At 35.3% G+C, this 107,434-nt stretch overlaps 1 protein-coding gene across 8 annotated transcripts; it reads right to left on the bottom strand.

Moving 5' to 3' along the window:
• Window positions 1-2,210: 2,210 nt before the first annotated feature.
• On the bottom strand, window positions 2,211-98,641 carry LOC128986080 (serpin B6-like). Of its 8 annotated transcripts, none has more exons than XM_054406198.1 (9): window positions 72,583-72,703; window positions 64,509-64,636; window positions 61,708-61,890; window positions 49,864-50,068; window positions 49,397-49,611; window positions 41,792-41,977; window positions 38,636-38,774; window positions 30,428-30,559; window positions 3,906-3,924 (listed from the first exon to the last, which is right to left on the bottom strand). In XM_054406198.1, the coding sequence occupies exons 1-8, from the start codon at window positions 72,689-72,691 to the stop codon at window positions 30,429-30,431; spliced, it is 1,296 nt and encodes a 431-aa protein (XP_054262173.1). In that variant the 5' UTR covers window positions 72,692-72,703; the 3' UTR covers window positions 3,906-3,924; window position 30,428. The 8 variants fall into 8 exon arrangements, with proteins under 8 accessions (XP_054262169.1, XP_054262173.1, XP_054262170.1 ...); XM_054406197.1 differs by lacking the exon at window positions 3,906-3,924 and adding an exon at window positions 11,334-11,469; XM_054406196.1 differs by lacking the exon at window positions 3,906-3,924 and adding an exon at window positions 14,004-14,139.
• Between the last annotated feature and the right edge of the window lie 8,793 nt (window positions 98,642-107,434).

Consider the following 107,434-nt stretch of genomic DNA (forward strand, 5'->3'; position numbering starts at 1 on the left):
ATGCATCAAAATTTAAAGAGTTTTATTTAATACCATACCTAATTATACTGTTGATACAATTTATATTGTCAAGACAATAAAGTATTTATTTATTTAATTCCTTATAGGAAATTAGGTTGCTAAAAGCAAACATAACCTAAATGACATTTACATATTTATATCTAAAAACAAAACGGTAATCTGAGTGTTGTTTTAAGTTAATTATGGTGGTAAGACAAAGCTTGTAATGTAAAGCACAAACAATCATTGTCGCTCTCAAATTTATGGCCACACAAAGCTACAAATAGCATACAAATAGCTAATAAAAAAATGTAAGGACTATTTTATCCTCTTGTGTCCTTATTCCCAAGATGATTTTATAAATTAATATAGTTTTAGGTTTTATGAATTTATTAAAAAAAAGGTAATATAGCATAAGGTATTATTTTGTTAGTAAGGTAGGATTCACATGGCATTATGTTGGCATTTGTCACTATCTTGTAAACATTGATATGACGAATAAACATTACATTTCATTACAACATTGTGATGTTTAGTTACACGCTTATATTAATTTTTTAAAGCTCTAAATTAATTTTGTGGTTTTTTATATAAAAATGAAAACACAATGAAAATAATAAATTTTTGAATTGATGCAATCAATTAATAAATTGGTATGGTAAATATTTTGTCAATTTTCATATCTAGAATTTTTTTATGAATTTACATTAGACAAAACATAATTATTCAACTTATTCAATCTAGCAATTTTTCCACTCACTTTATGTTTAGACAGCCCTGGGGAGAATAGTCTAGTCTACTCATCCCAGAACTGGTAAACATCTAGTAAAAAAATCTACATACAGTAGGAGTAGAGTCTACTCATAACTAACTGGGGATAACCCTGTTTGGATTAGCTGGAATTAGGGATAAGCAGATTTCTCTAATAATTTATCATCACAGTCGCTGGTTATGTTCTCAGTTTGGCCATGATTGAGGGAAACAATGATGATGTCTCTGCGATCATGGAAGATGTCCACGATTTCTCTATGGCTGCAAAATATGTTCTTTATTTCGAGGTGACTGTGGAAGAGATTCCCGATTTCAAGTTTTTTTAAAAATAATTTCACCCTGATCACACTGAGCTTTTGTTTTCGTAATCCCACAGAGCTCCTGCACTGATGCACGATCGATAATCTTGCCACGTTCATTGGAGATAATGATGTCCCTGTGACCAATGAATGATTTCTTGTTTATGCCAAGACTGCGGATGTTCTCCATTTCATGATAACTTCATACTAACGTCATAAAAATTAATATCTGAACTTTACTTTGGATTATGTTTATTTTTTTGAACAGTGAGGTTGGGAACAGTGGAACTCTATAACTGTTCCTTAATAAATTGATGAAACCAATAAGTATAAAATACTGTATTATTCGTTTATAAGTATACACATGAAATAAAATAAAAGTATATTTATCTACATTTTCGTGTTGTAAGACATAAATTAATTAGCTTTAACATAGTATTTTTTACTTTGGTAAAAACATATATATTATTTACCTCTACAGTACTCCATGTACAATCATCCAATTAAAAAAGGGGCTACCAGGATAACAATTTGTAACAGCCAAATGGAGGGTTAAATTATTGTCATAAGTAATAAATTTCCTGACATAATAAAACTGACCGTATCTAATACGATACCTTAATGATGAATTTCAATAAAATCATCAATTTTATGCAAAGAAATATAAGTTAAAAACTGTATCCCCTATGTACAGTTTTTTAAAACTAAAGTAGGTACTTCTATCCAGTCACTATACTATTACACAGACGTATTATTTTTCAATTGAAAATTTACAAATTTTATGTATTCATAATCAAACATTGTAATGTTTCATGTCACCCCATTCATTACTTAGTTACAATTTTATTTTCTGTGTTCAACAATGTATTTTGATAATACAGTAGGCTATTTAATACTTTATACTTTAATACTTTTCTTTGAAATGGCGACACTTACTTGTCTGTGTATTATTGTACTTTTCTTGTTATTTGAGTTTACATAAAGTGCTATTAATGCCCCATCACCCCTCAGAAAATCACCATACTTAAATAAAGTATTTATTATTGACCCATCGAAATCATAAATTGGGTAGTGGTTTATACAATTAAATAATTATGTAAAGCCTGATAGCAAAAAAAAAAAAAAAAAAAAAAAAAAAAAAACGAAAATCTTGAGCCTATTTCAGAAATAATAATAATAATGTCATCTGAGGTACAAAGATAGCTATTAACCTTCCTAGTTGTTACTCTCCAACTGTTAAAAAACTGTAAACACCTGTACTTATACAGAACAAGACATTTTGCTTCAAGGATATATTTCTTGCCGGAGCAAAATTGAATGCAAATAACTTAAATGACAATAACTTATTCCCTATTTTGGAAATTGGATAAAATTTAACATACAAAAATAGGTAACTTGCAAGGCACATGGTTGAATGTTGAACACATTGTCACGTTTTTAAATACGGTGTCAAAGAAGATTTTAATTGATACCTTATATCTACAAATCTGCATAAAATTATAAGCTTGCTCAATAAATTGGAATTATAGAGACCCATTGAGGTTAAGAATTATGTAATTAAAACCACTGATTTAGCCTAAAAATATTTTATGGGTACTACGTAAAATTCTCATACAAGCTTTTTAACCATACATCAGTTGATAGCTACCTACTTCGTGTTTCAACCACATTAGGTTAACAGTAATCGTGCATGAATTTGCTTGATGTAATTTGTAACAAGGACCAATTTAAATTAATTGACTGATCCAAGATTACAAAAGCTTCAACCATCTATAATCTAGTATTGAGAAAATCACCAATGAAATAGCTGTAGTTTTATGAATGTACTGTAGTTTTTATTGTTTGTATATTAAAATAAATCAACGTTTCTAGAGTAATTGATCGGCTAGCCGATTAATCAGACCATTTTGGCTAAGTCAAAGTAAATAGAACTGGCGGGTCACAGTCATGTTTTTAAATAGGCCAGCTGATATTATTAAAGCGCCAGTTCTATTTGAGTTGACTTAAGTCTTTTACTTGGTATAGACCTCAGTAGTAGAGTCTCTTTGCCATCTTTACCTGGTAAACTAGAGTGAGCAAGAAGAATCCTGCCAAGGGAATGTATTTGTTACGAGTTGGAGTTGCTGGCTGTGGTTTAATAAATAACATGTGCTATAGTTCTACAGCCACATTCAAATTCCTTACAGTATTTAAATCATTTCACAATATCGCAAAAATTGGCTAAACTTTACAATGCTTAAGTAGTTTTTTTATAAAATAATACCTACATACAATATATCATCCACAAGATGGGCAGGGTTTGTGGATAGGACATTTCAAGTGTGTCAAGATGAATCCTTGTTCGAATTGGTCTTAATATAATAACTGTTAGCAAAATCAACTCCTAATATAGAATATAGTACAAATCAATAATCTAAGAATCAATATCAAATCATATCTTAAGAATAACATAAACTATTTTAATAAAGAGGTAGTAATTCAGAAAAACTAAAGGTGTATTTAACTGGTCATTGACTATAAAAAATCATGAACTAAGTATCAACACAATATAGTAACTACAGTATACGAGTGTACCTGTTTTTCTATCATAGTTTTATGAGAATATTTTTCAAATTTGTTTTCTGACCCGTTTTCAAGCTAAATACAGATTACAGCCACAAAAGTAAATAATGTTGGCTGGTTGGATGCAGTAATTGAGCTTTTACAAAAACTTAAGTAGGAACAATGTGGCGGCCTAAGAAAAGAGGAGTGTTATACAATAGCTGAGTGATGTAAAATAGGAACGGGTGATCGGCAATAAACTCTTGATCTGGGGGTGGCTTTGTAGGCAGAGCTGTGAGCATCATAACCATCCCTGAAAAAATACATTAACATTTACAATGAGACAAACATGTTGTATACTCATCTGGTTTGAACAGGGTGTCCTGTGTGTGTCAAATCAAATGAAAGGGGGTGTTTTTTAAATCATGATTTGACAACTGATAGTATTTTACAGTACCGTAAGGTATGTGGCCTACTGTAGATATGGGATGAGAGTGACTAACCAAACCCATGTGAAATAAAGCGCAACATGATATTAAAACAATCACACAATGTTAAGACTAAATTTTGATTGAATAATAACAAGAAATTGTTATATGATTAATTGTACGTTCACTTTACATAAAAATACAACTTAAGTTTTTTACGAAGGATTAAGACCAATATTTGGGCTTAGAATTAACAATAAACCTCAGACAATACAAAAATATGTCCAAATATTAACATATCGTCCCATAATGAATGGGATCTTCTTTGCAGGGATACCATTACAATTTTGAAAATTTCAACATACAAAGACAGTTTTAGGTGGTAAGTGATATAACACAGTGTGTCTTGTTTTTTTTTCTCAGAACAAAAAATAACGTGCTAGCAATGCCTGGTATTTAATTCATTCATGCAATAGGTACCATGTATTGAAACACAACTACCATAAGGAAAATATAGGTGCAACCATGCAATGGTACTACAATGCACTACTCTAAGGACATGATAAGCTATTCAAGCAACAAAAGTACCCTACTAGTACTTCAACATGGTAATTTGGTAATATACTTTTTGTTATCTTTTCATTACATAATATCTGAACTGTATATCAACGGTAAAATGTTTTATAAAGGGTATAAGCTCATACTTCTGAAATCAAACACATCTTGAAGTCATAACAACTATTTTGTCCTTTTGTTTGTACATAGATGAAACACCTTCTATGTATGAAAGTGAAACTGTATTTTATTAATTTGTTTGATTTTATAATCAAGACAATAATAAAATAAAATATTGCTTTAATCAACCATATTTTATAAATGTTGCAACAAATAAATTTCAATGAGGGAAGATAAGACATGTTGCTACACACGCCAAACTTGTATTCCTAAATTGGTCTTATAAAATTGTCACTTGGGTTTGAGAAGACATTTCTCATTGTTATACAGAACAATGTTACAATTACATGTAACCATAATCATTGATAGAGTACAAAGTTATTATTATTACGATTTTATTTTACTTAGGAAATAATACAATGAATGAGAGCTCTGAGCTTGAGTACCGTGGGATGAAAACCACTAGTTAAACTATTGTACAGTGTCCCACCTCCTTCTGAAGTCATTGTGCAAGCAGCACCCATCAACACCCTTTAATGGAGATATGAAATCATCCTTGGATGACTCCACTAATTCAAACAACACTTTTTTGAACTGATGGGTAATATTGGGCCCTTGGCAACAAAATTAAAAACATCTCCTGCTTGTTCTCCAATTATGAAAAAAAACTGCTATCTTGGCATCTATAGTTAGTTTGCAACTTACCTACAGTATAGTGGCAGTTTTACTGATCATCTTTCTGACAGACTCTTCCAATCTCTTGGCCAAAATACTTGTTTTCTTATACATAACTTCATTTGCTGAAATGTGAGCAAGCAAGGCTTGGGCATGTCCCATTCTTTTAAGGTGAAAGTGGGTCTTGGTCTGTTTTAAAGTACTAAGTTATGTAATTTGGTAAAGTTTATTATACCGTTGTGTCAATTAAAGTTAACAATTAATGTAAACTATGAAAAGTCAACTTGAATGTGTATTGCAGAATTAAAGCAACGCACAACTGTTAGGAGCACATTCAATTATGTATGGCTAGAATTTAAGCTGGCTACTTTCTTAACTTTGTTTCATTGTATTACACATACAATTCAAGAAAGGTGTAAAGTAATATTGTTCATTCTGTATGTATGTGCATAACATCTCATTCCATTCTACACTTGTATTTGGAATGAAATACACCCAGTTGTGTCACCATCTCAATTGGTATGTATTATAATAATGTAATAATAATACTATATAACGATGCAAACAGAGTAGCCCTACCACTGTTAAAAAAAAACAATGTCTTATGAAGAAAAAAAAATACTGATAATTAATTACACTGGATTTTTACAAGAGTCATTTTTGATTCTATAAGAACCTTGAAATATTGGTAAAAAACAACTTATCATTTGCAGTCTAGCATGCACTAGTTTATTAGTCCTCTTATTTATACTACAAAAAAGTGGGCTTTCTACAAACAAAATGTTCATTAAATGAAAATCTCTACAGTGAGTTTGAATATCGACCGAAAAATAATACTAAATTATGTAATCTTGATGTGATGAAAAACAGGAATGGATGATCGGCAACGAAGAGTTGATCTTGTGATGGAGCCATTACTAGACAACATCCAAATGCCACCAAAGCTGTACAGTACATAACATTGTTGTTGCCGTTTTAACTACTGTTCAAAACAACATTGAACCATTTATAAGATCTATGTAAAAAAATTGACCTTTTAAAGGTAAAATACTACCAGACTGTCAATTAATATAAAATGTAGAAAATTCCTAGAAATATTATAAATTTGCATTTCCCGTACTTGATTTCATTGGAAAATGTGTTAGGTAAATAAATAAGGTCCTTTTACTCTTAGATCCATTTCTTAAATAGTAACTACAGTAGTTAACTTTACAATGCATAAGTTTGTTGCAATATGGAATATCCAAATTGTAATAAATTGTTTTCGTGATAGGTTTTAATGAAACGGTATTGCTAAAAGAGAATGTTGGTCTGTGATATTTGCCAAGTTTGATAAAAATATATCCATAAACAAGCAAACCACAACATTTTACAATATTCTCCATAGGGATAACATAGGAATTTTAAAATTACATTTTTTTACATTTTCTCCGTAACTAATAACCGTACAAAAACACTTTGATATACTGAACTATTAGTTTTTCAAGCTCTTTATTTAATGCTCCGTTTTTAGATCTAGAGAGAAATTGGGAAATGTTGTGTTTTTACAGTTAAAATGAAAAAAAAAAACATTTTTTACCCCATAACCCCCTGTAAAAACCCCCGTTCCCATGACCCGACCATGCTGGTTTGCAAACTCATCCAAGTTTATCCCGCATTACACCTTCAAACCAAATTTCATTACAATCGAACAAAAATTACTCAAGTTATCAAACACATTATATATAACTCAAATGATGTTATTGGCCTCTGGGGACATCAAAATGAAAAAGTAAATCGGTCCAGGGCCTAGGACTTATCATGCCAAGAACGATAATAGCTACTTCCCTAGAGGGAAATTTGCTAAAAAGAGCTGGTATTAGGTTCAAACTAGCTTACTCCACTATGACGGAAGCTATTTGGAAACTCTCATATCAGAGTATGAATCTGGTTATTTCAGTTATTACAACAACCAAATGGTTAATTTATTTTTGCTGGTTCATAACAGTTAGTGCTTGTTAGGATGAATTTTCATGACAAAACAGATTCAGCAAAAATGACACGGTATACATAAGTTACACTATCAATAGTTATAATTAGTGTGTGAAGTGAAGGCAATTTGCACTCGTTTTACACATTATATTTTCCAACAGTTATTATACAGCATGAAAATAATTATACTCCGCGCGCGATAACTTTTCACTTGGGGGGTCCGCGGAATTGGCTAACTCTGGAACTCGCTAACCCCATGTTAAACGCCCTATCTTCAAATTTGGTCGATGAGAGGAACTCGCTAACTTGTTCGGTTTCGGAATTGGCTAACTCCGGAACCCGCTAACCCGCTCTAAAGCCGGGTTAGCGAATTCCGTCCTCGTACGGAAGTCGCTAACTCGGTCCCTCGGCGGAACTCGCTAACTCCCAATCAGAAGCCTCGCGGGCCGTCCAATGGGAGCCAAGCACGAATATTTCTGGCCAGTGTTGCCGAAAGTGTAGTACCTATATCGTATCGGTACCATAATGTCGTATCCTACGATTAATTAGGAGTAAGAGCAACGCAGTCGACCAAATAAATATATTTAGAATGGATGTTTAACATTATTCTTATGATTATTAGGGTGGAAAATGCATTATAGTCTTACCATAGGCTACCAACACATGTAAACTTTACATTCCATTGTAAAATTTGAAGTTCGTTTTTCGTGTCTAGTTCATGTCCAGTGACACTGATCGCTAGTGTCGACAAAATTGTGTTTCTATTATTTTATAGTTAACTTCATGATTTGTTCTTTACTGTTTGGTTATACTGTATAACTAGGGGACGTGTTATTAGTTGTGATTAGAACGTTTTATTTGGTTAAACGAGGTTTTAAATTACTGAAAACAAGAAACAATTGTAAACAAAACACGACCTCTAAAGACAGTGCACCGGACAGAACTAACAATACAAATGTCTTCAGATGATCCATAAGGTTGAGAAATGTACTAATATAAGGGAATATGTTTTATATGTGGGTTTCTTACTTAAATAGTAGCTTATTGGTATGCAAAAAGATAAAAATGCACATTTAATTTGGATATATGTTATGAAATATCTATTTTCTTAGTCCGCCATTTGTTTCTTTTATTCGAATAAATACCATTTTGTGAACTTCTGCAAATAAAATTATTGAGTTCGTATTTTATATACTGGGCTTGTAACCTTAAATCATAAATCATAATAAAACGTTAAACGTCATTACAGAATTACATTGTAGTGGTAATGTATTTTTAAATAGAGCTATTGAATTTAAATATTTATCAATACATTATAAAGTGGTAGGCCTAATGTATTCATGGATTGCATTAAAAGTTAGTCTATGCATAAATACAACTTGTAAATTTCTTTTATCGTAGGCTATTAGTGTAGAACCCGGGTCATCCTCTTAATTTTGTTGAATTAATATTAATTTTACGTCTTTCAGTAGGCTTACTTTTTATAAGTCTGGAGTTTTTCTCCAGGCTGGTTCTAAATGGACCCAGGCGTTCTTGTTTGTTACAATTCTTATGAATGGTGGCCATAGCTAAAATTACTTGATCTTATCCAAAAACAAAGCTGTGTAATGTGTATTGTGTAGCTCAGTACTGGGGAACGGTGAACCGAGCAATGGCTTGGTATAGTTTATATCGATTGTGAAAGCAATATAAAGGAAACCCAACACTCAAATCAGAAAAATCCGTCAATTCGTTTATTAAGAATCGTGAATTAAAATAACCCTATCACGTTTTATTATATGAATATTATATCTTCTCCTATTTTTTACTAGTGCTTAAGTGTACAATCTAAAAACGGTTTTAAAACATGTAACATTATTGCAAAAAAATGCAACACATTTTAGAATTAGGCAACTATTTACTAGTAGTCCTACAATGCTTTGGTTCAAACTATTAGGCCTAGATAAAAACTTAGTCTATGTCATCATATTTGTACACGTAAGTTGGACGGTTCAACGACGAACATTCAATTTATAAAATCTATGAATTAGTTATGAAAGTTACGATGGTTGATGACTGTATTAATTAATGGTTTTGGTTTATTACGACATTACAATTAAATCTGTTTTCCGTGTTTAAGAACTTGCGTGTAATTTAGCTTATTTTCGTAGAGGTTTAATTATTTATTACCAATTAAACTAAATTTTGAATATTTTTCATATTCTATTATTTTCTTTTATACTGATGGCATTTATATTTAAGATCGAAATCATAAACATTTAACTGGCCATCGTACAGTTTAATAAAAAACACTTTTTCATGATTTTTTAATTGTCTTTTAATTACGAGTACTTTGGGCTAGTTATCTGTTAAAAGTGGAATTGATAACAAAAAAAATTACATTTACTGTATATAGACACTGACATTTTGAAATACGGCAGTGTACGATTATTTTGTCGTACAAGGTTGGCAACGCTCCGAGCAGTGGGCGCGGCCGGGTTAGCGACTTCCAGAGTTAGCGAATTCCGCCGCGAGACAAAATCGAGTTAGCGGGTTCCGGAGTTAGCCAATTCCTGACTGAGACGGTTAGCCAGTTCCAGAGTTAGCCAGTTCCGCCACACGACCGAGTTAGCGAGTCCCTGAGTTAGCCAATTCCTACGTCTCCACTTGGGACTTGCACAACTTGGCAACGCTGCAGGGCTCGCTACCCCATCCTATACCTGTCACATGTCGAGCCAAAGCGACAAGAAGCGGGCGCTCCCCTCGGTGGTGCGACGTTGCCGATACAAAATTCACACGGAACACCAAAAATCCCAAGTGAAAAGTTATCGCGTGCGGACTATAGTCTTTCAAACACTAAACAACACGTTTTAGAAATCCAAGCGTTGAACGAATTGAGAAACACTTCAACAGCTGATCGTAGTCGTAGTATCTTTAATTGTTGCCATTGCCAACCTATATCCAAGCGTACACGGATTACGTGCATAATAAAAGCACAATGTTTTGTGTTGTTTGGTTGGAATACTGGAGTGTTAAAAAAAAAGAGTGCAGCAAAAGTAAAAAGAGTGTGGCACAAGTAAGTACCGGTAAATGCAGCAATTAACAACTTTCTGTATATAACCAGTGCAAGGAAGCCCACTTTTTCAGGTGACTGAAGGAAAAGAAATTTGGCTAGTCTGCAGACAGAAGTTAGAAAGATAAAAAGGTAGTATAAAAATAACAATAATAATTTTTTACTCATTTATGTTATATAGAATCTTGCTTAACAAACTTTTTGTTTAGAGACAAATCATGCATTATATTATCAGTAATGACGAACTAGGCATATACAGGACCTATACTTTAGATGATAAAGTGTCTATGTGGATAACAAATTCATGTTACATAGTGTTGTACAGTATTGCATTAAAGAAAAATAAATTCAGTTACTGGGATGAATATATTTATTCAACTTGTAGAAAATGTATTAAATAAATATAACAATACATAAAACCATTTATTGTGGTTTATATACACTTAAAAAAAATTTAATTATTAAAAAAAAATGCTCAAGACTAAATATTTTTCATTGGCAGACTATTTAGAGGGCTGCTGGAACGAGGTGTGAAGAACCTACCCACTCCATCTAGCTCAATTTTTGTTCGGGGTAAATATTTTTTTTCTCTTTTATATTTTTGGAAAGTTGTAGTTGTTTGTACATGGTTTTCACAAAGTCCAAACATAATTTAAATTAGGAACCCTATTAAATAAAAGTAGCAAACATATACAGAATTTTATTGTAATCTATTATTTAACTGTAAACTCACATAAAAAACAAATAATTTAAATTACTATTAATTTTTAACAATGTTAAATCCACACAAAACCAAGCATAAACTTAAGCATATTAGTTGTTAAAATAAATAACATAATAATTTCATAACATGTGTTATTATATTTCGTGAGACCTTTCTTTGGTAAAGTATAGATTGTTTAACTGCTTACTAATTACTACAGAGGAACTGAATAGCGGCCGAAAAACAAAGCATTGTGAAATTGTGATGTGATACAAAACAGGAATGGATGATCAGCAATGAAGAGTTCATCTTGAGGTGGAGTAACCAGCATACAACATTCGACCATTACCACAGCTGTGTACAAAATACAATTATTATGATTTCTATACTTACAAAGCATTTAAGACAGATCTGATATTAGTTAATGGGGGTATTATTATTTAATGTTCAAATATTTGAAACTCATAAAATATATAATAGTTGTTACTTAGCAGTAAAAGAGTACTCTGGCTACAAGTTTGCTTCAGGTTCCACTGTGTAGATATCCTAACCTTGTCTGACCAAGGGGAACTACAAGAAATGTATTGAATTAGAATTGTATAACCTCTTGCTTTCTAATGCATATTGATTTAAGAGAAATACTCATTATCATACACAGTGTATGTATCTTACTAATATTATAAATCTGAAATTTTGTGAGTTTGTGTGTTGCTCAATCACGCCTGAACTACCTGGATTGGGCTGAAATTTAGCATGATGATAGCTCACATTCCCTATTAACATTTATGCATATTCTTATCTCAAAAATCCTTTCGGGCTCCGCCCCAGTAGGTCTGTAGTTCCCCATGTTAACCTTATGAGTATTCATATTTAAAGGGAATTAAAGAATTTAGTCAGCTGTTTCAACTTTACAAGTTGGTTCTATAATATGAAATAGCATTAAAAAGTTATACGGTTTCCCAACAGGGTGCAGCACTATTATTATTTTGTTTGTGCATATATGACAACTAAGCAACAACAAAAAGCTGTGATACACAATGAGAACTATCAAAGTAGGATTGTTCACAGTTAGGTTTGAGTTTTTAATTTAATGAATAATTTGTGATATTGTGCGAATGTTTGATAATTTTTTTTTTTTATTGTTTAGGTGCAATGGTAGAACATTATGGCAATGGTAGATGTGTTATACTATATCATACCGTAAATTTATGAACAAAATTTTTTCAAACTGTGTCTTCCCCCCATTGCAAACGCAAAGCTTGAGTATAACTGTATAACGTACGAAGGACGGGTGCTCTGCTAGTACATTATATTTAAAAAATCAGTTAATACATATTATATTTTTTATCTATGATATTATCCTGTATAAAATGCAATGCACTATAATTTACATAGTGCTTAAATTCCTAATTAAATCTGTACAAAATTATTATAAGGAAATTTATGACAACAATGTTAAACCAATATTCAAGCTTTTATTTTGATTAGCATTACATTGAAAACTTAAATAAAAAGCAAATATTGTACAAAACAACAAATCTCTTAACAATGTCATGTCCACACACAATCAAACCTACTTCACCTGACCTGATCTACCTGTGAATCAAACCTTGTCTCATATGACTTTTCTTTGGCTAAGTTAAGATTGGTTGAATCCCAAATATTTACTACAAAGGCACTGAAAATCTGCCAAAGAATAATTCAGAGTTGTTGGATTTTGATGTGATGCAAAACACAAATGGATGATCAGCAATGAAGAGTTCATCTTGAGATGGAATCCAACGCGCACGTTTTGTGAAAACGATAGCTGTACACAAAATTAAAATACTGTAGTTATGATTTAAATACTTACATAACATTTAAGATGAATTTGATAAAAATGGCTTATACATGTTATCATAAGTTATAAGTTAACTTTTACTCCTAATTTTTACATTGTTTTCATGAGATCCAACTCATATCAAATCAGAAAATTTATTCATTGAAAGATACAACTACAGTAGAACCATAGATGAAGTAAAATAAATAATAAACATACACAGTGTATTTATCTATAAGTATAAAAGAGGATGTTTGTATATATATTTGTTTGGCAGTGATAAACTCAGACACCGCTGAACCGATTGCCACGAAACTTGGTACATACGTGTAGAATTTCATGGAATAGATTTATACACCATCAATTTCGTGATCCGTCCAATCGGCTCCGCCCCAGTGGCTCTGGAGTATCCCATGTTAAACCTTATGAGAAATGGAATTAATGAATCTTAACAGCTGTTTCAATTAAACAAGTTGGTTCTGTTCTATGATGTTCAATAGCATTAAAGTTACAAGGATTACCAACAGGGTGCAGCACTATTATTTCTTTTACATTTATGACAACAGCTAATATGTAACCAAAAGGTGAGTGAGTATAGCGAACGAACTTCAACCTGAAGGCAAGTGAGCGTAGTGAACAAACTTGAACCAGGACGTGATTGAGCCATGCGAACGAGATCATCTTGAAAATTAAGAAGTTAAACGGGGCAAAGCCCGCGGGTTACAGCTAGTACATTATATTTCAAAAAATCAGTTAATACATATTATATGTTTTATATATGATATTATCCTGTATAAAATGCAATGCACTATAATAATTTACATAGTGTGTGAATGTCTTATTAAATCTGTACACAATTAATATCAGGAAATTTATGACAACAATGTTAAACCAATATTCAAGCTTTTATTTTGATTAGCATTACATTGAAAACTTATATAAAAAGCAAATATTGTACAAAACAACGAATCTCTTAACAATGTCATGTCCACACACAATCAAACCTTGTCTCATATGACTTTTCTTTGGCTAAGTTAAGATTGGTTGAATCCCAAATATTTACTACAAAGGCACTGAAAATCTGCCAAAGAATAATTCAGAGTTGTTGGATTTTGATGTGATGCAAAACACGAATGGATGATCAGCAATGAAGAGTTCATCATGAGATGGAATCCTCAGCGCACAACATTTTGTGAAAACGATAGCTGTACACAAAATTAAAATAATTATAATTTCAATACTTTCACAACATTTAAAATAAAATTATTAAAAACTGCTTACAGCAGTACATGTTATAATAAGTTATACGCTCTCCTTTGCTTATAATTTTACAATGTTTTCATGAAATTTAACAATGAATTAAATGAATGAATGAATGAAATAATGTTTTTTCCACATAATATACACAATGACAAAATACATACTTTTTAACGTTACACTTACAAAATATAAACTAAAACTAAAATAAAAAGAAACATTTCTGTATTACCTTATTAAGATTTATTTTTTTAAGAAAATCAGCAGACATAGGCAAGTGCTGCCTGTGCGTCTACTGGGTTGCTACTTAAAAAAATTAGTAAACCAAATCATAATGGAATCAATCAATCAAATGAAAACTAAAACAACATTTGCTAAAAAAATATTAGTTTAGGGAGATACTTATTATTTATTTATTTATTTTCCAATAATGACATAACATAATATTCAGACCAAATTAGGTCAAATCAGGAAATTTATTCATTGAAAGATACAACTATATTCAAACTTTTATTGTGCTTCAAACTACACTGAAAACTTACATAAAAACCAGATATTTTATTTTAAAAATCAACTTCTCAACAATGCTATATCTACGCACAATCAAACCTCTTCTTATGCAACCTTTTCTTTGGTGAAGTATAGATTGCTGAGATGTTACAAGCATATGGCGAATAAAGCACACAAGAGCCAATATGATGTTTTGGGTAAGGGTTACGTTACCAGGAAATGAATACTTGGAGATGGTTGGAGGTGAGTCATCATGCAATACAATAGCTCGGGAGATGTCATACTTTGTTTCAAGAGTGTAGCTGTGTAGCTGAAGAATAAAGCACCATGTACATGACGATAGAGCTTAGAGCTCGCTCGTTTACGCAAAGATTTAAAGAACACCTGCCTAAAAAATCTACTAAATCTGCCTTCGCAAATCATTTGATAGACACAAACCATAATTACACCGACATTAATACCAATCTGGACATATTGCATTATTGCAGAAAAGGCAAACATATGAATACCATCGAAGAGTTCGAAATATACCGATCATCTAAAAACAGTCCTACCCATTTGCTCAATGAAAAATTATCCTTAGAGTCAAATTTAATCTACAATACAGCAATAGATATGATAGATGGCAGTGTCAATGTGATGCGAGGATCTGACGACAACGGGAGTGGGAGGGGGCACATACGTCACGCTCCGACATTGACACGTACGCATGCCCAGTCATGACTCATCTTTTGCCAGCTACACCACGCACGCTACCGTACCAGTATTATTTTAATTGGCCAATTTTGTTAAATGTTTGTGTTTTCGTGTTCGTGTCTCCAACGACTCTTCACAGAAGAGGATGAAGAGGATTTATGTGTTTGGAAGGAGTTTAACCATGGTATCAGCTTGAAAATGAACCTTTAGGTTCGAAACCTGGGTCGCTGACCTAAAACACAGGATTACGGACAAGTACTACAGGTATTTAACCTTTTATTAGTAAAAAACTTTTTAGTATTTAATCATTAACCAGGCCAAAGCCTGTATAGAGTGTAATCGGAATCAAAAACTTATTAAATAAAGGAACCCTATTAAATAAAAGTAGCAACCATATACTAAATTTTATTGTGATTTATATTTATAACTCATTGTAAAAAACAAATATTTAAAAAACAATAAACTTTTAACAGTGTCTAATCCACACAAAACTAAGCCTAAACTTACAAAACCTTTCTTTGGTAAAGTATATTGTTTAACTGATTAATAATTTCTACAGAGGAACTGAATAGCGGGCGAAAAACAAAGCATTGTGAAATTGTGATGTGATACAAAACAGGAATGGATGATCAGCAATGAAGAGTTCATCTTGAGGTGGAGAACATTGGGCCATTAACATCACAGCTGTGCACAAAATTACGACAATATGACTTCTATACTTACACAACGTTTAACAAAAATAGAATAAACTTGGAGAGTATTTTATAGTGATTAACATTTACTATAAAGTAATTTTTTTAAGCCCTATAGATAAAAGGGAGCCTTATGAAAACTGTAAAAATATAAAAGTGATATTTATTACAATTAAAAAACTACTTAAAAGCTGTGCAAAATAACTGATTTTAGTGGCAGCTTTTTATAAAATTACCTGCTTTGCATACAGCTTCAACTGAGCTTTAAACAATTGGATAATGACTAGCACATTTTTGAGCCAGTAGTTTATGCTTGACCACACACACAATCCCACAAATCTGCTGGTGCATAATACAGGTGCAAGAATTGCACTTTTTGACCAGTTGTTGGCAAAGATCTACATATGGATCTAATTTTATCTTACATATTATACCTATTTAGAGTTTAGTAAATTTACAAAACTTATCTTTAGAATATAGTAAGGTTATAACTAAGGCTAGAGAAGTTGTAAGTAGAGGGTGAGTCGGTGAAACGGGCGGTTTTTGTAGAACGTAGGTGGGAGGGTAAGGAGGAGGGGGAGCGTGTTAGTGATCCTGCTCCCCACTTCTGGAGGTTTAGTTGCCATGCAGTGTTGGACCGGACCACAAAACAGTTTGACCATCAAGGTATTTTATCAAAACCGTGAAAGTTGTGTGTGTTCACTGCAGGCCAGCCATTCACATTCACATTCATTTTGATCAGCCTCCTTGTGCTCCTGTTCCATCTAAACATGCAACTCAGGGATGGATAAAGAACTTCTAAGAGGCAGGAGTACCAGAACTGTGCAGATACCAGAAAACATTGAAGCAGTTAGAGAAGCGATTGCCATAAGTTCCTGTCGATCTGCCTGATGGCATAGCATAGCACTTGGACTTTCCGTTCCGCACAAGGATGAGACAAATTTTGCATAAAGACTTTAACATGCATCCGTACAAAATTCAGGCTGTGCAAGCCTTGAATGTGCGAGACTTTTAATCTTGCATTTTCTTTTGCTTCAGTTGATGGAAGATGACCCAGAGCTAATTCTCAACCTGTGGATGAGCGATAAACCTTTTTTCCACTAATCGGGGTATGCCAAGAAGGAAAATTTTAGATATTGTTCGGCCAGGAACCCACAAGCACTTCACTCTAATAAAGAGACGGTATGGTATGCCCTTTCTTCCCGTGGCATAATAGGCCATGGGATACTACTGCTTTGAAAATGATACTGGAAAAATGCTGTCACAGTCAATGATAATCACTACCTACACATGTTAGAAACCTTTTTAAAGCCACAACTTCACAACTTTTTCCAGTGAATACTGACTCTTATTTCCAGACAAGATGGAGCAACAAGTCACACTGCAAGAGTGGCCATAAATTAGCTCTTAACGATCTTCCCGAATCACCTCATCTCAAGGAACGGGATACGTTTTTGAAACTCGTCCTGCCCCAATTGAAACACTAAACAACAATATTCAAAACTAAATTCAAGCAATCCCACAAGCAAAATTATGAGCAGTTTCTGAGGATTTCCGGTCTAGACTCCAGCAATGCATCCAAGCTGCCATCTTTCCGATATTATTTTTAAGACTTGAAGGGTTTTTGTTGTTTTTACACAGACTCATTTACTCTGTATTTTAATCCATAAATTGATGTTATAATGTTTGACTTTTTTATACCTTCCAAAAGATCACCCGTTTCACTGACTCACCTTGTATAAACTAAATGTTTCAATTGCACTGTCAGATTTGTACATATATAGGCCTAATTGTATAACAGATGAAAGGTGACATGGTAGAAAGCTAGGCTCCCTGTCTCAAATACTTAATTTAGAAGAAAGACAAAATTACAAAAATAAATTTGTTAGTGGGATTTGAACAACTTACCGAGTTGACTCAAGGAGTTCCATATGGAAAAATGTTTGAATGTAGGTAAATCTAATTGCTGATGGTAACTGTTATGTTCATAATGAGCTTAAAATTATTTATACAGGGTGTTTTTTTTTCAAACACAACACAAATTACAAGTGAGTAAAGAATTGGTTTTATGGCAAGAAAGGTTTGAAACTATATTTCCAGTTGTGATTCCAGTATAAAATAAATAAACTATTAATAGGCGCGTTAAAAATGTAAGGAAACTGAAGGATCTGTACCAAACAAAAAACTTAGACCTACAACGTGTACTCCGTGGGCTTGTTAAAACACCATATTGAGTCTTATTCACAATAAATTCCCTGAAACGCAAAACCGTGTACGAAACAATATAAAAATAAATATCAGCTGATTGGCAATAAAGTAAAGGATACAGAGATACCAACTTAAGAGCTTCTTTTGTCCTGTGTCTCTACCTACTTGTAATTTGGGTTGCGTTAAAAAAACCTTATGTAACATTGATAATTCAATTAAACATTCATATAACCTTCACTGCTGAATAACTTATTCATTATTCTGTTTCCATTACAGGAACTAGAAAACGCCCAAAAAGCAAAGCTGGTTCATGATGTCTTGACTTGACGAGAAACAGGAATGGATGATCGGCAATAAACAGTTCATGTCGAGGTGCAAAAATTGCAGCGGAACGACATTTTACCATCACAACAGCTGAACATAAAATTTGTCATGTCATTAATGTCCCTTTATTATGTCATATTTACTAATTTTCAAACAAAAATAAAATCAACAAACTTGTATTTAGATTAAATAATTTAGTAGACAATCATGAGTGTGAATTATTAACCTTCATTATTAATTGACACAACATTTCCTAATTAAATGTGTTTGAATACTGTATATTTTACATGTTTACATTACTTATATTATCCATGAGCAATACTGCAATGCAAAGTTAATATGTTCCAAAACAAGAATCTTGCTATTGTTTATCTAGACCAGAACTGTGCTGGTGTGCTTATAGGTTCAAGTAGTTCTATCTATCCCTGAAGTAAAATAACAGTCAGCTGGAGTAAAGATCAGTCGTACATTTTCATCAAGGCTACTATTAAGAATGTTATGAATGTGCAAGCATGACATCATTTGCCGTCTTGGATGGTGCTTCTTTTAATGCTAGCTTATAGCAGTCACCTGCCAAATATGTTGTTACTGTTGTTTGTTTTGGTCTAAGTTCTGTGTGATTAAGTTTAATTAATTTGTCTTGATTAATTTTAAATGTTAAGTCAACTAGAGTGATTGAAATGCCTGGTGGGCGATGTGCTGTAACTGTAGCAATATGTAATAGTATATGGATTAATACTCATGAATTACCTCTGGCCTTAAATACCTTATCATAGATTCCCGAAAACGAAGAACGATGCAAACAATGAACCCAGACAGATAACTCATTTAATCCACCTCTGTAAATTGTTCTCAGAATTTTACTGTCGATGATTATGAATGAGATTTAAAAGCTGAACTGTTAAATTTATTTGTACAAGGGTTCTTAAGCCTGGTGCTATTCATCAACCTAGTTTTGCGTACTACTTGATGTTTGGCAGGAAGATTCAAACTCACCAAGCTCTTTTACAACCTAGACATAAACAAGAAACTGAACATGTGAAACAAGCAACACAATATTTTAAGGAGGGAGACAGAATACAAACGAGCAATTATTCAAACTCTAAAAACAAGTGGAGTTTTGGAAGAATATTGGAAAGGGAAAGCAACCTGCTGTATAAAGTACAAATGGACGATGGGGCTGTCTGGAGGCGTCATGTTGACCAAATACTAAAATGTGAAGTATAATTTAGTATATTGAAGCGTTATTATGCGCATAATGGCTACGGAGAAAATTCAAAAAGATTTTGAACTTAAAATTCCCATGTTATTCTTATGAAGAATAAGTGAACTGTTGTAGTTTGCTTGTTTATGAACATATTTTGAGCAAATTTGGAAAATGCATTCATATGTTACTAAACTATTACATTTTAAAAACACACTTTTTACCCTCCCTGTTGCAGCAAACCTATGTACTCCCACCGCAGCAAACCTGCAGACTAAGCAAATTTACATTTGCATGACTGGATTTACACTAAAATGTCTCCTTAAAAATATCACATTTTTTCCTATTTACTATTTAAATAGGAAAAAAATGTGTTATTCGCAAATGTAAATTCGCTTAGTCTGCAGGTTTGCTGCGGCGGGGGTATTCTGTTTGCATAAAAGTAAGAGTTTGATTCAACTTATCTAATTTACCTACTTATTATTATTTGAAAATGGAAGTAATTCCAATTACACATTTTATTTACAGCGTGGGGTGAAAACAGAGAAGTCTGTGCATTATATATTTTTGGTCGAGTTTTCAACCACTGGACGACCTCTAGTCTTTATTCCTGAGCATTTATCTGACTGACTGACTCACTCACTCATCACTAATTCTCCCACTTCCCATTTACCTAGGAGGCTGAAATTTGGTACACTGATTCTTAAGGCATTAAATAGGAAAACTAAGTTGTTTTTATTCTAAACGGACTCTCGGGCTCCGCCCCAGTGGCTCTGGAGTTTCCCATGTTAACCTTATGAGTACTCATATTTAAATGGAATTAATGAATCTTAACAGCTGTTTCAATTAAACATGTTGGTTCTGTTCTATGATGTTCAATAGCATTAAAGTTACAAAAATTACCAACAGAGGCAGCACTATTATTATTTTTAATTTATGACAACAGCTAATTTGCAACCAAAAGGTGAGTGAGCGTAGCGAACGAACTTCAACCAGAACTTGATTGAGCCATGCGAACAAGCTCACTCATGAAGTTAAACGGGGCGAACCTTGCGGGTACAGCTAGTTTATAACTAAACTTAGAACCTGTTAATTATGGATCAAAATGATACATTGCTACCATTCCCGTTTTGTGGTAAATTACTAAAAAAGCATTGTCATACAAAAACATTTTTGATGGTAAGGTACTAAATTACATCTTCAATTTTAAAATACAACATAAGTAGTCATACAGTATTTTAAAATGTAATATTAACAGTCAAATCAATCATTGCAAATACATGAAAACGATATGTAAATTTAACCTATCTATTAGATACAGTGTGACCCATCTGGTAATTATTTAGGTGCGACTGACTAAGATTGGTTAAGATAGAGGAATCTGAAAAATCCAGGGAAGGCAAAAAATCTAGATGTTTTGATGCTGACTCTTGGTAATTCGCCACACTGCCTTGCTCGCTCCACATTCTATCTGCTTTTAATACCTTGTAACCTCAATAATGGGCACTTAGACATATTTTCAAAATAAGTTCAAGAACTTTGAGTGTAGCCTTGGCAGCTTCAAGGTACTTCAAATAATTTCCAGTCTTGTCTTAATAATATCATACCCATACCCGACGCCCACAGTTAAAGAGTTGAACTCCTGGGCAATGATATTTTTATTTTTAAATTTAAAAGCGTACAGTAATTGTTTTTTTAGGTACCTTAAAGTAAACACTAAACAATTTCTTCATTAAACCAAACAGAATGTTTATTTTAATTCAGTAATACAATTATCTGGGTCCTGGCAAGTATTCATGTTAAGTCTGTGTTATTTCACAGAAGTAGGAGCCTTTTTTTTTTTTTACATTTCGTTTTTAATTATCGGTGTTTTTTTCAGCTTTTATCTCGGCAGCATCAAATTCAATGTTTTTGTTGAAAACTTTCAATCTGTTCTCTGAGATTCATTGGTTAAAGTATGATGATTTTAACGCACATGAAAAGTCGCCAATACAAATTTTATTTTATATGTTTGAATCACTGGTTGAAAATTCAAAAATAGGTTGACAGATGGAATTGCACCCAGAGCTCTTTGGGTGAAATTTAGCTTTTAAATCTCATCGTTAATGCAGTATTAATGACAGTAAAATGCTGAGAAGGAATTACAGAAGTGGATTAGAATAGTTATCTGTCTATCTGCAGCAGCGGGTTCATTGTATGCATTGTTCTTTGTCTTAGGGAATCTATGATAAGGTATTTAAGGCCTAAGTAATTCATGAGTATTAATCCAGATATTATTACATAATGCTACAGCTACAGCGCATCACTCACCAGGCATTCCAATCTCTCTAGTTGACTTAAAATTTAAAATTAAACAGAACATACAACTCTAACAACATATTTGACAGGTGACATCTGTGTGCATTAAAACAAGGCCCCACTAGAAAATCAGGCCATGCTGCAGCGCGGGCAGCGCAACACTACGTCACAGTGGAGGATAGTTGTACTAAAATCTGACCGTTAAAATCTGACAAACAGCAAGCTTATCCACCTAAAACATGTAGGATATTGCAGTGAATCTATCAACAAATCTATCCACTAGTGTGACATCATGGATCCTGCAGCATGGCCTGTTTTTCTAGTGGGGCCTTGATTAAAAGTAGCACCGTCCAGGTCAGTGAGTGATGTTAAACACTCGTACATTTTTCTCACCTTTAAACTTTGTATGTTGATCTAGCCACTCTAAATACAGTACTCCTATATTCGTATCTATATTATCAAAATAATTTGTTGAATTTTTGTGTGCTGCAAATTGACCCCTGAATATTTATTTTTATAGGCATATTGGGTATCAATTTAAAGCTCTTATCCTCTAGATGTGACTTTTGCGGGATTGGATGATATCCCGTAAAACCCTTCGTCCTATAGGCTTTTAAATTTTCATAGTTTGTGCTGAATTCTGTTCTCAATCATCTGAACTTTTTCAAGTTTAGCCTAAGTTCCCCTCAATAAAGAAGGATTTTAATTTTATTTCTTTTCATTTCAAGTTTACATTTGTTTAAATCAAAACAGATGGCCACGATACAATTTTGTTTAAATCCATACGAAAATGGGGTTATCTGTAGTTGGTGAGGTTTCAGTGAATTTAAAATGTTATTTGTATAAAATGTAAAAGAAAATTACTTAGTTAGACGTACACTGTGTTGTGAGAGGATTTTGTGTCGCCATAGTATGTTTTATTGATGTTTTAGAGAATTCAAGTAAACTATTTTAATGTTAGTTGTGTAAAATGTAAAGAAGCAAGAAAACGACTTTTAGATTTTGTGTTTTTATAGTATTCTTCATTAATATTTGTGATTTTTCCACGATGCTTCGAAGTCATCGCGCACGCAATGACAATAAAAGGACTCGCTATGCAAATAATAGGGATATGATGAGACATAATAGTTTTCATCCTTATCAAATATATCACAGATTTTGAAGTCACGAAGTGACGCAGGTTGCTAGTTGTTAATTAAAATAATTGTAATCGAAACATATTAAAAATTTTTTATTTTATTTCTTACTTTATTGGCGGAGTAATACCTGTTGCTTTTAACTCTGTGCAAAGGATAATAACTGTTTTTTGTGGAAGCAAAACAAGGTTGAAGCCATTTTGAGAACTGATTAATAAAGATTGGCAACATACAACATTTTGGTTTTGCGAATTAAGTTAAACTAAACAATGGTGGAGTATGCCAAAATAATTATATATCATTGCAAGAACCAGAAGAGTGTTAAATAAAATTAAAACACTGTTGGCTGAAGGCAAGCATATTAAGATCTTTATAAATAAAGATAGCCCCCGCCGCAGCAAACCTGCAGACTAAGCCAATTTCCATTTGCCTGAATTGAGTTTTAATTAAATCTATTTAAATAACATTAGGTTTAACAAGTAACTCTACCTAGTGTTGGAAAATATAGTCCATTCACAAAATTAAAGCGGTTTGAGGGGATGTTCCTCCACTACTTTTTTTGCTTAATGTATAGTTATGTTTCAGCTGGTTGGCGTTTTGGCAAACCTCAGCTGTTGAGCTATTGTTTTAAAGGTTGGGTCAAGTGGAGGGAATGGATTTCTTTCCCTAAAACACATAAATTTGGTAAACAGAGTACACAGTATAGGAGACTTTTGTATCCCTACAACCGAGTTAACTTTAATACACTGAAAATATCAAACGAGCTACTAACTGTTAAGCCCATGTAGTTATCATAGCCAATGAAACAAACAGCCTTAAAGAAACTCAAATTCTTCCGCCACACATTTAGTGCCCACACTAAGGGAAAAGTCCAATGGTGGTAACAAGGTTAGGTTGACCACAGGCACTCCAAAAACAAACATTCACATGAAAACAAGAGTAAAAACCACACATTCTTTTTATTCTTAATCACAACTTGAGGGTGGTTTCAATCAACTGTTAACAACTATTCTACTTTAGGGAGATAAGAAAATCAACTAGGGTGGTCTGCCGTTACACTTTAGACGCATAAATGAGCGAAGCATTATTAAAAGATTGTCGATGACTAAAGCAGCTAACAATCTACATTATGTTCCCTTTCAACAGATTCACCGTTTGTTTGCCCGATATTATTTAAGTTCTAAAGAATGACAAATTTATCTGATAAATCATTTATTTAGTTAAGAATAAGAATAAGAATTGATAAAAGGTAGACATGTGTATTTGACATTTCGTTTAAACAGTCAAGAGCTTCTTTCTTCTTTGCCCAAGATCCGTGTCTGTTAATTGACATCAATCGGTCTAGTGAAAATGGTGGATCAAGTGTAAAATTTTAGTGCATCTAATTCATGTTGGAATTGTTTAGCTAACTGCCTATCATTATCAGCTTCTTCCGCCACTGCTTCAACTGGTTCTTCTAGTTCACGACGCCACTCTCTTACAATATTTGCATTATTGGTGCGACGACCAATATTACGAAGTGGCCTTTGAGACATGCTCAAAACAAATATAGCAAAACTGTTACTTCCATTGATAAACTGTTACATTCCAACTTTAACCTACGATGAAAGTAAACATTGAAATGTAAACAAAACAGTTACAAACAATTAACATATGTTTATCTTATTTAAATGAAACGAGATAAACCCATATGTCATAAACCCAATATAATTTTTCTTTCAACTTACATTAAAATAACAAGCGAAATTGCTTGACCCGTAAAATAAAATCCAGAAGGAAATTTGCAAATATTTTTTACCAAAACATTGTGCTCAGTATTCTTTAGCTGTTGGCAAAATTTCATATCAATTGGTCAAGCCATTACATTCTGATGCTCTTAGAAAGAAGTTACAAAGTGAGGGAAAGTGAGCTTCGCTCAATAATAAATAGTTACAATAAGACATAGACTGTGTCTTAGTAATGAAATCTTACTATTTGACAACACTATAAAATATTAAAATGTAATTGCATCGATAATTATCATTATCAATTGAGATAGGGACCCAACTTAGGTGTGTATTTTATCCCCAATATGAGTGAAGGATGAATGTGGAATGGAGTGAGATGCCTTGTGTAGATTTACTATACTAACTAACACCAGCTGTTTCATTAGCAAGGACTATTGTTAAAAACCCAATGATCAAGGACAAGTAGGTCCAGTTTAAAACAATCAAAAAGCTGCACACTTTTCTCAGGACCTTTTGATTACCAGACGAGCACTCAGCTACTCAGATATAAATGCGGAGTGAGATAATTGTGTGCAATTTTGTTTGTTACACTGAAAAATGTAAGTTAGCCATGCTCATCACTGTCCATAGGCTGAGAACTAAATTCCCTTAATTTATGTTGAGCAGTAGAAAGTAAAAACATTTTTCAATACCCCACTCATGATTTAAAAAAATATTAAACAAGTCCTCTCTATATAGGGTTAAAAATTTACAATAAAATTCCAATCTCCTTAAAGCAATTAAAATTAAACTTAGCAAAATTTACAGACAAAATCAAAACAGCTTTAGTAGAAAAAGCATATTACACTCTTGAGGAATTTTTCAACGACTCCTGGTAACAGACACCCAATCTCTCATCAACCTTTCCTAACATAAACAGTTCCAACATGCTGTAGCTTTTGTAGGGGTAACTTACTGGCTAAATCTTAGGCTTTTTATATCTATCTATCTATATATCTAATTCCGTAAGCCCAAAATTTTACAATGAAATTGTGAGCGAACGGGAGGCCCTAGAAAGCTGGGAAAGGTCTCATTTTAAAGGTCTGGGCATGAAATTTTGGGGAAAATTATTCATTTTTCAAGTGAAAATTAGATAAAATCTTTTGAACAAACAATTTGATACTTTTAAACTTTTTACTTTACAATGGATTGTTCTTTTGCACAGTAATAATGTATAATGTCGGAATACTACCACGTAGAGGTATTGTTCTTCAAAATGAGAACAACAGGCGCCACATTTGGCACGATATTAATGGAAGAAGAATAAATGAGCATCGGATGAACATGAATTTAAATTTTAAATGAGATTGCACTACACAGCATAGGACCAATGAACGATGGGTGCATTCATTGTCTTGTATTGCGCAATTTGATTTGGTGAAATTGTGGCACAAGGCCAGACCTTCACAAAAGTTTTTATTTGAAAAAAAAATACCAGTTATTGTAAAAACCAATGGTCATCTTTATGTTGCTTTTAGATGGGTAAAGAGGCCAGATAGTACTAGAACCACTAATAGTACTAATAGTACTAGAACCAAATAAAGACCAAGGAATCGACCAAAATGGATACTATACAGAGCAAATGTTGTTTCAGAGAGATTTTGTTATAGAATTGGCATTTTACAATTTGGATGATGACATTATCTCTATGTGTCTAAGTGAATTAGTCTATATTTAAAGAAATCTACATAGATTTAATTAATAGCCATGAAGATTATTATTGGAAAATGTTCCTTAGTTGTATCATGATTATTTGGTTGTATTGTGATTAGAAAGTTAATATTATAAACACACCACATCATGTGGTCTGCATGACCTTTTGGAATTTTTATTTTAGACAGAGCAGACATCAAAATGCATTATGCAGGTATGTAATAACTATTATAGTACATATCATAATATACAAAAATGTTTAATGATAATTCAAGCTAGGGCAACCCATGAGACTAATAATTTGTACAAAATAATTACTAGAATATAGGGGCTATTGCCCCTACAAGCCACTAGTATATTTAGAATTCCGTATTTATTAGAAACCTTGACAATGTACCAGTCTGTGTATTACGTTTGTAATAACTTTAACAGGTTATGTGAAAAAAAATTTTAATCTTTTTTAATACCGTTAAAATGTATAAACATTATTTAACATGATGTAAAATGTTTAATGTATGAGTAAATAAAAAAATATGCATAAGAATCCCCCATATTCAGCCACTTCAGAACTGACCTTCATCCAAGTAATGATTTGGCTGGATAAACCAACCAACAGCTTTGGTGAGTTAGTGGCCCAGTCGGTAGCACCACTCATATTGAGTTAAATCCTAGCCACCTCTAATTCAAGGCCGTTGGTGTGTCGTAACTTCGCACTGAGATGGGTATTGCCATGGTTATAACAGGAATAACAAACTTGTAAACATTAAAATTGCTCATATGCTTGATTATCAATTATTGCAACAGCTGTTTTCAGAATGGCGAACTAGGGCGTTGCCAATTTTGTCTCGCCACAGCCTTCTATTAGAGGTGGCTACGGTTAAATAGATGGGCCGGGAGAACTATGTTGACTTTTTAAATTCTGAGGAGTGGCTGGAAGAAATAAAGACCGGAAAACCTGAGGCCAAATATGATGAGTTCTACTATATCCATGTTCAACTTGGGTCCATCACACTTAAAAGCAAACAAAAATCAACAAAAATCAAACCAAAATCAAAGCAGTCTCACATATTTGAAGGCCCCGTTCTAGCTGGGCGACAAGAGTGACGCAACCAACAAGAGCGACAGATACAAACACATGGTAAGTAATGGGAGTGTCCTAGCTGAGCAGCAAGAGCGACATCACACCCGTGTGCGTCAAAGCGGCACCATATCTAAAATCTGCTGTATGAAATTGTTTCACAATATTTTTAATTTGTTAAGCAAAACATTAAATGTGGTTAACGTTTTTACCACACTTAGTGTGGTAAATTTCTTATCTTTGTAATCAGATTATGGGTTTAAATTTCCAATACAACCAAGTACATTGTACAGTACACTCTCGATTATCCAAGCCCCGGTTATCCGAGGTCGTTTTAGACCTAAATATATGTATTTTTTTTATTTCTGGCCAGAAAACAATAATTACTTTTTTAGGAATGTTTCTGTTGAGAGTAAAATAATAGCAAGTTATTTGTGATTTCTTAAAATCAATACTATAAAATAATGATTATAGGTATTATTTTAACTTACAAATGATCCACAATAACCTAGAAATTGAAAATCTCACACAGTACTAAGTTGGCCGCTAACCATTGGTAAGCTAGACGAGTTGTCTGCAGAACCTCAACAAAAGTAGTACTGAGCTTTTCTGATCGGGCATTGCCAGCTTGTATCGCTTTTGTCAGTGTTTGTCATTACAATGTTTTAATATTTACATGATTGTGTCATGTACCTAGCATAGTTCAAATCAAACTTAAACAAAAATTAATGTTATACTTAAGAAACTGTAGTGATCCACCTTATTGTATTATTATTTAATCCTGAAGAGTGTGGACTTAACATAATTTAATAATACTCTGTATTAAAAGTTTTACAAGACAAATTAAGAAGTGTTAAGCATGTTTAAGCTATTAATTTCCTTAATAACACTGCCTTATTTAGATACATTTTCCATTAAAATATCAATTATTGATCATTTTGTTTTCACTATGCATTGTTATTAAAACATACACTTCAAGTCTTTGACTTCCTAATGTGGTACCATCCCTAACCTAAAAATCTAAGAGACCTCCCAACAACCTCGGTTAATTGGGAATGTACTGTATAAGTTCTGCATGTTTGAAAATACTACTGTATGTAGCTCTAATCTAGCAACATACAGTGGTGTATCAATAAAACCAATTAGGCCTACTTGGTATTTATGTTTCATAAAAAATGTATTTTACACTAACAAGCTGTTAGCCCGTCCTACGTACGTGAATCGAGCAGTACATTAAACCTGTATATAGTTATATCAATATGTCTATTCCTAATTCAAGCTTAGTTTAAGTAGTTCAAAATTTATTGTAAAGAAAAAGCTGACAATTAAAACTTGTGATCGTTGTTACTTTCCCAACCTTTCCTCAAAAAGTAGAGTAGTAAAACAATTTTCATACGCTTTATTTTGAAGACTCGTGAGCTTCGATTCGTATACAGCAATGGCTATAGAATCTTACTTAATTCATATAATCAATGACAAAATCACAGAGTAAATAAACTAACCTCATAGTTCTATAGAATATTTTTATATTCAACCAGCTGTTAGTTATAACAAATTATATTGTACTAAAACAAACTAAAGATTTTAAAGACTGTTCAAAAAATAAATTAGAACATCTAGTATTTTACTATGTATATTTAAATTATCTCTCATCCTCTTACCGAATACATGAACTTATCAATGATTATAGCATTACACATAGTATAAATAAGTCAACCCTACGTATGTTATTTCATTTCCATCCAAATGCTGAATTTGTGTTGAAAACTGTGAATGTTTACAGCTGTTACGTTAAGCAAATGGTATTATACCAAAAGCTAGAGAAGAATGTTAGCGTCGGCTGCTAGACTTAAAAAAATTTAAAACTTAATTTCTAAAAAACTGATACCCTAAACTAAAATTATGGCTTCGACATTCCCTAGTTCTCAAAATTTTCTTTCTTTCAACACAAAAATCATGAAATTCCACCAAGTAGTTGATTCAGAATTGTGAAATAAAAAAACCCTGTCACGTTTTAATATGATGATTCTTCATTTCAGCCAAACCTCTTTACCTTGACCTAAATATTGCCCAACCGATGTAAAAGGGCAACTTTGTAATGCCAGTATCTAATTTAAAAGAGAGTTCTTGCAAAACTGCTTTAATTCCTTGCATACTTCTACATGACTAGGTCAAGTAGCCAGGTTAGCTAGTTCATCTACGTATTAGTGATGTGCTGGTGGAATTTTTTTAAGTACGGACAGGTAATAGTTCCTGTGCAAAATTGATTCTCAGTTCTCGGTACTATCAGTGGTACTTCTCATTAGGAATTTTAGTTTTGCCAACAAAATAACCTATGGTTAAGAGTTTTTTTCATTTACAGCAAATCCGTTAGCTTCCCTTTTCACCGTTGTCAAGTCATGTAAGAAAATCGCTATAACAGGAAATAATAAAGATATTGCCAGATGATGACACCACTAATACAAAGGTTAAGTTTTAACATTTATATCCTGTTTTGGAATGTGTAATGAAGGTGGGAAAGCAAAATACAATAACCAACACTGAGAACACAGCCAAGGGTAGCTTAATTTATCAGTGAGAGGGAAAATGAAGGAGTGCTATGTAACATTGAATGAACACATGAACTGCAGTAGCTGGCAAAGTTAGAATTGGCAAAATGAAATTTTCTTGCCTTATTGCGAAGGTTCTAACATCTTGCCGAAAAACAAAGGAATTTCTTGATCCATTATTAAGAAGACAAACGGATGGTCAGCTAAAAACGTTTCAGGAGGAGGAGGCAGGGAACGAAATGAGATTTCCACACCTAGAATGAAGACAACAAATAAAGTTCTGTCAAATACCTTATGTCTAGGCCGACACACCATGATGCATAGTTTAAGTTTTAAATTTTTCTACGACTATTAATGCTATTAAAGGGGAGAAATTATCTTTTGGTGTCTTAAATTTAAAAAAGCTGCAAAATAGTAAGGCTTGGCTCACAGAAACAGGATAATGTTGTTATTTAAATCTCTATAAAATAGTTTCACAATATTATTAATTTTAGAAACATTACAAAACTTTGAATGTGCTTTGAAAACTTTGAACTTTTTTACCACAATTAGTGAGGTTAAATTCTTATCTTAGTTTGTAATCAGATAATGGGTTTAAATTTCCTATGCAACCAAGTACATTGTATAAGCTATGCATGTTTGAAAATACCGTAGCTCTATGATTAAATTTGAAAGGATGAATTCATTTAAAAACCTACTTACTTTAAAACTTATATTTAAAGAAAACAGATCCAAAAGAATCTAATCTATTTGTATTTATGTTTCATAAAAGTATATTCTACATTAATTCTTCAATTTCATCCAAGCCTCTTTACCTGTAGCTTCTTATAGAGAACATAGAATATCATCCTACGTTGGCTTATCACTGATTAAAGACTTTTTAAATAGTAAAAATCTGCTATTAAACTCCAGTAAATCAAGTTTTGTAAAAGCGCGGCAGAGTAATCAGAGTGAAAAACAATCGAAGATCACAAAATATTTTGTAAAGTGATATTTAATGGTTACTGTTGTGATGCAAGTTGACTTGAACATTAATTTGTCATTTATTGTTGACTTGAGACTTAACTAATGAACAGTGAAATTGTTAAGCTTTTTAGTATTTCATAAATTTGGGTGATTTCTATATAAAACTTGTGTTTTTACTTTCCTGTATATCAAACTCCATTTCCTCCCTATAGTTTGACATTTCGATAGTTCGACACCCCTTAGGTCCACAAAGTGTCGAACTATAGAGGTTCTACTTTAGAACAAAATGGTCTACCAACTTTTTTTATGTATTGTTAGGTTTGATTAAAAAAAGGCTTATTGCCTGATGATGGTATTGTTTGTTTGCCACAACTCACAGAAGTGTATCACAAGGTTTGGATCAAAAGAGGGTTTAAACACTGTTACACCCACAAGTTAATATAATTAAATCATTACAGCACGTTCAGTGTTAACTTACAAATAATTACAATCTTTCTCTCTGTTACATAATTAAAATTAGTAGACACTTATGTTGACATTGATAAACCATATACATACAAAATACTATTTGAATCAATAGCAAACACAAACAATACTAAGCCATTGTAGCTACTAAATTTATGTAATTTTTTTTTAATGTTTAGTGGTCATATTAAAACTTTTCAAGATGAGTTCATTCCAATAAAATTGCATGAATAGTATTTCACAGAAAATAATTAACCATTTTGTAGTTTGTAGAGCAAAACTTAAATTGCTATCGAATGTTAAATAAATGTTTCCAAACATGGTATAACACTAATAATACTTATTAAGGAACTTGCGATTCAAATTAATTAAGATTTAGATTGCCGTAAACTGATATAACTAAATCAGATCCTAAACTCTAAGTGCAGCAGAACAGTTTAAGTAGTTTGACTCGAGTAGTACTACGGCTGTCAAGGGGAAAGTTGCACACTATTGGCCTAGTTGTCATCGGACACTCTTACAGGTTTTGTTGCTATTAATTTCATTTGATATTTTCAAGACTAACACAATAATCATGGGTTGAAAAGGTGAGGAAAGTTTTAACACTCCTATAATATAAAACTTATTATAGGATATATATTATAGGGAATAAAAAACCAAAAACAAAAAGCTGTTTTTGTCGTAATTATTGACCTTTTTTAAACACATACACATCACACATAGCATATTCTCAAGTTGAAGAGAGAATATTCAGAATGACAATATTCTGAAGTTCGTTGTTGGTGATGGTGAGTTAATGTTGTTTAAAGGTGTATTGCAGACATTTTCCATCACAATGGTAAAATAAAATACCCAACGTTCAGGGATCTGAAATCTGATCCCTCTTCAGGTGAAAAACTGTTTCCTACAGTTACCTGACAAAGTGGGCTTCCTTGCACTGATTATAGCACGCAAAGTAGCTAATTGCTGAATTAACTTACTTTTGCCGCACTCATTTTTTTGCCGCATTCCAGTATTCCAACCAAACAAAACACATCGGTGTGCTTTTATTAGCCATGTAATATGTGTAGGCTACGCTTGAAAATAAGTTGGCAACACTTAAAGATACTAGGACTACGATCAGCTGGTGCATTTCCCATTTCATTCAACGCTTGAATTTAACTCAACCTAAAACGTGTTGTTTAGTGTTTGAAAGACTAATTATCTATATGCTTTATAGTAACTGTAGGAAATATATAATGTGTAAGTGCAAAGTGCAAGTGCAAAGTTCCACTTCGCACACTAGTTACACTCTTAACTAAACTAAAACATTACAATCAACAATACACAAAACCCAACCTAAGTTGGAATACACTACAGAAAAGAAACGAGTAACAGTCAAGTTCAAGTATATGCACTGTATAGTCAAGTCATGATACGAAAAGCAAAACATAACCAATCACAAAACACAGTCAATTTTAACACACCCAGCAAACCTAAACAACATATTCTCAATGTTGTCCTGTCCAAACCAAAATAGCAATTGAAACTTTATGAGTGGCTGATGACAACAAGACAAATAGTATCTGTCTTCTCAATTTCCATCATTGGTAAGTACTAAACTAGTGAAACTGCTTAGTCTGTTCTGCTACATTATACAATAAATATTAAAATATACAGGGTGGTCCATGGGAAACGGACACTTTTGAATTGCACATTTCTCGGTGACTGTTGGTGTGAGAAACTCGGGTTTAAGGTCATTCAGCTCCCCATCCAATGCAATTTCGCCATCATGCCACTGTGGACTAAAGATCATTGCATGTTGGCATACGATGCATTTAAAAAAAGTGGTGAGCCAACTGCGAAACTCAAAGTGGTGGGTCAACAGTGGAACTTTTAGACATTACTTTCGTATTGGTCGTCATGGGGAACTTCCGAGTCAGAATTAGGGATGGACGGGTCCCGAAATTTCGGGAATTTTTCGGGAAAAAAATATTCCCGATTATCGGGACGGGATTACATTTGATTCGGGAATTTTTCGGGACGGGATTTAGTCCGATCGCCGGCGATTTTGCCGCTTCGCGAGTGCCGATGACGCCGCTATTGCGAGCGATAGGTCCGCGAACGCAGGAGACGAAGTCGTTTCGATGATTGCGCCGTGACCGCGGAGTCATAACAACGATCGTGCCGTGACCGCGGAGTCATACCGACGATCGCGCCGTGACCGCGGAGTCATACCGACGATCGCGCCGTGACCGGGGAGTCATACCGACGATCGCGCCGTGACCGGGGAGTCATACCGACGATCGCGCCGTGACCGGGGAGTCATACCGACGATCGCGCCGAGACCGCGAGTCATACCGACGATCACCCCGTGACCGCGGAGTCATACCGACGATTGCGCCGTGACCGCGAGTCATACCGACGATCACCCCGTGACCGCGGAGTCATACCAACAATCACGACATGACCGCGGAGTCATACCGACGATCGCGCCATGACCGTGAGTCATACCGACGATCACCCCGTGACCACGGAGTCATACCGACAATCACGCCGTGACCGCGGAGTCATACCGACGATCGCGCCGTGACCGCGAGTCATACCGACGATCACCCCGTGACCGCGGAGTCATACCGACGATCACGACATGACCGCGGAGTCATACCGACGATCGCGCCGTGACCGTGAGTCATACCGACGATCGCGCTGTGACCGTGAGTCATACCGACGATCACCCCATGACAGCGAGTCATACCGACGATCACCCCGTTACCGCCGTCATTTTGACGATCGCACTGTGACCGCGAGTCCTTTTGACCGCGAGTCACAAGTTTCTATAGGGACCAGAAAAATTGTTACCCATTATTCGGTTTTTATAGATCAGTGCCACAAACGGTAAAGATTGATTTTGTATGCCTTTTTTGGTAACTGCAATACTCAAGACTTTCTTTTTATGCACAGAAAAAAATCCCGTCCCGTCTCGTCCCGAAAATCGGGAAGGAAATAAAAATCCCGTCCTGTCCCGTCCCGAACTAAAAATTCAATCCCGTCCATCCCTAGTCAGAATACAATTTTAAGGTGAGATTCTTATCTAGAACTAAAGGGTCAGTTATGAAATAAAAACACCTGGAACACAGTTTAGTGTGCCGTAGGAAAATGAGGGATTTATGGTCCATCATTCTTTGAAGAAGAAGAACTCCTGTCACTGTTGATTATTCTGCATGATACATGAACATGGTAAGAGACTTTTCATTCCCGAACTTAAAAGGTAGGAAATCTGCATTAAGAACATATAGTTTCAACAAGATAGGGCAACTTCTTACACAGCCAATGCCTCTATGGCAGCATTTTTAATGTCATTTTCTGGGCGTGTGATCTGATGTTTGGTGATGTTGTGTGGCTACCGCGTTCACCGGACTTGTCAATGAATCACTTTTCCATGTGGAGTCAAATGAAGACAGGTGTTTAAAAATTAAAACCACGTACTCGGGAAGAATTGAAGACCGCAATCAGGAGCCAAATTGAACAAATCAATGAATAGTTACTGAACAAAGTGTAACGTTTTCGAGCAGGGCTTGAAAATGTGTGTCCGTTTCAATGGCCACAATTTGAGTGAGGTAATTTTCAAAACTTAAAATAAGGTATTTTATTTTGTATATGGCATAACTTTTCCTTAATTTCTATGTCAATATGTTTAAAACTTTAAGAGCAATAGCTTTTTTAAATCCATCCGTTTCCCGTGGATCACCCTGTATAATATAAAATAAACACATCGGGCTGTATAGTTATATAGACTATGTGCGCATTAAAAAACTTAATCCAACAGAATCCACCCAAAACCAAGACTGGAATCAAAAACTCAACTATTATATGAAACAGTTATTGAAGTCTACATTGTTAAAAAAATATTTCAGCATCAAGTGACTATAATGATGTCTAAGTTTACAGACGGATTGCGATTTATAAAAATTGGTGTAAATACCTGCTTCTTGTAATCCAAAATGTTGCTGCTATGACGCAGCTAGTTTCAACATCTCACGAAGTCATCTTCGGGTGTCTAGGGGATGTCAAATCACTTCATCAGAAGGTCGTCAATACACACATTATACGTTCATACACGAACATGGTCAGGGACACGAACACAAACACAAACATTGAAACGAAAAAGTAAAATTTATTTTTAACGAGAGTCTAGACGCTACATCCATCCGGTCGTGACGCATCATCCTCACCGTTGTTACAATTTTTAGTCTTTTACTCGTTAAAAATAAATTGTACATTTTTGTTTCAATGTTCGTGTATGAACATATAATGTGTGTATTGACGACCTTCTGATGAAGTGATTTGACATCCCCTGGACGCCTGAAGATGACTTTGTGAGAAGTTGAAACTAGTTGCATCATAGCAGCAACGTTTTGGATTACAAGAAGCAGGTATTTACAACAATTTTTATATTCAACGTAATCCGGAGGCTAACATCAACAATGAGATAGCGATTTGTTTGCATGGAATAATTATAACTCATCATGAACTTTAATGTTTTCACTGTGTTTTGTTTCTGGCACTTTATATCTGCCTACAAATACAACAAAATTATTGATACTATCTAATATAATAAATGCAAATGGACGATCCACTATGAACTCTTCATGTTCCTCAATATCTAGACTTCGTCGCATACGAATCAATCCCGCTAAAACACATACACACAAAACCCTAAGTACTGATTACAATGGGAAAAGATTGTAGGAAGATGTTGTGTTAGTATACAAACTACTTGATAATTTCACAATATAACAGCCAATATTCAAATATCAACCAACAGTCTAGCACCAAACGCCACTATATTACATTGACTTCCCATATGAATTTTGTTATCAACTTAAATAAGAAATTATGCTAGTGACACTATACCATGAATAACATTGCGAGCACCGGATAAACTGCCACTATACTACAATCAGTAAATACAAACACCTCAGCCATAAAATGTATCTCTGTAAGTTTCACTGTAAGCAAATATCAACGTTTGATATATTTAATAAAAATATCATGTAAGATTGGTTATTACTTATTAATATACAGTAGAACCTCTAATCACAGCCTTCAATAACACAACAACCTCAATCACAGGTTCACTTTTTAAAACCCCTTAAAACACCACAACACATTATGTTAAGTTAACCTCTGACACCTATGCAACAAGTCGTTTTGAGAAGTAAACCTTAGGCCCCTATTAGACGAGGTAGCCTGGCGACGTCGCCAGCGACAGTAGCTGGCGACGCACTGGCCACCAATCCTAGTAGCCAGTTGAGTAGCTAGAATTTTACTGCCGTTACTCATTTTGTTGTGAGTGCTTGTCTTGTACTTGTACTTGTTATGAGCGTCTTGCTTTTTATTTGCTTCTTTCTTATGATCGCCTATCGGCGGCTCTTCTTGCTTTTTCTTTGATTCTTTCTTTTGTTCGCCTTTCGGAGGTTCTTATTTTTTCTTCATATCTTCGCGTATCCCTTCGACTGAATCAGATGTAGACATTTTATCAACTGAAGTGAACAATTCACCCACTCACAACACAACAGAACGCAACACAACAGTGTGCAAGTACCCCCGTGATATGAACTGACCGAGTGGCAACGTGATACTGGCGACCTAGTGTAATAAGCTCCATATGCTACAACGCAGCGTCGTCAATATGGGTAGCCAGTGGCTACCAAAGTGGCGACGGGGCTCGGTAGCCAGTCGGTCGCCAAAGTGTGGCTGCGTCGCTGGCTACCCTAGTGTAATAACATCCATAAGAATCAATGACCCTTGACAAGCTGAGTAGCCAGTTTGGTCGCTGGCGACGTCGCCAGGCTACCTCGTCTAATAGGGGCCTTAATAACACAATTTTAGTAGAATATTACTAACATTAAATCAATTAACTTCAAAATGCAGCCATATTATAACTAATAGATAATTATTCCTTCAAGTCTATTGACTCTCACCTCTAGGTCATAGAAATATAAATGTTTTAATGTCATTGATTTATTAGATGTTCATTTATAACTACATAGATAGCTTCATGCATAACACACTACTTTGGCTTCATGCATACTGTACTGTGAATGTCAAACAAATATATTGAGAATAAAGTCATGGTCAAATCCAGGTTTCATGCAAATAAAAGTATTTATACTACAGTAGGTACTAAGAGTCTCTCTTAACTCTAGGAAATCACAATGCAAACCCAATTATGTTTTAAATCAATGTGAAATTAGAGAAGGGCTAGTATCATTGAGCTACTTTTAATTTTTGGACAAAAGCAACTTTAAAGGAGATTTCTTTCTCAACAAAGTTTGCAATGTAATTACTATGCAATCCTGCACAGCCTAATATTGTATCTCTAAACTTAGTGTGTTTCATCCTAATAGAGAAGCAGGCCAAATTTACAAAGTGTAAGCAACAAGTAGGATGGGCAACAAAATTGCTGTACAAGTGATCATGTTTTTTTACAAAAATCGGTTAACAAAAAATTAATTTCATGATGGCCTCTGGATTGGTAAAAATAAATGGCTAATAATTAATGAGTTTATTATAGTCCAGATGAGAGTCCTGGGATTAATTAAAACACAAAAAGGTCATATACATAACATATCACTGTTGAGAAATGTCTGTTTCAATTCAAATCTATTGCTTTCTTCAGTGTTACAAAAAGTCATCGATCCCCAAAAACATCAGAGAAAAAAATGTCACGTCACTGATCCAATTGCAAGAATTGTTTTTTAAATTTAAACTAGTAACATATTTTTTGGGAACTGGTGCCTTTGGACTCTAATTTTATCAGGTAAGCTAGGTAAGCTCTCCCTCTTTTCAAATAAATCCATAATTAGTCTCATGGTCTACACTTCAAAAAAAATAACCACCAAAATGTTCCTTACCTGTAGCCGCTGCCGCCTCGGTGCCTTTTTCATTAACTTCAACAAAAGCTTTTTGAACTACATTACTGACGACAAGAGACTGATCAGAAAGGCCACTGAAGTCAACTTTCTTCTCATCAAACATGGCTCGTGCTCCCAGCTATAAGCAACAAATAATTAAGCTAAAATATGTTTTGGGAAGTAAAAAAAAAAAAAAAAAAAACTAACCTTCATATAACTGAAGGTTTAGAAAAATATTACAGCATCAAAACCAATACTTTCAATAAGATACCTAAAAAAATGTACATTAGTAGTAGTAAAATAATTGTTTATTTACCAATACTGTAAAAAAAATTAAATCTTAATAAAAAAAATACTGGAACCTCTAAAATTATTAACCAACATTTTTTATTTTGTACTTCCACATAGATTTACGCGGGTACATTGCCGCGGGCAGGACTGGAAGTAGACTGAATCAGGTTCACAATACAGTACACTCTCAATTATCCAAGCCCTGGTTACCCGAGTCGTTGTTTTAGGCCTAAATATATGTATTTTTAGGTCGGAAAACAATAATTACTTTTTAGGAATGTTTCTGTTAAAAGTAAAATAAAAATAGCAAGTTATTCGTGATTTCTTAAAATTAATACTATAAAATAATGATTATAGGTATTACTAGGGAACCCCTGCGGCTCAATGAGCTGCCTAGTATGAAACATAACGCCGAGGAAAACCTTATGCTTAAATTCTAGTAACTTTAGTTACATCTTAGAGTTATTTGAAAACTTGTAAGAAACTAATTTTAAATATCTCTAATGGCGTCACCAAGGTTCACCTACATCATTTCTGCTCTCGATTTTAACTGATAACTTCTAATGAATGCTAAACGATCTGCCTCAATTCGTGTTAATACCTTATGTTGCAACAAAGTTTTTCCAGCATTGAGAATTAAAGAACACTGTTACCGTACTGATAACCTTTCTTAAGTAATTAAAGTTGGGCCATTTTATTCCTTTGATTTGAGACATCCCCCGATCAAACGAATTTTCTCCGTAGAGTAACCTGAAAAGTGGGGTGATGTCAACCATTTCATGTGCTCCATTTTTTACCCACAAACTCGGGGTTACCAACTGGACAGCCATAACCTGCTTTGAATAGGCTAAAGCAGCAACACCATTGAAAGTTGGTTAACGTAATTTTTAACAAAATGTTTTGAAATATCTCGATCTGTCAGTGTCTGAAGTAAACATTTCTTGCATACATTCATTTGATCTGACATTTAGGCAAGTTTACTTTCCCACCGTGACAACACTATGAGCTTCGTATATTTTTTCACTTCCAAAGTAATTTGCATAGCAGAGCTGGCCAATATTATTCATCTCACAAAGTGAATGTGTCTGGATGGGTATCTGTTAGACCAGACCTCTCTTTTTCTACCCTCCTCATATGCACAAAATATCTTATTACAGTATTAATTGTGTCCTACTACCGTGTTCAATATTTCTTCTTTGAGCTTGAGGCATTTTCTGTTCTTCCAACAAAACTGATTTGAACTGTTTAACTTGGTCTTAACCTACTAAATATTACAAACATCAATATTTACTCCCAAAAAGCTACAGCTTCTTATAAACAGCTGTTTTTTTGTTTAAATTTGTTCTATGTATTTCTTATGGGGAAAACCCGACCTTTGAGTGGGCCTCACGCTCTTAAGGGTAGGAATTTTAGAATTCTAAAACCTTATTGCAAAACTACATATTGAGACGAATCTTTTGACACCTCAAACGTTGAAATTGGTCCACAAATAAGGGAGGAGTTGCGTTAACAAAAAACAGCTTCACGTATTATATATATAGATAGATATTAACTTACAAATGATCCAAAATAACCTAGAAAATGAAAATCCCACACAGTACTAATTTGGCCGTTAACCATTGGTAAGCTAGATGAGTCGTCTGCAGAACCTTAACAAAAGTAGTACTGAGCTTTTCTGCTCGGGCATTGCCGGCTTGTATCGCTTTTGTCAGTGTTTGTCATTACAATGTTAGTTCAAGTCAAACTTAAACAAAAATTAATTTTATACCTAAGAAACTGTAGTGATCCACCTTATTGTGTTATTATGTAATCCTGAAGAGTGTGGACTTAGCATAATTTATAATACTCTGTATTAAAAGTTTTACAAGACAATTTAAGAAGTGTTAAACATGTTTAAGCTATTAATTTTCAACACTAAAATACATGTAAAGGATTGTTTGACAAGGTAAGTTTTACCATTACAGTAGAACCCCGGTTAATCGAAATAATGGGGGGAGAGCCGTTTAGGATAACCAATTTTTCAGTTAACCCGTCATATGCTAAAAATTGCCTATGTATTACCATGGCGTGTAGGAAAAATGAATTTAAAACAATGTCTATATATATAGTGTGTTATTTCAGCTACAGAAATTTTACAATGGGTTAGAAAATACTTTGAACTAAACAACTGAAGTTACTAAAGCATTTTACATTTCGTATTACTTATATTTTAGCCCTGTATTATTTTTTGGAAGCCGCTTCGGTTAACCCGGATTTCGGTTAACCCGGATTTCGGTTAACCCGGATTTCGGTTAACCCGAATTCGGTCAACCGAGGTTCTACTGTATTAGTCAAAACATGCAAAAAACAACAAAATAAAACCTGAAACAATACAATAGATTAGAACAAAGGTAGGTACCGTATGAACAAATTGGGCACATCTTTACATGATCAAACCACAGCCCAAAAACAGATCAGGCAAAAACTGTGTTAACAGAATAAATGGGCTAGTTATTGTTTTAATCCCTATTAAGGCAAAACAAAAAGACCACTACAATAAAAGAATACAAGAATACACTAAAAAAAGGTTTGGTAGGGAAATAAAAAATCGCTTAATGCTTATCACTTGTGGGTAAAACTTATCTATATAAGTTTTGACAATTTTTGAAATTGTTAAAAAAGGAAAACACATGTTTTTTTTAGAAAACACTGTCAGCCAATCGCCTGTTTACATCCAGCTTTTATGGCTTCCAATGTTTAAAAAATGAACTTAAGGATTGGGAACAAAACATTACAATAAGGATAGTCTGAAGCTGGAAGATAAAACCTTAATTTTACAAGGAGGATTTTAGATACATAAAATTGTTCCTAAACAAAGGGACTTACAGATTTAAGAATTTCGTTGAGGTCCATTGTTTCTTCCATTTTGAACTTGGGTAAGGCCACTGTCACAGTAGGTTTGTTCATGTATCGGATTTTATCGCTCAAGTTGACTGTTTCAAGTTTTTCCTCCAGAGCTGACAAGCCTTCAATGTCATCAGGAAGAATGACTATCATGCGAAAATTGTCTCCCTAAAAATGTTAGTTCATATAGGTAATGTTTATTTAAATTAAAAAACATTGTCTTTTTTAAAAAAAAAGATGATGAGGAGCAAGCCTAGAGTGAAGACCGGTTTCTCAGGAGCAGGGCTAGGGCTAGGCTATACGGTAACAGCGAGAGCCAGGAGTAAGTCAACCCATCACTCACTAAGGAGACCATGGACCTCTGGAAGGCCTTTGTTTTGAATGTAAGCAAGTTGAAAGAAGACAAGGACTACAAGTACACCTGGATAACCAGTGTGGGAAGGTGTTCCTACGCAGTGGCGGTTCTAGGATCTTGTCAAGGGGTGGGCTACTGAGGGGCTTGTGGATGTGAAGCACCCTAATAAAGGGGGGGGGGGTCATCCCCCAGAAAACTTTGTACTTTCAAAGCCGTTTGGTTTCTTTCTAAAGCCATTTGTAACGCCTAAAACTGTTTACAATCGTCCCATTTCACCCCCAAAACAATACCAACAAATAATGAAATTCAAACCATAAAAGAAGTTATAAAATACACACATAACGAACCACTTAGAAAACAATTCACCAATAGAATTTCACCGATTTCAACAATAGAACCATTCACTATAGAAAACATGATTATTTTCATTTAGGAACCCCACAGTAAAATAACTTAATGCGTCAGCAAAACACCAAAACAGTTGCAAAACAAAAAACTGATATTTAACTAAACAGTGGGACACTGCAATCACAACTGACAGAAGCAGACTGACAAAACTATAAGGGGAGGGAGACGCGTGGCGTGATCTTAGGAATGTAGAGGGGGTGGAATGGAGGGGAGAGGTCGTTCAACCCGGCTAGACAAGTGACTCACTATCAGTTCCATTGAAAAAGTTGGCCTACTATGGTCATAACTTAAATAAAACTAATAATCAATATTATTTATCGAATTCAATAAATGCGTGAAAATGTGAAATTTTCCAATATTTTGGTAAACTGTGGGATTTATGCGCGACCGGAAGATATCAATTAATATAAACCAAACTAAAACACAATGTTTTAAGGCTCATTCAGAAGACATTACAAACTATTACATTACATAAACATTAATAAAAAAAAATTGAATTTTTTTTTCTAAACGTGATTTTTCAATTTTTTTTTTCAAACATTAGGGCTATGCGCGACTGGAAAATTGTAACCGATTTTGATAATTTTTTTTCTTTTTTGTTGTCTCTATGATTTGCAACTTTTCCGCACTATTAGAACTTTGAAAAAAAATCAATTTTTTTCAGCCCACCCTAATGTCTAATTCAGTATCCAAAAGTCAAAGGTTTTAGTCCAACTTTTGCAGCGGGCATTTTGTATTTTACAAAATTGTTTAAATTTATTTAACCACTTTTTGAACTGTTTTACTAAATAAAACAATCTACTTATTTGTAAACTATTGTTTGTCCTCTGGTATTATGACCAAATACTTCAAACCAAATTTTAAAATCTTAACCAAGATAAAAGATAAGTACTTTATGGTATGCCAGTTTTAAGAACTCGAATTATATTAGACTAGCTGTACCCGCGGGCTTCGCCCCGTTTAACTTCATAAGTATTCGCATGGCTCATTCACGTCCTGGTGGAAGTTCGTTCGCTACGCTCACTCACCTTTTGGTTGGAAATTAGCTGTTGTCTTAAATAAAAAAAAAAATAATAGCGCTGCACCCTGTTGGTAATCCTTGTAACTTTTATGCTATTGAACATCATAGAACAGAACCAACTTGTTTAATTGAAACTGCTGTTAAGATTCATTAATTCCTTTTAAATATGGAAAATCATAAGATTAACATGGGGAACTACAGAGCCACTGGGGTGGAGCCCGAAAGGGTTTTTGAGATAAGAATATGCTTTAATGTTAATCGGGAATGTGAGCTATCATCATGCCAAATTTCAGCCCAATCCGTCCAGTAGTTTATGCGTGATTGAGCAACACACACACACACACACAAACATACACACAAACTCACAAACTTTCAGATTTATAATATTAGTAAGATTTACCTTTGTTCTTGTAAACATATTACCGACAAGAACTCAAGCAACAACAAAGGTAAATCTAATATAAAAGATAAAATATTTAGTCAACTACAGTAGAACCCCTCATATCCGACCTCGGAAACCGAACCGGAATGACCGACTCCTCGGAATATCCGATCTAGTATCCGACCGTCTACTTGTTTCCTGTCTGGGGCGATAATGCCGAGTGAGATCGGTTAACCGAAAGCCGATCGTGGATCATAATCGTGGCACACGATCATCACTGTCCCCGATGACCGGTGTTGCCGCATTCGCGGGAGACGATTACCAAAGTCGCCGAGACTGCAAGTTATTAATAATAATAATAATAAATCTTTATTGTCATTTAATAATATAAAAATTACAATAGACAAGGTCATATTTGTTACATGTTTTGTTACATATGTTATATAAAATATTAAAAAGGCTACCGAAAATGTTAAAATAAAGTTAAATGAATCTTAAAAGGATAAAGCATCAGTAATAATACAAAACTTTTAAATTAACAGGGGAAAAAACCATAACAAGAACAAAGAATCATCAAGACTGCTTGGCCTCACATTTAAGAGTTGAAAAATCTACATTCTGCAAAAACTTGTAAGCAAATCTGATAATTTTGACCTATTCAAATGAATGCTTTTCTGATTTCTAAAATATATTGGAAGTTTATTAAATAGTTTTATTTGCAAATATTTATAACTTTTGATTGTCTGGGGATATACCCGTGGATGGATTTGCTAGGAACAAATTTATTTAGATTCTCTTTAACGGAAACTAAATTGTTAAAATTGAAAATATTAGAGAATGTCATGATTCTATTTTCAGCAAAAAATGCTTTGCAACTAACCCTATCTGGAATTTAAAACATAATTCTGAGAGCCTTCTTCTGCCATGTAAAGACCCGGTGAGCTCCTGAACTACTACCCCACAGTATATTGCAGTATACAGCAAGTGTGAGTGAAATAACTGTGGTAAACAATTAAAAGTGTTGGTTTAGAAACACAATTTTTAAGTTTTCTTATCAAACAACATACTCTTGACAATTTTGAAATGATATTATTGGTATGCATTTCCAAAGTGAGTTTAGAGTCTATGGATATTCCAAGTAGTTTAACAGAAACCGCATTGTCTGCTTCAATATTACGCAAAGTAAAACACATGTTTTCTGTTTTATCATAATTTATTTCAAGAAAATTACTTTCAAACCACAGCTTACCCAATTCAATGGCGTTTTCTATACTTTGGTTTGCAGAGTGAAAGTTGTCAGCTGATGAAATGAAGGATGTGTCGTCAGCATATAAAATTGTTTTGTAAGGTATAGAGTTAGGCAAATCATTAATATAGAGGATAAACAAAACCGGACCCAGCACCGACCCTTGAGAAACCCCAGCAAGGACCTCCTTAAAATTTGACATATGTTTTCCTAAATTAATAAATTGTAGTCTTCCACAGAGGTATGACAAAAAAATTTAGTCCGTGCTCCATTATTCCATAAAATTCCAATTTCTGCAAATGAATTGTATGTAAGACCGAATCAAAGGTTACGCTCATGGGTGTTGCGCAGGCACAGGAGACGATTATCGATGTCGCCTGGAAGTTACGCTAACGGGTGTTGCCGTGGTTGCGGGAGGCGATTAACGAGTAAAAGCTAAAAATGGTAATGGTAAATGGTAATGCTAAAATGGTGCGTCACGACCGGATAGATGTAGCGTCTAGACTGCCGGTCAACGTGGTCGGTTGGCGCTGTGAAGTCATTCCTTTGTTCTTGTTATCAGTCAGCTGTCCCCATTCATCCCCGACTCTTTCTCAAGTACCTTAGTGGCCGTGTCGTAAATATAATTAGATTGGAAGGATAGTTTGTCATTTAAAATATTATGTTTGTCAAATTTCACAGCTTGGTATATTTCAAACTCTTCAAATGTATTTTTGTTAAAATGGTCGTTAGATATATGCAGTACGGACATGTTGCTGTCAATATTAGTGTAGTTGTGATTATCAGAAACCAGGTGTTCGGCAAAGGTTGATGTTTGAGCGGATGTTGTCTTCTTTGGGAGATGTTCTTTAAATCTTTTCTTAAAAGAGCGAGCTGTCTGGCCAATATAATACTTAAGCCGGGTTTACACGATGCCAGTTGGCGAGACAATTGTCTTTGCCAATTGGCATCACGTGGTTTTGGAATTGTCGTAGGCCAGGCAAGTTGAACGAGAACCTGTTCACACGTGGCCAACACTTGCCCAGGCATTTTACAGTGAACCAGGGTACTACTGCTAAAAGACAAGACAGTGCTATTGGCCTCTACACCGTTTACACGGTGCCAATTGTCACGACAACTGGGTTTTCGAGGGGTGGGGGCCTCACTGGGCCCAGCTCATTGTCCTCAGTCTACTCCCAGAGACAACTGAATTTCGGGACAGTTGGCGGGACAATTGGCTTGCCAATTGGCCTGAAGTGTTTACACGAAGCCAGTAATTCCAAGCCAGTCAGTTGTCTCCTGGCAATTGTCTCGCCAACTGGCATCGTGTAAACCCGGCTTTAGGGCAGTCGTCGCAACTGATCTTATAGACGCCAGTCTTGTCGAAAACAGGAGTTGTCGTCTGAGGCTGCTCTTTCAACAAAGATTCAAGTTTGTTAACTGTTTTGAAGGACACAGTGACGTTGTTTTTGGCCATGATGTTTTTAAATTTACTACTAAGAGATGTACCAAATTCTGTTGAAATGTATGTTTTCTTCTCTTTAATTTTGGAGGTTTTTTGTTTATGTTAAGGAATCAGTTTATTAATTAGAATGCTCTGGTAACCATTAGCGACAGCAATGTGTTTAAGAATATTTATTTCTTCATTGTAGTCAGTTGGGTTCATTGGCACTGATATTAATCTGTTTACAAAGCTATTGTATGCAGCTATCTTTTGTGAATGTGGTTGATGAGAATCTACGTGGATGGTTTGGTCTGTGATGGTAGGTTTGCGGTATATTTTGAAAGTGAATGCTGGGCCCTGTTTTGTTATGGTTATATCTAAAAAATTCAGGCTGCTATTAGTCTCCTCTTCAAAAGTGAATTTCATATTTTTATGGATGTTGCACAGATAGTTGTTCAACAATGAAAGTTGTCTGCTATTGCCGTTGAATAGTACAATTGTGTCATCCACGTATCTGTGGTAAAACACTATTTTATCTTTGTAGCGGTTTTTAGCTGAAAATAGATATTCATTCTCAAAATGGTTTAAGAATATTTCTGCCAAGATGCTGGAGAGTGGAGAGCCCATGGCTAATCCTTCTTTTTGGATATAGAAACCATTCTGAAATTGAAAATAGTTTTGTTTTAATACTAACTGTGTCAGTGACAATAGTTCACCAATGGACTCGGGAGGTAGGTTGGAATTTTGTGTTAGGTTCTGTTGTAATATTGCCAAAGTTTCCTCTATAGGTACATTTGTGTACAAATTAACTATATCAAACGATGCTAATCTCCGGTTACCATTGATTTTGTGTGACTTTATCTTCTCAATCAATTCTAAACTATTTTTTAAACTGTGGTTATTTTCCAAAATTACGTGGTTTCGAATTATACTATCCAGTTTCTTAGCAAGTTTGTAGGCTGGGCTTGGTTTAAAGTTAACTAGAGGCCTGATAGGGATATTGGGTTTGTGGATTTTTGGTAGACCACAGAATATGGGGGCACGTGGATTCGGGACTTTCAATGCTATTTTTTTCATTGGGTGTGATTATATGTTTACTATTGGTGATAGCTTTGTTAATTTCTTTAGTGTTAAGGAGTGTGGGATCTTTACTCAAAGTTTCAATATTATTATTGTTCATGAAGTCGGTAACTTTTGCTACGTAATCGTCAATATACAGGATGACGATCGAACTGCCCTTATCTGCTTTTGTTATCAGAGCTTTGTGTTCGGCAAGTTTGTTCTTGATGCTAGATAAGGTTCGCTGCAAGGGTTTATATTTTAAATTTTGTTTCTTTGAATGTTGTTGGTTTTTTAGGATGACTCTTGCTTAATTCCCTATTAAGATGCGTGTGGAGTCTCGTAATTCCTCTGATTTGACACTTTTTATAGATGCTTCTATATTTAGTAATTCTGAAAAAAGGCTGGATTTCTTATTGTTAGGGAAGTTGAAATTTAGGCCTTTGTTAAGTAATGATAACTCGTCTTCACTAAATGCAATTGTACAAATGTACCTATAGAGGAAACTTTGGCAATATTACAACAGAACCTAACACGAAATTCCAACCTACCTCCCGAGTCCATTGGTTAACTATTGTCACTGACACAGTTGGTATTAAAACAAAACTATTTTCAATTTCAGAATGGTTTCTATATCCAAAAAGAAGGATTACCCATGGGCTCCCCACTCTCCAGCATCTTGGCAGAAATATTCTTAAACCATTTTGAGAATGAATATCTATTTTCAGCTAAAAACCGCTACAAAGATAAAATAGTGTTTTACCACAGATACGTGGATGACACAATTGTACTATTCAACGGCAATAGCAGACAACTTTCATTGTTGAACAACTATCTGTGCAACATCCATAAAAATATGAAATTCACTTTTGAAGAGGAGACTAATAGCAGCCTGAATTTTTTAGATATAACCATAACAAAACAGGGCCCAGCATTCACTTTCAAAATATACCGCAAACCTACCATCACAGACCAAACCATCCACGTAGATTCTCATCAACCACATTCACAAAAGATAGCTGCATACAATAGCTTTGTAAACAGATTAATATCAGTGCCAATGAACCCAACTGACTACAATGAAGAAATAAATTTGACAAACATAATATTTTAAATGACAAACTATCCTTCCAATCTAATTATGTTTACGACACGGCCATTAAGGTACTTGAGAGAGAGCCGGGGATGAATGGGGACAGCTGACCGATAACAAGAACAAAGGAATGACGTCACAGCGCCAACCGACCACGTTGACCGGCAGTCTAGACGCTACATCTATCCGGTCGTGACGCATCATCCTCACCGGTGTTACCATTTTTAGCTTTTACTTGTTAAATCGTACTTTTTTCGTTTCAATGTTCGTGTCTGTGTTCGTGTTCGTAACCGTGACCATGTTCGTGTATGAACGTATGTGTGTATTGACGACCTTCTGATGAAGTGATTCGACATCCCCTGGACGCCCGAAGATGACTTTGTGATAAGTCGAAACTAGTTGCGTCATAACAGCAACAATTTGGATTACAAGAAGCAGGTATTTACACCAATTTTTATTTTCAATATTTAATGTTGATGGATGGAGTGGCCAAGTGAGGCAAGATCTAATAAAGTGTGAGAGATATCAAAACAAACAAAATCATAGGGGATTTGTGTGATCACAACTAGAGTAAGTTAAAAAAACTTAATATTTACTCACAGCATAGTCCAGTTGCAATATTTTTGCCTTCAATTCATCATCGTGGGAAAAATAGAATTTCTTTTTAGCATGCATCATTTGAACTTTGACAGTCTTAGTTTTGGACAGGTGGAAGTCTTCCTCTTTAGTATCATTTTCATTGAACTTGTTGGCCCAATCTGCTTTGAAATGGATTGCGTTTACCAATACAAGTCTTGTGGCGCTTGTGATTACATCTACAACATTCAAAACAACAAACACTAAATAAATTGCCTTTGGTGGTCTGATAAGTTCTTAAAGTGCCATAGTGGGAAATAGGAATATAATTCGGCTTGATTGATAGCCAAGTGGTCTAAGACATTGTTTACATGGCTGGAGATAGTTAAATACATCGAGTTGAAATAAAGAGTATCATTCACTTGAAAAACTGAAGATTTGATCATATTTCACTACGCATCAAAATATAGAATATAATACATTGTACTTACCAGGCGCAAGAAGGTTTTTTATCTTTTGATTAGTTTGCTCCTCAACCCAAGAGTTGATGTGTTGACGAGATTTATCATGGTTGAGTAAGAAATCTAATGCTTCTGCTGATGAAAGAAAGTATTTCTCTGCATCTTTCTGAAAGTTTTCCTTGATGCCGGACGTTTTCTCTACAAACATGCGGTTTGCCAGCTTAAGCACTGGAGCCTGAAAAATTTACACATGTTTTACTGAAATGAATTTATTCCTGGGAGGTTAACCCATTAAATAACTTCTTGATCAGCATTGTACGTGTTATTTAAATTTACGGAAAGTAAATAAAAGAAACGTCTTATAACACTTAAAACATATATTTACGCTTATACTGTTACTCACAAGACGGTAAATATACAAAAACGATGGTAAGTGGTGATCGATTTCGATTGGATACTCCAATCATCATCAGACCCAATAGGCGAATGACAAGAATCTTGAATGGCGTCCCTACTTATACCCTATTGGCTACCGGAAGCACCGGCCAATACATTTTTATAAGTACAACTGGAATCAAAATGTATTTGTTCATTAAGCAACTTATTTCTATCTTTACATTTTTCCTTATAAATATACAATTCTTCCCAAGCATTCATTACATATCCTTTCTTACAATTCTTTAAAATATCTAGACTATCCTCCATTTTTCCTAGTGAGTGCCCATTTTGTAACAGGTGTTGTGCGACATTTGATCTTTCCGGTTTGTTGTTCCTCCACGCAGATATGTGGTTTTTGAAGCGGTTTACGAAGTTCACAGTCTGTCCAATGTAGAAGCTATCACAATCGTTACAATTGATTTTATAGATGCCCGAAGTGTCAAATTTGTTACAATCTTCTATTTTTGGATGCAGTATTTTACTCATAGTGTTCTGAGTCCTGTAGGCTATTGAAACTCCGTATTTCTTGAATCTGTTAGCAGTCCTTTGTGTTGTAGTCCCCGTGTAGCTAAATGTGATATATCTGGTGCTTTCCTCTTTTATCTCTTCTAATGTTGTTCTGCTGTGTAGTGTATTCTGTCTATCGATTTTTCTCCTCGTCTTCCTTGCGATGTCCTCTATCGTCTTGGTTCGAAATCCATTCACTTGGGCGATCTTCTTAATGGTGTCCAGTTCTTTTTTCCTATTGGCTTGGCTAAGTGGGATCTTATAGGCTCGGTACAGCATAGATCTAAAGGCTGCGGTCTTGTGGATTGTCGGATGGATAGACTTGTTGTTGATTGTAGTGTCCGTTTGCGTAGGTTTCCTGTAGATGTCAAACTCTATCTTGCTGTCTTTTCTCTCTAATGTGAGGTCCAGGAAGTTGATCTTTTTGTTTTTTACAGCACCAGGAAAAAGAAATGTTAATGAATTTAAGAAAGAATCATGATGTAAAACTGTATGTTAGATATGTAGACGACATTCTTGTTATCTTCAGACAAGCCCAGGAGCAGGAGCACGGAACGATGATGCAGACACTAAACAGCCACCACCCAAACCTCGCCTTTACCAACGAGTTTGAAGAAAACAAAAAGATCAACTTCCTGGACCTCACATTAGAGAGAAAAGACAGCAAGATAGAGTTTGACATCTACAGGAAACCTACGCAAACGGACACTACAATCAACAACAAGTCTATCCATCCGACAATCCACAAGACCGCAGCCTTTAGATCTATGCTGTACCGAGCCTATAAGATCCCACTTAGCCAAGCCAATAGGAAAAAAGAACTGGACACCATTAAGAAGATCGCCCAAGTGAATGGATTTCGAACCAAGACGATAGAGGACATCGCAAGGAAGACGAGGAGAAAAATCGATAGACAGAATACACTACACAGCAGAACAACATTAGAAGAGATAAAAGAGGAAAGCACCAGATATATCACATTTAGCTACACGGGGACTACAACACAAAGGACTGCTAACAGATTCAAGAAATACGGAGTTTCAATAGCCTACAGGACTCAGAACACTATGAGTAAAATACTGCATCCAAAAATAGAAGATTGTAACAAATTTGACACTTCGGGCATCTATAAAATCAATTGTAACGATTGTGATAGCTTCTACATTGGACAGACTGTGAACTTCGTAAACCGCTTCAAAAACCACATATCTGCGTGGAGGAACAACAAACCGGAAAGATCAAATGTCGCACAACACCTGTTACAAAATGGGCACTCACTAGGAAAAATGGAGGATAGTCTAGATATTTTAAAGAATTGTAAGAAAGGATATGTAATGAATGCTTGGGAAGAATTGTATATTTATAAGGAAAAATGTAAAGATAGAAATAAGTTGCTTAATGAACAAATACATTTTGATTCCAGTTGTACTTATAAAAATGTATTGGCCGGTGCTTCCGGTAGCCAATAGGGTATAAGTAGGGACGCCATTCAAGATTCTTGTCATTCGCCTATTGGGTCTGATGATGATTGGAGTGTCCAATCGAAATCGATCACCACTTACCATCGTTTTTGTATATTTACCGTCTTGTGAGTAACAGTATAAGCGTAAATATATGTTTTAAGTGTTATAAGACGTTTCTTTTATTTACTTTCCGTTAACCCATTGGCCTACTTCGACGTGCGCCAACAGCCGCAGTGCGCGAGACCCACCCAATACAGTGACAGTTAGTGAACGCAGCTGAAGTAGTTCTGTTTAATCCTTCAAAGATAGCAGCACTAAAGAGTATAAGGACAGGTCCATCAAATATTCCTCGAGGCGTTTTTTTTAAACATTGGGTTTTTGTTCTGTTTTAATTTTCAAAGGAATAAATTTTAAAAATTCATATCCTGCATTGACAGTCTTTTTTTAAAGAGCTTTAATTTATGATTTCCAATTACAAAGTTAGTTTTGTTACGTGTATTGTAGTTATGATTGTTTTCTTTAATTGGTGAATTGAAATTTTTATTTTTGACAAACATAATACACTCAAGAACATAAACCATACACAGTAAGGATTCTGAAATAAGCAGTGTTTAAAGTGTTCTTTGGCAGAATCGTCGTTGTTCATTCTTAACATAGCTCTGATCGATTTCTTCTGTATTGTCAAAATTGTTTCTACACTTGATTTATAGGTAGCCCCATATTCACATATGCCATAAGATTTATGGTATTGAATATGGGAAATATAAATCATTTGTAAAACATCAATACTGCATAGTTTAGACATTTTTCAAATCGCAAAGAGGCCAGAGTTTTATGGCAGTAGGCAATCCAGCAGCAAATTGAATCTTCAAGATGAAAGTACAACTAAGAAGTTAAATTTAACAGCCATTATAAAACTATTATTTCCATGATAAAATAGGTTTGGGATCTAATGATAACTACCTTAGTAATAAATAAATAAGTTGTAAAGGAATAAAAGTGATACAACTTTTATGAGCTAAGCTACTGAGTCAACAGTTCATGGAAGTACTTGACTTGACACTTGATAGTCGTGATAAAATATTTATGGGTTTGAAACTGTTAATGAGGGTTTATTGCATGATTACTGTAATATATTTGATGATTTTATGTATTCAATATATTTGTAAAACAGTGTTTCTAGTAGGAAACCAGATTTGTATAAAATGTAAATGAGTTTTAGTGTGTGAGTACATCACACCATATCACGCCACGTCTGTGACGTTATATAAGGTGATTTTTTATAAATTCCTAATGGCTGCCGCGACCACGCCATGCCCGTGTATCTAACCACTACTTCAGTCTGTCCTAGTCTAGCAACCGTTACACCTCCATCTCGGTCCGTGCAGCCCGTGGTATTAACTAATAATGTAGTTTTTATTTTCACTAGTCCCGTCTCCTGTCAAGTTATGGTCGTCACAGTGGCGACGTTACAATTACTCTAGTAATAAATTATAAAATTGTAAACAAACATCTGATTTACTCTTATTTGCTCCTAACCAACTACGACTTTTAATGCCATATTTAAAATGGCCCATAAAACTATTTAAGGACATAAGTCTCACATTTCATGGCCAGTAAAAAATTAAGTACAATTCCCGGTTTTCTTGGATTTCCCAGTTGATAGAAACCCTGGTATATAAAAGTATTTTTTACAGTTATTAGTAACAGAGAAAATTTAAAAAATTGTAAATTTAAAATTCCCATGTTATTCTTATGGAGAATATTGTAAAATGTAGTTAGCTTGTTTATTGATATATTTTGATCAAACTTGGCAAATCTATTTATTTTATACTAAGCTATTAATATTTTACTAAAAAACACACTCTATTAGTTTCCTTGTAGCAGTAAACCTAGGTACTCGTTAAACCTAATGTTATTTAAATAGATTTGAAAATCAATTCATACAAATGGAAATTCACTTAGTTGACAGGTTTGCTGCGGTGGGGGTATTTTATTTAATACAAGTTTAGAATGTTGGTCCCGAGACAAGTTAGGCCCGGTTCACACGAACGACATACCTAGCAGACTAGACTTGGACTAGGTAAGCACGACTGGGTAGCGGACCATAGGATCACACCGGTTCACACGAGCGACAAGTCCACGGACTAGGTGAAAATATCGATATCAAAACCACTCGGTTCCATCACTGGTGCACAATGAGAACAAAGGTAAGAATGCGAGCTGCAGCTCGACTACCCGATCGCTCGTGTGAACGCTCCCATAAGGCTACATGTACTGCTACGCAGTTCGACTGGGCGACTGGGTAGTTGCCACGACGGACTGGGAAGCGGGGCCCGACTAGGTTTTGGGACATCAAGCTTGAACACGACTAGCTAGTCGGCTACCTAGGCTCGTATGAACGGCTCCATTTGATCCTGTGGTCCGCTACCCAGTCGTGCTTACCTAGTGCTTACCTAGTCCAAGCCTAGTCTGCTAGGTTTGTCGTTCGTGTGAACCGGGCCTTACTGTCCAAAGTCAGACCAAGGAACCCTGCGGCTTCTGTTATTTCAGTTGGTTGGTTTTTTACTTCAATATTAGGATTCAATTTGTTTTTGTTTTGTTTTGAATGTGACACATTTAGTTTTAATTTCATTTAATTTTAAATTGTGATTATTAAAAAAATCCTCAATACAAGCTAATTATATTGTGGATAACAACTCACGTCTTCTGCAATTTTCCCAGAAACTTAAAGATTAGAGTCATTTGCATAAGGATACAAACCAGTACATATGGAACAAAATTTAGACACTTTAAAATGTTTTTAGGTAACAAATGAAAAGCAAAGGTCCCAGATCCTTGTGGAACACCTGATTTTATTGTGCCCATATTCTAACTGTATTTTAATTTATAAATTATCTATATGGAGAAAGTATTGTTTTTGTCAACATTTTTGAGTTTTAGTTTTGAGTGGATATTTCCTTTTGTTTCCCCCTGAGCCCAAAAAGGTGGTTTTCGAAGTGATGTCTGAGTGTGCGTGTGGATGTAGGCCTATAAGTTGTAAAGGAATAAAAGTGATACAACTTTTATGAGCTAAGCTACTGAGTCAACAGTTCATGGAAGTACTTGACTTGACACTTGATGGTCGTGATAAAATATTTATGGGTTTGAAACTGTTAATGAGGGTTTTATTGCATGATTACTGTAATATATAGCCCACATCTGTAGAACGATTTTGATAAAATCTGGTATGTATATTATATACTAATCTATGGTGTCGTGGCGTTGTTTATGCACGCCTATTAGTTGATTTTAATAATTGAAAAGGTTGCTTCATTTGGGAAGATTTATTGATACAAAAAATGTCTAATAATGTTGTTGATAACTTATTTACACTTTTAATTATTAATAATAACATAACATACTAGCTGTAACCCGCGGGCTTTGCCCCGTTTAACTTCTTAATTTTCAAGATTATCTCGTTCGCATGGCTCAATCACGTCCTGGTTGAAGTTTGTTCGCTACGCTCACTCACCTTTAGGTTGGAGCTCGTTCGCTACGCTCACTCACCTTTAGGTTGGAGCTCGTTCGCTGCGCTCACTTGCCTTCAGGTTAGCTCGTTCGCTACGCTAACTCGCCTCCAGGTTGAAGTTTGTTCGCTACGCTCACTCACCTTTTGGTTGCAAATTAGCTGTTGTCATAAATGTAAAAGAAATGTTGGTAATTTTTGTAACTTTAATGCTATTGAACATCACAGAACAGAACCAACTTGTTTAATTGAAACAGCTGTTAAGATTCAATAATTTCATTTCTCATAAGGTTAACATGGGAAACTCCAGAGCCACTGGGGCGGAGCCCGAAAGGATTTTTGAAATAAGAATATGCCTATATGTTAATCGGGAATGTGAGCTATCATCATGCCAAATTTCAGCCCAATCCGACCAGTATTTTTCGCGTTCACTTGTCACAAACATACATCCATACATCCATACATCCATCCATACATCCATACATCCAAACTTTCTCATTTATAATATTAGTAGGATGATTTATATTTACTTATTGCCAACATAGAACATTGATTGAATAATTATGAAACATGTAGTTGATATAAGGCAAATTAGTTTAGAGTCAAGCCTGGAAGCTTCTAAAGCCATTGCCTTAGATACGATTTCCTGGAACTCTGTAATATCAGATTGTAAAAGATGTTCACGAATAGAGTTGTCCTTAATGAACTGGGTGCGAAGGAAGATATTTGATATGGATGATTTGCATTCGCAGGGTGAGATAAATTCACAGTTGGTTGATTTATCCCTAAGATTACTTACAAACTCTGAAATTGATTGATCATCGGTTTGATAGATTGATAGAAACTGGTGCTGGGAAACAAGTACATTTCTTTTAGGTTCTAGATGTTCTTTTAGGATTTTGATCAGGTCATCGTAAGTTAATTCGTTAGGATTATTTGGAGCAGATAATGATGAAACTAGTTTGAAATTGCTTGGTCCAATTGAGTTCAAGAGCAATTTAGCACAATAATCTTTGTTAGATTATTTTTCATCTGAATGTAGTTCTCAAAGCGTTGATAATAATTTGAGAATGATTCCTTTTTACCGTCAAAAATGTCAAAGTTGGGCACATAAGCCATTGTATGAGTTAACCCTAGCAGTGGCCAATGTTAGAAGTGGGGAATGGCCAACCCATTTTGGCGATTTTGCAGACATTTTTTTGAAAATTCGTAAAAAATCAACCGTACAAGTAAACCTAGCCAACCTCATATTCATTTTGTTTGGAAAGAACAGGAGAATCTAGAAATAGTAATATCATAATGATTTAGACAGTGTATTTTATCGGTAAAATGAAAAAAACAAAAAAATTTGAATTTTTTTTTTTAATTTCAAAAGCGGCCTTGGTATTTTTTTTTTTTTTTCGACGGATTTTTTTATGGGAAATTCATTATATACATTTTGTAGACAATTTAATTCCCTACACAGAAATATATAACATGTTAGGAAAATATTTTTTTTATAAGTTTTTGGGACGAAATATAATGACAAACGGAGAACCGAAAAAATTGAAAACCGTACAGTGTTAGTTTACGTTGTAAAAAGTTATATAATATATGTGTATACTAATAATGATATATACATGTTTGTAAAGCTAATGAAGTAAGGAATCAAAAAGTCATTAAGTTTATGGTAAAAATAATTTTTTACCTATAAACATACGGTATTTAGTATACAACTTTTGAACCAAATTTTTTTACTTCAAACCAACATAATAATCTTGTAGTGTATTCAATTACCTACATAAAAATGTATAACATGTTAGATATATTTTTTTTTGTAGGTACGTAATAGGGACATAATAATACAATAACCGCAAAACCGCAAATAAGTGTAAACTATACAGTGTTTGTTTGTGTTGTAAAACATTATGTAGGCTGATGATATGTACATATTTGTAAAGCTAATGAAGTAAGGAATCCAAAAAAGTCATTAGTATGATGGTAAAAAGTTATTTTCACCTATGATTATGTATCAATTTCAGAACATTTTGAATTTTTTGCGCATTTCGAGAAAATGGAGTGTACAGTATTTAGTAAATAACTTGTTTACCCAATTTTTTACACCCAAACCAATATAAACATGTTGTAGTGTATTCATTTACCTTTATAAAAATGTATAACACCTTGGGTAAATCATTATACAGGGTGTTGAAAATGTCTGGAACCAACATTATATCTGGTGAGTGGTTAAAGAAAAACAAATGATATTTTGTGTACGGATATACTATGGTTTAACCTATCTTTTGGTGCCTTATGAAAATTTTTACCACTTATAGGGAACGTCCTGTGGAGGATGCAGTAATAAGTTTAAATGGAAGCCTATAGTAAATGATACATCATTTTAAAGGCCATTTTTTTCTGAGTAAGGAGCCACAAGTTTCATCTCAAAAGGACCACCCTAGCAAAAATGACGACTGTTTGAAATTTAATTAACCACTTATAGGGAACGTTCTGTGGAGGATGCAGTAAAAAGTTTTCATTGAAGCCTATGGTAAATGATACATCATTTTAAAGGCCATTTTTTTCTGAGTAAGGAGCCGTAAGTTTCATCTCAAAAGGACCACCCTAGCGAAAATGGCGACTGTTTGAAATTTAAAAATTCCGTTCCCTATAAGTGGTTTTTTAAATTTCAAACAGTCGCCATTTTTGCTAGGGTGGTCCTTTTGAGATGAAACTTGTGGCTCCTTACTCAGAAAAAAATGGCCTTTAAAATGATGTATCATTTACTATAGGCTTCTATTAAAACTTTTTACTGCATCCTCCACAGGACGTTCCCCATAAGTGGAAAAAATTGTCATAAGGCACTAAAAGATAGGTAAAACCATAGTATATCCGTACACAAAATATCAGTTGTTTTTCTTTAACCACTCACGAGATATAATGTTGGTTCCAGACATTTTCAACACCCTGATAGCATATATAGCTCGTACAACAATCTCTGAATGTCAGAATCGTCATTTTCACCACACTATCATGTTTTTGGCTGTATTACATACGTTAATTGGTGGCCGAAAGTTACGTTTTGCTGGCGATGCCAGCTGTCCATAATTTGGGGACCGAGCAGGTTTTTACAGGCCGGGGCCGCAAAATCAGCTGTCCGCTTACTTACTTAAAACATGAATGCATTTTAAATACATAATCAAAATCCATAGCATTTCAATAGAATTGTGTTATTGTCACCGTTGCCTAGCAACTATATATTTTTATTTTTGCTGATTCCTCAAATTATTTCTTCACATAACCTTAAAGTTGTAGTTGTGTTGACTATCAGTGTGCATTATTATTGTGGTGAATAGTGGTAATAGGGTATAGTGTGGTGAAAAATAGCGTTCGTACCACGGACCGAAATGGTTTTGCGGCTCTCGATCGATTTAAGTTCTCGACTTCGTCTCGAACTTAAAAACTATCTCGAGCCGGCAAAACCTCATTTTCGGCCCTAGGTACGAAATATACTATTTTGGACATGATGCTAACAAAATATAACCATTTATGAACACTATTTCACACAATTCAGTAATATTTATGCATAATAAAATGCATGAAGATTACTGTTATACACACACACAATCTTCACTAACACTAACACTACGAACTAATAACGTATTTAGTAATAAATCGCAGATAACACCAGAGCGAACACTCACGGCAACAACAAACAATGGCGAATACACAAGACAGCTGTAGCAGTAATGACTCACTTCCGTCGTCTTCATATGTGAGCAGACGTAAATAACCCTGCGCGAATGGCTGCCACTTTCACAATCTATATTTCTTACTCTTCAAAATGACATATTATATGACTAGTAATAATAACTTACAGTGTATGTAATTGGTATTTTCCACATCGTCACCTGACGACCATTGGCCATTTGTTAAAAATTTCGAAAACAGCTGTTTTCATAAAATTGTACCGGTTGTGCAATCAATATTTCGTTCTAAATATTACTACCACAATGAAGATAAAATCAATGGCTATCCAGTGGTACCACCCGCAACATCCCACGACGAAAATTATCCGAGAAGGGTAATGCAAACAAGACATGTTTTGCCAGTTCCCAAGTGTCGGCTGCAAAAGTCGTGCCGCGCCAAAAATTCATTTGATTTCTAATCGTCGTGACATTGTTATATACCTGCTACAGGGTTTGTTTATGTAATAAAATGAAAGTTCAGAATGTGATCTTTCGAATGGTATATATATTATTCTCATCTGAGTTGATTGTAAGTGTTTTTTTTACCGCTAAAAAAATTTCGGCCCAGATCGTCACCAGACGACTTTGGCCATTCTAAGCATCAACGTCAGATCGTCACCAGACGACGATCGGCCACTGCTAGGGTTAAGTTTGTTTCAGATTGTTCAGTGTCATTTGGCTTTATGTTAAAACATTGTGTAGAAAGTTGACTTACCAATGTTGTTATCATGGCATTTCCAAAAATTGCTTGAATTGTTCTTGATCCATGTTGATGAGATTTTAGTTGAAATGTTTCTGATTGATAATTGAAAATGCAGTTGAGGTTTACTCGTCGCCAAATCAACTTGTCGTGGCCTTGTTTATGCACGCGTATTAGTTGATTTTAATAATTGAAAAGGTCGCTTCATTTGGGAAGATTTATTGATACAAAAAATGTCTAATGTTGTTGATAACTTATTTACACTTTTAATTATTAATAATAACATATGATTTATATTTACTTATTGCCAACATAGAACATTGATTGAATAATTATGAAACATGCAGTTGATATACCTACTATATATGGTATCTCCAGGCGGTTTTTTTTAATTTTGATTTTTAATTGTGATTTTTCCATAAAACCCCAAAAAATAATGGGAATATTGGATTTTCTCAAAAATGGCCAGAACGATTTTAATAAAAATATAGAACGTTATAGTCCTTTAAATTCTGGACAAAATAGTACAAATCCCATTATAAAACATTGCTTAGAGTTAACTATTTACAAAATAAACATCTAAAAAAATATTTATATTTTCCGAGGTGTGTGACTGCAGGGCCGTATTTAGAATCTATGAGGCCCCTGAGCAGTGACTACTTTCCACCGGCGAATGTCACGACTCATAATCAACGGTCAAACTGCTTTTTGTATAGTATGTGTTCGCCATGTTACTGTTCCAACGACCCTCAGCGACTCTTGCGTCACACATTTCTTTTTACCCCTGCGAGCTCTTGTGATAGATAGGCTTCGTTGTGTGTCTTCCGTCAACTTGGCAATCTTTCACCATCGCATAATTTTTTTAAAAATTTGTATGTCTCCCAGTGCTGTTTTTTCTACTGGTGTGTGCTAATGTTCTTGATGGATTAAATTAAGAGCGCCCAGCACGATTGATGGGTAAGTTTGGACCTTTTTTTGAAACTTAGGTAAAAATGCCGTGAGCACGTTTTTTGCACTGGGTTTGGAACCTAGTTTGAGGCTGTTGGACAGTTTTGTAGCTTAGTTTCCTAGTTTCTTTGTTGTTTTGTTGATTTCAGGGCTTTCCCCGTGATGCTAGGCCTAGAATCAACTGAGAAATGTTAATTTTCTCAGTTTGTGTTACCCATGCTCTTAAAATCTTTTATGTTGCTTTGTCCTTGCCAAACTATTTAAATTGAGTTGTATTTACTGCTCTTAAAGGTCCCCAGAAAGTTTGAGTCAATTAAGTCAAGTTTTAAGAAAGTTATTCAAGTTTTCTGACAACTATTATTAAGCTGGTCCACTTTTGGCTTTTGGTAGAGTACCTACTGTTTTCACATTAATTTTTTGACTTTTTGATATAGATAACACTTTTTAAATACACAAGGGAAAAAATAGCTGGGTACTTACCGTATTGACGTAAATAGATAGGCCTATAACTTTAAAATAAATAACTTTCAATTGTATTACAAATTCAGCTAAATTATGAAAGTGTGTCTGAGAATTACTAACCTGAAGAACTCTGATGAGACTGTGGTATCCTGCTTTGGTGTGTTCCACATCATCAGGTAGAGACAGCAGAGTAGCCAGTTCCTTAGCAGTTTCGCCTCTGGCTCCCATGTAGGCCAGGGCTAGGACAATCTGTACACTTAGAGGAGAGACAAACACATTTCCTGTCTGCTCCTTGGCTAGGGCCTGGACACAACAAATATTTCATAATGTTTGTATATTTTTGAGAAATAGTTAGTGTATTTTTTTAACCCTGTGAATGCCACTGGGTGAGAACAAATTATATTATTTCTATTTCAGAATTGTCAGCCTTGAACCTGCTAGAAATTACAGCAACTTTTCAGTTGAAGCTTGGGTCTTAAATTGAAATGTTATAAAGATTGGGTACTTGTGAAATCTGATTTATTTTGTCAACTGGATTGAAATTTTGGTATAGGAAACAAATAAGCTTTGTGATGATGAGGTTTCTAAGATTAAAATAGTCATTGAATAAAATATAATGGGAAAACACATGTTTTTAGTTTGACCAAAGATAATAAGTAACTACTTTTAGGGTCTGACTTAGGGGAGGTACGATTGAGGCATTAGTTCAAAATTCCTCCGATAACAGCGCTGTAGTAGAGAGCACTTTGGCAATGAAGCACTAATCGCTAAATAAATCTGTTCATAAAATAAAATTATAAATGCCTCAAATTCAATTTTATTATTTTTTAATTATAAAATTAAACTATCATAACCTAACCGAACTAACCAAACTTGCTGATAATGAAATAATATAACAAAAGTTTAGTAATAGAAAAAATAATTCTGTTTAAAAAAAAAACTAGAAATTGCTCAATTAAAATTTTATAATGACTTAATAATAAAATTAAACTGTCATAACCGAACCAAACCAACCAAACTTGCTGATAATTAAAAAATCTTGGACAAAAAGTTAATGCTACCGGCGGGATTCGAACCCGGGACCTTCAGCATAACAGTCCGGCACGCTAGCCACTAGACCACCGAGGCCGATGGCTTCAGGTCGTATTGTTACGCTAATGGCGTTCCCTCAGCTAATAAGAAGCCCACAGCTGTCATCGTAGCCTCTTCTATACCTCCCCTGAGTAAATACCCTACTTTTAGGACGATGTTGACCATAATAGGCATGTTAAAAAGGATGCCTAAGTAAAATTGGTAAAAAAAGATAAGTATTCATCTTAGATAAGGTACAAAGTATTGTTGCCCTGAATTTAGGAGCAAAACGCTATTACACTCAAAAATAGTAAAGTTTTGTGAATTATTTAGCTTAAAGAAAGTTAAACTGCATTATATTTCAATACAAGAACCGAAAGTGGTATTATCCAGTGCGTGTTCAAGTTTCATATGTGAGACAATGATTGAGATTATCATATTTTTTTGGTTAGCATATTTGATTTTCACAGGAATACAAAATTTCACGTGTGAGGCGAAACTGATGCTGTTTTTTTAGCATGTGAGAAAGAGGAGTTTCACAAGGTGAGACAAGGACGAGAACAATTGGTGCAAGTGCCAGAGAATTACTTTTGGAGTTATGAATGATACTTCACATCATGACACAATTAGGCCTATTTCTGTTTGCAGTTAGATTGTTCAACAATTAAATCAGCTGATTTAAATTTTAAAAATAATGTGGTTATGGTTCTGCAACAAAATAAGAATTGAAGGTGAGTATAACGCAAAACTACCCAGACAATGATTATCAACTAAAAGGAGTCAAAAGGATTAGCCCTTATAATCCACATTTTACTTTGAACTCAACAACTGTAGCCCCAAAAAGCAAAAATAAATATAAACTTCTAAAATATATTTCACTATTCCTTACTATGAAAAACGGATGGAATTAGCTAAGCCTTGCTCGGTTACAAAAATTTAAACAGATTTAGAGTGCAGTATTACTTCTTCCTATTTTAAGTAGGATCAATAGGTAGTGATTGGCAAGTGGAAATTTGATATGTGTGCAAATAAGAGGAATGAGGATTTTGTGTGTCAGTGAATTTATAAATTGTAATAGTATTCTGGGTACTTTCCTGTTAAAGGGAACATTCATTATTACCGATGATTTTTTTTTCGATATATCGATATTTTGTTTTCCTTTACGATACATTACAAATTGACAGCTGATCGTTAGGCTAAAATATAGTCTAGATATGAAACTGTTCTAAGCTAACCTAACATAACCAACAAAACATGCTGTATCATTTAAAAATTCCGTTTGTAACAGAAAAGACAAGTGGAATATTTTAAACGGAGTTTCTAATTTTACATCAAGTTTGGTTAGTTTTGTTAGGTTAGTTTAGAACAGTTTCATTTCAATATTTTTTTAAAATTATTGTTTGTTGATTCTGAACAATGTTTATTTATCGTAGTTGTCAGCTGATATGTTTCAATTTGTTAATATCGATAGGTCGAGAAAAAATAATCGATAATAATGAATGTTCCCTTTAACAGGAAAGTACCGTATTCTGCTTTCTTGCCTTCTCCTGTGATATTAAGATAGTATCACTTATTATCTAATGTGTCATAGATTGGTTAATTTTACAATCCTACTAATTATTGATATTATTTAATTTTGGATACTCCGTAATTTATAAATCTGTTAAGTTAACCACAGTAAATTAATGATTTATCTTATACTACTTTAGGTGATATTAGTTTTTATCAAACCTAATTGCAAGCAATGCATTATCTGCTTACATGGATTTTCTTTCCACTCATAAAAGCAACTTTGCAAGATCTTATTTACATTTGTTGTAAGTAGGCCTATGATTCAATCAAGTGTTTACCCGAAAGAGACTGATGGCAAACTTGTTTGTGCCTACACTGACTGTGTCAAGAGCTTTCTTCTCTTCTTTGGACAGTTGGACAGGTTGGAAAGCTGCTGCCATCATTGATACAACAAACAGCAACGTTACTGTAACACAAGATCAAACAATGTTACGGTACTCATGTCAAAATCAACATTCCTAAGTATTAAAAATAAATAATGAAAATTACTTATAGGCTACCCTTATAGGCTAGGCATATTAGGAATATAAGTGGCAGTTAGCGGAAAGTTTAGGTACAGTCCTAATCATCACTTTACTTTATGTTTTTTGGGTCGCTGAACACGAATATGAGGTTTGCTGACAGATATTTTGCCCGGAACATTGTTTATTTTGTGAAACACCTTAAAGTTTGGGCACTTTTTTGGTTTTTCGGACAAATATCGGTAAGTATGGGTTTTTGAGAAATCCTGCTTTGTAAAATTAAAGATGATAAAATTTACTACAAGTTTCCTATATAATGTTTGTTTCTACGACGAACCGTTTCGCCACTAGAGCACACTATAAAAGGCCAGAAGTACAAAAAATTAAAAACATTGCTAAATGCTGCCGTTTTACATTAGGTTTCCATGGAAACAACCCATGTTACGATAATTTTAACTATTTATTCATGATAATAAACTGAAACACACTTAAAAATAAACAAAACTAGTGTGTCCTCTGACCATAAGCCTCCACCTGAAAGAAATACCCGTCTTTTAAGATTAAATTGGGGAAAATGGTGATAATTTTTTTTTATAATGTTAATGACCTCATGAATAGCAATAGATTGGTTGGTAGGATCATGTAATTCACTCTCTTTGGGTTGAAGGTTGGCATTCCATCCATCCTTTTTATGATGGGCCCAAGAGAAGAGAAAAATCATATTCTTCTACATCCTCATTTGCTACTAAGGCTTCCTCCCCAAAGCAGAATGGTTCCTACGTGTCTGCAACGGCCTGTGAAAACCTCAAAATGTGTCCGCAAGCGCTAAAACTAAAAAGCTAAATAATGACTTATATACCGGTATATATATATATATATTCACTCTTTAGGGCTACTAGTAATATAGTTAAATAAAATAAGTAAATTTCAATAACTTGTATAGCCTACTTTTAAAACAAAAAACTAAAAAACTATTAAGGGTAGGCATAATCAGGTTATTTAAATTTACTTTTTTTTAAATACGTATATATATACACATACCTTAACAAGTGTTAACAAGGTCTTCAGAAGTAAAACTTTAAATGTACTATAGTTTCTTTATATAAACACACTAGGGATGGACGGGATTGAAATTTTAGTTCGGGACGGGACGGGATATTTATTTCCTTCCCGATTTTCGGGACGGTATGGGACAGGATTTTTTTTGTGCATAAAAAAAAGTACTGTATTGCAGTTACCAAAAAAGACATACAAAATCAATTTTTACCATTTGTGGCACTGATCTATAAAAACCAAAAAATGGGTAACAATTTACAGGTACCTATAGAAACTTGTGACTCGCGGTCACGGCGCGATCGTCGTCATGACTCGCGGTCACGGCGCGATCGTCGGTATGACTCGCGGTCACGGCTCGATCGTCAGCATGACTCCGCCATCACGGCATGATCGTCAGTATGACTCCGCGGTCACGGCGCGATCGTCGGTAGGACTCTGCGGTCACGGCGCGATCGTCGGTAGGACTCCGCGGTCACGGGGTTATCGTCGGTAGGACTCCGCGGTCACGGGGTTATCGTCGGTATGACTCCACGGTCACGGCGCGATCGTCGGTATGACTCCGCGGTCACGGGGTTATCGTCGGTATGACTCCACGGTCACGGTGCGATCGTCGTCATGACTCGCGGTCACGGCGCGATCGTCGGTATGACTCGCGGTCACTGCTCGATCGTCAGCATGACTCCGCCATCACGGCATGATCGTCAGTATGACTCCGCGGTCACGGCGCGATCGTCGGTAGGACTCTGCGGTCACGGCGCGATCGTCGGTAGGACTCCGCGGTCACGGGGTTATCGTCGGTATGACTTCACGGTCACGGCGCGATCGTCGGTATGACTCCGCGGTCACGGGGTTATCGTCGGTATGACTCCACGGTCACGGTGCGATCGTCGTCATGACTCGCGGTCACGGCGCGATCGTCGGTATGACTCGCGGTCACGGCTCGATCGTCAGCATGACTCCGCCATCACGGCATGATCGTCAGTATGACTCTGCGGTCACGGTGCGATCGTCGGTAGGACTCCGCGGTCACGGCGCGATCGTCGGTATGACTCGCGGTCACGGCGTGATCGTCGGTATGACTCGTGGTCACAGCGTGATCGTCGGTAGGACTTCGCGGTCACGGCGCGATCGTCGTTATGACTCCGCGGTCACGGCGTGACTGTCGGTATGACTCCGCGGTCACAGCCCGATCGTCGTTATGACTCGCGGTCACGGTGCGATCGTCGTTCCAATAATCGCGGCCACGGCGCGATCGTCGTTATGACTCCGTAAATGTGTCCGCAGGCCCGCGTTTCTCGGCGTTTCGTGTCCGCGACAATGTCGCAGCGTCGCTCGTTGTTCTGCTTTGGGGGGCTTCCTCAAGGGTAAGAAACTGAGGAAGTTTATCTTTGAATATTCTCAGCTGCCTACAGTTTTCTTCTTTATAGCAAGGCAAGGAGTGGTGAGTATGTTGTCGATTAACTTTTTCTTGGTCGATGCTTGGTTTTTGATGGTTGAAAGGTTGATGATCTGGCCATAACTTTTGTGTAGTAGGAACCCACCATCAATAACACACTGCACTTGACCATGGAAGTGCTTGTTTTCAATGGGGACAGGGGCTTTAGGCCTAAAAAAGATTTGATTTGGTTCCTTGTGCAAACCGTTATTATCAACAACGAGAAAGAGTATGGACCCAGTTCGTAAGACAAGAATGTTTTAGTTCTTCATCAGAATTCTTTGCGATGCTGATACATTGAAACAATGTGTTGGGGTTTACGGGTAAGAATTCTCTACTTTCATCGCGTTATTTATTATGGCAAGTGGCTGGACACGGTCTGCTCGTCTGAATTTGACGTTATCAAAGTTAAATTTATCTAACTCTTTTAATGTCTTTCATCCTTTTTTCTCAATCACTATAGCAGTCAACCATGTGGCCAGCAACATCCCTGTGCTGAGAAAATAAATGGGGGTTTTGTGGCAACGGGAAATGTCCCAGCAGTCAGTCATACATCTTGGCATAGATTTATCAAGTGTGTTTCAGTTCATTATCATGAATAAATAGTTCAAATTATCGTAACATGGGTTGTTTCCATGGAAACCTAATGTAAAACCTTTGTAAAATGGTTAGGGTTTATTTTCATTTTTGGTACTTCTGGCCATCTTTAGTGTGCTCTAGTGGCGTAACGGTTAGGCCTCTTTTATGCACGGCGTTTTCCGTCGGGCGGAATCTATAAGAATCTATCGGGCTTTCCGTCGGTGAGTGTTTTAACATGGGATCAAATGGGACCCTTTTATGCACAACGGAATCTCCGTCGCGTTTCAGAATTCCGTCGGAGGCCGACGGAGGACTTAGACTCCGCCGAGTTTCGGCGTTTCGTGGAGCGTGTTTTTGCACAGGTTCAAATGGAACCCTTTTATGCAACTGTGTTTTCCGTCGGGCGGAATGTAGTGCTGCCAACCTACCCCACGCTCAGTCATCCACAGTATTGAAATCACCTACGGTAATCATTGTAAATAGAATATCATTATTCATTGTAATTGATGGAAGAGTACAAATAATGTGATGTAATTAGGGGAAAAAATACTGCATGAGAATTAATTAAATTTTTGTTTAAATCCGCGGAATAATACAAACTTACTGTTTCGTAGGAACTTCTCAAACTTTTCCCCATCATTTCGCAGCAACCCATATAGGTTTGTGCCTACACCCTATTGGGAAAGCCCCATCCGCCCTACGACTTCGCCGTCGTCTATTTCTCTTCATGTACAAATAAGTATACACCAATACACAAGGATCCATCTTGGGTCACTGACGATGGCAAAATGAACGAAGTTGGTAGCACTGACCACCCCCACCAAGGGCATCAGCGGATTCCGCTCGGCGGAGAAACTGCATAAAAGGGACATCGATTCCGCCCGACCGAAAACGCCGTGCATAAAAGAGGCCTTAGTCGTAGAAACAAATATTACATAGGAAACTTGTAGTAGATTTTGTCTTCTTTAATTTTACAAAGCAGGGTCTCCTCAAAAACCCAAAAAAACCGAGATTTGCCTGAAAAACAAAAAAAATGCAAAAATTTTTAGGTTTTTCGCCAAATAAACAATGTTCCGGGCAAAATATCTGTCAGCAAACCTCATATTCGTGTTCAGCGACCCAAAAAACATAAAGAAAAGTGATGATTAAGACTGTACCTAATCTTTCTGCTAACTTTCCTAATATGCCTAGACTATTATTACCATGTCTTCATCTTTTACCCAATAAGGGATTGATGGCGTCAGAATTTCAATATACAAAATACTTTTAAAAACAACTGAATTCGAGAAGATACAAACATAAATATTTACAAAAACTTTGGCATGTGGATATGCGGTTTAGTCAGACAATTCAGGAAAACTATCTTCAAAAAATCCTTTAGTGAGTAGTACGCTCTTGACTTAAGGAGAGGGACGAGCTTCTTCATGAAAAGTTTACGCCCAAGACGCTTGATTGAGTGAGGCAGCTCATTAAAAATTTGAATTGCCACTGTATTATAACTCCTTTGCGATCTTGCAAGCCTCACCCTAGGCACATCCAGTAGCTCGTGCTGCCTTGTTTGGTGGTTGTGAAATGCTGAACGGAGTTGGAGATTGTCGCAATTGTCATATACCAGTAGTGAGCAAGCCAGGATATAATGGCTGTAAACTGTGAGAATTCCCAATCTTGCGAAGATGGGTTTACAGTGGGCAATGCGGTCACTAAAAGTAATGAGTCTTACAGCACGTTTTTGCAGCACTAAAATGTCCTCAACATCCGCAGCATGACCGTAGGCAGTAGCAGTAGGCCGTAGCTCACATGGCAGTGGAACATAGCATGGTAGATGTTCAGCAGGTATGGCTGAGTAATGAAATTTCATAGCTTGAGCAGCAGGCAACATACCCTAAAAAGTTTGCTACTAACTTTGCTGATGTGATCGTTCCACGCCAACTTCCTATCCAAAAAAAAGTCCTATCCTTTAAAAAGTCTCATACCCCTAGTATTGACGTTCAAATGATGCAAAATTAGCAATCCATTTTAACAGTTATTGTAGCTTATATTCTACCTTCCCAAATCTTAGGTGATCTTAAATGTGAGAGGTGACAAAACTAACGAGTAGGTTAATGTGACAGTTTACATGTGTGAATACAAAATTTTGTTTTACTTATTTTGTAGCCTATAGAAGTTCTAAGTGCTAGTTGCTTTCAGTGAATAATTCTTTTGTGATGCTGTACATCTAGCAGCAATGTCTGAGGTGCAAAAATATCCTAGCTTGTGGAAAATAATAACATCCTTTTATTTGCAACTCTCTTAGTTTTCTTGAAGTGAACTCACCAAATATTTGTGTGAAAACCCGTTATCCGGACTGGCCTCGGTCCCGAGGAGTCCGGATAAAAGGGAGTCTACTGTACTTTAGATCCTCAAGACCATTAATTTGATTAACAAAACTTTACTTTCTTAAATGTTGTGTAAAGGCCCGTTCACACGGGGCGAGTTTACAAGCTACACGCCAGCGTGTAAGAAGCCGGCGAGTTGGCGAGTATGCTTGTATTCGTTCACACGGAGCTTGTCCACTCGCCAACTCGCAGACGTGTAGAAAGACGCCGGCGAGTCAGCGAGTGCGCTTGTAGTCGTTCACACGATGCTTTTTCCACTCGCTCAGTCGCTGGCTTGAACCAAATCCTCCAACATCTTTGAGTAACAAGCGCACAAGCACAAGCAACTGTGTTCACACTGGGCTACTTTACACGCCTACTCGCTCAAAAGCTGGCGAGTTGGCGTGTAAAGTAGCGGCAGCGTCAACTTTTTCCAGAGCTTTTTTACAAGCAGCTTTTGAGCAAGTACGTCGTTCACACTGAGCTATTTTACTAGCTGCGTGTAAAAAAGCCGGCGTGTAGCTTGTAAACTCGCCCCGTGTGAACGGGGCTTAAGCCTATACAAAACTACAATTATTTTTATATCGTAAAATTATTTAAGTTACAGTAGAACCCTGGTTAACAAATAAAGGGGGGAGAGCCGTTTCAGATAACCAATTTTTCGGTTAACCCGTCATATGCTAAAAATAGCCTATATTACCACGGTGTGTAGGAAAAATGAATTTAAAACAATGTCTATATAATACAGTGATTTATACCAGCTACATAAATGTTACAATGGGTTAGAAAATACTTTAAACTAAACAACTGAAGTGACTAAAGCATTTTACTTTACGTATTACTTATATTTTAGCCCTGTAATTTTTTATGGAACCGTTTCGGTTAACCCGGGTTTCGGTTAACCGGAATTCAGTTAACCGGGGTTCTACTGTATTTTATATATGTTGTTGCCATGGATCAAATAGATATCATGGATAACGGGGCATGACTTAACGCTCACCGCCTATATATGGTAATAGATACTTATCCATTCTGAGTTATTTTTATTGTTTACTTGCTTACATTTTTTTGGTGATGTGTTTAAAACAACCAAAGCCAACAATTGTGACCAACAGTTCCAATGACAATGAAATCTAAATCACCTCCTATAATCGCAGCAACATCTGTGAGTATATTTTGACATTTCAATCATCACCCTTGGTTGTGCTAGCAATTATTGTGGACATTAGATCGATCATGACAACAATTTCATCATAAATCCAGCGACCATGACAACAATATCATCATATTCAGTGATCACATTTTTTCTACTTGGACCAATGACATGAAAAGAGAACCGTTGGAACGCCGATAATAAATGATCTAAGTTAGCTCAGCCATAGACTATTGGTGTCAACTATTTTTAAATTAAAATTTCCCAGTCCTTTACAGAATTTGTCTGAAATTTACTTTTAAGGAATGATAACTGTAATATTTAGTTAAAAGTATCATCAATGATATGGTACCACCACAGACTTGCAGACTAGCATTCGCAAACCTAGGAATCCTCACAGTGGTGTCTCTCTACATACTTGAAACCCATAAAGAATGTGGATGAAATAAACCCCCCAAGAAACCAAGACCTGCACCACTACAACACCCATCATGGCTCCAAATTTACCCTACCAGTTCACCGAACAACTCTTTGGGAAAAAAACCTTCCTACACCGGCTGCAAACTGAGGAACCATCTACCTGACTACCTGAGAGACCTGACTGGCAACAAGCTACACCAGGAGTTGAAGAAGTGGCTAATCGCAAGACCCTTCTACACAATAAAGGAATTTTACGAAAATTATGGAAATTAACACCTACAATTCACTATTGTATTGACACTATTGTAATTCTTCACGAATGAACAATATAGAATATTATACTGTATTGTATTGTGTGTGTATATATATATATATATATATGAATTTGAACGGATGGTGTTTTTGGCCTCTAGGGACCTCAAAACGAAAAAGTAAATCGGTCCCGGGTCCAGGTCTTACCATAAGCTACGGTAATAGCTTATTCCCTATATGGGAAATTCGCTAAAAGGAAAACAAGATTTGATGTAGCCTTGTCAGTAATTTTTGGGAATAACTAACTGGAAAAACAGAGAAATAGGTACCGTACTAGATTTACCCTAACCAGTAACCCAACTTACAATTCAATTTTAAGAGAAATTCTGCATCTAATCTTCACCTCTCTACATCTAAATCTACCAAAAGAATTTTCAAATGGACAGTAGGCTACAATATTTTGTTAACTTTTCAGATCTACTTGAAATATTAACACTTTTCCAATAACAAACAATTAATTTGACTAATTTTGTTAACTTCTGAATACATGTTAGCCTATAATGTACTAGAATATGAAATATTATATAACAATTATATATATGTAATATGAAAATGAGCATTGTACAATGTCTGAACACAAACCTGCAGAAATGATGTTGACAGGCTGAGGCTTGAGAGAATACTGTGACTGGGTGAGGCAGACCCAAACCATTGATGACAATGACACAGTGCTGCACCTACAGTGAGTCATACAAACTATCTATGCCTACTGAACTTGCTTATCACAGACATGATTCTGTTGTACTGCTTCACTGGCAAAACACAATCCCAACTACTTAAAGCTAGCTTTGGTAATGTCGAATGTTAACTACCGGTACCTATTTATCCTATCATGGACCAAACAAGATTACAATCCTAATAACTTTTATTAGCGTTTTATTTGTACAATGCCTATCATGCACTGTTAGTGTAGCATTGATTGAAATAAAACTTGACATACAATTATTATTTAAGTTTAACGTAATGTAATTGAATTTCTCTTAAAACAGGTTTTCAGTAAAAGTAGTTAAGTTAGTTTTGGTAGTTGTTTAATAGGTAAACAACTACCAAAACCAACTTTTATGAACTAAAGAAAAATACTATAAACTGGTTTATTTATATGAAATAAACCAGATAGTAGTTTTTTTTCATTTGTGAATAAATTGAATTAGGCCTATTAAATTAAAAGATCAATGATTGAGGAACCCTAAGTTCTTATTTGGTTAAAAATTTCTCTATATTTTGTGTACAGTAGAACCTCACTAATTCGAAACTCGACTAATTAGAAAACCTCTATAATTAGTAATGTTTGTCTGTTTCCCTCAGAAAATCTCTAAAATGAAAAAAAATAGACAGATAATTCGAAGTGATTTTTGCGATTAATGCAGCCTCTGCAATTCAAATTTTGTTGCCATAACTCAAATTGTTACCTCCAAAATTCAAAGTTAACCTCTACAATTCGAACTGTGTCACCGTAAACCTCTGTAATTTGAATTTAGAACAAAAATTACGCCTGTTGAAACATGAACTGATGCTCTTATTGATGGTCCTAATGTGTTCATTCGTCTCTGTTCTCTCAAAATCTCCACACTTAAAACTTGGACCTCCATAATTAGAATTTTATTTATTCTGACCTCTATAATTTAAACTCTCTTTATTTCAAACTTCCTATGATTCAAAATATATTGTCTTTCCTCTGAAATTCGAATTACCGAGGTTGTACTGTAATTATTAGTTTTGGAAATGTATTCTTTTAGTGAATTTCCGATATAGGGAATAAGCTGTTACCGAAGGTCTCATGGTAAGACCTAGACCCAGGACCGATTTACTTTTTCGTTTGAGGTCCCCAGGGACCAAAAACACCCTCAGTTCAAATTCATAAATAACGATGTAAATAGCGATGTATAAACATTTATATGAATGAATGAATATAGTTTATTCCAAAAAACATTGGCTACAAACTGTGATTATAAACTAAATAAAGTATATTAGACAGAGACTTTTGTCACTAAAAATATATATACGAGTTTTAATAAAGCCAAAAAATATAACAATAAAATAAAGGAACTAGCAGATGACATAGGCAGTGCTACCTGTACGTCTGCTAAGTTGCTGTCAAATAGAAAAAAGAAAAATTATTGAATTTTGGAATGGCGATTAAAAAAAAACAATAGTTCGTTATTATTATTAGTTAAATAAGTGAATGTATTTCCATGAACACGGTACTGGTAAGATGGCGCTATATAGATTTTTGTGGTGGCCAGGAGAGAGAGAGAGAGAGAGAGTTCTATTATCTGGTCACTTATGCGGCTATACGCTCGTCCTGAAGTATACTTGTGGGGCTATTGGTCCTTGTGGGGATATCCCCATAAGGACCAGGTCTTTTTTTTGGCTGGAATGGATTATTCGTTCAAAATAATGAGTAAATTGGCCACTTTCAGCGCAAAACGAAAATATCCCCACAAGGCACCTTATGATCCTTACACTTAGTTCGCTTTTGCGGCCACCAGAGCTGCGCTGATGCCGGTTTTCTCTCTCCGAAAAGAGAGTAAAGCTTTGGTCCTTATGGGGATACGAGGCCTGATTGGTCCTTTTTGAATTTAGAGAGAGAACTGTACCTCATGATCAACTGTGGGGATATAAGAGAATATCTGCGGTCCCTATGAGGATGTCAATTCTGATTGGTTCGTTTAAATTTTAGAGAGAGAATTTTACCAAATGGTACATTGTGGGGATGGTTTGTGTCTTCAGTGATAGACATGACACTCTTTGAGGAGCACGAGGTTGTAATTTTGTACAGTTATTGTTCTCTGAGTCCGTTGTGCTGCTGCTGAACAGACATCATGAAGCGTGGCGTGGCGTAAAAATCCAAATTTTTACGCATAATTACTATTTTATTAAACCTTTTATAAAACTGAAAAACTGAATGGATAATATATTTCTGTCCCTTAAAATCATTATTGGTATATACTTAGAGTTTAAAGAATAACGTCCAATCTATCTAAAATCCATATAAAAGGTTCGAGTTTTGTCTGTACATTGCACATAATAATATATTTTTAGGTTGTTTTTACGTTTTATACATTATGAAACGAAAAACTAAATAAAAAACTTTTATTTATCCCAAGAATAATAAACTAAAACAGAGAGTAGCTATAAAACATTAGAGTACAACATTTTTAAGATAAAATTTGCCTTACTTTGCCTAAATTTGACTAATGGGCAGGTGCCTGTGCGTAAGCCTGGGTGTTATCAGTCTAAAGAAATTGAGGGAACACACTAAAATTTGGAATATTAAAGAAGCAGAAACGAGTCTTATCTCTTTATTTCTGTCCGTCTGTCTGTCTGTCTGTCTGCTGTCCGTCTGTAACACTCAAGATGGCATTTTACGCTATCTTTTCCAGGAAAACGAGAGTACCTATCAAGATCCAAGTCATTTTAATGTATTCACTGGATTGGCGAGAGTGTTTTTAGCCATTAATATATGGCCTCACTACTTTGTAAATACAATTACTGACGTTCAAAATGCAGTTTTGTGCGATTTTTGTTAAGTTTTCGTCCAATTTTTATCACATAATCATCTATGAAATAACGAACAGCTGTTCGGATCAAGGTAATTTTTTCTAGGTGTCACTAATATGTTTACAAATGTTGTTTACAAATACCGTAACCATTTTCGATTACATTTTAAAAGCAAATCCCAACCAAGTGAGATTAAAAACGTTTTTCTTGCATATCGGATTTAATTAATCGCAAGTGCAATAAAATAGTGTAACCACTTAAATGAAATTAAATAACTAGGCATCATCCAGGTCAGGAACCAGAGATTAGTTGTGTATAAGATTGTTCTTGAGTTTTGATAACCAGAAAGAAGACCTTGAATCAGTTTTGTATACGGCTGGGAAACTTAAATTTATTAATAATCGACACCAATAAATTAGAAACAAGGTTTCCACTCATTGACGGCGCTTCAATAAGTGTAAAGTAAAAAATCACAACTGCAGTTGGTGATTGTAACTGAGGTTTAAGGATGATGCTAAACTCGATTTTTTAATGTGTCACTTTTTGTTCCTATACCATTGACTTTAATAGTCAATAGTTCATACTCACCGTGTGATGCAATCGCTGGACCATACAGCCAATAGGCCCATAGCCCATCCTTTGGGTACGTACGCCTACCCAATTATTCATAACAAACTTTTTGACGACAATCCGTGATAACCGGTACTTTTCCCTAGAATACACGGCCTACCTCCTACCTACTTAAGAAATAAAATTACAAACGTCCAAAAACCCAACGTTGTGTGATTTTTGTCACGTTTCCTTCTATACCAATCATTGTTTATAGAATACGTAATCTATTAAATGACAAAAAGTTGTTTGTATAAGGTTGTTTTTTTTTTTCAAACTGACACTGATAAGTTTACATTAAAAGTTGTTTACAAATAAAGCAATTAATGTGAAATAACATTGATTGCCGATAACTTTTTACGAGAAAATCCAAAACCAATAAGAGATCAATAAACTTGATTAACGCATATAATTGGTCTATTTACTTTAATTTTTTTGCTGTAAACGTTAGTTTTTGGTTCTGGTTCTTTTGCCTTAGACGAGTTGGTAGCTGAATTATGCAAATATTTGTTATGCAGATATCTGAAACTATGCAAACCAACTGCTGTTCTTAATATAAGAAGGTTTCAACTGACTAAGATAAGATCCCCGTACGTAGAACGGACACAAAGCTAGTAAAACATAAACGGAGCAATGTTTTTATTTTTAAAAGTATTTGAACTCCATTGAATCTCCAACACAACACCATTTTACAAGCTACATTTTACGTTGGGACAAGAGTTTTATATGTATGGTATTTTTTGCCACAAGCACGAGGCCTCTTTCAGGCCTCGATCAGTCGTAGCCTATTGTAGTAAACAAAAACCAGCATTAAATTACTTCTAATGCTATTCTTATGGAGAACAATTTACTTCATATGTAATTTTGTGTTAAAATTTTGGGAATTTCACTATTTTTTCCGCCGTCTCGGTATTGTGACCTTTCCCTTTAATTTGAGCCCTCTCCCGTCATTCTAGGACTTCTCAGTCGCCTACAATTTTGACGCAAATAATCGGCTTACGTAGTAATAGCTATTTACATTACAAGTGTAGTAAGAGCGTTTTTACATCACGCAGGTGAATGTTGTGCAACGAGCGAAGGCGAGTTGCATAATTCACCGAAGTGATGTAAACACGCTCTTGCGTAACTTGTAACGTACAAAATTTTACCTGGCCCGACAATATTAAGGAGGTTACGAGCAATATACTTCATTATCAATTTCACTCATCTTCTAACAGTAACGTCCATTTACAAACAAAAGCTAGGTTAGGAAAATTCTTCAACGCATAACAATAAAATTCAAACACACAGCTGATTTCTAGCGTTGAACGTCGTTGGCTCCATGGAGGTATATTTTTTAAGTTATCCACTCAATGTTATTTAAATGGGTTTCATTACATCACCGAGTGAGTTTTTTTCAACTTTACATCACTCGAGAAGTAAGGAAGTTGTATACATCACGCTTGGGATAGGGAAGTTTAACATGGCGGGTTAGGTAAATATATTGACTAGAGCATTTTTCAATAGGCACAACCATTGTAATGTTGATATTTATTTAACGTCATATTTTTGTTATTTTCGTTATCAAATTTGTTATGTAATGTACACTGCAATCGGAGTGTCGTTATTTATGAGTTATTTATGTCGTTATGTATGAGTCACGACGGACGATGTATTGACAATTCGGAATTTGGTCAACTCGAGTCGTGAACATCATTGTGCGCTGTGATCGGTGGGCGGGGGAGGAATGACCTTCACAGACCGCGCACCTGCTTACTGGCCACACCCCAGCGCAATGGGTCCAAATCATCGATATGTCCAAATGTATGTAATAAACATAAAGGAATCAGCTTTGAAACGTCAAAAAACTCACACAGAATATTTTGAGTTGTTTTTTGCTGAAGAAATAATACTGGGCAGACCTCCAACCAAAAAAAAAGGTGCGAAGAACGTTTAAAGAGATTTCCTGAGCTGCAAGGAATAGGAAATTACCTGAAGATCAAATGAAAGGTAAACGCAATAGTACAGGAAAGAACACAGAAAAGCTTGAACAAATTATCACATTAGTTGTTTTTACTGTGTTGTATCATTTTTAACTTATCCATAATGCCAGTTTAAACATGTTGGTATTATCTGTCGTTTTTCATAGTCCTCCAATGTATGATTCGTTTATGAATTTAAACACCAACAGTAATGTTTAAATTATCACATTAGTTGTTTTTTCAGTGTTGTTTTATTTGTAATGCCAGTTTTAAAATGTTGGTATTATCTGTCGTTTTTCGTGGTGCTGCATTGTATGAGTTGAATTTGTTTATGAATTTAAACACCCAATGTAATGTTTACTGTTATTTACAAAGGTTTTCAATGGCTTATAAGCCTTAGGGTTTTATGATTGATATGTTTTATGTTTGTACGACCATTTTCTACCACTACCATTTTAGGTTTTATTCTAAACGTGTCTTTTAGAGGAGAGAATTATTTTCTTCTTACATTAAGCAATAATTGCCTCGGTCCTTAAGATGTTTTTGGGGCTTGTCAAACGATGAAATATACAAACAGTTCACAACAAACATGCGTAACGTTTTACTAACCCCAAAAGACATCTGAATAATTAATGTGAGCGTTGCACAATACAGACAAGAAACACTACGTTATTAAAATTATTGTTTTGTGCCCTTAGATCTTTTGAAAGTTATTATTTATACAGTTTAATAGTTGAAACTTAATACTTCTGTTAAATTTCTACCGGTACATTCTATAGTTACTTTCTGAAGAACTACACCGAAAATTTTTACTTATTTTTACTATTGTAAGATGATTATACTTTATTCCCAATTTTTAGGTTAAGTTCAATTTACATTACTGTATTGTTTGTCAGTATATTTTTATGCCACAGTGTTTTAGCAATTTATTTAATAATATACTACACTATTTGTATATATTATACTTAATTAATAATGTAATTAAAAAAAAAACAATAATGATTTTTGCAAGAAAATGTTTTATTTTAATCCTTAGAGAGTAATCTGGTAATATCTCAAACATTATTAACATGTTTTCAGACGGTTTGAATAAACAGTCTAGTTACCTTGTATTTTTCATGATGTCGTATTTGTCCATGCAGTTTAACAAATTACTTCAATAACAAAAGAATTTAACGACATAAACCAGTAAATTACATAAGTATAAAAAGTAGTTGATGATTATTATTTTAATATTAAAAACGTAATTATATTCCAAAATATGACATAAAATATGAAAAATGTATGACGTAGTATAAATATTTATTATTAAATCCAGTTTTTTATGTTTATTGAATGTTGCAATATTAATTATAAAAACTTTTATAACTCTAGTTACAACTACTACTATACACTCCAGTAATAAAAAAAGGTCATTCTTTGCTATACTGGAAAAAATAGACACTTACATTGATTAGAAACAAGAATAGATAAATCAAGTAATGTTACTTTTGAAGCCATAAAAAATGGACTTTTAGGCTTTCACGCCATCTAGAATTAGCAACACCACAAAAGTTTTTTTGGCTGGTTCGATGTGAGTTTCCTGCAAAAATATCTACAGAAATATGGGTTGCAGAAAAAAGCACCTGATGGTGTCATGATGGGGTGACTGGGATTGCAGTATTGCTAGCTCAAAGACCACATTGCCTTCTTTGGAGGCGGCCATGCTTGAATGCAAGCCTATTGTAATCGTTTAATTACAACAAGTAAAGATCGTCCAAAGTATGATTTTCAAAGATATTATATCAAGTTTATTATTAAGTTAGTTTTGGAAGTACGATATCATCAACAAGTTAAGCTCAACACCACAATGAATGATAACACCATGTTGCGGTATCAACTTGAAGTGACGACTTTTATGAATAGCATTATAACACTATCTGAGACAGGGATCTCAGATGGTGCGTATTTAATCTGCATATGAAATTATATAATATCAACATAAAAATGATGAAAATATGTTACTATTGAAAAAATTGTATGCACATTAAAATACATTTATCCGAAATTTTATAAAACTTATAATTAAATCTTCAGTTATAACGTTGTCTAAGGAATATAAGAATATATTCCAGGTAAAGTGGTGTCAACATTTGCCTCACATACATAATATTAATGACGGGGGTACGGACATGAATATTCATGTATGTATACATGGTAATTTTTTTATATATTTATTTAAACCATTGCTTATACTTATACAAAGTCAAAGTCATCTTTATTGTCACATAACGTTTTTTTCAAATGCTCTGGCACAGCCGACATTGTCAACCTATACTAAGATAAACTAGCTAATTGGTAAAAATAAATACATAGTAAAAAAAACAATTCACATAGATTTGTCTTCGAGAAACAGATCTATACTAAAATAATTATTTTCCACAAAAACTAAACAATGTTTCCTTAAAAGATACTAATCCTATGATTGATTCGTTGAACTCAGGCAAATAGTAAAAACATCTTTTACCCATATAAGAAGGTGTCCTCTCCACAAGATTTAATATGTGTATAGGATATTGAAAATCTTTATTAAATCTAGTGTTATAATTGTGCCAATTATTTTCACTGAGGAGTTTTTCGAAATTTGATTTCAGATACAATAAACATTTAAGAATATACAAATTAGGGACGGTTAGAATTTTTAGTTCTTTAAAAAGTTGTTTGCAAGAATGTTTTACGGGTTTGAAAACATTATTCTAAGTATTATTTTTTGAAGTTTAAAAAGTTGATACGAACCAGAGGTGACGCCCCAAAGCTTGAATTTTTCCATACTGTAAAATTGATGAAAATAAAGCGTGATAAATCATTAGTCTAGTGTTTAAATCATTTCTTAAGACCATTCAATTAATTATATTACCCTTAAACATTTAGCATGAACTGTTTTTACGTGTCCTCCTAATTTCATTCTCATACCTCCACAAAACCCTCTGAGATATCGCCGTAAAGTCCTCTCTTACAGTCCCACAAATCCCTCTCTTATATTATATCCATTGAAAGTTACTTGGTATCCTATTTCACCGTCTAACATTCTCAAAAACTATTTATAGGCCTACATAACCCCACAAATATCTATCTTGTATATCTCCACAAGATCCGCTCTCATATCCTCATAACGCCCTCTCTTGTGTCTCCTGGATAATCACCATCGCACAAACCCAAGTAACTGTAGAACTATCAACGCTTTTCTCATATCGCCATAAAGTCCTCTCTTATATTCCCACAAGTCCCCCTCATATATCCTCACAAAACCCTCTCATTTATCCCCACATGCCCCTCTCTCATATCCTTATAAATTCCTCTCTTATATCCCCACATGCTCCTCTCTTATATCCTTATAAATTCCTCTCTTATATCCCCACATATCCCTCTCACATATCCTCACTATGCCCTCTCTTACAATGACCGTTATATCCTCTGAATGTTCTCTCTTATATCCCCACTAATTCCTCTCACATATCCTCGTAAATCCTCTCTCATAGTGACCGTTATAGCCCCACAAGGACAAAAATCGGCACTTGGTAAATGGACGAATTTTTGAGAGAGGGCCACAAAAAACAACTGCTAAAATTTTATCTAACAATCTTCTCTCACTAGATTCTTTCTAACACTAAAAATGGCAGAGTTCCCACAAGTGACCATACAAACAAGTATCCCCGCAAAGCACCAGATGCTGGACAGAGAGAGAGAGAGAGAGAGAGAGAGAGAGAGAGGGAGAGAGAGAGGGAGAGAGAGAGAGAGAGAGAGAGAGAGAGAGAGAGAGAGAGAGAGAGAGAGAGAGAGAGAGAGAGAGAGAGAGAGAGAGAGAGAGAGAGAGAGAGAGAGAGAGAGAGAGAGAGAGAGAGAGAGAGAGAGAGAGTGTGGGTGTGTGTGAATTTTGTGTGTAATGGTGGTAGTGAAGAGAGTAGGGAGTGATGAGTGGATTGTAGGGTAAAGAGTGCAGTGGGATGGAGAGTGGTAAATTCGACTGCGGACAGTCCTAACAAAGTGCCAAGGTCAGTCAGTGCAAAGGTCGGATCAAGTGCGCCGGTAGTCCGCCGTGATAATAGAATCGGCCTCGTTGATATTTAAACTGAATAGGAAATCATTGACGCGGAATTTAAATACCTTTAATGAGTCACAATCAAAAAAATTGAAATCCCTAAAAATGTTGCATATGTTAGATAGACTAAGTGTGAAACATAGTATGAATTAGTCGTAGAAAAAGTATAATTCACTTGAATTGTGGTGATTCCAACTCTAGAAGAATATCTTGTATTATATAAATGTGAAATATTTTGTAAAATGTTATTGTAATTTGTATGGATGTTTATTAATATTGATTTTACGTACAACTGGCGAACAGTGAGGACTCCTATTTCTTCAAATAGAGCGTCAGTCGGGTAAAGTTTGCATTTCCCAAATCCTTAAAATTAATTTTTGAGCAATATTTAATGGTTCCAAGATACTCCTATAACCGCCGCTACAAGCTATAGGTAATACCAAACGAAAATAATGATTGAACAAAAGCAAAGTAAGCCATTTGTGTCCGTTAACGCGATAACTCAAGCAAAAATGATCCGATTGTGATGAAATATGTTACAAACTTGTAAACCCTTGTTTATATGAACCAGCTTGATCGGACTATGGTAACAGGGGTTTATTGGGGTAAAAATTGGTTTTTCCAGTTTTTGGCCCTAAAACACAAAATTTCACAATTTATTTCCAATCCAATTAGTAGAGCTAAAAAAAAAAATAATTTTGTATATTGAAGCGCCGTTGTAAGCCTAATGGTTATGGAGATAATAAAAAAAATGTAAATTTAAAATGCTCATGTTATTCTTTATGGAGAGGGGAAGGAGAATTAAAAAAAAAAAAAAAAACTGAAAAGTTGTAGTTTGCTTGTTCATGGATATACTTTACTCATATTTTAGTCAAATTTGGCGATTCTGTTTATTTCATACTAAGCTATCAACATTTCAATAAAAAAAGTTTGGAAAGAAATTGAAAAATGTTATGTTTTCATGGTAAACCATAACAACAAGATAACTGTATCAGCAATCCGACACATAATTTCTTCCATTAGCTTGTTCACAACCTTTATCATGGGTAAGCGATGGGAGTATCTAACTATCCTATACTCTAACACGAGCAATGTTTGCTTGTATGTATGCTTGCTTGCTTGCTTGCAGAAAGATCTCGAAAACGGCTCCGACGATTCTCTTCAAATCTTGTAAATAGTTTATTTTTGGCCTAAAAATGAGTTTCATGCAGTTAGAACTGCCAACAAAAATCTAATTACGGTACATAGAAAAACGAAACTGAAAGTCAAATTTTTTTAACATTAGGCTTATGGGTTGCTAAGTAACCATGTTGGTTGAATGAAATAACAAGGAAAAAGTAAACAAAAGACTTGAAGTTGTAGCATGTGTTCATAATAAGCCAACTACCCACAGTATAATAGCAAATTACAAATACAGTACAAAAGGGAAAGCATCACTTGTTACTATTGAGCAAAGATTATACTGAAGATTTCTCGATACATTGTAGGCCTAGTATAAAGGCAAGCAGTGCGAAGTGTGGGATCTGTTTATGACGATAAGATTAGGGTATCTGCAATCCTAAAAAGCTATGGGAAGGGAGGGAAACAGGTCCGCGACGTAGGAAGTGGTGAAGGAAGTGGTCAAGGCGAGTAGTCCGGAGTGTGGGAACTGTTTATGACGATTAGATAAGGGTATTGGCAATACTAAAATGCTATGGGAAGGGAGCGAAACAGGTCCGCGACGTAGGAAGTGGTGAAGGAAGTAGTCAAGGCGAGCTGTCTGGAGTGTGAGAACTGTTTATGACGATTAGATTATGGTATTTGCAAACCTAAAATGCTATGGGAAGGGAGGAAAACAGGTCCGTGACATTGGAAGGGGTGAAGGAAGTAGTAAAGGCGAGTAGTCCGGAGTGTGGGAACTGTTTATGGCGATTAGATTAAGGCATCTACAATCATAAAATGCTATGGGAAGGGAGGGAAACAGGTCCGCGACGTAGGAAGTGGTGAAGGAAGTAGTCAAGGCGAGTAGTCCGGAGTGTGGGAACTATTTATGACGATTAGATTAAGGTATTTGCAATCCTAAAATGCTATGGGAAGGGAGGAAAACAGGTCCCCGAAGTAGAAAGTGGTGAAGGAAGTAGTCAAGTCGAGTAGTCCGGAGTGTGGGAACTATTTATGACGATTAGATTAAGGTATCTGCATTCCTAAAATGCTATGGCGAGGGAAGAAAACAGGTCCACGACGTAGGAAGTGGTGAAGGAAGTAGTCAAGGCGAGCTGGCCAGAGTGTGGGAACTGTTTATGACGATTAGATTAAGGTATTTCCAATCCTAAAATGCTATGGGAAGGGAGGGAAACAGGTCCATGACGTAGGAAGTGGTGAAGGAAGTAGTCAAGGCGAGCTGTCCGGAGTGTGGGAACTGTTTATGACGATTAGATGAGGTATCTGCAATCTTTAAATGCAATGGGAAGGGAGGAAAACAGGTCCGCTTCGTAGGAAGTGGTGAAGGAAGTTGTAAGGCTAGCAGTGCAGAGTGTAGGAACTGTCTGTAGCAATAACATTAATGTATCTGTAATCCTAACATGCAATGGGAAGGGAGAGAAAAAGGTCCACGACGTAGGGAGTGCTGAAGGAAGTAGTAAAGGCGAGCAGTGTGCAGTTTGGGAATGGATTTATGTATCTGCAATACTAAGACTGCTTTCAGAGTAAACTAAAGATTTTCCCCGAGCAAAGCTCGGTCCCCAGGTACTAATACTTAATAGGGAAAATCACAAAAAATGCATTAACTTTTGAACCGTAATTGTTACAGGAGGGGGTTGCACCATATTTTTAGAATTATAAGGACCATCACATACTAATTTTAATCAGAACCGGCTATTTTTCAAAAGTCCGATTTTTTCTTATTTTATTGGAAAACTAGCTGTAACCCACGGGCTTTGCCCTGTTTAACTTCTTAATTTTCAAGATGATCTCGTTCGCATGGCTCAATCACGTCCTGACGTCCTGGTTGAAGTTTGTTCGCTACGCTCACTCACTTTTAGGTTAGAGCTCGTTTGCTACGCTCACTCACCTTTAGGTAGGAGCTCGTTCGCTGCGCTCACTTGCCTTAAGTTTAAGGTTAGCTCGTTCGCTACGCTAACTCGCCTCCAGGTGGAAGTTCGTTCGCAACGCTCACTCACCTTTTGGTTGCAAATTAGCTGTTGTCATAAAAAAATAATAGTGCTGCACCCTGTTGGTAATCCTTGTAACTTTAATGCTATTGAACATCATAGAACAGAACCAACTTGTTTAATTGAAACAGCTGTTAAGATTCATTAATTCCATTTAAATATGAGTAATCATAAGGTTAACATGGGAAACTCCAGAGCCACTGGGGCGGAGCCCAGAGGTCGGAGGGTAAAATCCTTTCTTAGTGAGCGTCTACTACCCAAAAGGAAGATGCCTGCCAAGTTTCAGGTTCCTAGGTCTTATGGTTTCTGACATTTTGTGATGAGTGAGTCAGTGGTATTTGAGCTTTATATATATAGAATAGCTGTGTCGGGGCCAACGTTAACTACGGGCCGGCAGGCTTTTTCCCGCCTCCGCTGTGACGTCACGAGCGGAGTCTGACCTGAGCCGGAGTAGCCCGGCGCCACGAGCCAGCTGATCGCTGTTTCCTGTTTGTACTCGCCACTCTTCAGTTCAGTGACAGTAGTTTTTAAGTGCAGTACATTTACTAGTGGTAGTAGGAAACTGTGTTATGGTGAGTGTAATAAGAATAATGATTTAAAATTATACTTTTCTGTCTGTCACAAATGCCGCGGAGGTGTTGCGTACCGGGCTGCAAATCTAATTATGATGGAACCGCGTATAAGTCTGTTTTTAGGTTTCCATCAGACACAGCTTTAAGGCAGAAATGGGTTAGATGTATTCATCGGGATAATTTTGAACTAACAAAGAATTCTGTTATTTGCGAAGACCACTTTGTTCAGTCAGACATAATTAAAGAAGATTCCGTTAGAAGACCGGACGGGACAGTTTTAACTTGTAAAAGGGATGTTCCAAAATTAAAAGATGGGGCTTTTCCTACTATATTTCAAAACCAACCTAGTTATATGTCTCAGGTTCTGCCCAAAAAAAGAAAAACGCCTGAAGAACGACAAAAAGAAATTGAAATTATAAAAAAACAAAAGGATTGTGAACTCTTCGATAGAGATTGTATACATAATTTTGATGAACTTACTACTGATTTCCAAAAGTTTTGCAATACTAACCTGGATTACATAACTATTAAAAACAAATTGCTTAACATTTTCAAAGATTTCCATTCCTTTAAAAGAAGCACCTCGTATAGATTTGTCTGTTTGTGTAAGCACAAGTTTGGAATGTAGAATATATTCAAGGGGTATAGATATTACAAATAATATATTCAGCGTAATAAAAAGAAAAGAATGTTCATGCAAAACTTGGTCGTTGTTAAATGATATTCTTAAAGCATCTAATGAGTTTATTACCGAGCCACAGCAAGCTCAAAAAGATGACATTCGCTACAGATCATACTTGAAAACAGCAAAAGAAACTTTGAAAACCTGCCAGAGTATGGAATTTAGCAATAATTCCATTAAATCGAGAATAGAATTTCTCGAAGAGCAAATTGGCCTACTGTTGACTGAAGCTCCGCGTTACTCTTCTAGAATGTTAGTTTGGGCCTGCACATTAAGTTTTACTAACACTGCAGGTTACACTGCTCAACTGTAACTCAAATGTTATATTGTATTCCGTGTTCATCGTAATACGATTTAGTTGACACGATTGTGTTCCTTTATTCATGCAGATTAAAATAACGTACAATTTGTATATATTCAATCCTATTATGTGCACCAGTGAGGGCAGATTAGAGTGAGCGATGACAGGCCCGCGCAATGCTTTGCAACGTAAGGCGGCTCGGCTGGTAAGACTCCGCTTGTGACGTCACAGCCAGAGCCTGCAGGCCCGGTAGTTTACGTTGGCCCCGGCTGTGTGCCCGTTCTACGCACGGGGATCTTATCGTAGTCAGTTGAAACCTTCTTATATTAAGAACAGCAGTTGGTTTACATATTTTCAGATATGCAGGCAAAACTATATACCATAAACCTTCGCAAATACAGTATCTGACAGTTTCAAGCCAAAACAAATGCTTCGCAATTAAATGTCACCCGGATACTTTATAGATTTATGAGGCATAGCCCTAAGGTAGGCCTATAATTAAAAGTTACTTTCTACAATGGTTAAAATTATTTAATGTACTACCACAACCTCACTATTTAAAGTGTGTAAACTTGCTGTTCAGTAAAGTAAAAAATAGCCTATGTCATCAGCAGAACAAAAATTATGGCATTGTCCAAATTGCTCAGAAACTACAAACACCGTGGAATTTGAAGATTTAAGTCTTAGTTCTACTGTTATAGATAAGGTCGATGACCAACTAAACTGCTCCTCTCTTGCTGATGAAATAAATAAATCCATTATAACAGAAAATGAAGAATTGCGAGAAGAGCTCTTCAAGTCCAAGAACCAAAACTCCCTTTACGCTTTAGAGTTAGAAGATAAAATAAAGGAAATGGGAGAGAATCTAGAGCTAGAAAAACAATTATTTATTAAAAAGGAAGATGACTTCATAAAAATATTAACTTTTTGCAAAAGAAAATCGAAAACGAAAAATAAATCTCTGCGAATCTTATGTCTCAGTTAGAGGAAGAAAGTAAACTAAAAACTAACCCAGATGTCATGCTACCCAAACCCTGCAAAAAATGTATGATATATGAAGATGAGATTAAAAAAATGTTTGAGTCAATGAGGTCATTAGAATCTATAATACGGATTTTAGAAAAAGAAAATAAAGCTTTAATAGATAGCTCAAAAATAATAAAAACAGACAGTGTGACTTGCTTGAACTGTTTCCCCCCTATTACAACCAAACACACATCATCATCAGCAGATGTGCATGTGGCCAACAAGTGGAAAGAGGTATTCAGTAACCCTCAACGAAGTCATCAAAATACTTGCAGCCCAAACAGAGAAATTGTGGGAACAGCTGAAGCGGTTTTTACCTCCAAGAATCGTTTTTCTCCCTTACAATCACTCTCAGAAGCAGAAAATCAAGATAAAGATTCTGCTGGACCACTAAAAGACAAACAAACTTGTGTAAATAACCCAAGAAGGCAACAGGACAAAGCTAAAAGTAAAAGGCACGCTCCTGCTAAGAAAAACAAACATAATAATAATAAAAAGTCATTGCAAAAGAAAATTCTTCTGTGTGCAGATAGTCATGGCCGTAACTTAGCTTTTCACTTAAATAAGTCCTCTAGATCTGTTGATGCAGTTGGTTTTGTGAGACCAGGGGGTTTGGCAAAACAAATATTAAATGTGGAAAATATTGATGGAGAAAAACTACAAGCTGAAGATGTCCTCATAATTGCTTGTGGTTCGAATGACGTAGCACAGAATGAAGCAAAAGAAGCAATCAACTCAATTGAAAGTATTTTGCATAAATACAATGGATTTAAAATAATTTTGGTTGACTTGCCTACGAGACATGATTTGCCTAGTTGGTCTTGTGTGAATCAAGAAATAAAAAAGACAAACACATCTTTAGAAGCCTTAAGTCATCGTTTTACAAATGTATGCCTTGTCAAGTCAAGCAGTGCAGATAGAGCCTTGCACACAAGGCATGGCATGCATCTGAATGAAGCAGGGAAGAAATGGCTTGTGAACAGAATCTGTGAGAAACTGGCTGGATCAAATGAGCAAACACCACAGTCTTCCCTTATCTCTGACACCAACCAGAAGTCAGAGTCGCATACCTCCTTCAGAGAACGAGAAGATCTGGGAGAATCCGAAAAACAGTCTCTATGCGAAGCTGCCGACTCCATCGCAGATACCTGTAGCCCCGACCCTACTCTAGTACCAGCGCTAAATGCAGTTCCTGTGGAGAAATCTTTGGGAAACTACCATCTCAGCCCCGCTGCCACGCCTCCATAACACAAGCTGCTACGACACAACTAGACACGCCTTTAGTATCAACAAATAATGAATTAAATAATTTATTTGGTAACGTACAAAGTATTACTAATAAAACTCAAGAAATTGAAATATGTCTGCAAGAGGAAGACTATGCAATCTTTTGTGTTGTTGAGCACTGGCTTAACGATCAAAATTTTGATCTTTACAATTTTGTAGGCTACAAACTTGAATCTATCTTTTATCGGACATCTGGCATTCACGGAGGGTCTGCTATCTACATTAAAAGTAACTTAGGCCTAAATGTAAAACCCATTGACCTGGAATATATTAATGTTGAAAGACATTTTGAAGCAACTGCAGTTAAGATATGTGATGTTAAATTGATAATTGCGTGCCTCTACAGGCCTAGTGGTGGGGATGAAAACATATTTTTCGAGAAACTAGACTTGCTTCTTGAATGTTTGCTGAAATTCAAGATGGACATTGTTTTTTGCGGCGACCTCAATATTGAAGCTAACGGCTTGAATACTTCAACTGTTAGGCTTCACAACCTTTTAAGAACAGCAGACCTTTATTGTTCAAACTTAAAACCAACAAGAGGTTTAGCATGTATTGACTATATGCTTACAAACTTAGTACCTACTGAATTTAAAGTAAATGTGCTTGATAATTTAATATCTGACCATAGTTTTTTATCATTTAGGATTTTTAACCGTCAACATTGACTGGCCTCAATTGCTGGAAGGACTTAATTCTGATGAAATGTACAATAAATTCCATAACACATTTTTATTGGATGGATGGATATTTACTTTCCAACTAAAGTGAAGAAAAATGTCAAGAATAAACCTAGAGGTCCAAAAAATTGGTACACACCACAGCTAACGCCTCTTTCACACGACGCGGCGCGCGCCGTGCGGCGCCCGCCGGATCCGGCGTAGGGCTATGGGAGTATATGAGTCCTCTCACACTATGTCCGGCGCGCGCCGCGCGGCGAATTCGCCGCACGGCGCGCGAGTTACCGCCGGATGCACCTTCGGCCGGACGACAGCGCCGCGCGGCGTCCACGCCGGACAACTCGGTGAAGGTGCATTGTTTCTTATGGGAGCTTTCACACGGTGCGGCGCGCGCCGCACAGCCCAACCCCTACGCTGTCTCATTTTAGGCAAACTACCTGACCAAGAGGGTGCAACAGTTAATTAAGAAATTATGTATCGTTGAATCGGAAAATAATATATTTAAAGTTATTACAAAACATATATTTTTATGTTGATCCCTTGCAAATCGACCAATTTAAAGAATTAAAACAAAAATTTTCCTTTAATAACTAGAGGAGAATATTTAGTATTAAATTAATAATTTAGTAATTTATACATAATGAAACATTTTTTTTTACTTCTAGAATACAATATTTTCAGATATGACGAATACTTGAAGGTGATTTCTATGAAATATTACTCCTCCGTTAATAATGAACCGATTTTTACAAACGATGTGTCAAAATTTAGTATTTGTTGTGTACACGCCCCCCTTCACCAATTCCTGTAGTAAAAATTCCTTTTGAAGTCATAGGTATAACACTTTTCAACAAACTAAATTACACCTCTCACCATGTTAGTTATAATGTGTTTAAGACTACTTTGTACAGATGGTTAACTAGCCACCCTTTTTACAAACTAGATGAGTTTTTTAAAAGCGATATTTCAAAATTGATATTTGAAAAGCAACCGCAATGTCCCCAACTTGTTTAATTCTTTGTGCCATTCTAGTCATATTATTTAAGTAACTTGTTTCTGATGTTAACCATTTTGATATAGTCATATTTTTATTTACCTTTGACAATTTTTTTCAAAATCAATTTTTATCATCTTGCCATGTTAGTACTGTTTTATGTAGGCTACTCGTTCTATTTTGACTTGTATTTTGCTAATATTTTTTGCATTGTGTTTCACCATGCCATTAGTAGACTAGATTTTAGATTAGAATCAGGCCAGCTTGTCTTAACTTATTTGATAAAATTATCTTTGTTACTATTTCATGTGAAATATATGTATATATATATATATATATATATATTATGTAGCAAATGACGAACCCTATTGCACTGTAAAATGTTTAAAGGGTAATAAAGATTCTTATTCTTATTCTTATTACCTTATAAAAACAACTTATTGTTATTTAATAGATTATGTATTCTCTAAACAATAATTGGTCCTATAGGCTATCTATTAACATTGGAAGGAAATGTGGCAAAAATCACAAAACGTTGGGGTTTTGGACGTTTGTAATTTTATTTCTTAAGTAGTGTGTAGGCCGTGTATTCTAGTGAAAAGTACCGGTATCAAGGATCGTTGTCAAAAAGGTTCTTATGAATAAATGGTTAGGCGTACATACCCAAGAGAAGGGCTATGGGCCTATTGGCTCTATGGTCCAGCGATTGCATTTTACCCACATGGTGAGTAGGAACTATATAGTCAATGGTAAGAACAGAAAGTGACACATTGGAAAAGCAAGTTTAGCATCATCCGTAAACCTCTGTTACAATCACCCACTGCAGTTGTGATTTTTTACTTTACACTTTACACAACCACCATTGAAGCGCCGTCAATGAGTGGACACGTTGTTTCTAAGCTATTGGCGGCGATCATTATTTAAGTTTCCCAGCCGTATACAACACTGATTCAAGGTCTTCTTTTTGGTTATCAAAACTCAAGAACAATTGTATACACAAAGAATCTCTGGTTCCTGACCTGGATCATGCCTAGTCATTTAATTTCAATTACGGTTACACTATATTATTGCACATGCGATTAATTAAATCCGTTATGTAAGAAAAATGTTTTTAAACTCACTTGGTTGGGATTTGCCTTCAAAACGTGATTGAAAATGGTTGCGGTATTTTTAAACAACATTTGTAAACATATCAGTGACAGCTATAAAAAATAATCTTGATCCGAACAGCTGTTCGTTATTTCATAGATGATTATGCGATAAAAATTTGAAAAAAACTTGACAAAAATCGCACAAAACTGCATTTTTTTGAATATGAACGATTTCTATGTTAGGGCAAAAAAACTTTATAGGCGGAAAGTCGAAGAGGCTAAGAGGGCCGCAAATTCCAAAAGTATTGATAGCTCGCTGAATCCCTGTAAGACACTCTGGAACTTGATAAATACAAATAGAGACACAAGTAAGCCACCTTCTTTTAAGTGTAAGGCTAGTCCGGATGAATTAATTATTTTCTACTTGACAGCGTCAGAACCATTGTCAATAGCTTCGACCAATTCCCCCAAAACGTTGCTCCATCAAATAGAACCCATGGGCCAAACTCACTCCATTGGCGGGATATAACTCCTGGTGAACTCTTGGGAATAGTGAAAAAACTAAAACCTTCGAAAAGTCCTGACATCTATAGTATGAATTCTCAAAACTATCATTGACAGTATTGCAGTCCCACTTTGTAGGGTCATAAAACCTATGCCTGAATGCCGGCATTTTTCCTAGAAGCATGAAAGTCTCAAGAAAATTTTTTAACATAGCCAATTAGGTAATTGAATAATGATTAAAAGTTGTTTTACCTCTCACGAAAGTATTTTTGTTATTTAACTCGATCCCAGTTATGAACTCCGTTCACACAAATCTAAGCGTGGCAGTGCAGATGGCAACTTTTTATCAACCCTGCTCTATGAAGTTCCATCCAAAAACAAGGTTAAATACACTAAGACTGACTGAAATGTCATAAAAGTTATAACAACTTATTATGAAGATTACCATTAAGTTTATAAGCTAAGAAATCAAAGTTTACTAGATTGAATGCTTAATGAAACTAGCCAACCCGTGCGAAGCATTCTCACTAAATCCCTCTCGAATCCCACTTATTGTGTACAAAACATAGGCCACAGTTAATACTGCGTTGTAAGTGCGCGGGACAGTGTTTCCTTCATTGAATTTCTCACCCCAAATAATAGGGGGCACATAGTTTTAGTCCCTTGCCATCATTGCGACATACCAATCACCAGAGCCATATAAACTACATGTACAGTACCCCCTCCCCTATAACTCAAAATACCCCCACCGCAGCAAACCTGCAGACTAAGCGAATTTCAACTTGTCTGATTACATTTTTACTAAAATATTTCCATAAAATAAGACATATTTATTCCCTATTTAAATAACATTAGATTTAACAAGTGCTTAGGTTTGCTGTTACGGGGAAAGTAAAAAGTGTTTTTTGACCATGTACGTCAATAGTATATAGGATGAAATAAATAAATTTGCCAAATTTTATCAATATATATCCATAAACAGGTAAACTACAACAATTTACTAAATCATTTATTTTTTAAGCTCTTCAAAACGGTTTGGAAAGAAATTGCAAAACTTTTTTTAGGGGTCAAAAATGGGAAAACCCGTTTTTACCACATAAAACCCCCCATAAACCCCCGTTCCCATGGTCCGATTATGCTGGATCGCGAAATCGTTCGAATAAACGTAGGTTTACACGTTTGTACCAAATTTCTTCAAAATTGGATCATTTTTGCTCGAGTTATCGCGCTAACGGACACATATATATACATGGTTATAAAAGTGAGGAGACCCCCTGTTATTTTTTTAACGGCCCACTAAACTCGGCACACCATTATAGCATGTTATAAGTACTTTTTGGGCATAACCGCCACTTGGTGTTCATCCCCAAAATGGGGGATTTTCGGGGAAACTCAAAAATTTCAAATACAAAGACCCATCGAGTGACCCCGCATTTTAAAGGTCCTGGTAAAAGGAAACCAACATTTTGAATGATAAGCCCCATCGAGTGACCACTCATTTTGAAGGTCATAATAAAAGAAAACTAACAACGCAAACTATAGGTCTCTATCTTAACACAGTAAAATATGGCAGCCAATTGAATATAAAATTGCAAGTTATTACCGATTTATAAAGATGTCAATCAGATTCCATTTTTTACTGGATTGAGATAGAAACCTCTAGTTTGTGTTGTTAGTTTTCTTTTACCAGGACCTTCAAAATGAGGGGTCACTTGATGGGGCTTAACTTATGAGTTTCCCCCAAAAATGCGAAATGCGAAAATGGAAAGAGTAAATAAGTCGTAAAATTACAACCACATTCCAAAAAGATCATGAAATTCATTAAAAATATTAATTCTATTATTTCAAAAATGGCGGCCATTTTCCAAAATGGTGGCAAACTTGAAAAGTGGAAAACTGTGTATTTTATGGTCTTTATGGAATGTGGATGCAATTTTAAGACTTACTTGACTTTTACTCTTCGCATTTTCGCTATAAACCTACTTGTTTAGGAGCTACATAATGTAAAATGTACACCGGAAGTCATTTTTCTATAGGCTGTAACTCCTAAACGAGTGGGTTTATCGAAAAAATGTCAAGAATAAACAAGTTTTTAAATTGAATGTTCTATCCGAAAACATGATAAAATATAGGGTGTTCCATAAGAAATTTCAAAGTTTACCGCCATATTGGAAAATGGCGGCCATTTACAAAAATTGTATTTAATTATTTTTGAACCTCTTTAAAAACAAGAGAATGTTCCCCATTTAAAGTTTGCTGTTAAATCATTAGTTACTGAGATCCCAATGGTGGCACACTTAAAAAAACACCCTATATATATATGTATATATATAAATCTATATTTATATATATATATATAGATATAGTTGTTCTGTAAAGTTTCAGTTAGCAACTGATATCAGCTAGGCTTGGCCTAGTAATCAATCAGTAATCATCAAAACAAATAATCAGGCGATTTAATCAGGTGATTTTCATATTGCAGAATCCGAGTTAGCTAATTAAAGTTGTCACTTCCATTTGCTTGACTATGATTGAAAACAATCAGCTGGTTGGTTTACTTAACCCATAGTTCATTCCACTTGTAAATGTCATCCATCCTACCTTGTTTATTGTAATGTTGTATTATTACGGCGATATCTTGAGAAATATTCATCAGCTGTGAAAAATAATGGTATATTTGGATTCAGGAGGTAAAAAAAACTATAAAGTAAGATATCAAAATTAAAAATTCGTTTGGAGGCACCTATACGAAATAATTACCTAATCTTCTAGGGCATATAGACGTTTTTCTAGGCCTATTCATCAAATTACGAGAAATGCCAAACTGAAATATTAAATCAGCTTTATTGTGTTATCATTTCTTACAGGCAATCAAGAGTATACTTAAAAATATAGTGTAATTATGGATTATATAATGGAATCTAAACATAAATCTGATTATTATTTACACAGAGGATACGCGTCCGGCAGTGACATCACCGGGTTGTGGGGGCCTGGAATGCCATTACCACAACAATACGATGTACAGCTATCTGGTGTTCGTGGTGTAGTGGATAGAGTGTTCGGCTGATATGCAAGAGGTCCCTGGTTCAAATCCTATCAGAAAAATTAACTTTTAGTCAAAGATTTTGCTTTGAATGCCATTTCTTCTTAACTGAACATCTTTTGTTAGAATTTTTGGCATTTATAATTTTTTTTTATGAACAGAATTTAACCTTCAACCGTTTTAGCGAATTTCCCATAAGGGAATAAGTAAGCTATTACCGTAGTACTCATGGTAAAACCTGGATCCGGGACCGATTTACTTTTTCGTTTTGAGGACTCTAGGGAGGCCAAAAACACCATCCGTTCAAATCCATATATATATATTTATATATGTGTCCGTTGCGCGATAACTCGAGCAAAAATCATCCGATTTTAATTAAATTTGCTACAAACGTGTAAACCTACGTTTATTCGAACGAGTTCGCGAACCAGCATGATCAGACTATGGGAACAGGGGTTTATGGGGGGTTTTATGGGGTAAAAATTGTTTTTTCCCATTTTTGAACCTAAAAACTTAAAATTTAGCAATTTCTTTTCAAACCATTTTGTAGAGCTTAAAAAAACAAATAATTTAGTATATTGAAGCGTTATTGTGCACCTAATGGTTACGGAGAAAATTCCAAAAATCGGTCAATTTAAAATTCCCATGTTATTCTTATGGAGAATAAGTAAACTGTTGTAGTTTGCTTGTTTATGCACATATTTTGATCAAATTTGGAAAATGTATTCATCTATATCTATAAAAGAGGAACTATGTATGTGTGTGTGTATATATATATGTATATGTATATACGTTATTGACTCCGAAACCGCTCGACAGATTGTAATGCAACTTTCAGGCATTATTAAGCATCTTTCAAGGATGGTTCGAGTGAAATTTGGTGCAGATCTGTCAAAAGGGCTCTGCCCCAGAGGGTTTTAAGTGGGCCAATGTCAGACTTTTTGATCTACAATGTTTACAAATAAATATAATTTAAAAGCAGATGTTTACTTTCACCAACTGTTTTGTAGGTCTGAATAATTACAACATTCTGTATTAGCATTAGTCATGATTTGAAATAGTGCCACAGTGTTTCTACAGAGTGCAGCACAGAAAACTAGTTTACTTTTGAATAAGTCCAAATGTATTAAACCCCAATCGCAGCACACCTGTGCACTTAACAACGTTTAAATTCTCCAATGTTAAATATTAAAATATAAAAACCTTTATCAAAGTATTAACCCTCCGAGTGTTATTTGTCCCTGCAGCGACACATAACACACTTTGTGTAGTGTTTTGTGTCGCTGCAGCGACTCACAAACACTGTTTACGGCAAAGGCTCTATGACTGACAAAATCGGATTGAACTGGATCGAGTTAGGTATCGTTCTTTTCGTTAGATTCTAAGCTTTCTCCAGAGGTCTGTCTCTAAGCGCTTTATGTTCTCCGAGCCGATCGTAATTGTAGCAGACAGCTGACGTGCGTATTTGTAAACAGCTAGGTTAGCCTCGGACCGATGACTGATGTGTTTTATTACGTTTATCATTGTTTTAGTGTTAAAAATCAAAAGTAGTGATATACGTGGTGCATTATAAGAAGATTTAAGTGATTTTGAAGGGCTGGTTGATGATCCTGAAGAAGTAGGTAGTGATATTGATGTAAATTATCAGCCAGATTCCTAGCTATGGTTAGGCTATGCATTCTTAGCTAAACGCTAAGTTATGTACTGAAATCTGTTTTTTGCCCATAAGTTTTAACTTATTTATTTGCAAATCTACTTCCTTATATTATTATATATTTGTAATCCTCATAAAATTTAGAACAAAGTGGCTATTTTCAAATATTTATAGGCCTATAATTTATACAATTTCATTGAGCGCGAACTTATTTTTTTTTTTGAAAACTTTCCAAAAACCTAAAAATTTTTTTTGAAACAAATATTCCTTATGTTCTATGTATAATATTGAAGCCCATGATTTCCCAAACAAAATGGTATATAGAACAGTATAATTAACATTGTTTTCAAGCTTCTCAGATCCGTTTTAATAAAACCTTGCAAATGAGCAAAAAATAGGCAGAGATTAAGGCCAAAACAAGGGACACTCGGAGGGATCTATCTATATATTAATAGGCAAGCATGTTTCTTTAAAACCTTTTTTCTCAGCTCGTGTGCATCGTAGGGAAAATCTACGCATACCGTTGGAAAGCTATTTTCCTGTAGGTGTGCAGAATCCCTTTATAAATTTAAATAGGCTCAAAGATAAGCACAAAAAATAAGTTTAAAAGTTGTAAAAAATTTACATGGATCTTATGCGTTGCTATGCTGGTTACGAAATAACAACGAAATATAAACAGAAAATCAAAACAAATGGAGGAAACTCCAATCACATGTTTTATTTACAGTGTGGGGTGAAAATAGTTAAGTGAGTACATTACATATTTTTGGTCGAGTTTCGACCACTGGACGACCTCTCGTAAACAATAAAAGGGATGACTTTTTAAAATTTATGACAACAGCTAATTTGAAACCAAAAGGTGAGTGAGCCTAGCGAACGAGCTAACCTGAAAACAAGTGAGCACAGCGAACGAGCTCCAACCTGATGGTGAGTGAGCGTACCTAGCGAACAAACTTCAACCGGGACGTGATTGAGCCATGCGAATACTTATGAAGTTAAACGGGGCAAAGCCCATGGGTAGAGCTAGTTTCATACTAAACTATTAACATTTTACAAAAAAACACCTTTTTACCCTCCCTGTTGCAGCAAACCTAAGTACTCGTTAAACTAATGTTATTTAAATAGGGAATAAATGTGACATTTTAAGGAGACATTTTAGTGTAAATCCGATAGGCCTAAGGCAAATAGAAATTCGCTTAGTCTGCAGGTTTGCTGCGGCGGGGGTATTTTTTTATTATCAGATAGTTTGGTTGGTTAGGTTAGGTTATGACAGTAACTGCCGGAGTATCCTCTGCGTATTATTTAACACTGAATCATATGATAACTTAGCACAACACAATTTAAACTAAAGACAACAAAATTGCAGGTTACTTACTGGCTTCAAAGTTCAAATTGCTGTTGTTAAGTGTAAATAAATAAAATATGTAATGACAGTGAGGATTTTGTTTTGATCATCACAGTAAGTAAAAGTAAGTAACTCAGTTCAGTAACTATGAGACACTGAGACACTGAACTGAACTGAGACGACAGGAGACAGGCTGGGCTGACTGACGACACAAGGACTGACTGACTGACTTCAACTTGACTAGTTGACTACCAACCAACGGGTGGTACCACTGAGCTATAATTCTAACTGGAGGTAGCACTGAATGTAAAAGATGCGTGTCGCCAGCCGCCATGTTTGCGTGAGGTGTGAGTTATAAGGAAGCTATGTTATTGGATAAAAATACTCACTACTATACCAACCTAACAAAATCAGCGACACGCTTTTGACAGACTTCTGCCATGGCAGTGCTACCTCCAGTTATAATTTTAGCTCAGTGGGTGGTACTCACTGAGCTAGTGGTACTTCACTTCATTCTCAGTCCAGTGGCGGTCAGCACGATTTTTATTTCAGCACCAGTTTTTCGATGCTAACGAAATTGGCTGCAATGGCGTGACGTCATCGACAAATATGATCATGCTGTCTGCTGAAAGTTTTATAACTGTTTGGGAACAAACTGGCTGCACCATAGGAAGATTAACATTAGGAGGCGGTCGGATAGAGGTCCGTAGAGTATCCCATATTCTGCAGGCGTCACGATCAACAACACAGCTCTCCCAAAACGGACTTTTGTAATAGTAACACACTTGACCACCAGTTTCGTGGCTGTCGCATGGCGGGATCTGAGATTGTTGACAACCCTGTGTGACCTAGAAACTTCTTAAATCAGAATTGTTTTCAATTTGGACTTAGGGCCTATTGAAAATCTGCTTTAACTCAGTTGGATTTAGTGCCTTTTGACGTAAGAAAGGTCTGCCTTTTTCAACGAGAAGTTGACATCACAAAAAAAGTGGCTTGAAAAAAAAATTGGACTTAGGGCCTTTTAAGTTATGAGGGCAGTGCTGTCGGTGGACACGGTCATGCTGATTATGACGGAGGGTGAGGACAATTGGACCTGTAGTGTGTGTCACATTACATCCAGGGTATTCTCCGCGCCAAGAAGCTTGACCTTGACCGGAATGCGGTGTAGGCCATAAAGAATCTAAATGCCAGATACGGTGCGAGCCCTGACAAGGGCTTAGGTCACATTTTGGCCTGACTTGAAGTAATGTGACAAACAATTCCAGGTCTGTGTCCAACAGAGTAGAGGGGTTTTTTTAGTGAGTAGTCTGATAATTTTCAGGAGTCTCACACTAAACAGGCTGGCTACCTGTGTGCGTAAAAGCATTTCCCCTCCTCTCCCTAAAAAAAACTATTTATTCGTGTTCCCTAGGAGTTTCTCGAAATAAAAATGATATTTACCAATGGTTTTACTTGCGAGACTGACAAACAGAATTGCACGTGTATTCTCTACTAACATCCCACGGGCGTTGCACGTAAAACTAGTCGCGGGGCATTGCGGCTTATGGGAGTGACCACACTCATCTTATCTCGCTGAATTTTTTCCACGTACGTTTCTTGTTTTAACCTGACTTTTACTGTGCAGTGAGCTTGGAGGGGGTGGGGGAGTGCGGATCACGGGCTAGAGATATACCGTGTGGATCACGGACACGGATGATTTTTATTGCTAGTGTGGCATGCTCTACCACTCTCGCTGGTTAGCATGAAAACCCTATCTCGTAAGACGAGTGTGGCCATCACGGTCAAACTCTTCCACGTGCATCGCACGTGAAAACGGAAAAGCCAATCTCGCTGGTTACAAATTACAAGTCCGGCCCCGGCCTGCACTTCAACCGACAACAATAACACGAGTGACGTCATGCCATGACAGCCAATAAAATGATCTCATTTCGTCCGTATCAAAAAACTGGTGCTGAAATAAACCGTCGTGAAGTTAGCGGCTCTTTTCATCGGCGCTTTTTCGGTTTGTAATAGATGTGGGTTGGTACTCCTGCGGACGCCACAAACGTGTTTTGCAGGGATGTCGGAAACACAATTCAATGACAATACGGTACGAAATGATGTTTTTATATTTATATAATGTCAATTATACATTGATAAAACGTGTATACAAGTTAAAACTAATTAATTGACGTATTTCAAAAGGCATATTTGAGACCGTACTGTACATTATACGTAGCTATGGCTTAACATAACGCGATCAATTAAAACTCCGAACATAAAAAGTGCATAATCTTTTTTCCCAAGCAAATCACATCAACTTTGAGCTATTCTAATGGTAATATACAATGTGTAGAATACTCAGTATAAATATGATTGAGGCAGTCCAGTGAATTACGAAGCTATAAGGCAAAATGTAAATGGTTGATAGTAACTCGTATCAGGAAAAAGTGCACAATCTTTTTCCTAAGCCCATCACATCAACTTTGAGGTATTCTAATGGTAATGTACAATGTGTAGAATACTCAGTATAAATATGATTGAGGCAGTCCAGTAAATTACGAAGTTATATGGCAAAATGTATATGGTTGATAGGAACTCGCATCAGGAAAAGTGCACAATCTTTTTTCTGAGCCCATCACATCAACTTTGAGGTATTCTAATGGTAATATACAATGTGTAGAATACTCAGTATTAATATGATTGCGGCAGTCCAGTGAATTACGAAGTTATTTGGCAAAATGTATATGGTTGATAGGAACTCGCATTAGGAAAAGTGCACAATCTTTTTCCTAAGCCCATCACATCAACTTTGAGGTATTCTAATGGTAATATACAATGTGTAGAACACTCAGTATAAATATGATTGAGGCAGTCCAGTAAATTACGAAGTTATATGGCAAAATGTATATGGTTGATAGGAACTCGCATCAGGAAAAGTGTACAATCTTTTTCCTGAGCCCATCACATCAACTTTGATGTATTCTAATGCTAATATACAATGTATAGAATAATCGGTATGAGTATGATTGCGGCAGTCCAGTGAATTACGAAGCTATAAGGCAAAATCTATATGGTTGATAGGAATTTGCGTCAGGAAAAGTGCACAATCTTTTTCCTGAGCCCATCACATCAATTTTGAGGTATTCTAATGGTAATATACAATGTTTAGAATAATCAGTATGAGTATGATTGCGGCAGTCCAGTGAATTACGAAGTTATATGGCAAAATGTATATGGTTGATAGGAACTCGCATCAGGAAAAGTGCAAAATCTTTTCCTAAGCCCATCACATCAACTTTGAGGTATTCTAATGGTAATATACAATGTGTTGAACACTCAGTATAAATATGATTGAGGCAGTCCAGTAAATTACGAAGTTATATGGCAAAATGTATATGGTTGATAGGAACTCCCATCAGGAAAAGTGCACAATCTTTTTCCTAAGCCCATCACATCAACTTTGAGGTATTCTAATGGTAATATACAATGTTTAGAATAATCAGTATGAGTATGATTGCGGCAGTCCAGTGAATTACGAAGTTATATGGCAAAATGTATATGGTTGATAGGAACTCGCATCAGGAAAAGTGCACAATCTTTTTCCTAAGCCCATCACATCAACTTTGAGGTATTCTAATGCTAATATACAATTTATAGAATAATCAGTATGAGTATGATTGTGGCAGTCCAGTGAATTACGAAGCTATAAGGAAAAATCTATATGGTTGATAGGAATTTGCGTCAGGAAAAGTGCACAATCTTTTTCCTAAGCCCATCACATCAATTTTGAGGTATTCTAATGGTAATATACAATGTTTAGAATAATCAGTATGAGTATGATTGCGGCAGTCCCGTGAATTACGAAGTTATATGGCAAAATCTATATGGTTGATAGGAATTTGCGTCAGGAAAAGTGCACAATCTTTTTCCTAAGCCCATCACATCAACTTTGAGGTATTCTAATGGTAATATACAATGTGTAGAATAATCAGTATGAGTATGATTGCGGCAGTCCTGTAAATTACGAAGTTATATGGCAAAATGTATATGGTTGATAGGAACTCGCATCAGGAAAAGTACACAATCTTTTTCCTGAGCCCATCACATCAATTTTGAGGTATTCTAATGGTAATATACAATGTTTAGAATAATCAGTATGAGTATGATTGCGGCAGTCCCGTGAATTACGAAGTTATATGGCAAAATCTATATGGTTGATAGGAATTTGCGTCAGGAAAAGTGCACAATCTTTTTCCTAAGCCCATCACATCAACTTTGAGGTATTCTAATGGTAATATACAATGTGTAGAATAATCAGTATGAGTATGATTGCGGCAGTCCAGTAAATTACGAAGTTATATGGCAAAATGTATATGGTTGATAGGAACTCGCATCAGGAAAAGTGCACAATCTTTTTCCTGAGCCCATCACATCAATTTTGAGGTATTCTAATGGTAATATACAATGTTTAGAATAATCAGTATGAGTATGATTGCGGCAGTCCTGTGAATTACGAAGTTATATGGCAAAATGTATATGGTTGATAGGAACTCGCATCAGGAAAAGTGCACAATTTTTTTTCCTGAGCCCATCACATTAACTTTGAGGTATTCTAATGGTAATATACAATGTGTAGAATACTCAGGGTAAATATGATTGTGGCAGTCCAGTGAATTACGAAGCTATAAGGAAAAATCTATATGGTTGATAGGAATTTGCGTCAGGAAAAGTGCACAATCTTTTTCCTAAGCCCATCACATCAATTTTGAGGTATTCTAATGGTAATATACAATGTTTAGAATAATCAGTATGAGTATGATTGCGGCAGTCCCGTGAATTACGAAGTTATATGGCAAAATCTATATGGTTGATAGGAATTTGCGTCAGGAAAAGTGCACAATCTTTTTCCTAAGCCCATCACATCAACTTTGAGGTATTCTAATGGTAATATACAATGTGTAGAATAATCAGTATGAGTATGATTGCGGCAGTCCAGTAAATTACGAAGTTATAAGGCAAAATGTATATGGTTTATAGGAATTTGCGTCAGGAAAAGTTTCGGTTTGTAATAGATGTGGGTTGGTACGCCTGCGGACGCCACAAACGTGTTTTGCAGGGATGTCGGAAACATAAATCAATGACAATACGGTGCGAAATGATGTTTTTATATTCATATAATGTCAATTATACATTGATAAAACGTGTATACAAGTTAAAACTAATTAATTGACGTATTTTAAAAGGCATATTTGAGACCGTACTGTACATTATACGTAGCTTAGGCTTAACATAACGCGATCAATTAAAACTCCGAACATAAAAAGTGCATAATCTTTTTTCCCAAGCCCATCACACCACCTTTAAGCTATTATAAAGGTAATATACAATGTCTAGAATACTCAGTATAAATATGATTGAGGCAGTCCAGTGAATTACGAAGTTATATGGCAAAATGTATATGGTTGATAGGAACTCGCATCAGGAAAAAGTGCACAATCTTTTTCCTAAGTCCATCACATCAACTTTGAGGTATTCTAATGGTAATATACAATGTGTAGAATAATCAGTATAAATATGATTGAGGCAGTCCAGTAAATTACCAAGTTATATGGCAAAATGTATTTGGTTGATAGGAATTTGCGTCAGGAAAAGTGCACAATATTTTTCCTAAGCCTATCACATCAATTTTGAGGTATTCTAATGGTAATATACAATGTGTAGAATAATCTGTATAAGTATGATTGAGGCAGTCCTCTAAATTACCAAGTTATATGGCAAAATGTATATGGTTGATAGGAACTCGCATCAGGAAAAAGTGCACAACCTTTTTCCTAAGTCCATCACATCAACTTTGAGGTATTCTAATGTTAATATACAATGTGTAGAATAATCAGTATGAGTGTGATTGAGGCAGTCCCCTAAATTACCAAGTTATATGGCAAAATGTATATGGTTGATAGGAACTTGCAACAAATAAGAATGCATTATATTTTTTCTATGCACATCACAACAACTTTGAGCTATTCCAATTGTAAAATACATCGTATTATATAATATTTATGAATATGATTGAGGCAATCAAGTCAATTATCTGTGGAGAAATCTGAGGTATAATCATGTCGGTCAGCGCTAGATCAAAGCTATGAGACGGCCCCGTCAGCCCATGTATTTCATACTTTTTTTGTAGTCTCGGGGAGAAATTCCAAGCCGGGCGTGGCGCCGTTTTCAATTTCAACACTTCCTTATGAAGCCCCTGACCTTGGTTGAATTAAATCTTTTTTCCCTACGCTAAGTTTGTTAGTTTATGGTAATATGTTATAAACAACAGACGAATAAGACGTTATACCATAATAATATTATGATGGACTACCATTAGACATTTAAGGCTTCCTTGAGTAAAGTAAACTCACTTACTTACCTCAATGAACCACACGATCACAGGCGAGAGGATAGATGTATGGGTATTCATCTATCCTATCGCCTGTGATCGTGTGGTTAGAGCATGATTATTGAATAGTTAGGTCAACCATATACATTTTGCCAGATAACTTCGTAATTTACTGGACTGCCTCAATCATATTTATACTGAGTATTCTACACATTGTATATTACCATTAGAATAGCTCAAAGTTGATGTGATAGGCTTGGAAAAAAAGATTATGCACTTTTTATGTTCGGAGTTTTAATTGATCGCGTTATGTTAAGCCATAGCTACGTATAATGTACACTACGGTCTCAAATATGCCTTTTAAAATACGTCAATTAATTAGTTTTAACTTGTATACACGTTTTAGCGAATTTCCCTATAGGGAAGTAGCTATTACCGTAGGTGGCACGGTAAGACCTAGACCCGGGACCGATTTACTTTTTCATTTCGATGTCCCCAGAGGCCAAAAACACCATTCGTTCAAATTTTTATATATGTATATATATAGACTTATATATATATATATATATATATATATATGTGTGTCCGTGAACGCGATAACTTGAGTAATTTTTGTCTGATTTTGATGAAATTTGGTTTAAAGGTGTAAAGCGAGATAAACTTAAATGAGTTCGCGAACCAGCACGATCGGACCATGGGAACGGGGCTTTACGGGGGGTTTTATGGGGTAAAAATTGGTTTTTCTCACTTTTGACCCTCAAAACACAAAATTTCCCGATTTCTCTTTAGACCTTTTTAAAGAGCTTAAAAAAACAAATAATTTAGTATATAAAAGTATTTTTGTTCGATTATTAGTAACGGAGAAAATTAAAAAAATTGTAAATTTAAAATTCACATGTTATTCTTATGGAGAATATTGTCAAATGTTGTAGTTTGCTTGTTTATGGATATATTTTGATCAAACTTGGCAAATTTATTTATTTTGTACTAAGCTATCAATATTTTACTCAAAAACACACTTTATTAGTTTCCTTGTAGCAGCAAACCTAGGTACTCGTTAAACCTAATGTTATTAAAATATATTTAACTGAAAATCAATTCAGACAAATGGAAATTCGCTTAGTCGGCAGGTTTGCTGCGGCGGGGGTATTATCAATGTATAATTGACATTATATAAATATAAAAACATCATTTCGCACCGTATTGTCATTGATTCCGACATCCCTGCAAAACACGTTTGTGGCGTCCGCAGGCGTACCAACCCACATCTATTACAAACCAAAACTTTTCCTGACGCAAATTCTATAAACCATATACATTTTGCCATATAACTTCGTAATTCACTGGACTGTCGCAATCATATTTATACTGAGTATTCTACACATTGTATATTACCATTAGAATACCTCAAAATTGATGTGATGGGCTTAGGAAAAAGATTGTGCACTTTTCCTGATGCGAGTTCCTATCAACCATATACATTTTGCCATATAACTTCTTAATTTACAAGACTTCCGCAATCATACTCATACTGATTATTCTACACATTGTATATTACCATTAGAATACCTCAAAGTTGATGTGATGGGCTTAGGAAAAAGATTGTGCACTTTTCCTGATGCGAGTTCCTATCAACCATATACTTTTTGCCATATAACTTCGTAATTTACAGGACTGCCACAATCATACTCCTACTGATTATTCTACACATTGTATATTACCATTAGAATAATTCAAAGTTGATGTGATGGGCTTAGGAAAAAGATTGTGCACTTTTCCTGATGCGAGTTCCTATCAACCATATACACTTTGCCATATAACTTCTTAATTTACTGGACTGCCGCAATCATACTCTTACTGATTATTCTACACATTGTATATTACCATTAGAATACCTCAAAGTTGATGTGATGGGCTTAGGAAAAAGATTGTGCACTTTTCCTGATGCGAGTTCCAATCAACCATATACATTTTGCCATATAACTTCGTAATTTACAGGACTGCCGCAATCATACTCATACTGATTATTCTACACATTGTATATTACCATTAGAATACCTCAAAGTTGATGTGATGGGCTTAGGAAAAAGATTGTGCACTTTTCCTGACGCAAATTCCTATCAACCATATAGATTTTTCCTTATAGCTTCGTAATTCACTGGACTGCCGCAATCATACTCATACTGATTATTCTACACATTGTATATTACCATTATAATGCCTCAAAGTTAATGTGATGGGCTCAGGAAAAAGATTGTGCACTTTTCCTGATGCGAGTTCCTATCAACCATATACATTTTGCCATATAACTTCTTAATTTACTGGACTGCCGCAATCATACTCATACTGATTATTCTACACATTGTATATTACCATTAGAATACCACAAAGTTGATGTGATGGGCTCAGGAAAAAGATTGTGCGCTTTTCCTGATGCGAGTTCCTATCAACCATATACATTTTGCCATATAACTTCGTAATTTACTGGACTGCCGCAATCATACTCATACTGATTATTCTACACATTGTATATTACCATTAGAATACCTCAAAGTTTATGTGATGGGCTTGGGAAAAAGATTGT

This window comes from Macrosteles quadrilineatus, unplaced genomic scaffold, assembly GCF_028750875.1.
Source record: "Macrosteles quadrilineatus isolate MER2022 unplaced genomic scaffold, UCM_ALF_1.0 Scaffold_2__2_contigs__length_208266976, whole genome shotgun sequence".
Taxonomy (NCBI): Eukaryota; Metazoa; Arthropoda; class Insecta; order Hemiptera; family Cicadellidae; genus Macrosteles; species Macrosteles quadrilineatus.

Excerpts from the sequence above, each read along its gene's own strand:
- LOC128986080 (XM_054406192.1), bottom strand. The coding sequence starts at position 72,691 with ATGACTCACTGTAGGTGCAGCACTGTGTCATTGTCATCAATGGTTTGG. Across the intron at positions 49,612-49,863 it reads AAAAAACCTTCTTGCGCCTG|ATGTAATCACAAGCGCCACA; the intron begins GTAAGTACAATG and ends TGAATGTTGTAG. Across the intron at positions 38,775-41,791 it reads TCAACGAAATTCTTAAATCT|CTGGGAGCACGAGCCATGTT; the intron begins GTAAGTCCCTTT and ends TGTTGCTTATAG.